Below are 138,947 nucleotides of genomic sequence, written 5' to 3'. Positions count from 1 at the left end.
CTTTTCATCCAAAAAACATTACAGCCTACTTATCTTTTTGCCTCTGCAAGCAAACAAGTGACAACCATAAAATATCCCATTGTGAATATCTGATTTTTGATTAACCTTTATTTAACCAGGCAGATCGATTAAAGGAAACTTGACTGTGAGGAGATTATAGAGCTTGTGAGCAGTACGGGTGGGGGTTTAATAGAAAGGGAAAAAAGAAACAAGATATAATCAAAAACAAAAGGGGTAAAGACAAGGACACCACAGCGCCAATAATAAGCCTTAGGGCAAAAAGAAAATCATCTGTGACATGAGAAAACCAGCCAGCCATGCAGTGAGTAAAGATTAATGAAAGCATAGATTTTTTTCCTTTAAGAACAGACGTTCAGCTGGAGCATGTGGTGGCTTCCTTGAAGTTCTTGTGTCTGCAAGCCGTGCTCTAACTCAACCGCCGGGTGACAGGCCAGGAATTGAACCTTGAGGAGGGCACTATATAACCGCGGCAAAGGCACCCGCCGCTGATAGTCCCACTCAGTACCACTCTCAGTGTATGTGTTGGAGATCCGGGATGTCACTGAGCGAGATAAACGCCAGCGAGGACAACAGAATGAAAAAGCAGCCGTGATAAAGCCTTCGGAGAGCAGAGTAATGCTTGTCACATGTTTGTGCAGGATCAAAGGCTTTCGCTCAATGCACATCCCACCATGAGGCGGAACAAAATTCACGCATCTAAACACTTGATGCTGGGATCAGTAGCCAGAGGGGGAATTGAAATGAAACTGTCAGTGAATGATCTCCTGGATTGTTTCAGCAGAATAGCTACACACAGTCATATTTGGAATACATTTTCAGTTGTAATGGGATTTCTCGGTGGGGTGAAGTGTCTGCGCAAAGAGATTGGCCGCATCTAAAAAGTTTATTTACTTAGCCTACCTGTGTTTGAGGACTACTGTTGCTGGGGAAGCGTCAGGAAGCAGGAAATAAATTTACGCTGACCTGAGGTAATGTAGTAGAAACATTTGAACACAGGTAAAACAGTATGCAGGGAAATGCAATATGTCATGCAGTATCCCTAAGTTCTGCAGCGCTGTGTTGAATGTCTCAAGGCAGTGCAAACTGTATTCTAAGACAAGTATGTCTTTCCTGAAGTTACAAACCACAGCAGCAAGTCTGGGACATGTGACACATGTCTTGAAGATGCTTAGCTGACACATTACATTTTATTTGCACGTGCAGTGTGTTGGTGCACAAGGCTGAAGAAAAGTAGCTCACTCTCTAAAGTAAAAACTCCTCCATATGTTTTTTCTGTTTCATGTATTAGCACGGAAGGGGCAGGGTGATAGCAGCGGTGTGACAAAGTGATGAAGTGGTGTAAGATGCGTTAAATGACCTTTTCGGTCTGCTGCATTATTGACTGCCTTCCCACCCTTTCCAGCTCCATCCTGTGAGTTTGTGGTGTTATTTATTTATAATTTTCTTGATCCCGGGGAAAGGAGGATTGCCAGACAAAATGGAAATGTTGTTGAGCGGGAGAAAAAATCAGCAATGGAAATGTTGTTGTGTTCTGGCAAAAGGGAAAGGGCAGTCATGAGATCCCAAAAACAAATGCAAAAGCAGCATGACATGTTCTCACATTGAAACAGTAGAGGAATTATCATGCCTGTGCATTTCTCCGCATATGAAACCGAGGTATGGTCATTTGTATTTGACAATACTTGCTAAGTGAGTCAACTGACCTACCCAAGTGGAGTAAGAATAAATAGAAATGTCACAAATCGAAAAGATGCAATGACCCATGTCCTATAGGAGAGCATCAAAATGTCAAGGTGTTCATTCAAGGCGATCGTTTGACCTTTTTAGAGCGTTCATAATTGACTCATTGTTTAAGATATATATTAAGTAAAAATACCAAATATTTGTATATGATTGTAAATTGAAAAAAAAAACAAGCAAGTTGGAGACATTACCTTGACCTCTGAGAACTTGTTTGGCTTATAATACGTTTACTTAATTCAGATGAAAAGAAAATAACGTATGGATTATTAAAATAGTGATAGTCATCACTGCACGCATCCCTAAAGTCATTTTCTTTCAGCTGACCATCATACATCTCCCATTCTCTGTAGATAATATTTGATTAAAAGCTATCGGCGAACATCATTACACTCCAATTTACATCTGGAAGGTCCACAGCTCATCTTGTGGCATTAGTGGACCTCATGGAAAGATAGTGCTTTGCCCTTGAAGAAACCTCAGTCTGAGTGGTCATTACAGAATTAAAACAAGTCAGCCAATTAAATCTATGATTAGGATTTTGTTTTAGGAGAGATAATATTAGCGGGCATATTAAATGGCTTAATGTAGCCTGACCAAGGGCATATTTAATCACAACTGCAGTTCACTTGCATAGAACCACATTATAATGACATGGGTAATATGCACAACGTTAACATAAGGCTTCCTTACACCCTTTCATCCCTGCAGCAGATCAGGATGCCCTGTTCTTTTTAAAGCATGTGTGTTCTGTAACATAAGGAAACTTATCTGCCTTACATTACACAAATAATAATAATAATAATATTTACTGTCCACTAATGTTCACAGGTTGGCTATAACAATAACCATAGTAAATCAAAGCACATCCAAGAATAACTAACACAACATGCACAGTACAGACAACAATAACGGAGATGGTTTCAGTGCGAATGGCGTTTACGACAGACTTCAGCGGATTGTCTTCTCAAGTGCAGTTTTATGAATTATTTTAAAAAAGGGGGGATGAACAGGATCAGACACAGTTTGTTGGGATTTTTTTTTTTACCTGCATTTTATATGTACATCCCAGTGTTTTTGCTCTAATTGTAATTCTGGACAGTCCCCAGGTGACCATACTGTGTACACATATTCCAAGTTAAAACACGGTTGTTTCCAACAAGGCTTCTGTTAACAGAAGTGCTGTTCCTAATTAAATTGCTATAGTAAATCTAATGGTAGCCTATATGCAGCTTCCTGATTAGATACAAACTACATTGCTTTTAAAAAAATATATTCTGTGTTGGCTGCAAAACTTATGTGCAATCAAAAAAGGTTTAAAAGTATTTAAATGACTTCACACCACTTAGTAAGCTTACTAATATGGTGATAATATGTAGACTGATTGTTGGGAATCTGGTAGGCTTTAGTGGCAAATATCCAGGATATTTAAATGAAGGGTAAATGGTCTGTACTTGTATAGCCTCTTTCTTGTCTTCTGACCATTCAACGCGCTTTTACGCTACATCACATTCACTCCATTTGCACACATGCATACATACACAGAGCCTAACTGCTCACAACAGAAACTAAGGGGTGGGGGGAGGATCGAAACGCCGATTAAATGGCAACCATCTACCTCCTGAGCCAAAGTTGACTCTATTTATTAATATTAATAAATTCATTAATATTACTAAAATGATTAAAATAGATGAATAATTATGGGGTACCTCACTGGGATTAAGATCCAATATCCAAAACATGAAAACAGTCTCAAAAAGGGGGTTGCCCTCCCAGAAATGGTAATATTTAATATTTTACATTAATAAGGTGGAGTAAAGGGTGACTGAGCACTGACTGTCACAACCAGCTGTTATTACAACACATACACAACCATAGGCAACTCCTCTTTAAGGTACAATAGACTTTATTTAACTTTTAACAATTAATAATAACTTCAGTGGCTCCGATAAACCACTATTATCTACTCTAAGCACAAATAAAAGCATACAACAATCAGCAATAGGTGTGGGAATCTCTGGGCACCTCATGATTCAATTCGATTACAATTCAGAGAGCTGCAATGCAATTATAAAACCATTATCGATGTATCTTGATGCATGATTTTTTTCTATACAGGATATCTGGATAATTACTAAGAATTTAATTTGATACATTTATTCCTCATTTCTTTAACAACCAGTTGTCAGACTTTTCTGAAAACTGAAATATAATTATCAGGATGTACAGTATACAGGACAGAGCTGTACACCAATTAAGCTAAGCTTGTACCTGATGTTCTCAACCCTTGACAAGTAGGTAAGTTAGTACTAATGACATACAGCTGAGCTGTTACTAATTTAGCTAACGTTACATAACAGCTATAAAACGTGCTGTACAGGGGAGATGTTAGCTTGTGCTAACAGCCTTCACTTTTCCAGCAGTTGGGGAAACCACACTTTTAAACTAGACTTTTGGTCACAATGTGACCTACACTGCCAGGCTGAAACTTACATTTTTCCTTGCTAACTTTCACTGTCACTGTTCTGCCGCTTGCTCTCTCTCATATTCGCTCAGCCTCACTCTTAGGGGCTGCCAAGTGTTGAGAGTCACCAAGCTAGCACAGTGTGCAAGTTAAAATCATCACTTGCACATTGATATTAATGATTGTGTGACATTTTAGTAGGGTGGTTATTCATTCCGCAACAGTGGTGTCCTGAACACAGGGGGGAACAGTGGTCTCACTGCTATGTGCACGCCACAGACGGTCTGGGCGCTGCACTTCAAGCAAGTTCCGCCTTTTGCGTTCTGTCAGCATTACGTTATCATTTAACATAAATAATCGATTTTTTGACATTTGTTAATCGAGTCAGAATCTTACACATCCACATCGCAATGCATCAAAGAATTGAGTTTTTCTCCCAGCCCTAATCAGCAAGCATTTGATGCAGTTTTGTGTGAGTGTATGGGAGTGTGGGACAATAGAGGGGGGAGAGTGAAACAGATGGCAGAGGTGACCCTGTGGGTGGCGCAGAACACAACTTGAGCAAGGCTATGCTATCTGTGGGTTCCAGGTGTATATGTGTGTGGATGTCCAAAGGAGTGTAGGTGTTTGGGTGGATTAGCAATAAAGAAAAGAGGAAAAGGCACACAAAGCAAGGTACAAAATTATACTAAGTATAACTGTTCGTTTATCACACAGGAACCCAGCAAACTATTTTGTAGCCATGTCCTCTCAGGCTAGGATACTGACGGTGGCCGGATTTGGATTCAAATCACGTGCACGCTAGGAAACGAGATTGGTGTAGTTGGATTGTTGTCCGGGTGGAAATAATAGAGAGTGAGAGAGAGTTGTAGGGTTATATGCGATGTACAGTGCCAGAAACATGTTGTGGTAATGAAAAGGACAAAAAGTAAGGAATATTTGTCATAAATCAGGAGAAATACAGGAGAATTGTGACTCCAGGAGGACACCGGAGGAGAGCAGAGAAAATCGTAAGCGTGCAAGGATTAACTGTGTCCCCCGTCTGCATAAGACCAACTAACACCATATTATCAACATATTTTTACAATTGGCAGGTTGAATTCATAATTTGCCTTCCCTTTATAGGGAAAACAGGTAAGAGCACAGAGCCTTGAGGTACTCCTGTATTCAAGATAACCGTATAAGAGGTTATACCACGGGTGCATAACGTCAATGTTACAAAGCTTTTAATACAATACTATACTATACTATAAATACATGTCTGGAAAAACTCTGCTGTAGATGTTTAGTAAAACTATTCATCAGTTATAATGTTGCGTCTCCAGTGTCTCTGCCCTTCTTGTATGCAAACTGAGGTGGGTCAAACCATTTACTGAGAGCTGTTGAAAGATGACTGACTATGCCCCTCTCCATACATTTACATGGGATGCTGGTCCGCACTCTGGGCTTTTTTTGGACAGGAATGATATTGGAGAGTTTTCATATTTTGGGAACAGAATGTTCATTCAATAAAAGCTAGAACAAACTGAGTAAAAACTGCTGTGAGCTGAAACCTAAACAATTTTATCACCCTGACCCCTTAAGCCATCATGTCCAGGTGTTTTACTAGGTTTGATTCTAGCTAGGCTGGGTGCTACGTATGCCTCTCTCAGTACAACTATGGAGTGATCACTGGCGTTAGTGAATATGTCAAAATTATCAAAACAGGTGAGGCTTATCACACCTAGAATAAAACTGATCATAACATTGAGTCCATTCCAGGCTTCCCTGGCACTGTCAGAACAAAGCTGACTCTATCTTTTCTTTATAATTCTTCTTATTCTTCTTTAAAGTTGATTTCAGTTCCTTTCTCTTTCGCTTCGGGCTCAAATCTCTATCGATAAAAGCAGTTCTCCTCACCTTAATACACTGTCACATTTCTGCAGAAGCCTCTGTTTTGTTATTAGGGTACACTCTAATGGTTTTCTTGGTAGAGACAATAGCCCCAGAAATCTTGTGTCCTCAGTTATGGTCTCTGTTAATTCATTAGTATCACAACAGCAATTGAGGAACATTTGCCAGCCTGTGTCTTTGAAGCAATCATGCAGCATCTACTCTCTCGTTGCATCCTATGTCCTTAATAATAGGTTGCACTTGTTTTACTTCAACTCTGTATTTCGGGAGCAGGTGGATGACATTGTGATCAGACTTCCCGAGTGGCGCACGACATAGCACTCTAAAAGCATCTCGTATGTTGCCAAAACACTGATCAAGAATTCTTGTGTGTCTCGTCCAACAGTCAATGCACTGATGGAGAGAGGGAATATGTTGGGCTGGATCTCAGTTGTTAAAACCCAGAGAATGAACATGGTGAGCGTGAGAGTGCAGTGTTACAGCTATCCTACCGACGGCCTCATCTGTTGTTCTATAAATTTACATAGTCCTTTGACAGGTGGTCATCTCTGTCTGCTCTTATCATTGTATATCCGTTGCTTCTGGCTTTAGCCATATCTCTATTAGACAGATGAGATTACACACTCAGATTGGTTTTCTTATTTTTATCCGTTGTGTTTTTTCATTTGTGTCCCTAGATCTCTGTACAGTCAATGGTAATGTGGTGTTTGAAAGTCCCGACTTGAGCTTGAAGCTTCAAAATCTGATCTCTGGTGTAGGTAAGTGAGGCGTTATGTCCACTGGTTGAGACACCACTCGACAAAAACAACTGTGAATTTCCATTTTCAGAAACTGGTTGCTCTGTTATTCTCAAGAGGTAAAACACATCAACATGCTAGACAAGTTTAAAAAAGATATACAAACAAACAAAGCACCAACGTGAAGCACTGGGTCAGTGGCACCCATTGGAAGCAACAACCTCATGCATTAATTATATTTTGACAGTCATCATGAAGGTTTTAAAAGATTTTAACACTTTGTCTGATCTGCTTACCCGAAAAACATGTGATTTATCTCCCTTGTGCACACGAGCTCGGGGTGTGGATCTAACAATTATTTATCTATCAATTACTTGTAAAATGTACTAATTTGTGTCAAAGTGTCAAACGCCTCTCATGTTTTTGTGATGTTTTCTATGTGTAGCCCAAGACAAATTTCCTCTCAGGGACAATACATTTTCTGTTTAATTAATGGGCTGATATACAATGCCAGAAAATACTTAAAAATGCCAATCACAAGTTCCTAGAGCCCATGTAGCCTACAGCAGACATTCAAATTGCTTGTTTTGTACGACCAACAGTATAATCCTCCAATATAATTTAAAATTATAAAAAAGAGAAAAAAAACAAAAATCCTCACAATTAGAGAAGCTGGTACCAGAAAAAGAGATGACATCCTGGATTTTCATTGTTGACTATAATAGATTTCCTCACATTACATTAAACAAATGAAATCTAACAGCCTTTTCACACACATGAATCTCTTCATCATGGTAATCTATTCTGCTGCCAGTGTAGGCCACTGAAGAGTTCACAAATCATTTCTTTCTACAAACACTGTAATATAACACTTTCTGTCAGGTCTCTGGAGCAGTGGACTATCATGATGAATTACTGTGCATTTGAAGTCCATTTCTAAAAGCTGTACTCTCCGCGGGGGGGGGGGGAGGAGTCATTACTTGAACTTCATAATTCAAAACCTCCATGGCATTAATCATTATGTTTTATCAACCTTGAACACTAGCTGCAGTACACACTGCCCTACAGAAAGGACAGTTAAGTGTTTTGTCTTGTGCTTTCATACCTTCATTGAGGGTCTAAGATCGTACAGATCGTAAAGCCCCTTGAGGCCAATTTGTGATTTTTCATATAAATAAAATTGACATGACTTCAATCCATCTGAAAAGGTTGTTGTTAGTTTGTCTTACGATTGTTTGTGCTGCAAACAAGCCTTTGCAGCCTCCTTAAACTATAATCCTTTCTTCATATTCATAAAATATTTATATTTACGTCTCATTCCCAATCTGTGTTTTTAAATAAATGTGGCCTACCTGTTGAGGGGAAATGCTCTGAAAATAAAAAAAATAAAAAATGAGACTGTAAAGGTAAACAGCCTATTGTTTTTGCTCATTAGAGATATTAAACATTGCTCTTTACTCTTATCATGTTTGAATGCTTTTGAAATATGCAAGGAATAAACAAACACTGAACATATAGCCTGCATACAAACAACTGGTGGTTTTCACAATGTGCTCACTGAGAAAAAAAACATTCACCACACACTCCACTTGATTAAAAATAATTCAAAATAATCATCCATTCGTCCATTATGGAGATCAAGAAGTCAGTCAGCCTGTGAAGTAAGCCCTGAGATGATGAGAAAAGAAAAGAGCAGAAGTGTCTTACCTTCTTCAGACATCTGCACTGCACCGAGTTTTTAAAAAATGGAAACAGTTCATTTCTCTGAAAGCAGTCATGCGCATACTGTCTGCCTCAGACAGCACAGAGAGCTTCCCTCCCTCCTGCCATTCTCCTGCCTCCTCTAATGCGAAGTCTCACTGGATCACCCGACATGATCCTCCTAGGCCCCACCCCCTGCCCGATCGGTTCACACCTTTTAATTAGCGGGCCCTGCTCATTTATTGTTTACTGTGTGTGACCGGTAAGAACCAACTGTCAGAGTTATTGTCACACTCTTGCTGTAGGGGAGAGCGGGGTATGTTGTCACACTTTTCAGTCTGTCTGGCATTTACTGGGCACCAATGGTACAAATGTCACACCAAATGAAAGAATGAAGTCTTGGCCACATATTTTGTCACGTTTATATCTTATCTCATTATGGAGTTGTGGACTGTTGAATTGAGAGTGTACACTTGTGACAATTTGCCCCATTGGAAGGCAAGTTTCTATTTTATTAAGGTTGCCATGCTGGGGCCAGTTGTTTTGTAAGTATAATCTGGGACAAAAAAGACTAAGGCAATGTTTAAGCTCTCAAAATGTCTTGTTTAGTGTATAATGTAATGTTTTAATATGTTTTAGTAGCTTACAGTTAGTATCCGCAACACTTCTTTGTAAGGCTTAATGAACAGTTTAAGCTCTAGTGTTCTAGACATTCTCTGGATCCCAGTTTGTTTTTTGTATCCCACTTTAAGTTTTGCTAGGAAAATAGAAACGTCTCCATATTCACCCCTGTTATTAGCCCTGATGTGAAGTATACACAAAATAAAATACTTGACGGTAGGCCATCATCTTTGTATTATGGAGTGGAATACATATTTTGGCAGACTGCATGTCCAGGTAGGACCAGTAGGCTACTGCTATCGCTTTCTGTGTATGAAAAGTTCTGTTTAAATGTAATGCATTATTAAATTGTCATGATAATAATTTACCCTTTAAGGAGGGGAACTATTTCCAGCAATATCCAAAGGCTGTCCATGCAGTGGAAACATGGATTACAAGGAAAAAATCTTGTCTACAATGCTGCTTACAGTTTAATGTACATTTCATCGCAAGGAAGATATGATTACTGTAGACCAGGGCTATTCAATTACAAATTCAGTTGGGCCGGATTTTAAAACCAGGACACAGAGATGGGCCGGAAATTTTATTTACACACTTGTATTGGTAATCCTTCCGTTCTTTATCGATGCTCTTATCAGTCCTATTTATTACTAAATAACTGAATATATTTAAAAAATAATGTAACATTTTTTATTCTAGAGCAGCAACAGGATTTGGTTAATGCGCGTAAAACCAACGCCAAATCCCACACAAATCACCGGCCTGTGCCTCCGCACCCTCCTAAGGAAACGCTTCACCAGGGGGTGGGAGAACACAGTCCTGTCACCGAAGCCCCTGTGACAGGAAGAAATGGTGGCAGAGTGGGTTTTAACTTTACTGAACGCCAGCCCCGTCCATGAGCAACTGGAGGAACGAAAGCATCGCCGGCAGCGGACAGGCTACTGGGTCTGTCCCCTGGTCCAGACACTAGCGTTGGAAAGCCGACCACTTAGAGGAGTAAGAGGACTGAGTGGAGGAGGCCCTCGACCCCTGGATGGTGCAAATCACCTCCCGATAGAGACCTAAGCCCTCCAGGCGTCGCCTCTCAGAGAGGCTGGCTGAGGACCAGCTAACTTCTGATCGCACCCCACCCGGGGGAGTTTCCACGGGCCGCCCTGCCAGCAACCGCTGGAGACAGGGAAACCAAGACGTGCTGGTGCGCTCCGGGGCCAACAGAATCAATGCCAAGGTTGAAAACTGCAGGCAATCTTGAAGGCGTGGGATCAGCCGCACCGGCGGAAAAGCATACAGCAGCCAGGGAGGCCGAAGGGGGTGCGTGAAGGTTTCCACTCCCGGATCAACCACTGCTGCAGCCTCGCAAGGGGACCACCACTTGAGCCGCCGACATGAGGCCCAGAAGCCTCATGACCAACAGAGCTGCCACCGCCACTTGAGGGACAACATGGTGGAGCAGCTCCATCAGAGCATCCACCCTCTCCTGAGAGAGCCACAATCCCCGGAGAGAGGACTCCAGTACCACGCCAAGGTAGATGTGTCTCTAGGAGGGAAGAGGGGCACTCTGCTTCCAGTTCACTGTGAAGCCCAGGTAAGACAGGTGTGAGACTAGCTGGGCCATCTCCATAAACCGCTTCGTCTCGGGACGGCGCCAGCAGCAGCAGGTCGTCCAGATAAAACAGGACCCTGATGCTCGACTGCTGCAGCAGTTGCGAGCTGCATGAAGGCCGTCTGGCCAGCTGGTGGAGGTTTCGCCCGGGAGTGGCAACAGGACAACACCCCACAAAGGGGTTGAGTGTGTGTGTACCGCGTCCACACCAAGCGTAATATCCGCATTATATAGCCAGTCGTCTGCTCTGAGCGACGAGTGTCGGCCAGCAGCAAGCAATCCGGTTGCTAGATGTCATTAGCCAATTCGGAGCAACGTGGGCACACGGGGTCTCCCTGGTCGGCTGATGCAGGCAGACCGCATGTGAGCATCAAGTTAGCTATCCATTAGCTCAATGTTAGCTCCCTGTTAGCTTGCCTCGCCGCGGCAACCTAGTAGCGTCGAGGCCGGCGTCATCGGAGGTCAGAACGGGGGAAGCGAGGAGCCACTCCAACTCCCGCTCTTCCGTCAACAGCAGATCGAGGGCTTCGTCCAGAGAGCGGGTGGACCGCCACACAAATCTGTCCTTTCAGTCAAAACAAAATTGCTGGCAGAGTACACAGTAAGTGGCACGGCCACTTTACTTTGAATTTTAAAATCATATGTTCTCTGGAGTACAAATAGAACTATGGTAATTGAATGGAATACTGCAGATAACTTAAATGTAAAGTGTTAAAGCTTAAATGTTTATAGGGGACCTATTATGCTTGTCTGTATTTTCTGTCACATCTATCATCTTATAATCTATTATGTTACAATGTCAGATCTTCATGTTAAATGTGGCTTTCAAATGATGAGGTAAACATATTAAAATAAATCCCTGTGAGCCAAAACCTCAGATTTCCCATTGCCCTGAATGCTCCGGTTTTTCAGTTTTTTCTACTCTCAGTTACTTATGATGTCATACGGATCCGGTTTTTCATATTTGGTCATTGGTGCACAGCCCCATCTTGTCCCATGTAAGTAACGTTGGCTAAAGCAGAAAGGCGTCTTACCGGCCGGCGATCGGTGTGTCTGGTCTGTGTCTGCGTAATTCATAATTTAAATTTTGGAGGACAAAGATGCGGAGATCACCAAGGAGGAGAACGTAACGTGGACCTGTTTCTGGTCCAAAGCTGCCCTGACTGACAGGCGAATTGACCGACTGACTGATGCTTTGTTCATGTGTGTTTGCCGCACCGCAGGTACTACTTTTTTTGTCAGAATTTAGTCGCAGTTTAGTGGAACAGCGTTTGGTTGAACTGCATTATTTGATTAACCTTTGGTGCTGGAGTGAGCTCTTGCTGGATGTTTTGTTTTCTCCCTCCTTGATTGTGCAAAGAGCTGAACTTATTAAGCACAACTATTCCCAATGGACTGAGTGTTTTTGTTTGTTTCTGATTGTTTTGTGGACTGTTGGATTTATTTTTTGTTGAAACCACGCCCTGCTTTTGTTGAAATATTGTTGACAAGTTGTCACATGTGACGTCTTGCCCCAAAGTCATTGAGACAACTTTCCCCAAACTGACATGTGTGCTCTCAACCTCAAATCTCAAGGTTAGCTTAACATAGCACTTCAGCTGAAGTATCAAAAGACACGTTATTGTCAATTTACCCCGCTCTCCCCTACATTAATAACCATCAACAACTTAAGCACACTTATTAAATGTTTGACATGCATATTAGAAGTGGGAGGGGGTATTTTCTTAGCAGGAAATATAAAAATCATTGGAATTATAAAATGCTTAATGTAAATCTTAAGAAAGGTTATGTGCAAATTATATCTGTATTTTCTATTGTCAACAAATTTGACCCAGAACCAGCAAAAAAAAAAATAGCAGATAGGCTATTATTCCTCTGTCCCACAGAGCTTCACTGTTCAAAAAACAAACAAAAACACATGAGTTAGCCACACTGGCTGACATGTACATGTATTATGATGAACGCGTACGCTAGTTTTATTTTGAGTTGATCCCATGTACATACACATGTCCTGCTGCTATAAATATTTACCAGAGCGCCAAAAAAAAGTGTATTAATCTGCAGCTGATAATAGTCCCCAACAAACATACCATTTTCTCCTCCTCATTTTTAAAGTAAAAACAAATGGGCTTGGGACTGGGTGCCAAAGACGGGACAGGGAAGTCAGACTAACTATTGTTAGACCCTTTCTATTGGTAAAGTTATAAGAATTGTGATATTATCAGTGGACAAACTCACACCGATTTACAATGGTTGAACATGTAATTCCAAAACCATGTGCGTTAATCTGCTGCTATAACAGGCTTCGCTCCTCATTTTAGGCTTTCACCAGATTTTGGGACCTGGCTGAGGGATTCCGCCACAAGAGCATTAGTGAGGTCCACACTGATGCTGGGTGATAAGGTCTGGCTCTCAGTGTGTGTTCCAGTTTATCCCAAAGGAGATGGATGGGGTTGAGGTCAGGGTGCTGTGCAGAACAGTTAAGATCCTGGCTTTGTGCACAGGAGCATTGTCTTACCCAAACTGGTGCCACAAAGTTGGAAGCATGCTGTTACGAGGACTTTTAGTCAGTTAAAAGATAAAGGACGTGCAGCTCCATGGGCTAAAAGGAATGGTTCAGTTTGGTGGTGCTTATCTTTACTTTGCAGAGTGACACCAAATGGACTGAGGCAGAAGGTTGGGAGGGGTCCAGTGCATCACTAAAACACCAAGGATGACAAATAGGCTATTTCTTCTCTCAGGTTATTGTTTCAGGTTGAGTTATTTATTGCTTCTGCGACGGCTCTGTGACCTGACCACAGGTGTCTCAGATGTTGCCGAGGGCCCTGACTGCAGTGTTCACTTTGAGATTTTTTTCTTAAATCTGTCCCGAATGCCAGGGTGATGCATTCATCTTCAAACTGCAGAGTTGTCTCATAAATCGGCTGCCTCTGGGTGTATTGATCTAGTGTATGGATATTTTAAGTCTATGGGTTTATATTGCAACTTTCGCTGTTCATTTGGGGCTGTCCTCAAATTGCCCTTAAACTGGCCTCCTTCTTGTTGTCTTGAGTATTAAAAGTGTTAGAATATACATTTATTATAAAAAACCTTAAAATTGGTGAAATTTCTTTGATCTAATTAAGAGGCAGAGGGAAGCACACAATGTTGAGCCCATGAAAATTTGGATCGCTGTGTTGGAAACTCACAAAAATGGAAACAAATGCCTTGAACAAAGAGACAGCACCAAAATACGCCTGTGTGATAAGGTGAATCCTAATCCTGGATTTCTACGCATCCAACACGCTATCAATAGTGATCTAAAGTAAGAGACTTGTGTTATTGTAACCTGAGCTTCATTGTTGGGATTTTTGCTTGGGGATAATAAGGGGCAGTTTGTTTCCACGCCGCTGGGCCATTACTTATGTTGTCATTGACACTCTGTGTCACTCCCTCACACGGTGCAGCCGATAACTGCGGCAGAAACACGACGCCTGTGTGATAAAGAACAATGTATTGTCTAAGGTTAGTAGCCTTGCCTTTTGTGGCTTTTTCTTCTTCTTTTTCTCTGTCTCTTAAATGTACATCACCTTTCTAGTCTTTTCAACCACTCAAAGTGCTTTTACACTCATCTACATTCCCCATTCACACAGCTTAAGTGCTCAAAGAGAAACTAACATCCACACACTGGCGGAACAGCCATCAGAGGCAATTCAGGATACTTTGACATGCAGCCTGGAGAGGACGGGGATTGAACCTCCAACCTTCTAGTTAATGGGCAACCCGCTATGTCTCCTGAGCCACAGCCACCCTCTTACATTGCTAACCTATACAGACACACACTTACAGAACTTACGTGCCTACATACACATCTGGAACCCACAGATAGTGTGGGAGCCAAACTCATGATGTGCTCTACACCATCTTGGTGAGGACAGGGACAGTGCGTCCTCCATTTTGGTTCCTCTGCCTTTGTTTAAGCACACATACCTACACACATGTCCCACACATACCTACACACATGTCCCACACATACCTACACACACGCACGCACGCACACACACACACACACACACACACACACGCACGCAGACTTGTATCACATGGTTGCTGATAGTTGTATGCTTTAAAGAGGTGGTGTTATGCTTTTTTGCTTTTTCCCTCTCCTTTATTGAGTTATATATCTTTTTTGTGCATAGGTTTGCAAAGTGAAAAAGCCCAAAGGGAGTTCCCATCTCCCACAGAAAACTCTGCTTTGAACTGCCTGAAAACAGCTTGTTTGTAAATGAAACACCACAAATATTTTAATAATGGCAACCATACGATCCTGCTTGGATCTTCGTCAGGTTCGAATGTTTGAAAAATGGAAAGCACACCAATATTTATACAAAATGCACACCAATAGGCTGACAAGCTCAATGATGACAGGAGTGGTTAACCGTCCTTAAATTCATGTGCAGAAATTGGGTCTTTCATGAAACATTTGCTAGATCAAGTCATATCAAAAGGCAAACACAAGCCTGTTGTACTTTGTAAATTAAACATTTTTAAAGTAATAAATTAAAAAAAAAAAATTCTTTTTCTTTTTAACAAATATGTGTGTTGGGGTCTATATGTATATATATACAAATATGGTGCGAGCTGTCATGATATTACCACCATTTGTACTTTTATTTTAAAAACAACAAATCAACAGGCCCTGCTAAGGGTTCCCGTCCCAGACACTTTATTAAAGCCTTTTAAACATATAAATTGAATATCCGCATTGTCTGTTTAAGAAATAGTGATTGATGACAAAACATAAAAACAAGACTCTCAAGACACACAATTCAAAGTATATGTCAAGCTGCTCTGTGTGAAGATCTAAGAGGTGTTAACGCTGAGAGGCCTGAGGCAGTGTTTATGGGATGAAGCGTTTGTCTTCCTCTTTCTGAACCCCTCCGGTCTTTTGCATAGGTCGTGCTAAGTTCTGTCAGGTATAGGTTATAAGGAGCTGTGTTGGAAAACCCTGTGTTCCTCCCCTGAAATGACAGGTTGTCAGTTGTTTTTTTTTCTTTTAACAAAACACGCAAGAACTCAAACTGCACTTTGGTCCTCAATAAGTGTTTCTTCCTCTTCTTGCTATTTCCAACTTTAGCGTACCTTCATCTGTGCGATTATTGAAGGTAAGCCAGCTTGCTAATGCATGATTTGCTGCTTGCTAAAAGGAAACTGACATTGGTGCTCATGTAATAACAATAATGTAATAAGAATATGACTTTATTGCCTTGAAATTGATCAAAAAAGAAACCTTCTGGTCAGTAATTTATTCCTTGGGCAGGAATGTTTCTGTTTGTGGTGTTCCACTCCCATGTTTTTTTCTTGTTTAACCTGTGTTACCTTTCTCAAAAAAAGAAAAGAAAGAATAAACTCTTTCACTTTAAAGGTCAGGCTCCTCACCTTGGGCATTGAAGCGCTCTGGGCATCCTCTCATAACTGATGTTCTCGCACATTGGCCGACTTCAGACATCAAACCGATTACATTTTGGGAGAATCCTACTCTCTCCTTTCGTTGCCGGGGGAGTGCAAACACGTGCAGCTCTAGCCTCCGCTTGGCAGAGGGAAATACATTTCGTTGTTATCAGCTTCAGTTGGTTAAATGCTAAATTATTCATAGGGAGGTAAAGGCTTGCCCTCATGAGATTAGCACGTCTAATTGTTCATCCAGTTTGCTGCTCAAATGCAGGAGCGAGGCTGGCTGAACACCAGCATCCTGGATGATTTCTTTAATGAGAAAAAGAGACATGACATTCAGAAACTATTTACACACACCTCTAAACTTTTAATAGATTCAGCTAAGCAATAATAGCAACTTTGCAGGTTTGGAAATTTAAAGAGAAATTAGACATCAAGTTGGGGCATCACTTTTAACACAAAACACAGAATCTAGAGTGGGTTCACCCTCATAACATTTTAGTGATATTTAAGAAAATTATCTTAAATTATCTTATTATCTTATTATAAATTATCTTATTTTCTGTGTAAATAAACTTCATAGCCCCCAAAAGCTTTTAAAACGACTTTATAGCCATTGAATCTCTAATTCTAATGAAGATCTCCTGCATATTCAATCAGTATTGATGCACCTTTCCTTAATGTCTCAGTCATGCGGTTCAAATCTTATTCCTTTGTTCTGTCTGACTGTCCTACGTATTGGACTGTTTTCAAGCTCCAGCAGACACATGATGATCCTATTAAACTCCTCCACAATATGCAGATTTGTTGCTTGCTTTTCATTAGCAAAGATACCATGGCCCACTCTCTAATATGGTGTTCCAATCTTTCTGCTGATATGTCACATAACAAAGTCCTGTGGCATGCTACTGTCCACAGCATTATACAATTTCTAAACATCTGTCACATCTGAAATATTACAAAAATGTCACAGCTGTGTTAATTACTTCTTTCTTTCAGTGTGAAGATGAATCTTTTTGGATAAACATAAAACTGGTATCCTGGCTGCACGTGATGACAAGCACATATGGACTTGGTTAGGTGCTCTGAGGCTTTTTTTCGTTTTTGTCAGTCTACAAAAGCTCTGTGCCCAAGGTTGTGGAAAGGGGGAGCGATAGTGCAGTTGTACTACTGTCTGCAGTGGATGGATTTTTGTTTCAACTCCACAGAAATCCAAAATGTTTGCTGAATTATATGCTAATTATGTTCCTACTTATTGCCATATTCCTGCAAGACAACGTGCTACTCGAAGAAGAAGACCTAACACCATCCAAGTGTTCTTGTTTAGATATTGTGGCAAACATGTAGCAACTAGCTAGTGAAGAAAGTGGCACATTTAGCAGCTAAAGAGCCAGGTATTTTTCTCAGGAGTTGGTGGCTGGCAAACCAGAGCTAGAAATTTCTAGGAGAGTGACCATTAGACTTCCACCAGGGAGCGGGGGCCACACCCCTCGGGGGCCCGGCAAACAACAGGCCCAATGGTGTGCCAGTGGTGGTATATCATAACTTAAAACGATGTTTTCAGGAAAGTATTGAGACCGATACCAGTGGACGTCATAATAAGCTATCTGCTATTGAAATCAGTTTGAACAGATGCACTCAGTCTCTCTCTCTATCACAACTCAACAGACTAGTGGTCATAGCTGAATACACAACTATGACAATAATAAACATAGGCGAACAATGTGTGACAGTGAGACCACAAGAAAAGTGGATGTGAACTGTATTTTATTAACTTATTAAATCAACATGTCCATAACTTATGATCTAAAAATAGACTAAAACAAATGCTTTGATCTGATTTGATTGAAAAGACTTTTGAAAAGGATTTTTTTATGAACATCAGTGGACCAAAAGTAGCCTTGTGTGCAGTATTGGAGCATGCTAGGCCTACTTCCTTTTATAAATGATTTCTTGTCAGAAGTACAGTACTCGCGTAGCACTGAGTAGCTCTGCTACAGTAAAACTATGAACAGAAAAAGCTCACTGCTAATGAGATCCACAGAGCACCTGTTCTTGCTGAGAAATTGCTAATGAACTTGAGTAATTGTAAAGGGTGGTGTGAACACTCATTGTTTGCAGTAATACTATCCAAACAATGAAACCACACATAAATAATCTATCTACAGTCATTAACACCATTTTTATGATTGGTCAGCAAATATATTTATGTATTTATTTTATCAGTTTTTATTCAGCCTATTGTTAATTCTATAGTATTGAATCATGCAATTCTATAGATTGGTTAAGTGTAACACACAGTTGTTTATATTCTTCACATAGGCACTATATTTTGATAATTAAATGTGTATTTAATAGCCTATATCTCTCTTATTTCTTCTTAAATTAATGCTTATGTGTGATATCTCAACCTTAAAAAACAAATCATTCCATAATGTAGACATGTGCTTCGTTTACATTGTAACAATATTTCTTAACAAACAGGCAGCATATGAAATCCATCGTGATCTATCAGAAAATTACTATGTTTTTATTAAATCATTACACTCTGTCTGTTTTTCACACGTCTCACCGTGCACCACACAGAACACTGGCTGACAAATTGTGCAGTTTGCTAGGCCTCAGCTAGGCCCTATTTGATTTCTCCCACTCTTGCCATCGTCAGTACTTTTGCATCCGCTTTCGTTTCAGAGGGGACGTGGGGGATTTCTCAAGCTTCCACCGCCGTTGTTTCAACTTGACTCCCTGCCAGGAGACCTGCCCTTATCTGACTCCTATTGGCCCTGAACCTGATGGTATTAATTAAACCAACAATGGCAGCGAATATTGCCGATCAGAGGTAGAAAAGGATAAGTCTTCACAGAATGCAGGTGGGATGATTTGCATGGAATGCTGCATTAAAGACAACTCAGAAATATGGGACAAACTGCGTCTGTACTGATTCAAAATGGGACGCGCTATTTAGTTCTCTAATTTTGTATCTTAAGGGACGGGTGGCAACCAGGTGGACACAAACACAACTCCAAATAAATGCTAATGTTCTGTGTCTTCTGGGTGTGTATATAGACTATATGTTTGCCATGTTTGCTATGACAACTTTACACGGTGATCATGAGTCAGGGCTGTCTGTCAGCTTATTTTAAAGTTTTCTGGCCCCCTAGAGGCCAAATCTCAAATAATGCAGTCCACCAAAGAACCAAGAGCAAAAACAACACAGACTAATGGACTGGCAACGATCTCCATAGAACATCAACTTGCACAGAGAATCGAATTAGAGGATGCAGTTAAGATGAAGTTCTGCTGTGTAATCTTCATAAAGGTAGGCTCTATGTGCTCTCTAGTCATTGTTTGTGCACATTTCTGCAGGCAGCAGAAGCTTGAGCTGTGATATTTGAGCAAGGAAACTCATCCCTGTGTAGCATTCTTAGACCACAGTTCATTTTAAAAGACAGACTGATGCTGCACTTGCATCCATGAAATGTATGACACACCGTTTTCCCTCCCTGCGTAGACACAGTAAGGTAGGCGTTTCAAAGAAATGATATCAATCCTAATTTGATTTCCTGTGCTGGGCAGGGCTCTGCAGAGATGTTAGTGGATGCCTGTGATACCAGGGTACTTGTTTGGGAAAAAGATATGGTGGATGCAATTAATCATGGAATGCACTTAGAGATGGGCAAATGGAATTTGAAATGAGCACTTGTGTTTGATTAACTTATAAACCCTCTGGGGTTGACAAAAGAAGGATAGATGCATCAACAGTTGGGGCAAGAAGGGGAGAAAACTCAAAAGGAAATGAAATGGAAAGACAGCCCATGGCAAGCAATCAATAGCAGGGACTTGGCTAGGCCAACATGAGGAATGTCCTCTTGATTGCTTCAAACATTTTGTGGTTGCTACATTTATTTGAACAAGAGGTAACTAGTTCTTTTAATCTGTACATGTCTACTATGATCATTGTATTGATCTGAATTTTTTTTCACTTTCACATTAATTAGAGGTTTAGCTTTGAGGTGTGATGATGATTAGGATTACTTATTCTAGCAACATTTCTTTAAGAATCCTAAATTCCTTAAAGAGGTGGTATTTGACTTTTTTCCTCTCCTTTATTGAGTTATACAGTATATCTTTTTGTGCATGTAATAGGTTTGCAATCGGGCTGACCTAAAATAGTCGAAGATTCGATGCTTCAATGGGCGGAGCCGGATTCGACTGTCAATCTCACAGTTGGAGCTTTGCAGCGAAACAAGGATCATGCCATTTTGACGATACGGGGGTGCTCAACATCTGATTTTACATGGAACTACCAGTTTTCTCCCAATAAGTTAATATACAGCCCATTACAATATACATTTCAACGTTTAATGCTGTAAATAAACATGTAAAAAGAATAAAATTTTCAATAAATGTTTTTAAAGTGCCAAAATTGTAACCCTAACCCTGGGTCGTCAGTGTGCATGTGTAGGCGTAGCATGTATGTGTGTAGTGGCGGCAGAGGAACACTTGTTGAAGAGATGGAGATAATTTATCACCGCTGATGAACCACACAAAGAATATTTTATCATTTTTAAATAGCCGGCTACTTGAAATTGACCCGCGAGGAACTGCGATGTGCATGCAGTTGTCAGCAGCACAGAATGCACTCAAAACTCTGCACGAGACCGGTGAATACCAGGCGAGAGAAAAAAGGGTGTTCAAAAAGCCTCGGTTTAGCTGGAAATCTACAGTGTAAGTTGAATGAATATAGACTGCAGCTCTGCAGCTTCTCAAGATTAAAGCGGAGCTACCGTGTGTAACCCCCCACCCCAACCCCCGCTTGCAATCGCTGCGTACCCATACATACGATTCGACTATCAGTCGACTACAGGCAGGACTTCACGATTCTGATTCGACTACGTAAATCCTTAGTCAGGGACAGCCCTAGTTTGCACAGAAAACTCTGCTCTGAACTGCCTGAAAACAGTTCATTTGTAGTCCAGCCGCTTCCCTTTCATCATTGTGACGTCACAGGAAAGAAAGCTAAATAAGCCTCATGCTCGCCAAGCGGCTAGTCCGACACGCCCTCAAAAACACTGGTGGAAAAACACTGAGCTGCAACCCACACCTCTCCTCCCCTTCCAAACACTAGCTACCCTCTAGGCAATCAATGGACATAAAGTTGTTACTGTGATGTAGAGACAGAGCTCAGTTAAAACTTTATGGATGAAAGAGACTTTTGTTACAGATTAATAACTCACCACTCTGAAACTCTTGCTCCAGTCTATATTGCTAAGTTGGTAAGTGGAACATGTATAGCTGAACTGAAGCCGTGTTTCTGTTCTGATTGGCTAATAGTCCTTCACTAGGAACTGTGCATGTGCAACTCCCAACAAAGATCATTTAGAGACGTATCACTCCACAGCTAAAACGAAGCGTACAACACATTGGGTGAAAAGAGGAGCTGCAGCAATGTGCAGTATGAAAAAAATATGGTGTTTTTTGAAAATTAAACCATGTAAACCTGTTCTGGTACAACCCCTAAATGTGATTTTGAACCCGAAAATGAGCATAATACCACCTCTTTAAAGGGGGCATGTCTCAGATTGCAACCACTACCTTTCCAAGATTGTGCTTGTGCATGTGCTCAAACTAATGAGTGAGCACTCGGCATAGGCCAAAACAGAGATAAAACAAACAAAAAAACAACATAATACAGTATAAATGAGATTGTTGCCACCCTTTACATAAGAGTTAGACTGTGGTAAGTAACATTACTGTACTGAATGGGTTGGGAAACGTGTTGAGACATGATAATCCAGATTTAACGTGCATTATAAACAATATAATAGTAGTGGGATGACTAATGTTAGACAGGAGATAAAGCACGTAAAATAAAAATAACGTTCTAAAGAACCTATTTTTTGGAATTATCCTGGAAGATAGTCTTTTAATCATCATTTCACATACCATTGTAGTTTACTTTGTTATATCATTACAGTTTGCAATTGTTTAATTCAGCATAACTAAAAATATACATTACATCATTTTTTGCAGGCTAAAATCAAAACTTTGACATAATAACGTTACCTGGGAGAGTAATATGGATTGCATTAGCTGGTGAAGTAATGTGGAAAGCCATAACATTGCAACTATAGTATTTTGTAACAGATAACATTAGCGAGCAAGCAAGCTAAGGTTGGCCAGTGATATGGGTCTGCAATTTACCATATTTTTTTTTACTATATTATACTTTACCAGTGGGTTTATATGAATTAGCTGACATTATCCACTGGACAGTTATGTAATGCTAGGTATCTGGTCTGTGTTAGCAGGCAAGCTAACGGTATTTAACTTAAGAGAAAACCCAAATTGCCTGTCCAGTAGGATGAAACAGTCCACAACAATAGACGAACACAGTCATGTTTTTATTAAACACCGTAAACCACACGACTCTAGCAGGTGTATTTTCTTCTGCTGAAGCCATTCTGTTGTTGATTTACTTCTCTCTTTTGGGTTGTTGTCCTGTTGCATCACCCGTCTTCTGTTGAGCTTCAATTGGCGGACAGATGATCTTAAGTCCTCCTGCAAAATTTCTTTAAAAACTGTGGAATTCATTTCTCCGTCAATGATAGCAACCCCTCCAGGCCCTGAGGCAGCAAAGCAACCCCAAACCACGAATTCCCATCCACCATACTTCACAGTTGGGATGAGGTTTTGATGTTGGTGTGCTATGCCTTTTTCCCATTGGTTTTATGTGTCCACAGAATATTTTGCCAGTAGCAGTGGAACATCCAGGTACTGGTGTTTTTATTGGACAGATAAAGCCTCCTCCGTGATGTCCTCCCATGGCCACTCTTAGGGAGAGTAACAGTGCTGAACTTTCTCAATTTATAGACAATTTGTCTTACCGTGGACTGATGAACATCAAGGCTTTTAGAGATACTTTTGTAACCTTTTCCAACTTCATGCAAGTCAAAAATTCTTAATCTTAGGCAGGGTCTGAAATTAACTTTTTTCAACGCCTGCCGTTGTGTTTTGCCACTGCAAGTATTTTTTTTGTCTGCCACTCAGAAATTTTCACTTTTAAAATGTATGCACTAAATGAAGGAATGACATTCAGCTCATTTATAATTAAATGTTAATAATGTCATTCACTGTTCAACATATTTATGTTTGCATGCATAAAGGCCTCATCTCTTTTATCTCTCCACCTTACTTAATAACCAGGTATTTCAATTGAAGATGCACAATCAAAATATATTATTACTCTATATGTCAGCCATGATCAGAAGGAAGCACAATAGAAAGTGACAGAATAAAATAGGTTGCTTGATGAGCAGTGGAGAAGTATCACATTATACAGAAAGATAATTTGAGAGTCAAGTCATGGCATTAAGTACTATCATATAATATCAAAGTTCACCACAGTGTGTTAGTCAGTCAGTACTCAATTCAATATATATAGACAAGCTTAGTAATTCTCTGACAACACCGGAGTTACCTCACGTAGTTCGGCCGGTCTGGCTGTCACTGAGGACAGACAGGCTGTCTTCCAGACTGGTGAGACCGATACTCCCTGAGCTGACTGGGCTGTGTGCGTGTGTGACGCAGGCGCTTGTGCTAATCGCCACAATACGCTAACCTTACATGTGTCTTTCCATTGTGCATTTTCCTTGTCTGCCTAAGTGGCAGATAGCCTGACGATTTCACTTGCCACTGCCAAAATTTACCCGCATTTAGCGGGTGGTGGGTGCCAATTTAATTCCCTGATCTTAGGTCTTCTGAGAGGTCTTTTGTTCGAGGCATGGTTCACAGAAGGCAATGCTTCACGAGAATTGCAAAATTTTAATTGGTATGTGTTTTTTCCAATCTTGTCTCATTGATTGGACTCCAGGTTGGCTGACTCCTGACTCCAACTACCTTTTGGAGAAGTCATTAGCCTAGATTCACATACTTTTTCCACCCTGGTATTAGTTTAAGCAGACTGTGTTTACCTATTATTGCAAGCAATGCTTTGTGCTTTGCATTTGGTGCCTCTACTGTTGACCTCTGAGAGGTTGGGTGTGGGAAACCTAATTATTTTTGATGCAGTGTGAGTGACACTGATGAGCGTTTTTTTATTGATGACAGCATATTGTAGCAATAGTAGAGGAGGATGGGTTGGATAATGCTCTTGTACAATAATAGAAAGTGACAGGGGGCGATGGAGAGTACGTTTTTCAGATGGCAGCAATGCACCAACCGGAATCAATTACAAATACACACATGCACATATTTTCATAAATTTACATTGTCTGCATAAATGCAACCAAAAATAAACCCTTACAATCCTTGCACATCCTGTACACACCAGACTATGTAGATACATAAATCCATTATCAGCACATACACTTACCAGTTAAGCTATTACTCCCAGCTCTAAGGTATGTGATATCTAACACAACAGCAAGAAATCAAGAAACGAAGATTATAATATTGAATGTTTTTGTTGAAACTGTTTAAGAGAATTATTGACTTCATGGTCATTTTGGTGGCTTTGAATATTATTGTGTTATACTCAAATGGGTTTCTAATATTTAGTTTACCTTCGTTTATGTGAAATGTGGTGAACTGCTAGTGTGTACGGGTATATACAAGAACAACTGAAAGCCTTGGAAGAAGAGAAAAAAAAAAGTAGATTTTGTGACTCAAACATCATTTTGAAAGTCTCAAATGCAAAACAGTGATGACATGAAAGGCATAAAAATGAGGGAAATGTTAACTTTAGAGTTAAAGGAAAAAACTATACAATACACAGCAGGTACATTATGGGCCTGTCGATGCGAACAGTATGTCCTGCCAGCTCTGCCACAGCAGGCGAGGCCCTGTGTGCATCTCAGGGAGTTCTTTTTTATGACTGCTGGAGCAACAGCAGAAGTGAACATATTGTGAACATAAAGAATAGGATAGCGCAGGGGATATATTTATAGTTAATATTTTCCATGGTCACAGGTGAACCTTGGCGTCAATTCTGGTATTAATTTTCAGCAGCAACTTTCAGCATTTTCTGATGATCGAGACTGAAACAGGTTTTTGCATTATTAAAGTGCCATTGTGCCTTTTGATAGATGGTTCACTGCATGTGTACCTCAAGCCTTTTTGTTCATTTGATTGTATCTATTTTATTAAATGTGTCTGGTTGGCTATTAAATAATAAAGAAAGTTTGTGACTGTCAGATATGTTTGTTTAATAGTTGACCAGAGGTGTGTGTAAAAGGCTGTAAAAGGTTCTGAGAAAAGTGTTTACCTGAAGTTCTTTGGTGAGTGGTGATGAGTTTCTTGAATTTTAGTTTGCTCCCTGAATTTAATATTCTTCATACATTTCTTGGTTGCGGAGGGGTCTTGGAATGTGCTTTTTGATTTATTCTAGAAAGAAAGAAAAATGGAAGAAATTTAATTTGGAGTGCACATGGGATTTATTTCTGTTAGTAATGGCTTGGATGAAGGTTATATAACCTGCTGTTAACTTTTTCAGGATGACAATGATCAAAGTAGCGTAGTCTTAACTGTGTTGTCTTATTTATGATAGTAGAGTTCATTTTTGAACACAGCAAGTTCTCAGCAAAGGTCCCTGGTTTCCTGCCATTAATAGAAAATGACAGTCAGTTCCAGACTCAAAGTGTTTGTTCCCTCCAGTCATATACTTTTCACTGTTATTACTTCGGTTTCCCAGAATGGTGTGGATGTAAAGAAGTTATAAATGAAGTTCACACTGATTCAGATTGTACTGAATTCAAGAATGGTGCTAGTGCTGTATTCATTTGGAGCGTGGCTTTTTGGATCGCAATTGATTTTTCCACCACTTTGGTCCAGAGTGAAATATCTCAACAAATGTTGGAAGGATTTCCATGAAACTCTGTACAGGCATTTATGGTCCATGCTGCCTAATCAATTTTGTTTTTTGAGTGGAATATCTCAACACCTATTCGATGGTTTGCCATTAACTCCACAGATATTCATGGTGCCCAGAGGATGAAGCATACTGACTGTGGTGATCCCTTGACTTTTCCTCTAGTGGCCCCATGAGGTCTCAACAACTCCTGAATGGATTCACAAACATTTGGTCAGCAATTTCTCAACAAAACCTGAACAATATCAGCCTTTGAAAGTGCATATCAGTTTAACACTAATAATGTGACTGACATGTCATGACAGGCAATCCACTTTGTAGAAAGCTTTTCCTGAAAGTACAGTACCATTTACTTTCCATGTAACCAAACAGCTGCAGAGTCAATCAGCAAATAGACTGGAATGTGATTACAGACGGGAGAACGAGAGATAAAACAGTTCACGGTAAAAGCATAGAAATGAACCTATAAATAAAGTAATGGAAATTTAACAAAAAGAAAGTTAGCATTGAGAAACCCAAAGAGGATGAATATTTTTGAAGACTGTATGCCTGGAATTTTGAGTGAAGGGTGACGATGCCAAACCTTCAGTTGTTTGGCTTAAAATAGTCGGCACATATTTGGGCTCACATCTATCTTAAACACTGAAACACACAGCAAGCTAGGACACCATGTAACACTTAATAGTGCTTCTTCTTTGCTGATAATTCTGTCACTTTTTTGTAATTCACTGAAGGACATGTGAAGCTGGCATTGTTTTTCAAAAGGCATTCAGGAAAAAAAAAAAAGGAGAGGAATGTGGCCAAGGTAAGGACAGAGAAAATGATTGTTGGAGAGTGGGCAACATTTCAGAGTATTTCAACAGGTAGACTGTTTTTTCTGTATTATTCTTGTAGTTTTGGACTAAAGTAAAATAAAGTGACTTTAGCAAAGTGTTTCCATACCTAATCTGATTAATACTTCACTACTACTCCATTAGTTCAGTGGGAAAGATGGATTTTACTCCATTATAGCCTATTAATTTAACAGCTATTTTTAACATATACTTTTCAGATGAATACTTTAAATGCTAAATATGATCATATTATATTAAGATTTGTTATAGATTAAACTACCCAACAGTCTATATATTTATTAAAATCAGCCTGCTATATATTAAATTAATTCTTACACAGTAATGCATCATTAACAATAATAATCAGTATAATAATGTATACATTAACAAAATAATAGTAAAAGAGGTTAGCCTTATGTAAAACTTTTAATGTGTGTGATTTTTAATGTGTACTGTGGTACATTTAGCTGATGAAAACTTTGAATGAAAAACTTCATTTGAGTTGTAAGTGAACATTTCTACACTGTAGGAGAGCTATTAACATCTGGATTCCTTTCCCAACACACGGCTGTTAGGTAGCTGTAATCAGAGATCTCTGTAAAGGGCTCTGGCTGTAAGCAGACAGGACATGAAGGGACAACCTGGACAGCTCAAGAAACAGGGACGCTTAGCGCGCAGGCGCACTACTTGAAAATAGGAAGTTGATGCAGATTTTCTTTCCAGTGAAAACAAAGTAGATGTGACACCGCAGTCTGCTAAACAACAACATCTACGGTGTTTATTGTAGCTCAAGTGAAGGTAAGAGAGCAACGAGGAGAACAATTAAATTCATATATTCGTGCATGTCAGGTTACGTTAATTAGCTTTTGATAGCTTAACTTCTAAATAGCTAACGTTATATCAGCTAACGTGACAGCTAACTTAATTAGCTACGAGTGATTATTACACGTCAAAGCAAGATAGCTTAGCAGTTCACTCAGCGAACATCTTCATTTTTTACTTGTTTGCTGGGCAAAAGCCTCAGCGACATCATGTTATTAATGCACAGGAGCTAATTTATTCTCGTAAGTAATTAGCCATAATAACGTAACAGTAATTAAAAGTTAGACAATGGGTAAGTGGAGGGTAGTGAATTTAAACTAACACTTCTGGGGATGATACACTACTACTACTACTACTACTGTATTAAGTAACGGTGTGAGTACCACATATAAACAACTGTCATATAGAAAACCTGTGAATCATAACGTTACATGAAACCTGTTATAAGGGAACCAGGATTTAGTTTAGATTATATACCGCGTCCAAATTCCCCCAGCACGACCCCACATTTCAATATAACATTTAAAGACTAAAGTCTATCAGCATCAGTCTTGAAAACACAACATATAATGAGTGTGTAAACTCTACCGCAGGTTGTCAAAACCCTTCAATTCCTAGATACTATACCGAGGACATGACCCCAGTGTCTGCAGTCCTGAAGGGAACCTTTAAGAAAGTATAGAAAAATATATGACACGTGTTTATGCAAATTCAAGACAGGTGACAAATCACAGTAAAAACCTGAATGTAAGAGTGGAGCTTCCCTACAGAGCATGAGAGCTCACTGAAAGCTTTAATGAGGATGACAATTATGTTACCAGATCTCAACCTGATCTCAATTGAACACCTGTGGGAGATTTTGGAGCAGCATGTTAGTCAGCGCCACCATCATCAGCAACAGATTAGGGAATATCTTTTGGAAGAATGCTGTTCATCCCTACAGTCTAAGGAGCACTGAAAATGTTGTGGTGGCTCTTGGTGGACCAATACCTTACTATGATGCTTAATGAGGATATTTCCTGTAATTTATCACCCATCTGCTCACAGTAGCTTTTTTTTTTTTATATGTTAAAATCAGAAGACAAAGGAAAAGATGCTGCAAGATCAGTTATGGTTCTGCCTCTCCCTCTGAAACCACTCCAGATGAATACTAATAAATACTCCCACATATTTGTAGGTATAGCTCGCATGTAAATCTGCATATGTTTATTTCACGTGATGTAGAACGTAAAACACTTTACTCCATTTTTTGCTAAATCCACAGTATTGCCTTGCTAAGTGCTGTAACTTCACAGGAGATATAACCTGGGGCTTTCCTCATCACAGAGGCTCTGTGGCGAGCTGGTGTGACAGCTGCCAGCAAAATAAGGGAATGTTTCTGAAAGCTCCTCCATACTTTTTCAAGAAGGAACAGCATTTGTTATTCGTGGATTTAGTACTCCTTGGGGGGTGGGGGAGCACGGAAGCAAAGAGCCACAATCTCCAACACAAACAAAACTTATGCTTTGAGGAAGATCGGGTCACATGTACAGTATAGTCACGCTTGTCTCGGGTCCCTCTGGGGCAGGTAAGCTTTGTGGTATTTTTTCTTGTTTCTTTCTCTGTGTGGATGCCACATCAGATGAAGCAGTGATAACGATGCATGAGTAAATTGTCTTTATTAACGCTGACTGGCCTGTGCGTAACAAATACAAGAAAATGTTGGGAAATAAGATTACTGAGGAGATCTTATGGATGATTACCTCTTTGCATCTCTCTTTCCCAACAGCTCCTATGCCATAATGAAGGCAGCCAGAAGCAATATGTTGGGTGCTGCAACATCCAACAACGCGGTCAAGTATTCACGACTGGCGGTTGACGAGGACGGTTACATAGACTTACAAGTGAGAGATTTTTCTTCTTTTGTAACTCTACAAACCTGACATTATCTCTAATTAATACTTTACCACACAGGGTTGTACAATGAAATGAAAATGTGTAGTCCATTCAGTGCTACACACACATACTGTACATACTCAGGAAATCATTGTGAAAGTGCATTTTTTTTAAATGTGCATGTGGGAGAATTTAAACAGCACCAACAAGATAGTGATGGTAGTATTCATCTCGTGCTGCTCTGTGCATTGTTCAGGAGCCTGCTAATTAGTAAACCTTTTGCTACCACAGGCAATTCACTTGAGGTAAATCTCAAATAATGACTTTTTGGAAGTGTGTCTAAGCCTTCTGTGTTTATGTCAGAGATCTGATAAACTTTTTGGTTAAAAGTTGTTTTATATCTGTTTATAGTCTTGTATTTTGTCCAATAATTGAACTCTTTACAGTTTAAGAAAAGCCCGCCAAAGGTCCCATACAAGGCGATTGCACTGGCAATATTCCTGTTTTTGATTGGCTCCTTACTGATTATCTTCGGGGCTCTTCTTCTGTCAGGAACCTTAAAGGTCGAGGTGAGTTTGGCCAGTTAATGTAATAAAATCTGTTCAAACGGCAAATTACATTGATGGATATCAGGTCAAGACTTTGGAGTCAATATAGTTGGAACTGTTGTTGACATGTTTCCCTACTATATAAACTGAAATACAATTTCTTGTTCTGTTGCCAAAATGCATATTGTTTAGCGTGTCACATTCTCCCATAATGTAAGTACCCTGTAAACACTCTGTTAGCCTTGTTCCCAGAACACTTGGAAATCCATTTTTGACAAAAAGGTCTTTCTGATCTGTCTTTCTTTTTTAAATTAAGTTTTAAATGATCAAATGTTAAATGTCGTCTAAGCACAAGCAGCCATCCAAGAAAATAGCCTCAATTAAATATCCTAAATCTGCAACATTTTGATTTATATCAGGAACTATGTATGTAAACAACACCGTTAATCAGACCAGATATTTAGTGCCAGCTTTCGGTACTTGACAGTTTTTGACACTTGGTGCTGCAGTACGAAAACATTTCAGTCAGTATCAAAAAAGTATTGCGGTCTTATACCCAGCCCATTTTTGACACATCTAGAGAGCCGACACAGCCTCCAACATTTCAACTCAAGCAGTAAAATTAACACACTCACGCTGCAATTAATCGTGTCTTTAAATAGCTGTAATTGAACACTTGTCCTGACATTTTATTGCCTTACTGCCAGTTTTCTGCTGCGCTCTCACTCTTCCTGGCCTTGATAGTTTTGTTTGTGTTTGAAATATAACTAATTTTGATATTTTATACCTTGGAATGCCAAATTTGGTGGAGCTCCTGCTGTGGTTTCTGCTTTCCTAATTCATGACTCCATGTGGGAGATAACAGGGCCTTGCACATATTATATTTGTAATTATCAGTAGGAGGTTAATGTTAATGTTTTTTCCAATCTGCAGAGTGTGTTTGCAGAAAATGTAATCTGACAGGAAAGCAGTGTTTGAGCAGTCTACTTGCCAGTTAGCCCACGCGAGTTAAAATAGCATCTCTAATACCACAAATTACACAGGGTTCAAGCAATGGATAATGGAAAAATGCTATGCAGGCAGGTTCTATTGCAAGAAGTTGTAGGATATTTGGGTTGAAATAATGTGCTTTAATAGTTTTTTCTTTTGTTTCAACTGTAGAGAGTGAGTGCATGGTTATTGCACAACAGTGTTTCTGGTGAACAAGAGCAATGTCAAAAAAGTAAAAAATAAAATGTGAAAAGGTCAACCATCACGGTGGCAAAAGGAAAATTGGGCCCATATTGAAACTAGTTAACCCTTTACTATACTTTACTATAACTACTTTTTAATAGTGCTATAAGACTGCAGGTATTAATGAACAGTCATATTTTAATCTAAAGAGTGAAGGGTCGGTAATTTTCCATTTGGGGGGGGGATCTTAACACAAGGTCCACTTACTTGCCTTTTCTGGAGCTTTCATCTGCATCACCTGGTTTTCATTAGTGGAAGGAGTGTGCTCAGTCCTCCTGTTGATAGCTCCGTTTGCATCTCATGGCCTCAGGATGGAACATCAGTCAAGTGAAGACAACTGAGCCAACTCTCACGTTTGAGTGTATTTTTTTTTGTAATTTGGGTGAATTGACCCTTTAAGAAAACACTACACATACATCTCAATAGATACTGCACATGACGCAGACAAACTTTGTGTTTAAAATGCGTACAGCTGCAATACAATGATACCCATTGCCATGGCTCATGCAACAATGCATCTTAAAAAAAGAAGAAGTTGAGAGGGCTACAGTAACTCAGTGCACAATACTGCCATCTGGTGGTGAAATGAAACACTTCTCTTGGCGTTAATAGAGACTGCCTGTGCCTCCTGGTGGTTAGCTGTTCTGTAAAATGAAATGATTTACATGAAACCAGATCTGAGACAGATGAAGTCATCATGTCTGTGTGCTTCCCTCACACCCTTTTCAGTCAGAGGGCGTTTAACTCCTGCTGGCAGGCGACGTGATGAGTACATTATTCTCCACTCTGTGGTGCTTTTTGCAACACCTCATTACAAGTATAGTTTTCCGGTATGTGATGTCTGTGAGTAAATAGTGGGTCTGACACACACACACACTAAAGTAGATCAATGGTTCCAAAGAAATGTCTGCGTGTAACCCCTCATCAAAGTTTCTGACTACAGAGTCCATTTTCTGCTTTTCTTTGTTATGTTTTCAGCATCCAGACCGCACCATTCCTGTCATCATTATAGGGCTACTCGTTTTCCTTCCTGGATTTTACCATTTGAGAATAGCCTACTACGCCGCTAAGGGTTACCGGGGTTACTCCTATGATGACATCCCAGATTTTGGCGACTGAGCCAGCTGCTGGTTGGTGGAGAATCCCTTCCTTTTGCCACACTGTATCCTGAGACTGCTGCCTGCTGTTTACTTTTAATGTATATAGAAAATAAGGCAAAACTTTATCACTGTTCTGCCATGGAGACAGTTGTTAGTTCACAGGATTTTAACTGTTTTGCTTATTGGAATTTTTTTAAATTCTGTGTTGTTTATTCGCCAGTAACAGCTGCATGATGCTGGTGGACAATACTCAGCACTCATTCAAGAAATTATAACAAACCCTGGATGAGTGGTGAAGCACTCCGCAGATGCCTTTAACTTACGACCGCTTGAAAGTCCATGACTTGGATGACTGAGAATGTTTGCACAGTTGCACAGCTGTTTCATATCTCCAACAAATATTTAATTGTGACTGTAGTCTGTATGTCATGAAAAGCTCAGATTATATTTGCAGTACAATCCAAAGAGTGATTACTTTGTTGAAGTACAGTATATTTTTGAATTATTATATATTCCTTTCTGTATGAAGTATTGTTGTTTGTGTATATTCATTTGGTTGTGAATATCAAAGAAAGATGTATTTTTACATACATTTGCTTGATTTAAAAAAAGGAAATAAAAGTATGAATCTCATCAAGAATCTGAAGTTTTGTTACTGTGAGTGTTGTTTGCAGTCAGGCCCATTCTCTGCAAAATACTTTGAGACATTGTGATGGCAGACTGTGGAGAACACCAAAAGTTATTAAAAAAATAGAAACATGTCAATGTACAAATAAATATATCCAGAACTTCCTTCCTGTGTTGTAATATTATTTTAAAAACAAAGTTATCTGTTGCGCAGTCTGTTTTAAAAGCTTTTTTGATCAGAGAAGATTTTCTGACATCACAAAAAAAAAAAGACAGATTAGTTTAGTACACACAAAAAGGCTATCACTGTTATCACAAAACAGAATGATAGTCACAATAAGCAGTGTTCATTGCCATTCTTGAATCATTTTAAGAGGGTGACCTCTGTGAATACCATTAGAACACACCTCAAACAAGTCTTTGTCTGCGTGTAATGAATTTTTTTCCTGTTTTGGCCACCAACAGCAGGTAAAGGACACCCTCTTGTGGTTACCTTTAACCTGGGTGCCACCAGGGGATTAAGACTTGAATCGAAACGCCTCTTCATCCTCTCCCTGCGCAAACAAACTATTTTATTAAAGCTGCACTGGCTTCAACACTAAAGGACTGTGATAGGAACTTTAGTTTAATGTGGTTTGAGTCGCTTCAACACAACAAAAGAACAGCAGGAGCCAGAGGAGGAGGGGTTGAGGGGGGAGGTTGGACTCCCGGGAGCTCAGCAAGGAGGGCGCAGCAAAGTCCGTCGATGCTTCACTGTCACCTGTACATGAAATGAACACCTGTTGCCGGCGGCTTTAAAAAAAGAAAAGAAAACGCTCATATTTCAGGTATTTTGCAACGCCACAAAGGGACAGGTCCCACTTTTAGTTTGCCAGAGAGTGACTTGGTGTCCACACGGAACAAACTGACGCAGAAGTTGGACTAAGAGACACGAAGGATGTGTATTTAAAAGGAAGTTTCACAGCAGCTGCCAGTAACCGAGCTACAGGTAGGATAAGTGGGAAAAAAAAAAAATTAAAAACCCAGGAGTTAATGATTCTGAAAGTGTTTCTGACTTCCAGCAGCTTTGAAAGGATGAGAAATTAATGCTCTGCGCTCGTGCTGGGGAGTGCTAAATTTTCTCTCAAGCCTCTGAACTGTGTCATGCATTTAAACGTCAGTAATGAAGTTTCTATGGGGGCCTTTCATTATGATGTGAAATGTGAAACTGGCAGAAAGTTTGTGGAGCTCAGCAAAAGTAACTTCCCACAACCAACTGAAGTCCTCGGATGGCAGCTAGGTCTGTGTCAATCATTTATACTATAATTTATATTTCCCCCCTCTGGCATTTATAGTTTTAATTGGGTTAATAGTGGCCCAGTAGTCTTTTAGAACAGATTTTAGAACCCATTTGAACTGTGGTTAAACAGGGATAAGGTTGTGGATGCCTGGAAAACTGAAAAGTGCTTCAAAAAGCATTTTCAATAAACATTACTGCTGCATCTCTCCCATCCATTCAAATCATGTTCAGGGCTTAAAAATGCAAGATTACAAACTACAGTTTTGTGTGAAGTTATTAAAACCATAAAGGTGTTTTGAAATACTTTTTATTTCAGATGAATGTACTTCAAATGCTTCCTGGTTCAAAGAGTAGCAGAGTCTGAGACGTTCACTCTTCATCTTTTATCATTTAGTGCATTTAACAAGAAGATTGTAAGACAGAATGTGAAATGTCATCTTTTTGTGCTGACTTTGTAATGAAACAAGAGTCTATCTTTATTTCACAGATTATGAGGGAAATATTGGCATAACTGAAACCAGACTTTAATCAGTTCACATTATTCACAGTACTTCTGGTTTGATTGAGTTGTCTGTTAAGGTGCGAGATGGGTGCAGTTTTTCCACAGTATGCTATGATCTTTGAAGTTTACATCGTCAGGGTGATGTGAGTGGAAATTAACACACACTTTCCTGCCGCCACCTGAATTGTATGGATGCAGTAAATACGTCAAATCTAAAACTGAAGAAGATGCAAATTATTATGTGCAAAACACTACTGAGCCCAGGCCAGAGTTTTTGCATGCTTTTGCTAAGCATGGCACAAAAGCCATTACCTTGGACATTCTTCCCTGAGCTCAACAATAATGTAACTTTGACAAAAATCAAAGGAGACATTATGATCACTGTGATGAATTATCCATGTCCAGAAAGTCTCTGCCACTCTGTACTGATATGAATAGAAACCAACAACTATCAGAATGTTGAAAAAATCCAGGGGGAACCTCTTGAATATTGAAGCCAATGCCAAAGTGCCTTCCACCTGCATTCTTTCTAATGGGCAGCAGGGAGCGACTCCACTGGTTGCGAAAATACGTCAATGATGACCGAACTTCTCACTTGATTTATTACCTCAGTGACTACTTTCCTAACGGGTTTATGGTGCTAATCGCTAGTTTCAAGTCTTCTTCAATACAGCATGATGTTCATTTAGTAAATTATTGTCCCATTTAGAGTAAAATGTCCTTACCCAGCTCTACCCTCTCACCCAAATATGGACACTTCTGTTTCGAAATAACAAAGATGGCGATGGCCAATGTGCCAGACTCAAAGCTTTAAAACTGTAGTGCACAAACCAATGGGTGACATCACAGTGGTTAGATCCACTTCTTTTATACAGTCTGAGATAAACACAATTGAAAGTGGCAGGAACGTAAAACCAACTGGGGTTGTCCTTTTAAAGTTGAAGAATTTCTTAATAACACTGATAGTAGAACAAAAAAAAACACTGACAAATTACCAAAACAACAAAATCTGAGCAAGTCAGTAAAATCAGGCAGGCAAAACGCTTTGCTTTTGAAATGTGGGGTAGGAAGCTGTGTAGAGGACGGAACAAAACCAGCCAGAACGCGACACAGCCGTGCCTGTTGGAATCCAGCTGTTAGTTAGTAAATTTAAAAAAACTTTATTTTATATTAAGCGTTGTCAGCAGACCGACCGTCATCAGATTCTGATTCAAATGTTGCTAAATGCCGATTGGCTCGCATGTGTGTGACATCACCCTTTGTTTTAGCGGAGGCCCCACCCGTTTCAAATTAGCAAGAATATCTTAAAAAAAAGGCAGACAGAATTCTCTCATGTGAAATAACCCAACACTTTTAAACCTTTGGCAGAAAAGAGTGTGCTCACGTAGCACCCCCTCACTCACAGTAAGAAGCTGCTTGAGAGAAGAGGTGTTCATGGCCTCTAAGGTGAAGAATTACTTCTGTTTGACCAAAAGTCTATAGTAGTTTAATGGAAGTAAATACTCACTAATAGTCTGTTTAAAAAGTGGCATTCAATTTGTTGAAGGGTTTGTAATAACTTGTTTAGGACTTGAAACTTGAAACTTGTAAATGAATGAAGAATATCTAATGGATTAAATGAACAAAAAGATTGTGGTGTTCATCTGGATTTTCCAGCCTGCTTTCTGATTCATAGAAAAGATACCTAATGTTTGTACTCTGAGCATAGAGATGCAATACACACACAGCGGAAACCTCTTTATTTTTTATTTTTTCTCTCCCCTTTTCAATCTGTCCTATTTTCTCTTAAGTGCACATCAAACCAAACCACGCAGCAGGTTCCTATTGTGGTGGAAAGCTTGTGTTAGAATTGGAAAATAGGCTTTTTTAAGCCATGTGCAAGCTATGAAAAAATAAAATGGACACTTACAGGGGGCACAAAAAATAATGTAATCACCTCGTGGAGAAGGTTGCACTGAAGTAACTAAATCACAATAACAATTACTGCTGCAGAGGTGGGTTACAGCAGGTTGAATGCCAATGAGCAGCATTTTTCAGCTGTGATAGGCGATCAGCACTCTAATGTGAGAAAGCACATCAGCTCCAAAGAGCTGGTGTAAAAATGAAAAATGGCTATTATGTCAACAAGAACCGTCTCAAAAATGTATATGAAATGAGATTGGTAAGGACGAACTGTGTGTGTAAGTTGAAATGATCACAAAATGGTGGACATATAGGTGAGGTTTATCGGAACGCAGCACTGTCAGTCTCTTAAAGTCTTCGGAAGTAAATTTCAAGTAAATTTCTAATTTTAGCCTAGTTGAGAACATTTTTTCATTTTTCATCAGTCTTACTTATTCAAAGCCTGTATGTTATTGCAATCCTTACTTTTTATTGTTCTGAGTTCTTTAACACTGACTTGAAGTCTTCAGGGAGCTAATCCAAAGCAAATCTAGTCTCATGGCAGTCAGGTCCAAGACTCAAATCCTCATTTTTGTGACTGAACATGAGATAACAGTCTAATAAACTGTTGGTTGCAATCTGTGCCAGGCTAGTTAAGCTTAAATGCTTAGTCAACTGATTTATTAATCTGCAATAATATTTGATAGTTTTATCAAGAAAAAATGCAAAACACACTATGGTTTCAGCGTCTCTAATGGGAAGATTTGATTCTTTTCTTTGTCGTATGTGATTATAAACTGAAAATCTGAGTATAAGAGTGTTGGTCGGACAAACCGAGCAATTTCAATCAAAATCATGATAAACATTTTTCACAATTTTATGATATTTATTTGTCCAAATAATCAATCAGTTAGTCTAAAAACAAAGTATCTGGAGATTAATCGGCGATTAAAACATTAGTTTGTTGTAGCCGTACTGTGCTATTGCTATTTTGAGGCGTTTGATGTTATGCGATGATGGAAATAGTAAAAATAAAATGCAAGGATTTTTTAAAAACAAAGAAAAGAAATTCCGAAATGGTGTGTCATATAGATGTATACATGTTATATACGGAATATGCGTCTGTGTATATGGGTACTTTGATGGCAGTATTGGCAGGTGTACTCTGTGTCATTCTATGCTGCATTCTGAATGGTTGTGCACATGAGTCATAGTAAATTTGGTCCTAACCTTTTGACAGAAGAATGATGCAGGCTGTCTTTGCGATAAAAGGTCTAAAAGGGCCATTGTTAGGCTTGTCTCACAGTGAGATCTAGGACCGTCTCTTTAGAGTAACGTCTGACAATTTCACTACATTACTCTCACACTTCAGTCAGCCTTTTTATTTGACAGCCCCATCAGACAGTAGAGGGGCCTTTGAGCCCGACTGAAGTCCATGGCTGAAGTCTCAACTCTGTAGCAGAACACCCACGTTTTCAACCAAAGTTTTGACTGTCAGGTTGCATTGTGGGTTATGTAGGCACCAGGTTTTGATGAGGAAGAATGTGTGGAATAAAAAAGATGATATCTCTGGTTCTGCTGCATCAATTTTGATTCTTTTTTTTTTAACTGTCCAGTTTTAGTGTTTTGGTAGCATCTTTGGAGAAATGTGATTTTGTTAGTTGAAAGTGAAAAACACCATTGTCTGTGGTGTTTACATTGTTTTATCTATTCTCTTTACGTTTCAGCACATGTCTCACCCCCCTCCCCTTTACTCTCACTCTGGTCAGAGGTTAATGTCCAATTTAACTTGCTGGCAGATAAAACAGCCTTCAATCCATCCTAACCTAAAGAGCCAATATCCTGTGTTTCACATTCCATAAGGTCAACAGTACCTCTAACTGTCTAAATCAAAACCTGGGAGATTATAAAAATGGTAAGTTTTGAACATAGACACAAACAAACATAGACCACAGCAACACTCAGGCAAAGGAAATTTAATTGGAAAACAAATGTGCAGGAGCCCATGTATCTTTTGGTTTCAAGTGTGGTGGGGCAAGAGGAGGCAGAACTGCTGATAAATCTGTTACTGTGCCTCGGTCGCGATTAATCAGCTGGTCCCCATTTCTCTCCTTGGTGGGATTAAAACGGCAACAACACAGAATTTCAACAGCATGCCTTTCGCAGACATTTCTATTTCTGTCAGCTGATAAATCTGCGTGAGACAGGGCGCTTTCTTGTGTGAGCTACTGGCTCATTTATTATAGCCTTACACATTTTCCAGAGTGCTGTGCTGTCGCCGTGCTTATGCTTATGCATGTCCTCAATGTCAGAGGAAGGAAGAATACGTCGGTGGGAAATGTCTAGAGACCATCTGTGTTACCATGGCTGAGTGTTTCACCTGTGCAGGCCGCTTTGTTTGGCAGCTCTGTGAGTTTTTTGTTGAGACTTAACGACAGAAAATGTCCTGCAGCTTAACGAGATTTTTCTTTTGCCTCTCATCTTTCTTCTTGCTGTGTTTGCCACACTTTCCCTGCTCTCTTTCTTTCCTCTACAGATTTGTTTTTTATCACTGTTGTTTCAATTTATTGCCTTGCTATTGTGACACACACACACACATGCGCGCACACACACACACACACACACACACACACACACACACACACACACACACACACAAATAAGTCTAAGTTTTTTAGAGCAATAAAACTAGAAACAACATTTTTATCATCTGTAGCTGTCTGTATTTAGAAGCCAAATGCAGAGTCGAAGTGTCTGCTTATCTTTCTTAAATCAGTGAGATGATGGACGTCATTACAGGGTATTCAGTCCTTATCATCTCCAGTCTTCTCCTTTTTAACAAGAGGCAGTCAATGAAAAACGAGGAGAAGATACTGAGCATCTGTTCATTATGTGCCAAACAGGGAAGCGTCGCCGTTGCTTAGTCATGGCAACAGGCAGTCTTATTTTGTGCATGGATGTGTGTGTTTGTGCGTGCTGTTCTTTCATCCTCGCACACTGTGCGCGGGTGAGAAGCAACAGAATCATAATGATGAAGTTTTAGCTAGGCTTACCTGGCTCAGTCTCAGCAAACACTCAATGCCTAATTCAAATGTAATAAGTTCAGGAGAAACTCTCTGCTGCGCTGCTTTGCATGAAGCCACGCGGGTGAAGGGCAGAGGGGTAGAAGCCTGTTGGTGTTCCAATAGACGGCGAACAGCAGACGCGCCGCAGATTGAGGATTTTTCTTGACTTTCACTTTGATTTTGTGGAAAATCTGTGTGTGCTGTGCTGTTTGCTGAAGCATGGGAGTGTGTTGGAACAAGCACTGCAGTTGTTGACAGGCTGGGTAATTGTTTTTCACCGGTTCAGACTTTGCCCCAGCCATGAAATGAAAGCCCATAAAAGCCTTATGGTTAGGGAGAGCAGATAATATGGGCTGTGCTGCTGCTGGGACGAGGGTGTGTTCACTGCTCATACTCAGGAAGTATAGAGACATCCTTCATTTGACCATACAAAGCTATTAAAGTCAACCTTATCATTTATAGTGGACCTTTTATCCTGTATATAGAAGGTTTTAAACAATGTAACCATAGATAGATAGAAACTATGCACAAGAAACTTATAATTTATGAAGAATATGTGACAAATATGTGACCCTCAATTTCACTTTTAGGAACAATACCATTTTCCCCCCAAATCCAAACCAACACTATACAGTATACTATAAAGTAAGTAAGTATAAAGTATAAACAGTGTTGGGATGGTTACTTTAGAAAAGTAATAGGTTACCGATAATAAGTTACCCTGTTTAAATGTAATAGTAATATAGTAATAATCTAACTATTTTAATTACTTTATCAAAGAAATGTAACTTATTACATTTAATTACTTTTTGATTACTTTTATAAATTTCTATTGAATGTTTTCAACTGTTAACCATTTCCAAAAGACAGCTTGAGAGGCATTTTAACTGGCAGACGGGTGGCGCTGCAAACAGGAGAACCAATCAGAAGCATCAGAATAGCATCAAACTTTACTAAACGGCTGTGGAAGGAAATGGCAAAGGAACATTGTGCACATGAAAAACATGCAAAGCAACAAAATGAATAGTATTCAATATAGCTTAGCTTTTTACAGAAAATATTCAGATGTAACCCCAATGTAATCTTGAATATTTTCACAAGCAACTGTAATTTAATTACAATATATTACAGTTACATTTATTTTGTAATTAAATTACATAACTAAATTACATGTAGGTAGTTACTTCCCAACGCTCAGTGTAAAGCACTGTTTAGTACTACTTGTGTGGCTTTACATGTAGATATGTCATTCATAGCTTAGGTGACATAATTGCTTTACATGCTGATGTTGACAATGTGTCATGACTTAATGTTGCAAGGTTTTATTCTGCAAAAGTGTAGCCAAGGAGAGATTTCCACGATGGTGGACAATAAAGTGGCATTGTATTGTACTCTATGTGCTAGTGTTGACATTGCACTTTGTGGCAGGTACCTTTCAAGAAATTAAAGCATTAATGTATAATGTAACAGCCAGAAATAATAAAAGCCACGTGATATAAATCACTCAAACTGTAACTGCCAATTTCAGTGAGAGAAGTCGTCACTAATAGTTTTTTTTCCCCTTTGGTTCTTTTTTTATAAGATTTCATTGGAGCTTGTGCACCTCTGCCAACAATGTTTTTACTTATTTTGCGCTTCTTTTCTGTCGTGCCTAGCATTGAGGGACAAACATGTCCATCAACAACACAATCAAGAACTGAACAATTGGAAATGTGAAGTACACGATTTAGTCAGCATGCCGAGACACTTTCCAGCAATACACGGACAGCAGCACTTTTATTGAAAACATTTTTAAAGGTTTTTACAGTGCTTTTCCAGTCAACTACATTTCAGAGGAAAATGTTATACTTCATTACATTTATTTATTCTCTTAATATTATTCACTTTTACACAAAGAACCTGATTAATTGCCAGTGTGAATGAACCACATACTCAAAACTCATCACTTACCAGGCACACATATTGATGTTTGCCTATGAGAGAGTATTGTTAACACATGCCTTCAGTATTTGTGTGTGGCATTGGAACCAAATGCTATAGAGCTGATACCAGCTCATTTCCTGTCATGCCTGACTTTAACCAGCTGAAGCTGTGGCGTACTGTAAATATATAGATGAGAAGACCTCGCATGTTAACCATGTGTGGCGTTTGCTAGTTTAGAGAGTGATTTCATACAGTAGCTGGTAACTTCTACCATGGGAGGTGACTGACGGTAGCAATGATGGATTCCTTTGGGTGTGTCTGTTTAAATCTGACCTGTCATGTTGATTTCCTCACTCTGGTTTACACCTTTCATAAAAAGAAAGCAGGGGTTGTTTTGACCTAATTGAATCAGTTCCTGCATCTTGACTTACGTTACACTCCTTGATGCCTTGATTCAGCCTTCGCTCCCATCATCTCACCTTATCTCTGTCCTTGAGTGCTGAGTCTCCTGGCTGCTCCAGCCAAACATCTTCATTGATGTGCTCTAAATAAAACACTTAGATGTCGCTCCACACGTGACTCTCAAAAGATTTATGTGACATTTATGACATTTACTTTCAGAAAAGGATATAGGGCCAGAGAGTTTTCTGGCAGCAGAGGTAGCTCTGCCCATTTGTGTAATGATATGGGATGAATTCCAGTTATTGGAAAGCTGTATAAAAATCTAAACGGTCCTCTCCCCCTGTCTGTAAAATTATGACAGAAGTGGCAGCTCTGCTATAGCCCTTTTAGTTTGGAAATCTGTCACAGATGGCTGTCTTCTTGCATGCAGCCAAGGAAGTAATGTGATTGTGTGACAATTGTGTCTCTTTTGCCAACAGACTGAACATGATGCAGGTTGTGTGAGTGACAGATATGGGGTCAGCAAGATCATCTTTGCAGACTTTCACTGTGGTGGCCGTTTTTTGCCTATTTTGTAAGTATCATCATCACTTGATTAGAAAGATATTTTGCATCCCACTGTCCTTTCAGCCAATCTTTGCTATTATATGTGAACACTATTGTCCATATTATTCATTTTATTTAATTACATGTAATGGTAAACTAACTTAAAGTGATTTGTCATTTTGCTTCTGACAAACCCAACAGTGAGCACTGAAGGTGCGAGGCCAGAGGTGCGTGGAAAGGCTGGAGGTGTGGTGGATTTGGAGTGTAGTTTTCCTCCATCAGACCCAGCTGCCGTGTCCGCAGCGTCCCTGCATGTGGTGGAATGGGTTCGACAGGGACTCGACATCCCCGTCCTGATCAAATTTGGATCCTATGCGCCTCGCGTCCATCCACAATATGAGGGTGAGCATCTATGGAAATAATCACAATATGGAATCCAGCTTTAAAATTGTAATGTTACAGGCATCCCTACTGTTCGCTGTGATTGTTATGATTGTCTGAAGCAGCACATTATGGTATTATACATTCCTGCTCTACATGTACAGTATAATTGTAGTTTCTAACCTGGGCTTTGTTTAATATGGCTTGATAACATTTGATTATCATCAAACGTCTGTACATGTGGTACTGTTATGCACTGGTGATGCGCTAATTTATTTTAAGTAGATATATCAGAAATCTCTAAGGGTAATGGGCAGTGACGTGCAAGTTCACACTTCATAAGAGGTAGCTCAAAGTGCAGTTCACACACATATTAAAAGATACTAGTTTACGTACTAGTTCACGTTAATTTCTTCCGTTTTTTTTTTTTTTTTTATAGAATGCGGGCTCGTGGTCTTACCCTTTTTGTTAATGATTTCTTGTGATCATCAGTCACTCGCATATATTTCCCAAAACTGGTCGGATGCTTCAACTCTATATGTTGTTTCAAATTCGTTGCCGATTGTCCGGTATGCCAGGTCCCTTAAAACATAGCGCATTAATTCTCACCTGAAGTTAACCACACTCACGTTCATCATTAGCAAACAAATACGATCAGTACATCAGAAACATGAGCATGAGGTCAATGAGCCCGTTCTTTTAGCACGTTTATATACTTACTTACTTTTTAGCTATTCTAGCTTCAGGGCTTTATGGATGGCAATGTTGGTCGGTGAGTTCACCACTTTGGTCCTGAAATATCTCAAAAACAATTGGATGGCTGTCCAAAAAGATCTTTATATATTTCTTGTTGACATGTTGACGAAAGTAAAACCTCACTAAATATCCCACAATAAATAAAATATCAGGTGAAATATCAGGTGAAAAGATGTGCTTTAATACATTTTTGGCTGGTTTAGATTAGAATAAAGAGTCTAATGACATAATCTTTTTCTTTTTTTTTTACCAAAAAAAAACAGAATTCACTAAAACAGAATTTAGGAATTTAAGGCCCAGGTTGAAAGTAATCAAAATGAAGATGTTTATGACATGCTTAAATCCCAGTTTCCTCCACTGAAAGAATGTAACCAGTATCTCAGTCTCAAGTGTGTATTCGGTGCCACACCTTCATGGCCTTTCAATCTAGCCTTACTGGGAACTACTTTTTAAAGGAGCTGTAACTCTCACATGGCATCATCATCTATTGTGCACACAGCTCCGAGAACAAAAAGAGTCTGTGGGGAAAATGATCCTCAATGGACCAAGAATACCTACGTGTAGCTCCTGTTATCCTTTAAAGTCACAAACAATGGGACTAGTGTGGACAAAAGGAACGCATGTCTCATTGGCTCAGATCTTCCTTTTGTCAGAGACGTTTTCTTTTCCATAGAGCTGCCTGAAGAGAAATTCAACTTATCGACCTTTCCAAAGGCTATTTGAATTTCTGCTGGAGCGTCATGTGGGGTTTTGACTAAAGTGCAGTTTCAGAAAGAAACTGCCCGAGCATGATATCACTTCAAAGAGTGAAATTAATTCTTACTGTTTAACATTCAGGTGGGAGCAGATGGCAGACAGTTAACTACCACTTGTCATTTATTTTCAGCAAGTTGAGTACCGGCACATAGTAGATATAAACATACGACACAATTAGAAATGTAACCTCTTAAACCCGACTTACCTGCTGTTGCATCAGTCATTACAAACCCATGCTGCGCAGCAAACACTGTTCAAACCCACAGAACTTAATCTTAAATCCCCGCGGAGATCCCAAAGTTTCCAAAGTTACCAAATATGCATTTGAATTTTGGGTAAATGTCTAGAACATGATGTAATCATGCTAGAATATTTCCATTTGATGAAGGAAATGAATAAACCCATTAGTCATTCAGCAGAGAATTAATCCACAATTTAAATAACAAAATAATAATTTTAAGGTAATTTATGAAATAACAATGTTGCACATTTATAGATTAAGGCCTTTCTAATGTGAATATTTGGGACTTAATACATTTAGTCGTTTTCAAAATAATTCCCTGTCAGACTGTAAATGTAGTCCTTGTACAATGTATTTTGATTGGATAAATCAAAAATTATAATAATCATTTGTTGCAGCCCTAATAATAATATTGGTACAAGATCATTTTGTTATTGTCAACAAATTTTATGAAAAGACCAAAACCAACAATGCATTACTCCGTCTCTTAATCCTTTCCTTCTTCCCTTTCCTGGATAGACTGTCACTCTCAGCCTCAGCCAGCTACTGAAGATGTAAATCTTTTTTTTTTTTTTTAAAGTCTCACAAAAACAGCTGGGCACTGCAATTTTTTTTGCAAACGTTACTTAAACTTATCAGGCTTTAGCTAAACCGAAAATACTCTGGGCTTTGGAATTAGTTGACATTTAAAAAAGTATATAACATTACCAGCCTTATATATTTATACAATCTAGAAAAACCTTTGGCAGCCTATCACAGATATTGTACTGACTTAAAGCACTAATTATTGTATTTAGGTATGTGTTTGTCAAAGGAGCAGAACATACTTTCAGCTGAGCCAAAGCCTTTCTCATTTGAGTTGGATGCCACTCCCTCACGCCACCCCAAGCAGGAAATATGATACAGACATTTACATAGCAATAAAGTCAGGGTGGACCTTGACTGATGAATTATCGTAAGTGGGAGCGGGGCAGACTTTAATTCCAGCCCGGGCTCATAAAAGACAGTAGCCTTTTGTCGCTGACTCTGAAGACGATCTTTCAACGTACACTGATGTCACACTTCATTACACTGGATGTCAATTTCAGAGGCAGGACAGTACACTGGTAGTAAAAAACCCTAACGTTTGCCTACCCTTTGGCCCATTAATTACACTTCTTGTACATTTCACTCAACCATAAAGCATCCTTCACAGAAAAGCACCTTCTTTAAAAAGACAGGTATTCTAATCGCATGCCTTTCCGGTAACAAACAGAGAGCTGCTGTTCTTTGTGGGTACAAAAGGTTTGAAAAAGAAGCTTTGTCCATTCTGGTGCTGATCCTCAGGCTTTCTCACAGGTTACTGGCTGGTGTTGGAGTGACAGGTGCAGCATGGGAAACCTAACGCTTTAGACATGGAGCAACTGGTGTGGATTGCACCTCCTCAGGCCATGAGAGCCAACAGTTGGGCTTCAGGAGTCCAACAGTTGGTTAGCTGTTGTGATTCTTATGGCTACCCAAGTGATTCACTCTGCTGAGGCTTAATTTATTTCCACCATTCCTTCCTTTTCGCCACCTCAAAAGGATACAAATTTTCTGTTTGCAGGTCACCTCCATCATCAGTATTCTGTGTGTTTGACCGTGTGTGTAGCTTCAGAGTGTGAGATACATTAGACTTCCTTCAGATTGCTCCCCTGACAGTGTTAAGACCTGTAAGGGTTTAAATGTATTTGTTGTAATAGAGCAGAAAAGATCAAAGGATTAGTGTCAGCTCAATACAGCTGCTGACTCTATAAAAATACAGCTGTATAAATACACTGTTGGCAAGCTCTTCCCATGTAAACCCCATCACAATCAGCAGGAGCAGACTGTGTGCAGGCGTAACATATTACACACAGCTAACATGGCTAATATGCTTCCTTCCCCACATGGAGTTTTGCACTGGGATTACTCCTGTTTGTTTTCGCAGCGAGTAGTTCTGCCTCAGACAGCGAGAAAGCTCTAAATTCAAATTTCAAACGATCACACAGTAGAGGTTAATAGAGCAACAAGCAGCGAGGAGCGAAACCTTATCTGCCTCTTTCTCCAACCGAAACCTGAACGCCTCATGGCGGCTCGCCAAGAGCTGACGCCATCTCTCTCCCCGATGGTTCCCCGAAAGACTTTTTTATCATTTAAAAACTTCATTTCCAAAATGTTACATATCCATTTTGGAAGAAAGAAAATCAATATCTCTGGTGCATCTTTCACTCTGAATGAAAATGAGAAAAAACACACCCACTTCGTGGCCTTTTAAAGTTTTACTTGTTTCATTTCACGAGAATAGCTGATTTTGTTTGAAGTGTGTGGTTTTTTTTTTTTTTTTTTTGTTGAAAGCATGATCCACTGCACAGCTCTCAGTGCTTTACATAGAAAAACAAACTAAATATGGGGAATAAAATCAACTACACACAACGCTGCTAAAGCAGTTATATCATAACAATCGAATCAGTATAAAACAAAATGTAAACACATTTTTATTGAAATTATTAATTAAGGCCAATTGCCTAAAAATTAGTTTGAAGATGTGTCTTCAATGATTTTGTGAAGGATCACTTCAAAACACTTCTTGATCCATCTCAAATGACTTCACGCAGTGTTTTTAATTAGTATTTCAGTTGAATGCAGATCATTTTTAATTTCTCCTTGGAGAGCAGTTGTCTTAGGAAAGATGATGGCCGCATTTAATCATCTATTCTACTGTGAAACCAGCAGAGTCCGCAGACATTTCAATTCAGACTGAGCCCTTTCATTTGTAAAGAGTTGTGTTTTGTCACGACACTGAATGGTTTTATGTTTCTCTGTCACCTGAGACTGTATTGAGGGACGAAGCCTTCGGGGGATGTCAGTTGGAAGCAGTTTGTTGGAAAATAAATGCTAATGGGCATTCATTGTATGTGTGCGTGAGTGAGTGTGGTGTATCGATGAGGGTGCATCAGTGTGTTTCTGCATGAACTGGACTGATAATGCTTAGCTTGGACTAGTCAAAAAGCTGCTCGTTGGCTAATTTAATGGATTCAGTGGGGGGGGGGGCGGTGGGGTAATGAGCATTGAAGAGGAGGAGGAGGAGGAGGAGGAGAAGGAGAAGAAGGAGGAGGAGGGAGTGTTGTCAATGCCGTGGGGCTTCTCTTGTCAGTATCATTTTTCAGTCCCTGTTGCAGCTCTCTTATCTGGTTACATGCATCATAGTCTATGGGATTATTTTAGTCTCAGTTTCAGCAGAGCTTTTAGTTATTTCTTTTTATCATTTATATTATTTTGAAGCAAATTTGTAAAGATGCCTACTGACTGAATGTTGGAGAAGCACTGGGGAGTTTGTTTTTCTGTATTTATCTGGATCTGTACTTGTCAGTGCATGCAAGGGACCCCTGTAGTTGTGCAGTTGCGTCTTCCTCTTACTCTCAACAGCAATAATAATCGTTCTTGCTGGGCAGTTTTAATACAAAGTACAAATTCACTACACGGCTTAATGTTGGTGGCACTGAACTTTTACACCCGTATGTGATTGTTGAACACCTCATTCCAAAACCATGGGCATTGATCTGTTGCTGTGACAGCCTCCACGTGTTTGCTGGTTGTCTGTCCTTCCTATTCTTGTGAACGCGATATCTCAGGAGCGCCTTGGCACAAACATCCACTTGGACTCAAGGATGAACTGAATGGAATTTGGTTGTCAAAGGTCGGGGTCACTATGACCTCACAAAAGACATTTCAGGTGTAACTCAGGAATTGATGATCATATTTCGTAGTTGGTTGGAGAATGAACACTTTTGACTCAAAGGTCAATGTGACCTCAAAATGACCTTGACAAACACGTTTTTGGCCATAACTTAAGAACTGATGCGAAATTAGGACAACATTTTACACAGATGTTTAATAGGATACAATGAAAACAATGAAAGCATGACATATTTTTCTCAAAAGGTCAAAGGTCCACTTCCCTGTGACATCATCATGTCTTGGAATAAGGGACAGAAGGCGAGATTGTGACAATATTTCACAGTAGGTTGGACACTGAATAGGTGTCCGACCACTAGGTCAAAGGCCATTGTGAACTCAAAATAGGTGTTTAGCCATAATTTAAGAATGAATCGGAGATTTCACTCACATGTTGACTGGGACGACCTTTCACCTCCTGCATCAGTCAGAATTTCTAGCGATTCAAATACAGGCTATACAATAGTTAAAACATAAAAACAAACAGGTAAAACAAAAACAAAACACATTTGAGGATAGAAGTAATTTCCAAAATTATACTTCAAATAAAATCATGTAAAATCAGGGAAGGCTCTTTGATAGCAGTATGTTTTAACAAAGGATTTAAGAGTTCACTGATTCAGCCAACACAATTTCCTCAGGTAGATTGCTCCAGAGCCTCGTGCCCTGGCTGCCAACGTTCTGTCCCCTCTCAATTTCAGCCAGGTCTCTACATGTACACGTGTCCCTGATTAGCCAGCACATCCGATAATCCTTCAATAATCAGTTCAACAATGTATATTCACTGAAATCATACATATGTATTATCAATATAGTGATAACTTCCATTTAGCTAAAAAATACAATTTGTACATTTTTATTCAGTTCCTTCCAATTATTTACTACATATGTGAGTCTGAACAGACATGCATGTAAACTGTAACTTGACTCATTGGCGGTGGTAAATCTAGTCTTTTTGTTTTCTTTGGTTGCTAGGAGTGAGTTTAGATTGAAAGAAGAAAAGAGAAATGTTGTTTTATATACATCAACAAGTCAACACTAAATTTACCCAATTTAGCAGTCTTGATTTGTTTTCACACCAACTAAAGCTTATGTTGAATCCATGCTTATGCTTGTGTTTTACATACTCAGACATTCACAGCACCAACACAGAGACGTAGATTACAAGTGGTGAGAGTCTAAATATCCCTTGTCTGGTTCTTTATTTCTTTCCTCTGCTCTCCCTCTCATCTGGCCTCACACTCGATTTACCTCGCATTCAAATCTCTCGCGACCATGCATTTTTCAAATGGCAGCAGCTGTGGCGTCGAGTCACGCTCTTGCTTCACCTCCACCCTTTCCTTCCCTTTTATCGGACGACTCCCAGGCGCAGTACCACAACATCCCCGCCTCAGCACAACCTTTCCTCCAAGGTGTTATAGTGACCTATATCACACTCCGCTAGTAAACATGAGAGAGGGGGAAAAAACTGCCAGGGGTCAAAGGGTAGGATTTTGAAATGCACTAATCCTTTGAGTGTATGCTGATGTGTATTTTGCTCCGCTTTAACCCTCCCTCCCCCTTTCCCCTGTGGATTTAGTCCCCTTTGGCAGCATGGAAAAGTAAATAAGGCGTGTTATCGCTGCCAACATACCTAACTCCAACTTCCTGATTCTTTTTGACTGCCATGACTCTCCCTCCCTGCCACAGTCATCAGAAATCAGAGCCTCTGTTAATAATTACCACCACAGCACATCATCCCAGTGGTGCTGAGGCTTCCACGCTGCAGTGTGATTCCAGTTTACATGTTTTTATTTCTGAGATGCTGCAGTGTATCTTACATAATGCTTTCATTGACAGTTTCTCTTCAGCCGTGCTGTTAGGTCACTGGACAATGGTCTGCTTGATAAATTGTGAAAACTAGATGGACACAGAAAGATGTGGGCTGCAGACTGGAAAAGAGAAAGGGTTGATGTGGCAAGTCACACTCCGGCTCGAGGGAGCCGTCACCTGGCAACCAGAAGATCACATTTCTCAGTTGTGTGTGCATGTGTTAGCTGTTGTTGGTATGTATGTGTGCATGTGTTGTTGTGGCATTTGGGGCAACGTTTGAGGACAATGTTCCTGACAATGTTCCTAACCCTAATGTTTTTTTTTTCAGCACAACAAAGCTTCACTCTCACACAGTTACACACAGCCCAGACCTGGAAGATGACCATTGAAATCAGCGTCATGTGCAGTTGGTCTTTCTCATTCCCCTCACGCCTGCCCTCTCACCTTTTTTAAATGCACACTGTTTCCGCAGGGCGGGTGTCTCTGGTACGAATCACTGCCCTGAGGCTGGAGGGCCTGAAGCTGGATGACCAGGGCACGTACGAGTGTCGAATCCTCTTACTGGATGAACCCACAGATGAGCTGCAAAATGGCACCTGGACTCTGCTTTCTGTAACCGGTGAGTTTTATGTTTTTGTGTTTTTGTTTTTTTCTTTGGCTTCATGCCTATATGGCTGAAAGGTGATTATTATTTAGCTCCATGAGGCAAAATCAGTAATCCACATGTTAAACAAAGAACAGGATTGGTCTGCTTATAAGAGGACCCTCGCCTGGTATGCCAATAGAAACACAGGAAGTTAGAATGGATTCTCTTCAGTCTAAATTCCACAACATCAGAAAAAAGCCAGCCTCATGTAGGAATGTTTATGTGCTATAGGACTGGGTATTGAACCTCAATACGCACCCATCCACACATTCAGTCTGTTTTGACCACTCTGCTCATAGGACTTTCTCTAGCGGTACATTGGAGTGTAGAGATAGTTCCGGCTAGGGCTGGGTATCGTTCAAAGATTTTCGAAATGAATATGATACCTCGACTTCGATACCGGTTCCTGAACGATACTTTTTTTCGATACCAATTTTATTCTCAAAAAACTTAGAACCATTGTTGTTTGTATAAAGTAACTATTATTCGTTACTTTTGTTCGTTACTTTAATAATTGTTCCTTTGAAAAATTCTACTGCTTGTCAAAAAGACATATTTTCAATGTAACATAGACCTATATTGTGTTTTTGTTGTTTCTATTCCTCTTTCTTTAGTTTTTATAATTTAATTTCATTGTTTATTAATTATGTATTTTTTATTGTTTATATGTGAATTTGTGCTCTGGCAACATTGCAACCTAAACAACCTAAACATTCATGGCAATAGGCCTGAGAGAAAGAGAGAGAGAGAAATCTCTCATCTCATTTCTGCCGCTACATATCAAATTCTCACTAGAGGAAGAGGTGGCCAGGCAACTATCACAATAGAAAGTAAACTCAATCGCGCGTGTCTTTATTCCACTGCAGCTAAGTCGCAGACATCAGCCCAAGGATCGGCACGTGATGTCACCGTCACACGGAAGCGCTTCCACCGGCTGCACATACAGGTCTGTGTATGGCAGTGGTGTCACTTAGTGATCCTTCAGAAATGCTTGGGAAAATGTAGTGTGTGGGGGCGCTACTCGGTCAATAAAAGAGCTTTGATTTGATTCAGAAAAACAGCGACGCTACCACGAAGCTACTGAGAAATGTAGTTAAAGTAGTAACAGAACTACTTGTAGTGACGCTGCTGCCCAACACTGCTCGTATGGTGGGCATGTTGAAGCAGCTCGGTGGCAGTAGAGCGCTGAGACGATGGCTCTGTCATGTTGCAGTCAAAGACGGAGCAACTTTCTGTTCTGAAGTTTAATTCCACGCACAGTCAAGGGCTTCACCAGGTTTGTCGTGTCGCCGCTCTTGGCAGCAATTATCTTACGTTGCAAATAATCTATTCTATTCTATAATATTCTTCGCTGTTGCATCACGTCTGGTGCAATTTAGCCACACTTTTGATTTTCTCCACGTCTTTTACATCCACAAGCCATGTCTCTGTGCGTAACCACCGTGAACTAGTGTTTTCATCACCACAGCCAATTACAATCACTTTTAGATCTGGGACGTCAGAGCCCGGGCTGAAAACCTCCTCCTTCTGGCGGTCTGCTAGCAGTGTAAACATGCTCAAGCTCCCAGCGGTTAGTTTAAAGCTATGGGTCCATCTAGAAACTTTGTAAATATCCAGTTTCACCAAAATCAGAATTTTTAAAAGTTGTGTTTTTTTGTACAGTGACGCCACGAGCAGATCAGCCAGGCTGAGCATGGGAAAAAAAAAAAGTTTTTCAACCTTTATAAAGAGTAAATTCATCTTCATCATATTGCTTTATTCTAACGTTAACTAACTTTAAAGTTCAACTGAAATTTTAAGTCTCCTCTCTTTTTGTTTCAGGAAATATAAACTGTAGGCCTAATGATACTGCAGCTTTTGTGCATAATTTTCACCCTCTGGGTGGGTGTTTTCCACGGCAGTGTTTGACTGACATTTGAGGGCCCGCTGTTGCTAGGAGACTCTCCCATGGTGCACTTCTGACTGAAGCACGACATATTGTCTATTAATTTTCAACGTTCAACATTTAAAGGACCCATTGTGCTATTAAGTTTATGTTTCACTCTAAAAGCGAAAGCTGGCTAGGCTGGTGGCAGCACGAGATGGCCTTAGACATCTTTATTATCCAGAAATCACGCAACAGACATTATGTCCATAGTCCTTCATTTTGGAATCCAGCTTTCCCTGGAGGAGCCACTCTGCCCTCCAGCAAGCATTTTGTAGATCTTACATTTCTTTGTTACTTTCTACTATGTCCAGTTTATTTGAATGTGTTCTTTTAACTTAAAATCTTCCATATCATCTAATGCAAATGTTGACTTTATTTCATTCATTCTGTAAAGCACGTCTGAAACACCATGTTTTGACAGGCGCTGTGTGTGTGTGTGTGTGTGTGTGTGTGTGTGTCTCTATATCTATATATATAACACTTCAAAAGTAAACTTTTGAAAAAGTTGACAAAACAACTTTTAAAAAAGCTTCTCTTTTTTAAAACTTTCCAGACAGATCAGGTAATTTGGTTAACGTTTGACTTTCTTCACAAAGGTTTTGGAAAGAATCATCTCTGACTTCAGTTATCATCATACTTATTGATAGGTTTAAATAATGAATCTAAATATGAAATATGCATCATTATTTTTTGTGCTTTGAAGTTTATCTGTATTTGGGAAAACCTTTGCTATGATTCTCCTCACAAACATACAGAACAAAGCATCAGCGCACGGCATGCTGTAGATCAAAGCGAGGTGAGACAGTTTCACCGAGTTGGTCTGTGTGAGCGTCAGGTTAGAGATGAGAATTGTAATAGATCATGACTGTGATACAGGCCTTGGATGTAACTTCACTGATGTGCCCTGCAGGCATGCTCCTCACAACCTATTGTTTGCACACTGCCTCAACATTTGAACATGATAGCAGCCTTCACAGGATGGGTGTGCAGACCTAAAATAACTCTGTGGTTTCTATATAACTGTTTAAAATACAAAGGTACGATAAGGGTATGAGTCCCAAGAAGTTGAAACTGTTGAAGTTGCAAGTGGTTTGTTGATGTTTGGAGTGCTTGCAGACGTTAAAAGAAAAGGTTCTCTGATGAGATCTGAAACTTAAAGTGGAAGCAAAACGTTCACATTAGCAGATCTAAAAGGCAGCATAACTGACATTTTCACTTCTTTATGTGAAATATTAATGGTCTTTTATTCCAGTAAACTGCACACAGGCTGCTGCTGTTTAACAAACAAGGCAGAGCGGCTGTCACACTGTATATACATTGATGGACGAGGGAGACAAAAGAGTAACAATCTGCTAGTCCAGCTCTTTGCAGTTTTTCTCTTATTGCTGCTGCTTGGCAGACAGAGTGGATCTTGCTTTAGATTTCTCTTTTAGTGTAAATAGTGAGTGTCGACATCTTACATTACAGTTTTATTCACCTTAATGGGGTGAATCTATTTGAATATGAAAAGGTTTGATTTAGGTGTATTTTATAGAAAATCTTGTGTTGTGTATCTTTAACATTAGGTGGTTTATTCATATTAAAAGTTCAGTATGTAATATTTAGGATGATCTATTAACAGAAATGCAATCTAATATACATATGCACTGCTGTCTCAGAAGGTGTCTAACAGTGCTGTTCCAAAGTGCTCGAACAATCTCTTCCTGTCTCGTAAGATGCCTTCAAACTGCCCCCGTAACAGATTGAGGCACCTCATGAAACAAGCCGAATTTGTATACGAATATACATTTTTAAAAGGTAGTTTTCTCGCTTTGATTTGTTTTTGAAAAGTTAGCGAGAACTAAACACTGAACTGTCATATTAGCCCGTGACTGTAACCAACCAAGTTTGTTCAGTATGATTTCTGAGGCGTCTGTTAGCCATTTGCTTTTTCAATAGCTAACTAGCTTTCATCAGCTAGTTAGCTGATGCCAAGGCTAGCGTCTCTTTGGACAGCCAGTGCTGACGTCACACATTGCCGTAAGTGCTGCCCTAGAAGGCTGTTCGAAACCAATGTTAACAGAAATGCCTTCACTTGAAAGTGATGCCTACTGAGGCAGCTTACGGTATCGAGGCACTGAGGCAACTGCCTTCCATTTCAAACACAGCCATAATGAAACGTTATGTTTTTATTACCTTAGAATGAGCCATTTCTATCTACATACACTGCGGGTCCCTTTACATGGAAGTTGCCATGTTGTGTTGTTTCTACAGTAGTCCAAAGCGGACGAAAGTCTCCACAAAGTGTGTTTCGTCACTATGTTGAATATGTACAAAGTAGAAGAAGTAGTAGTTGTGGTCTGGTTTGTTAGAAGTAAGAAGAGAAGTGAAATTTGGGCAAATAGAGTACCACATGTAGTATTATTATTATTATTATTATTATTATTATTATTGGAGCGTGTCAGCTACCATAGCTTTTCCTGCATGCTTGAAAAGGAAGGGGTGAGCGGTGAGGCGTTGGTTGCAATTCACAACCCCTTAACAATAAATGCCACTAAAACCTACACACTGAACCATTAAGATGAAAAGATTTGTTTAGTTAAACGTTCACCTTAATGTTTTGTTCCATAGCTCCACCCACATTCGCTGAAGCCCCACCTCCTGTGGTGGAGGCACTGGTTGGAAATCACCTCACTCTTGCCTGTGTTGCTAATGGCAACCCTACTCCAACCATCACCTGGCTAAAAGATGGCAGTGTGATTCAAACAATAAATGATCAGGTATGTTTATACAATTGTGTATGCATTATTGTGTGGAATATGTTTTTTTTTTTTTTATGTGTCTCTAGCTTTCTATATCATCGATCAATCTATCTAAACAGGAAGATGCCTTATCTCTCAGAGCAGTGAGCATGCAGTCAGCAGGACAGTACACCTGCCACGCCTCCAACTCTGAGGGATACGTGACTCGCTTGACGAAAGTAAAGATCAAAGGTCAGTTGTTGTCTGTCTGCCTGCCAATTCCTTCAGTCTCTGTGATGTCTGTCTGCCTGACTGGCTGGGAGCCACCGTAATTTACATTTCTGTTTCTCCCTCTTGCATCATATGACAGATTGGTAACAGAAACACATACTAAATTCAGCTCTTATTTTGTGCCTGTGTAGTTAATATTAATATCATGATAGGAGACAGGTTTATCATCTGGGGTTTTGAGACGTTGCTTTATCGCGATACAGCTTTATGTTTTACTCAATATAAAGGCTGAGACGTGACGTGTTTTCTTTGTCTGCTGTAGCTGAAATGAGTAGAGTGAAATGAGCAAATATCTCTGTTTGGGCATCAAATTCACATCCAATATATTTTTTCTATATAAGAAAAATCTAAATGTCTGTTGAGGTACGTGATCAAAAATATATCACAAAGTTTTGACAGATTCACAGGATTTCAGGCTACAGATGAACCAAATTTACAGTCCAGTTTAAGGACAAATACATGTAGAATATGCAAATATGCCGCTGTGTATCATTGGATTACACCGACACAGCATTGCATAATACATTTTGGATTTTATTTCTGACTTTTTCCTCTACTCCTACTCCTACTCCTACTGCTGATTTTCTCCGGAGAACCAGGACGTGTCTGGAGTGCGGTGCATGGGGAAATATTTTGTTATCGCATAATGTCTCCATGAGGTTTCACTTCAATTTGGAATCTCACAGTCGCAGTGGTCACATTTTCAATAATAATCTACATGATCCTAATACTGTTCATTTTAAGTCACATTATGTGAGCTTTGGATGCGTTTTCCCATTGCGTTGCCACATGGATGGATTATAGCAGACTAATGGCTGACCTGGATGACTAAAACCCTAAGTATCCTCTAAACTGTCACTCATGCATATACCCATCGAGCATTTATAGACCTAGGTAATAGACCTGATCAACAAGGACTGCTGTAGAGTTCATGTGCTTATTTATACATGAGACATGTATAAATAATGTGTATTAGCTCTTTGCAAATAGCACACGTGTTGGAGGTTGGTGCGGTAGATGAAATAGATAAATTAGACATTGTAGCACCAAGCTGTAGTAGCTGTATGTGATTAGTTTCCAGGGAAATTACATATTTACAAAAATGTGAGGAGTGCACGCACTTTTGTGAGATACTGTATATTTAAAGATATACTGTCATGTGTACGAGACAGCTGCATCTTACCAAAAGATTTTTGGTGTATTTTACTTTTAGGGCAGGTATCACATAAACAATGGTGTGACCAGGCAGGTAGACAGAGTTGGGATCGCCAGTGAGGTGTTTAGGAGGATTTACATATTTATATGTATGAATTAGTTGTATTTGATATTTGACATAACAACTGTTGAGTGTGAGTGGTTGTTTGTATTTGTGATGTGATGGACTGGCAAACTGTCCAGGGGTGTACCCCCCCTTTTGCCCAATATAAGCTGGGATTGGCTCCAGCCCCCCGCGACCCTGTGTGCAGGATAAGCGGTTGACGATGGATGGATTTGTTGTTAATGTACTTTAGTTTTGTGTATGTTTTTTTCTTTTCTTTTTATTATTCATTTTTCTTCCCTATAACCTGTGTATTTCACCCCCATTACGTTACCCAACTCCATCTTGCACAGCTTTTACATTTAAGCTTAAGTTTTAAATTTAATTTTACTTTTTACCTACTTTATCTCATATATTTACTTTAACCCCTAACTTACATCAGTTGCGGTAATGTTTCGTATAACAGAACCCCACATTTTCCTGAGCATTTCCATCTTCCCGTTCATGATGTTCTCTAAGATACAGCATGATAAGAGTTCATTCCACCACCACTGTTCTGTGGTTGGTAAGTCAGACTTGCATCTTGGACATTTTCAAGATACTAAAAGGTAGTGTTGATGAAACTGAAAAGGAGCGTAATACGTACAATGTAAGACATTAAACTGGACTAATCTATGTCTTGTATGTATGAGTGGATTGTGAGACTTTCAGTATTTTCCCATTTTCCCAGCTGTGCAGCTCTTACCAAGATATTCTGCCTCTTAAATGTCATGAGCCATGTTAGCAAGAAAGGTGAACACTGACAGTGATAAACACATGAATAGATGTTGAAACAGGTGTATAACATGAGTTTATTCAGTTATTTCGTGACTGTATTTGCATCATTATTGGGTCTTTGTGTTAAATTCTGACTAAGAAATTACAAAGAAACACAGTTTTAGTGATTCAGACATTTGCCTGTCATGACTTAAGCTATGATAAAAAGAAATATAACGCACCCAAAGATGACATTACGTTTTGAGTGAGCACCTTTTGCAGGAAAAATAACATTTTGTGCTCTCTGGTGGTTGCTTCTAATGTTTGAGACCTGCAACAGTGTTTCCGAAAATGTGCTTATGGATGATGGAATTGCGATGGACATTTTTGAGCTATTTTCTATAGTTCTATAGATAATAGTTAATTCTAACCCTTTTGTGAATATACCCATGTAAAGTCTTTCATAACCCCCCTTCCACTAGGTCCGCCTGTCATTGTCGTCCCTCCCGAAAGCACCTCTCTCAACATGTCCCAGAATGCGCTTCTCCGGTGTCAGGCGGTGGCCGATCCCCCCAACATGACCTACGTGTGGCAGAGAGGTGGAGAAAACGTCTATCACATAGAGTGAGTGCAATCTTTATTCTTTGTTCCTGAGCAGTCCATTTTCACCCTTATTGATGTTTGATGTAGCGTGTTTGAGCAGGCAGAGTAAAAGGTACCTCTGTGGGTTATTTCTTATTTTTTGTTTTATTCTTAACGTTCTAGGAGCACAAGAATGGTTGTAACATCTAATTAAAAGCCAATGTTGTGCTTTTGATGGAACTTGGATGTTTCACCGAGAAGTCAAAAAGACAAAAGAACAGAAATAAAAACATAATGAAATGCACCACAATTGACCCTTTGCTAAGCCACGCCTCTTAGTTACTGTTGCTAAGTCCAACCAAACTGTCAGACTGCCACTGTCTATTACTGCACTCCCCGCAGAAATATTGTCAAATTTTTGGAAAAAGCGATCTCAGAAAGAAGCAGACAGTTTTGCATTGTGTATTTAAAGGTTTTATTGAGGCTGTCAAACTGACATGAAAAAAACTGAAAGACAGAAGCTAAAGCCTATCGATCACATAGTAAAAGTGAACCACCGTATTATCTGACAATTGAGAAAGAAGACAAAGATATTAAGGATCAACACTGTTCCTGTACAGCTGGGTAGGTCTCTGTTCACTATTACCATCATTACAAAGCAGATCGGTAGGGCTTTATAATGTTACATTCAGTAGTAAGTTAGCTAGAATTAGCTTACTACCATTACATTAGGAACAATCCACAGCCTACATTTTTCTGAATTTATTTTAGGTTTTGGAAAGGGAATAAATCTTACTTCTACTTTTGATCTCTCTGGGTAGCAAATGTAATTATTATAAGTGCCCCAGGAACAGCTTTGACCATAACTCAGAACAATACAGCGAAAAAAAACCTAGAAAACAACTCCTTTTGCATGACAGTCAATGGAGCGCAGCCATGAAAGTGTCGGACCTCAGTTAGAGCGAGTCCTATACTGCTCTGTGATTGGCCAGCTGTGTATTTGGGGCATGGCTTAGCGAAGGGTCAATTAAAATAAAACAAAGATCAATGAGTATGATCAATGAGTAAGATCAATGAGTAAGATCAGATAAAAAAAGATCCTAACATTTTGCTTGAAAATGAAAATCACCTTACTCTTTAGTCCTCTGTACGAGGTAAGATCTATAGGGCCTAAAATGTCCTCCTTTATGTCCACAGATTCAAAAATCTGCTTTTCTGTGAATAGAACCTAAAATCTGCCTCTCCACAGGTCTTAGTTGTGGCCCATGGAGCAACAGTACATAAAAGCCAGTAAGAGGAACTCAGACAAATCTACAAGCGACATTTCTTAAAAGCCTTTTTGACATGTGCTCATGTAGCGGTTCGCTGAATGATTTCATGACAAACGTTGGATTTTCTTCTAAAACTGCCAGGGAGTAAGTGGAGTGATTTTAAAAACAAGTGCAATACCTGCTTTGCTTTAGGTCTTTCACATGTTGCTATATTCTAAAAAGCATTCTCAGTTCTTTGATGACTGAGGGACAATTTAGAGATCCTGCCTCTCACATTAGATGGAGGTAGACATGAGAATGCATAATGCACTCATGAAATTTACAGTCATTTGAATAAAAGATCATCAATTTTATATGTTGTATGTTAATCAATAATTTATTACGCACTCAGAACCCCTGCCCGTCAGGTATTAAAGTCAGCTTATGAGACTCTCAACTCGGATGCTGACTTATAAAGTGAAACCGCAGGCACTCAAAAATATAAGAAAAAATAAGAATGGGGAAGGCAATATTGAAAAGCCTTTATTTGAGTGGCTAAATTATTAAAAATATGTCATGTCAACATGCTTCGACCACTGTATGTTAGGGCTTTAAACAAAACCTATGCATTTTGGAAGTCCCTCAATGGATGATTTTTTTTTTTCTCAGCTATGAGTTTGCTAACTATAGCTTGCACTAAAATAGCAACACTTAGGTAGCAACTGTAAAATCAAAAAGACGGCTCCTTGGAATAATACACACCACTACATATGTTTTTGTTATTTACAAAGACAGAGTCCCCCCCCCACCGGGAGTGTCTATGGTGATTCCTGCTTTGGTTGCCACGGTATGTAGGTACAAGTAACTTTTTCTTTTCACTTGGAGATAACTTTGGCTGCACAATATGTTTTTCACTGGCCAACACACATCTAAGGGTCACATTGGAGCACTTAAAACTGAGAGCTTTGCAGTAATCAAACCTGCTAGGGATGAAAGAATGCTGTGTTCCTCCAGTATCTGCCCAGGAGAGAGAGAGAGAGAGCTGTACGTCGGCAATATTCCTGAGATGATAAATGGTGGATTTTTCTCCAATTCAGATGTGAAATTCAAATCAGCATCAAGAAAAGCACACCAAGGTTACTAGCTTGGGGCTTGACATTTTGTGCCAGGGATTTTAAGGTAGAGAACAGCTTTTTTTTGGCGGGGGGGGGGGGGGTTCAGTTGCAAGATATACGGTAACATCCATAAGTTGTAAGTTCAACATCATATCATATAGAGGTATCACCTGTTACGAAATCACACCAATGCAAGAGCAGAGCTTGGTGTACTGTACAAGTAGGTGTGGGTGATATGAACACAATTCACTATCATAAATATCGTAAAGTTGCTGGAAAATCTATGGATCAAAATTACCAGACAGGAATGTCTGTTTTTTGGCTAATTTGGCAAATTAAATACCTGAAAAGTCAAGTCAAGGTACATCACTACATTAATGAAAGAAATCCAATATTGCCATATAGCAGTCCTGCTCATTAATCTGCAACATTGCCCAGAAATACCAGTACAGTCAGAGAGTCAAAGATGTCAAGGTGTAACTTATCATCAGCTTAACGCCTTGTTTTTGCAGATCTCCAGGGGTAGTAGTTGCCACCTTACTGCAGTGAATTGTACTTAGTGGTAAATGTGGATATAGGTGCAATCAGGAGAAACGTATTCAGCTTGGTATTAAAGATGCACTGTGGAGTTTTCTTGCAAAGAAACAAAGTAATGTTTATAGTCATTAGCCATGTTTCCATCCAATTGTCATGCAAATTTTAACCGTACTTTTGAGATGTCGCAAAGAAGAAAAAAAATAAGTAATTGCGAAATGGGTGCATTTCCATCAGCTGGATTTGAGTGAATAAACCAGGCTACGGCAAGCGTAGTTACGTCAGTAGTTGATGTTACACATGGCTGTAATAAACAAGACATATGGGTTCCAAACCAGAAACAAAACCAGTCGCATGAACCTGATGGCCAGTGATCTCCAGAAAAATGGAGAGAGGGCCTCAGAAATGTGTTTCAAGCGGGCAAGTTGCCAGCTATGTCTCTGTACGTTATGGGAACCTCGAGTGTTGTGCAGAGTTTTGTATGCCTGCCGAGATTTGCATCCACCTGTTTTCTCAGCACAAATGAGCGTTACCAGCCGCGAGGTGCATGAAATTCTCGGCAGGCATGCAGAACTCTGCACAACCGGGAAAAAAGACGACAGCAGAAACATCTGATCAGACGTGAGTTACAAGTTCGCTTCATCAGAACTTATTCAGACACTTCAAAAGTGTTTCAATCCCCCATGTAGCGCATTTACTCTTTTTCGACAAAGGCAAAAACCACCTCAAGCGAGCATAAATTTTTATTTGCGAAATTGAGGATTTTTTGCGAATTTTGCTGTTTCCATCAACCTTTTCTAATGAGATACTTGAAAAACGCTGATGGAAATACGGCTAGTGTTTCTTACCTAACGTCATTGTGTGTGCATTGTTTATGATTTATGACTGCTATCTAGTGGTCTTCTTCTCTGCGCTTGTAGGCGCATTACTACATTTCTTTGCACTTCACTGTAGGGAAGCTACCTGCTCAACACCAAATGGCACAGAAAGTTAGGGAATAGCTCGTGAAGAAAGCTGAACAGCGGAAGAGCCAGATGTTTTTAGTGGAGACAAAAAAAAAAAGAATATTAGACATTCATCTGGTCTACCTGACTGCTAATGTTGTTGCTCTGTGTCTGCTGCATAGTAAAACACATTAGGCAGAATAACTTTATAAGGCAATATAGACTTCAGGCGTGTGTGTCATCTTGTTTTTGGCTTCTTATTCTCCCAAAAGGCCAAAAAAATAAATCAATGCAGACTTAATGAAAACAGTATGTAAACAGTACGTAATAGTGTCTGCACGAAAAGACACATTAAATACAAAATACATATATAAATAAAATACAAGAAGGGGGAAAAACTGCTTCAGTCGTGTTACTTTAAAAGAAAAAATTAAAATGGCCTGAAGCTGCAGCACTGAATGAGCTTTTCTGTAGGAGAGGTTTCACAATAGCCGCGCTCAGTGGCATGGAGAAGATCCGAGTGAGCAGAGAGGCGGTTCATGATTGCCAGCGCATCATCCACCAGACAATTGAACACTCTTTTAAAATACGTTGGCTGGGATAGGGTCAGTTGAGCAGGTGGAGGGCTTCATTTGCATTACTTCTCCTCCTGAGCATTTCTCTATCACACATATCATTATTCATTACAGTTACACTCAGGTTAATACTCAACCTGATTTTGATGAGGAAAAAAGTTTCAGAGAGGCTTTTTAGAGCTGATATATAATGCTGTTCACAGCGGAGTAGCGCACACGAGGATTATTCTGATTATCTCTTACTAATTTTGGGAAATAAGCTCCTTTGTAATTGCTTTGTTAAAAATAGTGAGGTGCTCTTTGAGAATGTCAGAATGGACTTTCAGTTTAGTTTTTCTCCATATACGCTGTGTGCAAAATTATAAGGCAAGTGAGTATTTTGACCATATCATAATTTTTATGCATATTTTCCATCTCCAAGCTGTATAAAGTTGAAGCTTATCAGGTAATGTATATTTGTGTAATGAGTGAGGGTGTGGCCTAAGGAGATCAACACCCTGTGTCAAGATGTGCATAATTATTAGGCTTCATGACCTCAGGTAAAATGGGCCAAAAAAGAATTTTAACTGACACTGAACAGTCAAAAATTATAAAATGCCTTTCAGACAGATGTAGCAAAATTTTTGAGACATGACTACTGGACAATCAAATGTTTTCTTGCTTATAATCAATTGGGGCGCAAAAAGCGCATGGAGAAGAAAAGGTGCATGCAGGCATGGATAGTTGTTGAGATATTTCAGTGTGGACCACAGTGGCAGACTGGCATCCATAGAGCCATATGGCTAGCTCTGCTAAAAATGTCAAATATTCTGTTTCCAGCAGCTCAAAAATGAGTAAACACCAATAATCTCTGTTTTGTATCATTGGAATTTGAATGTGTTTGGGTTTTAGACAGTTTGAGAGACATTTTTAAGGTGTCTTTTTGTGCTCTGGGAACTGATCTTTTACTTTTTGTTCTACACTTTATTGACTAAATGATGAATCAGTTAATAAAAAAAGGAAAAGGATGAATCCATAATGAAAACATCAGTTGCAGCCTAAATGTGTCAGCAAATAGTTACCTTTTTTCACACATCCAGCAGACAAGGAGCAACATTTGTTTAGAGTTGTGTTTGTGTCCACCTGGTAAACATACATCATATCTTCACTCTCCTTTGAGCTCTGGTTTGGTCTCCACGAAGTACTGAGAAGAATATCGGGCACTTTAGCTGCTAGATGCTCCACTTTTTTTCACCAGCCTTTGCGTGTCGACCGTTTGCTCCTGGGTAGGTAGTGTACAGTGAGTTTATTGGAGCTCTGTAGAGCTTCAGAGTTCTTGTTAATTCTTTGTGGGGTTTGTTACTGCATGTGACCTCTTTCACATTAGTCATTCAATTAATTGTTAATATAGAAATATTGGTAAGTGGAGCTTTAATAAATGCAGTGTTAAGTTGATGTTGATATAAATGCAAAGAGAGAGAGTAGCGATGACAAATATGCAGACCAGTTACAGTACATGAGTCATTTGACCTGTATGATAATTAGCCCAAATGTGTGACAATGGGGTCCTCTCACGATCACATAATGTCAGTGTGCATAGACAGTGTGTAAGTGTCGCAGCCTGGTAGAGGCCTGGATTCTCTGTAAATGTAAGAATGTACAACATGAGTGGACATGCTTCTTCCTACTCTAACTGAAATTAAATGACATTTTCTTAACCTCCATCTGTATACAGTGATAAATAACTCACAGGAAAAAACAAAAGCCTCCTATAGCCTACTGTTGATGCTCCGAGAGCCAGTTTTAATGGAAGAGCTGAATTACCACTCGCTGTTATTATGAAGTGGCTGTTTTGTTATTCATATGTTGAAGTATTCCCATGTGTTTTCTCTCAAGGTCTCTGAAGTCGCGAGTGAAGATCATGGTAGATGGAACTCTACTCATCTCCAGCGTCATCCCAGAGGATTCTGGGAACTACACCTGCATGCCGACTAATGGCCTGTTGACCCCGCCCACTGCCTCCGCCAACCTCACAGTGATGCGTGCGTTTTATATTCTGTAGTCATGAGACTTTTTTTTTTTATTTATTCAGAGTTTCAACACCTTATAACAACAGGAAACATTTGTAAAGGACCGTATGATATAATTCAGTGTTTCCCCTATATACATCTAGCCACTGCTGAAATCTGATTTTTACCTTCTTTTTTTTTTTTTGAGAGAGGAGAGGAGGAGAGGAGAGGGCTCTGTCTTATCTCTTTTGAAACTAGCAAATTAAATCTAAAATATAGCACCGTCAAGAATAAATAGTTGGAAGAAGGACTGACAGGTAGTTAGCCAAAAACTGACTCCACTGTTAACAGTTCCAGCTTTTTTATCCCCACTTCTGTGTCAGTTATAAAACATTTTTTTGGTATGTGGTACAATTTTATAAACCCACGTTTGTTTGCAACATGTGAGACATGTTGTATTGGTATTTTATATGCAGATATACACACTTGCGCGCTAAAATGATATAGTACATGATATAGACACTGCTGTGTTTTAGGATAGGTTAGATTCTACTAGATCTAAAATACTAAACAATAAAGAAATAAGGTATATGATGCTAAAAAGCAATGTTTCAATGCCCTTTTTGTATGTATGTATATAGCCCATTATCAAATAACTTATTCGCCTGAAAGGGTTATAATCTGTACATATATGACACCCTCTATCCCTAGACCCTAGATTCAGATAAGGGAAAACTCCCCCTAGAAAACCCTTTTAACAGGGCAAAATGGAAGAAATCTCAGGAAGAACAGCAGATACGGGGTAAAATCCCAATATGGACAATCACGATGACAAAATTATAGATAGATTGAGAACACATCTGGGGAAAATGGAAAACACGACCTTCTCTCCACCAGGGAGACCTACAAGAGGACAGACGACGCAAACACACAAGAGGCAAAGCTCAAGCAAACCATTCACACAGACGGGAGAGAAAGAAAGAGAGATAGAGAGAACAGGAAAGGCTAAATCTCTTGGAGGATGAATGTCCAAAACATCTGGAATGAGAGAGAGAGAGAGAGAGAGAGAGCATAACCACAACCATAAATTATGTCACAATGTGCTCACAATGATGATTTTCTAAAGCAGAGATTCTAGTGATAAACCTCTATGTACATTGTTGTATGTTGACCACCAATTATTGTGACCATATGAATTACAGGTATATTCACATATTTACAGTAATTGACAGTGACATACATGTGAGCATTTTTGTTTTTGGTTTGTGTCAACTAATCATAATTAAAAACATAAGCCTGTGTATCGTTTTAACCTTTTAACAGCATCGCAAAAAAAGCAAAAAAAATAACTGAGATTTAGTTACTGTTTATTGGTAATTTGTGTATTAAACGACCTGTTAATCCATTTGGGAGTGACAGCAGCAGGTTGCAATCATGTGTTCTGAATCTTGGTGTTGGCCTATTTTTATGTTCCTTTTTAAAGTAATGCACATTTTGTAATGTATTTGCTTATAAATGTTCCTGGAATAAATCATTAACAGTTAGAAATGACTTTTCCTCGGAACATTTTACTGTTTGTAGACCTGTAAAACCCTTCACATTCAGCCAGCTGTAAATACAAAGAGCAGCACTTGTGGTAAAAACATAGGCTGAAAGAAAATTTATTACAAAAAGGCCACCAGTACATATGGTTTCCAGAGTAAGGGGTATCTAAATAGTAGTTATTAAAAAGTAACAACTTTAATTTCTTTCCTCTGCTCAGACCCAGCCCAGGCTCTTCAAATGCCCCAGCAAACGTACCTTCCCACGGGTATGGATGGTGTAGTCACCTGTGCAGCGGCAGCTCAGCCTCCGCTGCTACGTGTGGATTGGACAAAAGATGGAGAACCACTTGACCTGTCCTTGGTAATAAAAATAATAATTTCCAGATGGAGGCGCAGTCAACACACTGCCCGACCTTTATTGTGTGCCAAAACTCAAATTTCTGTTCCTCGCTTTGTCAGGTCAACACTACTCTATTTATTAATTCCTGATGACTGCAAATATCACAGGGAACCGGCGGCTGAATCCATTCATTTTCTTTTAGCAGAGAAATGTGCTGACTACAGGCATGTATGAAGCGACAGCTGTCAGCAGCCGATCATGCAAAAGCACAGTCATCCCACTCAACTTGCCTACTGAAAAGCAGAGCAGCAATTTTTTCCTCAGTGTGAACACTGAGGTAGATGTTATGATATTTTTTTCAGACATTTCCTGTGTCCACTGATGGAATTATCCTTTTAGCTTTTCAATTGGGAAGTCATTCAATAACATACTGTATATCTTGATGGACATGGGTGATATGTTCAATCTTAAAAGCTTTTGAAGCAATCCCCAAGGAACTCCTTACTGCCCCTTGCTCTCTCATTTCCTTTTTTTGCTTCCACTTCAATCTATGGCTTTATCTAAGGGATGGGTCTAGGAACCTTTATAGATGACAGGCAGGGGGTGTGACTTTCCATTAGTTTTTTTTTTTACCTTTGTCTTTCAGATCGGAAAACCATATTTGCATGGGTTTTTTTTCTTTCAAAATAAGAGCTTTTAAAACCATTTTCTTTCTTTCGCAAAAGATCCACGCGCCGTCTTCTCCTCTCTCCGGCCTTCATTTGCCAAGTGACCCCACCCCCCTCAACACTTTGGTCTAAGTGATGGACATGCCTGTAGATGAGTCACACTGCAGGAAATGTGATAGATTCCTGTAGTGCAGGAAGCAGGCATTGGAGTCAGGCTGTTATTCGGCCAATTATTCCAATTCCACCCTGGATGTCACAAGCTTTTTGACTTCATTAAACTGAGTGGGAACGCGGTCAAAGCACAACACGAGCCTTAAAAGACAAAAAAAAAAAATACTTGAAAATTTTAAAGCCTTTAATGCAAATGCTTCAAAAAGCTCTCCAGAGCCATTCTTTTATGTGTGTTTGGATTCACCTCGTGGGAATATCCAAAAATTTGAATAAGATGTATAAGACAACCACTTTCTTTTAGATGTTTTTTAGAGATCATCTTTCTGGAGCGGTGACAACATTATACGCAATTTTTGAGAACTTTGGAAATAATCTGCCCAGTGTGGATTTGTGGACTTAACCACTGCAGGACCGTAACAGGCAGATATCAAACATATATTTCTTTAAATCCTTACAACACAGCTGAGGAGCTCACACAGGGCTTTGGAGTGGTTACAACTTTCCAGCCTTTTTGGATTTAAGTGCTCACTTCTTTTTTGCCATGAATGTTATGTATCATTCAAGACTGCATGTGCTAGTTCCTTCTCTGTCTAGCTGTCAGAGTGGTGTGAGCAGTGTGAATTTCTCCCAGTATCCAGGATGGACCTTGACACCAGAGGGCTCGTTGTTCATGGCCACAGTTAATGATGATACAGCAGGCGTGTACACATGTACCCCATACAACAACTACGGCACCATGGGTTCGTCTGGGCCGACGAACGTAATTCTACAGGTTAGTGTGCACTGTAGGCCACCTGAGTCACTCAGTGGATAGTCATTTAAAATAGTTAATGTAAGGTAGACTACATCCCTTGCAATTTAAACACCAAATTATTGGTCAGTCATGCTCAGGAAGCCCAGAAACTGCCACTGAATCTGTCCTTCTAGTTCTGCTAAACTGTCTATCTACACCCCCTTGCGTGTATTTTAATTAGCCACAATGGCATCTGCCACAGCAAATTAACAAACTTAACAGAAACGACATTTTACTGACCTTTTCACTCTGACATGTGAGCCCTCTGGCATTAATAGAAGTCAACTCAGACTCACTACAATGGCTCCACTATTGGGGAGTTAATTGTGTGGCTAATCCTTTTGTTATTAAGATAATCTTGTCCAAAGCGGCAGTAATCCAGTCTTAAAATCCATTGTTGGCATTGCCGCAATCTCCTTGATTCAGCTATATTGCTTTGGCAATTCACAGGACCCCCCATCATTTAGCATCACTCCAGAGAAGCAGTACAAACAGGAAGCTGGTAGAACCCTGCTCATCCCATGTCAAGGAAATGAGGACCCAACTATTAAAGTGACCTGGAGCAAGGTAAATAACCCAGTACAGGTCATTCAATAAGTAAGCAGTTCTGTTTTATTCATTGTACTGCGGTTGTTGTTTTTGTTCTTGTTTTATGTTTCATTGAAATGTACATAGTGGCTTGTAAAACACAAACATGCACTTTTACATATGTCCAAGAAAATAATGCGTACAGAAATGTGCACATGCTGAAACATAACGGTGCAGTCCTAACGTATTTGGACAGTGATACATTTTTTTTGTCTTTGGTTGTTCTGTAGCACTGTTCAAATCCAGGAGAGGAAATATGAACAAAATGGGTCTTAATTTCTACTGTATTCATCCATTATGGATGTTCACACAATCTAACACCGTTAAACGCAGTGAATTAAGAAATAATTTTCAAGCTTTGTCTTTTTGTTAATTGTTCAGTTATCTCTTGGTGTATATACCAAAAATATTTTCAAAAAGAAAACGTGTTTTTAATATCAAAATCCCTTTCTTTTCTCTTCCTGTAAAATGTGGAAATATTTTTGAGTCATCCTGCACTTGGGGGCGTATACATAAATGTATCCATTTAAATGTGATTTGGGGCGACGAGCTGTAAAAGTGCACTTGACTGTTAGCTTGTGGGTTATATTAGCGAGCAGAGAGATATGAGATGTCTGTCAGTTGGCAAAAACTTTGTTTAAATTTCTAAAGGCGATTTCTAATTTATTTATATAAAACTGATCCTCTGCCTCATGATGTCATGGCATGGGTTAGGGAGGTATGGATGGATGCAAACAGTCTGACAGTATGTTGCACTGTACAAGCCTTGTCAGGATCCAGTGAAATCAGAAGGATTTCCCCTTATTATACCTCGCCCACATATTTTATTCAACTTGGAAACTTGTCATTTCACTGTAACTTTAAGGACTAAAGGTGACTTTTTAACCTAATTTATTATTTTATTTCAAATGTAATCTGCTGGACTACAGAGCCAGAAAAACAAACAGAGAAAAACAAATGACTGAAAAACAAAACACTTTCTGACTGCACAGCATATTAGAGCTGGACAATATGAGCTAAATATAACATGATATAATATAATATTACATATCACGATACATTGTCAGATTTACCTCGATAAAAATAATTGAATTGAAATTTTTTAAATACATGAATTCTTTTTCCTTACTTGGAGCAGTTTTCAGTTACATTATGAGACTGAGTTAAAAAACAGTATATTAAGCTCAAGAAGAGATCCATTATGTTGGTTATTAGATTTTCTTTCCGGCCAGCTGTATATACTTTATATTTAGACAGATGCAGAGAGTTTTGTTCTTTGTCTTTGTGTGTTTCTGGTAGGTCGACTTGGCTCGTCGCACATCTTATTCCATAGAACCCAACGGTTCTCTGCTCCTACAGCCCCTCACTAAGGACCACCAGGGGGTGTGGGAGTGCAGCGTTGCTAACCGTGTAGCCTCGGTGAAAGCCAGCACACAAGTCTTTGTCCTGGGTGAGTACGAACAGAAGAATTCCTATCTGAACACAAGTTGGTTTTGCTGTTATGTTAGCTGGCCAAGTGAAAAAAAATTTCTTTTTCAAATTGTTTTCTTTTTACCTGTGTAAACCTCTATTATACCCAGCACAGGCCGGATGCCTGTGCCTCCACGCCGCCTTCAAATGATAAATGCAGTGCATCTAGAGATGGCCTCTAAACTTTAGTGGTATCAGATAGTTGAAGTTCTGGCCGATTTCCATCAACTCCTCTCTGTTCCCTACTTTACAGGAACCAGTCCCCATGCGGCTATCTCTCTGTCCGTCTCTCCAGGGGTGAAACAGGCCAACATATCCTGGGAGGCAGGCTTTGATGGAGGATCAGCACAGACATTTTCAGTTTGGTGGGTGTAAAGCCTCCCACTTTCTTCTTGGGCTGTAACCATGGCAGCCATCGACAGCTCTGGTATTACTCTATTGATCTCTGGGATGAGGAATTCATTTATCTGTTATCACTTCTTGGCAGCTACAATGCAAAACGCTGCTCCAGAGCATTGCTTTATAATGCAGCAGCTGTGCTAGCTACAATAGAAGGTTACTGACAAAGGTAGCGTAATACATTTATTTCTTGTGAATCAGCGCTTTTATATTGGCTCAGAAATCACAGATGAATGTCTTGTGTTTGCTTGTACGTGATGCACTAGAAGATACTGGTGGACGGAATAAATGGAGTGTAAAACTGCGGCGAGTTGGACAAAAATTCACCAGAACCATTAGGTTTGGAATGTGCAAAAAAAAAGTCCTTGTATTAAAGTTAGAATGTATGAGCATTATATCTTAGAAAGCAGGTTATTTTAGTTTGATTAAGTAAAAGTTTAAAAAACAGAGAATGCAAGTGATGGTATACATAAAACTTCTCCTAATGCTCATGTTTAATCACATAACTTGGGAGCGCTACATCAGATGAAGATAAGAGCTATCTTAATCCCTGAGAGGGAACTGGGTCATCACTGCATCAAGGAGCAGCATACAAAGAAATACAAATTACATCAAAAATATATAAAAATAGATCTCATCTACACATGCTACACCTCACCTGGCATGTAACAACCATAGATTGTGAAGGATGGTCAAAGTGAACACACGCTCTAAACTCTGTACTGTACAGAACATGCAGAATATAATGTTTTCCCTTTGACATTTCAACTGCAATCTTCATTTTTTCTTATAAAGGCGGAAATGATAGCCGATTTGGTTAGCACTTTTGTGACTTCCAACAGATAATATTAATTAATAATTACCAATTACCAATTGCATACCAATCGTGCAGTTGTGAAAGCTCTGTGGGCCAATATTCACACCATATACTTGTAAAATGAATTACTACAGGAGAGAAACCCACAAATCTCATGTTTTGCTCTTAGAAAGTAAACTAATCTCTGCTGTTGTATTTTGCTTTGTAAGTATGACCTGCTTCATGCTCCACAATAACATACATAATCTAGTCTACACTCGGGTGTCACAATCATGCGCGTCAATTAATATGTGAGTGATCTGCTGCCCTTTCTATTTTCTCATAAAAGAACATGCCACTTCTGTTGAGTCAAAGCCATCATCTTCAAAAACAAAAAAAGGGCCTCATTTTTAGACTGACATTAATAATTTTCAAAAGTTTCTCCAGTTTTGAATAGGTGATTATTTTTTTTTTGCCTCGGGTCAAGTAATCTGCTCTATAAAAAATAGACATGTACAGTACAATCTCAGCGCTGGTAGGAACATGAAAATCACCATAATTGGAGTTGCAAGCTCTCTGTGCAATTGCAGAGATACATCCAAGCTGTCTCTGCCACAAAATCTGGAACTGATGATGAGTATGAATGATTAATGAAACCTACTTTTCTGTCATGTTTCATAAAATCAGACGCCCAGAATTCCCCGCCGCTCTTTTGTTCTCACTTCTTTTCTCTCTGTCTCTCTCCCTCTGCAGGGTGAAGAAGATTTCAGTGAATGATAATGAAGGGAAGCAGGAATGGTTCTCTGTGCCCGTGCCCCCTTCCTCTGGCACCAGGTGGCAGGTGACAGGCCTGTCTCCTGTCACCGACTACCAGTTCAGCATCCTGTCTCACAATAAAATGGGCACTGGACCCTTCAGCGAGATCGCCACCGTCCGTACCTTGGGTCAGTACCATTCCGTAGTTCTCTATAAATTTGATGCAACTAATCAGTGTAAATAAAAGTCTCAGCTGCACCTCACTCTGATAGCCTGACATGTTATGACCATAGATTGTGAAGGATACTCAAAGTGCCCACATGCACTAAACTCTTTGTCTGTATTGTACAGAACGAATATATTATGTAAATGTTTTCTTATTGAAATTTCAACTGCAATCTTCATGTTTTCAGAATCAGAAACACTTTATTGTTCCCTGAGAGCAAATTCTGTCACAGTTACACAAAAGGCAAAAGGAATATAAATAAAGATAGAAAGTTGGTATATACCAACGTATAGTTGGTATTTCTCATAAAGGCTGAAATAATGACAGATTTTATTAGTACTTTTGTGACTTCCAACAGAAAAGTGCAGGAACTGCAGAAGCTGGTTACATGCTGGATCTCTTATCAAGTGTTATACTTCTCCTCGCTCTTTTTTGTTAGTAATGAACAATGCATAAAACATTTGACCATCAGCTGACCGTCACTTTCACAGGTTGAAATGGCGACCACTGCAGCAGCAGATTATATCTGCACAACTGTTGCTAATTAAAGTGAATTCCCCGAGTAACTCGCCCAAAGGCCGAAATGAAATTTGACTATTGTTGGTTGATTTTGCTAGCTAGAAGATGGTGTCTGCAAAAATAAAAAAACAATGTTTGTTGGTAAAGGAAACACCACTCTACTTTTTTTGCTGTTCAGGCAACCTCATCAGTTTCTTTAGTACTCTATTTATTGCTCCACCTTTTGGTCACATAGCATTCCCAATACAAACCTAAACTTACTTTTTAGGAATGGCAATGTTGGTCTGTCTGTCGGTCAGTCGGTCCACCACTTTGATCCAAACCTGAATCTTTCAATAACTTTGAATGCACCGCCATGACATTTTGTAGACATTCGTGTTCTTGTCAGGATGAACTGACATAACTCTCCGAATTGTACATCTGGCGATATCATGAGGTCTTAATTGTAATTTGTCCAGTACTTGCGAAACAAATGACATTCCCATCCCATTTTTTATTTATTGCTAATTAGCAAAGGCTGGCATGCTAACATGCTAAATTAAGATGAGGATATGGTAAACATTATACCTTTATAAAGATCAGCATGTTTGCAATGTGAGACCATGTTGGCATTTACCTAACAGAGCTGCTAGTTTGGCTGTATTACCTGTTATCCAGCAGCGGGATGCATCTTCAAAGGTGTTTAGTGATCTTACAGATACCTACAGTTCTCATGGGATGATCAAAAGTTCACCCGGGGGCGATTTCAACATTCAAATCCAATGTTTCCACACAATGTGCTGCTGCTCTTCTCTTCTTCTTAGCTGGATGTACGGTACATTTAGGTATGTTTATTCATCTGCCCTAGCCTATGGCAGGACAGGACAGTGGACGGCACACTCTGTGGAAATGTTGTGAGTTAAATGTTGATTTTGCCCCTGGAAACATTTTATCCGTCCCAGCAGAGAGTAGACACCCTTGAGACATCTGAGAAAACCTTTGAAGATGCAACCAGCTGCTGGATAAGAGGTAAAAAATTAACATTTGGATTAATTTCCCCAAAGGTTGTTTTTGGGAACAGAGCGAGGGGTCTTCTCTGATGAAACAATCTAGTTTATCATTTCAATTTCAGTTTCTCCCAATTCAATTTTTATACATAATCAATCGTTATCTGGATACCAAGCTTATCAACTTAATATTTGTGAACTGGGAACTTCAGTATTTGGTAACTTGTGAATAATGTATGCAAAGGAAGTCAGTTACACCTGTTATTTCAGTGTGGCAGTAGGGATGTGGCAGTATCAAATGTTCATGCTATGAATATCATGGTAGATAGTATAATTACAATATAAATCAAACTTTCTGAAATAATAATATTAGACCTGAAATATAGTAAATAAGCCTCACACTTTGTTTAATGTGGTTTGATCAAACTTAAGATACTGGTCAGTAATTTGTATATCGCAACATAAACCCAAACCCTTCTCTCCTCACAACCTCAAGGTTGAACATCTGTGGCAATAGCAATTTCCTCCCCTGTGATTAAATGTTTCCGCCAGGACGTATCTGGCTGATCAGCTGAATGTCTTTTTTATTCCTCTGCATCAGATCCTCCACAGAGGAGAAGTAAACTAAAGCCCCCTGCGTCGCTGTCTGCTAATCAGAGTTCAGAGGGTGTTGTTCTGCAGTGGTCCCCTCCTGAAGCTCAGCACCCTCCCATCACGGGCTTTGTTCTCCAATCCCGCACCGAGCAAGGGGAGTGGTTTAATTTGGACGAGGACATCAGTGCCAACACTAGTGAGATAGTCGTTCCGGGTCTGCACAAGGTAACAAGCCACTCACACACTGCTCCCTCGGAGACTAATCAGACTACTCTGCTTGTTGAATGCCTTGGAGATTTTTATCTAGGCTACACCTCCGTGGTTTTACTTGTGTACACTCTCAGTTATACACACATGGCAGCCATCATTTCTGTCGTCTTTCTGCGTGCGCTGCCTTTTCTTCTTTCTGCCTGTTTCATCCTTCTTTTTTCTCCTGTATAGGCCTACAGAAATTCAAATGAACTTCATTAGCATTGCAGGCACAGTCCCGTGTTGACAAAGTGTGGTTTTATCCTCTGTCCTCCCCGCTGTGTGTGTGTGCGTGCGTGCGTGGGTGCGTGCGTGCGGATGCTCGTCTTAGGACAGTGTGTACGAGCTGCGGCTGCTATCTCGTCGCGGGGAGTTGCTGAGCGAGCCCAGTCCATCAGTCAATGTCTCCACTATGGGTAGGTGTTCGAGAGCAACCTTGCCCCCTTTGCCTTCTCTCCCCACCCCCTGTTTCAACCCATCCTCCTCTCAGTCTCCTTTTCAAACTCTTTTCCTTATTTCTTCCCACGTCCCTCTGTTCCCAGAGTTGGACCAAAATTAGAGCAGTGCCTCGGGGAATGCTGTCCATTAGAAGCCTGAATGATAGAAATAGCTTCACTAATAACTTCTGAAAAGAGTTAGTGACAGAATTTGTACTGGCCTTTTTATTCTTAGTGAATGTAACATGAATGTTTCATTAGATATGGCACAGAGATACCAAACAGAGGGATTTAAAACCCCCGCTGGTATCACTGAAGGACTGTCGCAACAATCAGAGCCATAGATTATATATTGTTAACATAGCTCTGCTGATAATCTCAAATTTTGACATCTGACTGAGCAAATTTTGCAGAAACATCAAGTTTAAGATTTTCTGATAATGATTAGATCCACTTAAAACTGGGACTACCAAAGTTCATGGTATTATTAACAGACTGATGCAAGTGGCGTGAAATATGCATGTATTGGAGGTCAGCCACTATGATCAGATGACTGTACAGCTTCATGAACAAAACTTTCTAACAAACAAAGTTATAAATACATTTTTATCAATTTAAATTTTAGATGTTATAATATAAATTCTATATATATAAATATTTTTAATTAATGTAAAGACCGCACACCCAAACACAAGAAAAGCAATCTAGTGTATGCGGTCCAATGCAGTGAGGAATGCACAGACCTGTATATTGGGGAGACTAAACAACCACTACACAAACGCATGGCTCAACACAGAAGGGCCAACTCCTCAGGTCAAGACTCTGCTGTCTACTTACATCTGAAGGACAGAGGACACTCGTTTGAGGACCACCAGGTGCACATTTTAGACAGAGAAGATGGATGGTTTGAAAGAGGTGTCAAGGAAGCATCTACACCAGGGTTGAGAAGCCGTCATTGAACAGGGGAGGGGGTCTACGCCACCACTTATCCCCCACTTACAATGCTGTCCTTTCATCACTGCCCAGGAAACTCAACAAACGTAACCTATTGGCCTCAGGTGAAGATACCAACGATGGTCGTTCAGTCTTGGCCACAGGTAGTCTCAACGACTGTAACAACTGTCGTCACAGCAACAAGGAACACTAACGAACCAGCGGTATCGATGACCCGAGATAACGACCCCACTGAGGTTAAATAGCTGAGTTTCCCTGCCAGTCAGTCAGAACTGAAGAAGTCCTTTGGATAAGGGACGAAACGTCTTCCAGTAGCTTCAACCAAGTCCAGTTGCCCTTCATTTTAACCTTCGTTGGATAATTAATGTAAAATGTATACAAAAATTGGAAAATTACCTATGACCATTTATTTTGAAATAGGTATTTTGAAACTATAATATATATAATATTTTTTATTTCTGAAAAATCTTGTAATTGTTTTCAAGTGTGTGCTGCTACCACGGCAAGCAACTGTTATTTATTATGTATTTTTTTAATGGTTGCCTGCTGACTCTACAGTCACACTTAGCTTCCTTTTATTTTTCTACTAATATATATCACTCATGAAACAGGGATGGAGATATATCCCGCAACATCCCGACTCCTGGAGTTCGTCCCGGAACCATTACTGGCCGGCGTGCTGGGCGGGGTCGGCTTCATGTGCTTGGCACTGGTCTTGCTGCTGGGGTCTGCCTGTGTCATCAGCCACAAGAGGGACCAGCGCCGCAGAAAGGAGGATGGTAAAATGCCCCTCACCCCAGAGACTCAGCAGACACTCACTTTGATGAACTGCATCATGAATATCATCATTTATTCAATAAAATATTGAAGGCACTTTCAATCCATTATATAAATCATACCCCACTGCATAGATTTGGCGCTCCTCTTGTCCCCCGCTCATCCATTCAGTTGTAAAAGTTATTGATGTCATTTACATTACTTGCTAATTAGGGTAATTTCTCATTAGAGGCTGATAAATGTAAGTGTAATTAACTTTTTGGACAAGCCTGGGTGCCTCGGGCCCTTTAATGGGCTCTTATTAGGGTTGATTATGTTTTTACTTCTTGGTCAGTGTGGTTGTATCCTAATGAGTCAGATACCATCTTGCCCCTCTCCCTCACTTTCAGAGCCCCATCCTGCCATCTATAAATGCTCCCCATCAATGTAAGTACCCCCTTATCATTTCATTATAATACCTCCCATTGACCTTCCCCTCTGCTTCCATTACAAATATTTTGAAAATGCCAGCACTTCAGTTATTTTCTATTTCATATCTTATTTTTCTTGCTCATCTTCATTTTATTGTTGCCGCTGCTGTTTTGGTCTCTCTCTGTCTACATCTCTACCCGCCCCCTCTTTCACTCTCACTCACTCTCATATTCTTGGTCTCTTTTTTTCTCCCTCTTACACCTCCGGTTTTTCTTACAATTTTCTTCTTTCACCCCTCCCTCCCCCACTTTCTTCTTTCTCTCACAGAAAGACTTCAGGCACCAGCAGTCCAGACAGTGTGTTGAAGAAAAGCCTACTTCCAGCCAGCATCCTATATCCCACCACTTCCTCTAATACCACCTCCTCCTCCTCGCAGACAGACTGTTCCTCCTTTAGCACTGACAATCATCATCGGCAGAAGCTCCCATTGTCCAACTACAGCAGAGGCCGCCTTACTAGGACAACTTCTCTGTTTTCTCCTCAAATTGAGTTGATCGCTAGAGGTCCAGATGGGCGCTTTGTTCTTTCGCCGTATGACCATGACACGCTGAGTGTTAACAGCAAGAAAAGCGCAAGGTATGACCAACCTGGTAGAGTCCGAAGGTCTGTTTCACTGCACTCGGAGAGGGATGACAGGAAAGAGCCACCGTTTGTGCTCTCTGTTGATCTCCCACCTTGCAAAACCGCAAACCAGATTAGTGGCATGGCCCAGCGCCTGCCCTATCATGTCCCTTATATCTTTGATCAGAAGGCAAGCTACGATGTCTTTCCTGACCTCAGCAGCATGTGCTCAAACAGTAGTTTGGCTACCGTTCTTCATCCCAACAGAGAACGTACTCCCACATTTCCAGTGCTCCCACATATCCGATCCGGCCTAGGTCAGCCATCTACGACCGCCAGCACTCTGGTTCTGCAAATGGAGCACGAGCGGGAGAGAGGAAACCTGAGTCACTGCCTGAAACTGGCTCAGGAGAGGGAGGAGCTAGAGAGGGAGCTCCAGAAGTACACGCTGGAAAGGAGCTCCATGAGAGAAATGAGGAGGGAGCATTCAGACTCAGAGAGAAGAGAGGCTGGTGGTTATGAGCTTTTGTGGGAATATAAGAGCAGTACCTTGCCACACAGATACCCCCAGGGCAGCAAGGAGAGCTTCGGCCTGTCACCAAGCCATTTCTCTTCATCTTCTGTGGATTGGGAACCCCGTCCTCTAATCTCAGCCCGGACCTCATTTCAACCATTTCAATTGGGCAACCATCGTCCCACTCCATCCTTCACCGAACAGACACCACTCCAATCTGAGGAGGCAGGCAGTTTTTCCAAAGACAGATTAGCTCTCCCACATCTACCCTCAAAGCACCAGAGACATGAAAGGGTAGAGGCAGCACCAGAGGGCTATGATAATTTACCACAATACACACTCTTAGAAATGCATACGAATGATTCATGCTCTGAGGCACAGGGACAGAACAATCTTAGTCATGGCAGCCTTTCAACGTTGTCTTTCCATAGCAATAAATATAAAGAAAGATCTAATTTGGCTCTCGATTCAGTGCCAGACTCTTCAAAAGCGGAGGTAGCGTTCCCAAAGCCCACTGATGAAGTTGTGTGTGTTGAGATGAGTGTGGATGAGCCAGAGTTGGAGGTATGTGTAATGCGGCCTACAAAGCCCATGCTGCACCACAGAATCGCCTCTCATGTGCAACAAGGGCACTCGCTGACTCGCAGAGGCCGGTATGAAGACATGAGTATGAGCTTTGATTGCCGCAGCCCTGAATCTCTGGATAATATTATCCGGGTCTCAGCTTCTCCGCAACCACCAAAACTCAGGAGAGCTGTGACCAAAGGCTCCAAATTCTGGGACTCTAAGCAGCGAAGTCAGAGTCTTGACTCGAGGAGACGGAAAGAGAGCAATTTCCTGACTCCTGATGCATGGATAGACTCTCTCAGCCAAGAGAACTGCTCTGATACATCTTCCTGTCGTCCAGACTCTCTGTCCTGGGAATCCCAGAGCTCTCCTAGCAGGAAACTCTCCAAATCTTCTGCAAATTCTCCTTCTGCTATCCAAGCTGCCTCCCGTTCAGCTCCTGCTGTGCACTCTATATCTCCAAGGAGTAGTCCAGAGAGACCCATACCAAATCCTGCTGTGCCTTGCCACTATGGCTTCTTTCCCAATGCTGCCAAATGGTCATTTGCCTACCAGGAGGCCACAAAAGTTGCAGGAGATTCCTTGGAGGTCATGAGGGAAGCTTCTATATACTTACCGCCCAATAACAATGATGAAGAGGGACTAGAAGTGGAAGCAGGAAGCTACGATGGAGTGCCAGAGTCCGGGAACAGCTACAGCAGCTATGCCAGCAGTGGCCGAGGCAGCATGGAGCCCGCTAATAGACGTCTTTCCCTGTGTCACCTTTCCCCAACCCTCACCAGCTCACCTGAGACTGTAGAGGAGAGCCAGGGGAGCACAGAGGACAGGCACAGTCACCAAAAGGAACCAGGCCAAAGGTATTAAGGACATAATGAATGAGGGAAATTATGTTTACACTTTACACTTTTACTAAGTACTACATGTATTTGTATTACTGTTTTGAGCCACGTGGGTGTCATATTCTTTTGGTACATAATGCTATGATTGAAATTCAGTGTGAGCAATCTAATATAAATGAGAAAATATAAATATATATAAATATGTATGCTGTATGGTAACATGTCATATGTGCATTAAACATCCAAACTGAATTTATATACTAAATGGTGTTTTGTGACCTCTTCAGCAGGAAGGCCTCAGTTGACGAGAATTATGAGTGGGATGCTGTTGATTTCTGCTCGCAGCCTAGAGACCGTGACGGTGAGTATTTTTCTTTTCTTATTAATAATATGCAGTTCACATATTTTGGTACAAACACAGGTGAAAAACGAGACACATTTGTCTGCTTAGAATCATTAATCAATACAGTACAATGCTGAAGCAAAACGAGATGACACGCCGGGTGATTGTTGCAAAGTGAATCTCTATTGATCCTAACAGTATCTTCAGTTCAGTCGACAAATCCTCACCATTCAACCTGTAGAAATGCCACAACATCATAACGCTAACTTTTTTCTAAAGATGGAGAAAATGTCACTGGACAGGGGCTGGGGCTCACATTTGGTATAGTGGGGTCAGGGGTTTTAGCCTATTAGTTACTTGCACTGCCTTCAGTCATGCTTGATTTGGACCCACCATGCCTTCCTCTCAAAAAGAAGTTGAGAAATATGGGAGGAAAAACTTCTAATAGGCTGGTGGAACTAGTAGATCTGCCCATTAGTGTAAAAAATGTCATTCTGTGTGACTCTGATGTTTGAATGGATGCAAAGTGGAGAAGGAGAATATCCAGAGAATCTCCAAATTAGTGATGATCTGATGAGCGTTTTATGGTTCCTGATGATCCCTGCTTGCTTTGTTTTTATATTTTAAATATTGAAATAAATAGCCATTCCTTGTTCAAATGATTTTAGTGGCACCCACCGCTTGCTCACTTTGTGAATGAAGCTTTACACTCTTTGTAGCAGCTGCAAGGTTTTTGTTGGCCTGTTACACAAGAAAGTACAACCCGGGGGAGCAGAGACTTTTCTTACACCAGCAGTTATGGTTGAGGAACAAAATATAGAACCTGGTTCCTGAGAAAAGGTGCTGTGGTGGAAACAATTGATATATTTGGAATTTAATGTATATTTGATGATTTGCCTGCTGATATATAGTATACATATTGTGTATTTACTATGAAAAATTATATGATTTAGTTGTACTATAGTGTTCATTACTGAAATGTGTGCTCAAATGAATGTTCAAACAACTGGGCTTGCATACCTTGTCATGATTTATTTATTTTTATACAAGACCTTTAGATTTAATTTCAGTGGCAGTGTGGAGTGCATGTTAGAGAGCAACATATAACAGGCCATTACTGGAACACTTAGCAATTTCTAATCTGATCTAGGTGACATTTGTTACTGTATTTACGGAAAAATTAAGAGAAAGGTCAGACATGTTTTCACTCTTGGGCTCGTCTGAATTAACTCGCATTTGAACTCAGGAGCCAATACTTAATATCCAACATTTAACCTGTGAGTGTTTCATATCTGTGGAAGTTCAGGGTGAAGGGAATAAAACCAACAGGGTGCAGACATTTAATGAAATAACATCTGCGGCAAAATATCAGGAAACCTTAAAGATAATTTCACAAGTTTCTTTTTACCCACAGACCTGCTTCCTTCATTGAATCTACTGAAGTCTGCTCGGTGCTGTAGCCTTCCCAGCATGCAGTGCTCCACTAAGGCACTGAAAAATTGCACTCAGCTCTCTTTGCTCCCGGGCCATCAAAGCAGCTGCTCTGCTGAGCCAGAACCAGACACCGTGCTGTTCTGACAGCGCCAGCCTTCGGCTCATCTCACCTAGTGTGTCCTTTCACTTATTGACTCACAAGGCGACAAAAAGTGCATGTGGCAGAGAGTGAGCTTTTGACTGAACAATTCAATTCTCTCTTTTTAAAACCAAAAAAAAGGAATGAATTGCTTGTCTCTATGTTGAACTTCACTTGAAAAATAATGCTTTTCAAAAATACAGGTTTCCGCAAACGTAATGGAGACACAAAATCACATTTATCCATATGCAGAGCTTTAAAGGTTTGTTTCGCTTGGTGACCCATCACCATTATGCTCTTGACATTTTCTTTTGAGACAGTCTGCCAATCTGCCGATATCAAAGCGTTCCACTGTGCTGATGGATTCACTGCATTCTCTGTGTGCAGTTAGATATGCATTCATCATCCAGGGATGACTCAGTGGCCACACAAGGGACAAAACGATCTCCGTCATCATCAAGTGACTGGTTTAGGCTATGCTGGGGATGATTAAGTCTTTTGATATCATCAATCATCTTTGAGTTTAACAAAAGAGGTGTTTATGAAATGCCATTAAATAAGGAAGATAAATAGAAAATAAATGGTTATTCTGCTATAGTTTCTGTTTCTAAAAGTGTAATTTTCCAACAGAGATCATTATCTGCTTTCTTGCCCCTAAAATACTGTGGGTCTCTGGAAGCCAAGAATCTGCTCAGTCTGGAGGAAAGCCTTAGCTCACTCTCCAGGCCGTCTTGTTGTTCAGCGAAGCAAGACCTCTAATTATGTTCGGTAATTGAAGAGGGTCAAGTCAACTTGTAGGGTTTGTCTTTGTTTAATTTTTATGGACATGAAGGGAAATTAGCTTTTATTTTTTATTTTGGCTTTAATTGGCCATGGGTCAATTCACTGAAAGATGACTGCATTTTTCTCTCAGCAAAACCTGCATTATACTCACACAGCTGTTAACACTGACACCTTGGGAGCCAACAGTGGTGCTGAAAAGCAGCACCAGTTGAGTGGTTAAACGCCTTGTTTGAGGGCATGTCAACTGCAGGTACTAATCACATTCTCTTAGGGCTGGGCGATAATTCACCGTTACTGTTTATAGACATTCGAATTGCATAGCAATCTATTGTTTTACAAAATACTGTAGTCCATGAAGAGTTACAAGAAAGTTTTATTTGAGTGCTCAGTCACATCAGTATTCATAGTATTTATAACAGCAAAGTCTCAGCCCCAAATTAATTCATTTCAATGGAAACCATATGTTCAGCGGTTTCACTCGAAGTGGGGAAGTAAAATTGTGTGGTGCTTAATGCCATATTCTTTTTACAGTATACAAGAGTTACTGTAATTACAAGTTTCCGATGTGTAGAAAGTGTTGCTGTCAACATCAAGTTGTAATTATGTCTAGAAAGGATTTTTCTGAAAGCTCCAATATATCCAACTTGAAGTTGTGTGTGTGTGTGTGTTGCCAGCTGTTAAAAAGAAGTCAAGCTGAACTGACTCTAACTTGCTTTATCAGTAGCTATAATTATTTTTCAAGTTGCTCTCATCTCATAATATGAACCTAAATCTGTCGCTAATTTCAAAAATCTTTTTATGTAGGCTTTGGAGCTAAAAGTGTCATGAATAGAGAGCATCCACACACTGGAATAAATTCACTCTTATACACTCACCCTTGTATTTTGAGAGAAAACCTAACCTAAATAGTCAAGGTCAGACTTTTAGAGCAAAAACGAAGGAGGAGGTCGTCGGACAAACAGTGGGGATCAGTGATTGGTCGTTAGGTATGCACATTCACACTTCTGTCTGGCTGATGATTAGTTGACTGAAGGTTCTGTTGCTCTCCTCCGCTCACTGATCAGTCAGTCCACAGAGCCACTGCCACATGAGAGCACATCATCAGTAACAAATATTGGTGACTCTCTTTAAGGAACAACACTAAGGGAGGCCTACCCTTGCTTTATGTAAAAGTAGGCCACATGCACCAATACAATGAAAAAATAAGCACAATTTACAGCATGCATTTACAGAATTGCTCTTGTCAGAATATTATACAATTGGATTATACTTATTGCTGCATGTGTAAGCATCATTTCAGTGATGTAGCTGAATCTACAAATAACACATCATAATTTGTTAATTGATTATATTGTGTATCAATAAATGAATCTGCAACACAACTAGTAACTAAAGCTGTCAGATAAATGTAGTACCTTAAAATTGTCACAACTGTTTACTACTATGTAAGTACGTACATTTACTAAGTACTGTACTTAACAATAAATGTAAATGTGTAAATGTACTACCTCCTGCCAATGCCTTCAGCACCACCTGTTTGGCACCTGTCTGGTGTGACTGGGCACTCTCATGTGTAAAGATCTGTTGTAAGGAGTAACAGTGGAACACAGGTCATTACATCCAACATTAATTTGATGTTTTCATATGTGACATATCTGCAATGGACTGGTGACCTGTACAGGGTGTACCCCGCCTTTCGCCCGATGCCAGCTGGGATTGGCTCCAGCCCCCCGCAACCCTGTACACAGGATAAGCGGTTGATGATGGATGGATGGATATGTGACATATATCCTCTATTGCTGTGCATATTGATATTGGAAAACTGGACACACTAAAACCATTTATTTCACCAATCCCTACTTCCCAACATAGATTAAAATTGTTCCTGTTAGTTCCGGGGGATCAAAACCAGCGATTTGCCAGGCACTATCCCGCAACCGCTGCCTCTAAACCTGCTGAGAGAAACATACTTATGCCTCATGCTCTCTTTTCTTCGTGAACAATGGAGGAAAAAAGGAAAATTGGGTTTTGCTTGCTGCTCTAGCTCAAGGCCTTCACATTAGTCAACCAAATAATTAACTCTGAACTCCACAGTGTACCAGAGCATTGTGGGGTATCCATCCTATAATTGAAATTCACTCATAGAGGCAGCATTTACAGCAAATCAATGTTTCACTTCTGAAGAACATTTTCATTTTCTGGTGTACACATATTGTACCTCAATTCCATAAATGATCAAACCCCATGTGCTGCTCTGGGGATTTGTAGTCAGCACTACTTTTTTGCCTACGTTTTTGAAATTGAATCTAAATATTGTGCTTCCAATACATCAAACAAGAATATGTATGTGAAAATATTTTTTCGTATACTAGATATAATTAAAATAAAGAAAGTCTGTTAGTTGGGGGTTTTTTTTACATTCGGGGCTAACAAAAAGATAAAAAATGTTTGTGTTGTGCTCTGGAGGATTCAATCAACTATATTACACAATAGAACAGCACAAAAGAAACCTGTTCACAAAGAGACTCACAAACAACAATGAGGGCTCATAAACCTGATTGTTAGACTGCTACCTTTTCAGTTATTGTGTGTACTTACGGGGATTAGCTTTAAAGTGAGCAGTCTTTTATTATGCCCATTAAGTAGTGAATGAATTATTTGCAAATGCTAGGAAGTGACTGTTGAAGCTAGAAACCAATCAAGGTCCTATGAAATGAAATGTCATATATAAATTTCACTGTGTAACCAGATGCGCTCCCAGTACTTCTAAACTGGCTATAATTAGTGAGTAACTGAAGCATTTTTCGAAATACAAAGATTGTTAGAGCTCCAGTGACTATTGCTGTCTGTCACAGTGTGTTTTTTAAACTGAAGTAAAGTAGGTTCGTTTGCAACACTGACAGCTCAAATAATTGCTTCATATTATACGGTCCAGATAGAAATGGAGAAAAAAATGCTAATAAGCTGCTGATTATGAGTAAGAATTTATATAAATGATTAAATCAAAACAACTGTTAAAGATCAAAACATTTAAGCCGCAAATGATATTTTAAGAAACCAAATCTCATGCATGTTTAAGAAAAATCTTTTAAAGGTTCAGTGTGTAATTTTTCTGAGGATCTATTGACAGAAATGCAATATAAGATCCATAACTATGTTTTCAGAGGTGTATAAAGAGACCTTACATAATGAAACGTAATGTTTTTATTTCTTTAGAATGAGCCATTTCTATCTACATAACCGCGCTTACCCCCTTCCATGGACGTCGCCACTTTGCGCCGTCATATTTCTACAGTAGCTGAAAATGGCGCTACAGAGCCCCTTTTGTCACTACATTCTTCTTCTTGTTCTTCTTGTTGAATTCTGGCTGTGTAGAGCTCATCACAACGTTGAATGCGTACGTTCGCAGAAGTAGTAATAATATGCAGCAGGGGTTGGCAAATGTTTCAACCATTAGATGGTGGGTAAGACTATAAACAGGGCTGGACTGGTAATCTAGCATGCTGGGCAAATGCCCGGTGGGCCGACGCACATTTGGGGCCAGTGTAACGTAAATTATGTATTTATATAACTGTTTTTAAAAAATGAGCCAACAACGATCCCATAAAGCATGGACAGTGGACCATTGGTTCATTTTCTATACTGACACTGGGCCGGCCCAATCACATCTCATGCTTGCCCCCACCCCCTCTGCTCTCTCCGACGTAGAGCAGGCACAGGAACCTGAAGGAGTAATGGAGAGCTGTGGCTCCTGCCAGGCGTGTGTTTAGCGAGTGACAAAGTGACAGGGCCGAGTGAGAGAGAGCAGGAGGAGAGTGGAGGTGAAGAGGTAGGCATGAGTAGCTCAACCTGTAGGGAGGGGCAGGGAGGATGGGTCATTTACACTGAGGATGCTGGGGACACGTAGGCTACCCACCACTTTTTGAAAGCATTTGTTGGAAATGTTCTGAAAAATAGCTTGCACCAAGAAATGTTAATTAACAAATAAAAATGCTTTGAAAATGGTTTATTTGCAATACCATGTAAATATAGAAAAAAACTCTGTGTTGTCCAAAGAAAGTAACTTAAGTTAAAAGCAATAATAAGCTACATATTCTATTATATTTTTATATTCTGAATTATCAACTGCCACCTGAATTTTGTGCTTCCCTGGTGCAGAAAATGTCCCCAGATTGCAGGAAATTAAGTGTTTAATGCTCAAAATATTCAGGGGGATGACCCCCAGACCCCCCTATCATCTAATTCATTAATACTTTTTTTCCTCTAAATAATAGGCCTATTGATATATATTCTTGTCTTGTCATGGCCCCAATCTTGTGCAATGTTACATCTCATGGGCTAAGTATTTCGTCACACCCCTAATCTGAGCCCTTAAATGGAAGGATGGTGTGTTGGTGAGGGGCGTTGTGATTTTGGTTGGGCCGCCTGGGCCAAAAATGCCAAGGGCCGATTTTTTTGTCCCAGTCCAGCCCTGAATATAAGGCAAGGTAATAGTGCTAATTCTGAACATTATAATGTAAACGTTATAGGAAGTAATAATTACTGAATTTAAGTTAATTCTATGTTGTTGTACATTTTTTAGTTGAGAGCAAACATTTGGTGCTTGTCAGAGCTTCACTCTCCTCACTCTGCTCCGTTTCGGCAATGTAAACGAGAGAGGTAATCTGTGATGGTGTGCAGATATACAGCTTGATTGTGCTCTTTTGACACTGAGTGGGCAGCCGACTTCATTGACTGATAAAATACATGTCTTACATCTGAACCAGCTTCCAATTAAACTAATGGTATTAGTGCTGCAACACCAGATGACCCCCATTCAGAGAAAATTATCAGAGGTAATGTCACAGTCATCTTTTTTAATCCTCTGCAATTCCCTGTACTTAAACTTTTACAACACATTGACACCCAAGATTATGGGGTGGGACAAACACGTATTTCTTGTGTGTGGCTGTGGCATAGAGTTTTCACAATGCTGAGAGCAAACAAATAAAGCAGTAAAGAGTGTCTGCAAGTGCAGCCTGGGCACGGGTACTTCAACAGCTTATTTCAAAAGGCGAAACACTCAAAGCATTCAAACGACAAAACAGCAGTTCACACTGACAGGCAACATATTTTGTTTTTCAGTGCGTGTACATGGTGTGAATTTATTACCCATGTATTCACTGGCATCCGGGCCTTTTTTCGTAGCTCAATCTGTAGCTGTCAACCCACCAGTGACTTGTTGTTTATGAAGTGATATTTTTCATTGAAGACATTTATTTCATCCTGTGATTCCTTTTCTAAGCTTTCTATCTAATGTGTAAGACATTGACAGCTTAATATCAGCTTTATATAGAGGAGTTGCAAAAGGTATGATGCTATATATGGTTGGTGATCTCCATTGTGTTTATTGACCCTTAACACAAACTAGTGTATCTGTTTACAGTGCAACCAAACAAATTCATGTTGTTTTAGCGAATGGACCATAATAATTGGTCATTTTCCATTGTGTCATGAGCAATCTGAGTTCAAGTGGTACTTGTAGTTAAGTTTCTTGTTCCGTTACTCACTGCAATATTTAAAACTGATTACATGCATTTTTAATGAGAAATCAGTCAACGCTGACCTCACTGAGAAATACCTTGCATTTTATGTGACTGCTTCACAATAGAAGTCACCCAAAGTCACTTTGTGCAATATTTAAAAGTGATCAGATGCATTTTTAATGAGCAATCATAGTCAGTGCTAACCTCCCTGAGAAATACATTGTGTTTCATGTGTCTGCTTCACAATAAAAGTCACCTACTTTCGACATTTGAATGCTTTTATTGTGAAGCGCAGCAGTAGGAAATGTTTGGTTTACATTAACAACCACTTAAAGCTCTTATAGTACTGTAGTAGGAAAAAAGTAACACTGGCTTAAACACATGCATTTTTTCCAATGAACCCTTGGTTGTGGAGGCAATTTGAATGGTGGACACTAGCAATGAAAACCAATTAATTAAAGAGGTAATGATAGGAATGTTGATTGGGGTTAATTTCATGAAAATCTGAAGGATTATAACTAAAGTTCAGAAAGTACGTCCTCTTTTAAGTCATCTATAAGACAAACTCTGAATGTAAATTTGTTCCATTATCTCAAGTAATTCGCTCAAAGCAGGATTACTGACAGAAACTGGAAATGTTCTTCTGTTGTTTTACCTGGAGGCAAAACACGCGCTCAATTAAAAGTTGACAATCTGTACTTTTCTCTTCAGAGGAAACTTTGGTGTGTAAGTTAGATGAGTTTACAACTCATTCATTTTAAAGTCATTCACTCAATCCATGCTCATTTAATCATGACCCATGTCAACTAGAACTGTGACGATGAAAGTTAAGTTCATCTGCAGAAAATTAAGTGAGAGAAATTATAACAATGAATTGGTTAAGTTACTGAACAAGCAGAAAAGCAAAACATCCAAACTGAACCATGGTTTGGTTTGTTTCTAGGGTGTAGCGAGTAAGTTCGAGTGTGTTAAGTAATGCACTGAAATAAGGACACAATTATAAATCTCCTGTGACGCCTCATCTTTTTAAAACAGATGGCCACGATAGAAGCAAACTGGTACTCACCTCTTTGGTCTCTCCTCAAACGGAGGTGAAGAAGGATTGTTTGCACTCTTCTCCTCCTTTCCTGCCAGTGACGATATAATGTTCTCACGATAAGGACATTTATTTGGCGAATTTGAACGAGCCTCGAGTACAGTTGGTCTGCAGGTAGTAATGCCATAATAATAACAATATAGTGGCAACGATATGCATCTGTTCATTTTTCATTTATTCATTCTTGTCAAAGCTCCCCGTGGAACTGTTTAATAAACCAATCAATGTCAAGTATAGGTAGACGCAGCCCACATAGATGATGACAACATGACGCAGGTCTGTCATGTAAAGTCCTTTAGTGCGGTCGCAGAATTGCAGTGTGAAACCAAACCAAAACTAACCGAATGTTTCAAAATGTATCAAAACAGGAACTTTGGTTTGGACCTTGGTGCGGACTTTCAGGTGTGAAACCCCCCCATGTTCCTATATATAATTAAACATTTTATTGCAAAAAATGTTGATTTATAGATAATTAAGAAAAAGAGCCCTAATAGTCAACCCACGAGACATTTAGGATCTCTAACAAAGATCGACAAAACATTGCTCTGCAGTAAAAAAGCAAAGTAACATCTTTAATGTACACATGATCAGTTTCTAGTTGCAGTACAGTGACATTGTCCTATTGTGTTCCACTCTGATGAAGGCATTTATGTTCCATTTAACCTTGCAGACATAATTATTTTTGTGTTTTTCCATCTTCAAGTGGACTACATCAGGTATTTTATTTTGCGTGACAGAAAGAATGAGCATGGCAATTAGTGCTTGTTGCTCAGAATAAGCTGCGACTATTATCTCCTGCCAAGTGTAAAATTAGTGCGATTATCAGCAATAGTACTGTAGAAATATGGTCGGACGTGGATAATTTAAAGATTGAAACCTAAATGGGAGTTTTTCAATCAGTCTATCTGCACATCCAGCATTCCGTCTGAGAGGCGAGAATTCACAACATGTCAGTGAAGTTAATTACCTCACCGAATGCCTCCCAGCAGAGTGTGGAATAATAGCATCACGAGAGAGAATTACTTTTCTACTGTTGTATTGGTTTTATAGCACGGCAGAATCTTTTTTAACCTCAATTTCACATTAATTAGGCATTTGCCCAAGATACTTACTTTTTGAAAAGCATCTGTGTTCTTGTTATCCCCAAGGGCAATAACCTTGCAGTAAGTTCTTATTCTTTCATTGATTACAAAACATGTTCATCCAAACATTGATGATAGTACAGTATAATGTGTGGTTTTAGTGTGTCCGAGAGGATCCACCCGTACAACAACGATAAGTGAAACCATTCCTCACAGTGCCTGTTGACATTGTGAAGCACGTTGTTTCTGAATTTGACTGATATCATTTGGCTCTCCTTTAATTAACTAAAATAATTGTAAGTAAAACCTTTTAGCTTTTAACTTCATAATACTTGAAAAAGGACACATATAATATATACACTTAGATTATAAAAACAGGAAAACAGATTTATATTATTAGAATGAAGCATATTACGTTTATGTAGACATGCTTGCTTTTGTAAAGCAATTACAAAGTTGCTCTGTTCTCACTTCTATATTTATGGTTAATGAGTTTCTGTAAACTTTCTCAAACTTGCAGCCAAGGTTGCAACAATGTTTACAAGGAAAATATGAATTAATATTATAATATACAAAATAACTAATCAAGATGGAAATATATATATAAAGGAATTGTAGCTTTTAAGTATTGACTTACTTTTCAAGTTCTATTTTTTTCTGTCTCATTTAGATATGCATATGTACCTTTTGATTGGAAGATTTTTTTGTTTTGTGTATATGTGTGTCATGTAAAACGATACATTTGAGACAGTTGATGAATAAATACTACTTATATGCAACCCCTGAATCAGGGTTTCCATTGTTTCAAATAAAAATACAACATTTTGAGAATTCATGTACAGTGAAAGAAGCCTCTTTGTATCGTATATTTGTAACTCTCTTTGGTCCTCTGTATTTCATTGCTTCTTCAAACTTATCTATTTTTCCTACGTAAATCATAGTTTAAAGCCTAACAGGGCAGCACTGTATGTATTTAATTTTTGTATTAATAAATAAACCTGAATACTTTATCTTGCCCAGCCTCAGATTTTTCCCCCTGAGTAACGTCCAGGTTCTTTACATCACAGTGTTTATCAAGCACTGGAATAAAAGGTATTCACAAACATCGATTGGACACTTGTACCCCAGAGAAATAACGTGAATTCTTAAACTGATTGGTATTCCCCTTTGCTCATTTTGAGTGGTTTGCATACAGAAATACATTCAAAATCAATGGAAGTTTGTTGATCCAAACCCTTTGAAAAACTGTGGCTATTTTGGGAGAATGTATGTGCCCACTGGCATAGAAATTAACTACCAGAGTTTATTTTCAGACGATATAACAAGTGGATGTACGCTGTGAGAAAGTGCAACCTTCAGTTCGCAGTGCCCCTTCTGTTTGCAAAATATTTCCAAAGAAGTCTTGCCATCAAAGGAAAGAGATGGTTTTAAAGATGATGGTTTTCCTTTTTGACAGCTTCAGATGGCAGCTCCTTTTTCATCTGCCCTGTCTCCATCTCATTTGGATTGTGACCATGACTGGGTGTGATTATCATGGATCACTTTTGGAGATGGACTGAATTCACAGTAGTTTAACTATGTCAGCAGGTAAGCCTTTTAACTGGCATATTGAAAAAATATACTTTTAGTTCTTATCTAGTGAGACGTACAGAGCCTATCAAAGCTAATAAACACAAACACACAGACTTGTAACAATCCTTAGCAATAATGTTGTGACAAACGGTGACAAAGACAATTTATGTTAACATTAACACACTGAATGTTATATGGCAACTCTGTGGCTCCACAAACTAAAAATGCTTTGTGGATTAGTGAGATATAACCATCATTTCTACTCTGAACATGATTACTGACTTTTTTTTGCGATGCATAATAAGCCTCTGCAGGCATTGCTCAGCAGTTACTGTGCTTTATGTGTTGCCTGACAAAAACTCTTTGTTGTTTGAGAAATCTCTGTGAAGCTCTCTTAGTTTATAAAGTAATTCAAGAATTGAAAAGGCACAATATGAAAAGGATTATTTAGCCTGTAATTTTCACTTCATGAATTTGAAATGATACATTTCTAATGTGGACCACCATCCGACAACCATTTGCAGTAAATACAATTAAAAAGCAAACAATAAACAAACTTAATTGGTCATAAATACCTACACTACCAGTAGGGTTGAGTGGGTCAAACTGCCTTAGTAATAACGGCAATAAACATGGCAGATTTGTCTGTGTAATTATAGCTCTGTCAGAGAACAGCGAGGGGGACTGGCTGCTGTGTCTCCTTTGCAAAGAGAATATTTAAGTCAGGGTAACTAATTCTAAAAAGTACTATAAAATATGTTATATTTTTCCAAATACTTTTCAAAAATACTTTTTGGTGGTGACAGAACCACATTTGTAAGACTTTGTTGCATCTCCAGTGTACACTAGTTACAGAAAAAAGCCTGTAGTCGTTGGGCTGATTATAGGTTAGTGGGGCATCATAATCAATTGAACCAATTTTGACCAGGTCCATTTCAGCCAATATTTCTGTTGTTTAATGATCTGGTAGTTGCCTTCTGATCTACTCACTGACTGTCATTCTGATTATTTCAACTCTTAAAGATTTGTATTAGCAAATGCAATTTGTAACAATTGCCACTTAGATTATATATATATTTTTTTATCAGTATAATAAGGAACATTTATGATAAAGGTATCAGAAAAAGTCACTATACTTAATTTGTTTTCCTAAAATACCCACTACTGGAAACTAAAGCATGATTAATCTTTTTAGCCATGTTAGACAGACAGAAGAATCTCAAAAACTACAGATAGATTATCATGTCTTTTCTGGAATGAATTTTAATAACTTTGGTGATCGCCTGACTTTCTCTCTGGTGCCACCATGAGGTTTATATTATTTTATTATTTAACAACTATTGGATGGATTGTCATGAAATTTGGTACAAATATTCATCTCCTACTCAGGAAGAACTGCCAATACTTAGCACCATCACCGGGTCAAAATACTCATATGTCCAGTACAGATGATATACTTGCTAAACCTTATGACACATCAGCCTAAGTTGTACTTTGTAGTTAGTGCCAATATGCTGAACTAAGATGAACAAGGTGAACAAGTTTCAGAGAAACATTATCATTCATTTGGAGTCATGTTTCTTGAAAGATGGTGAACTTAAGTCCAATATTCACTCTGCTTTTAGCTCTATTTTTGGTGTCCACGAACTCCTGAGAGAAACATCTGGCTTTTTAGCTGCTAAAAGCTTTACTATGGTCATCTGTGGTCATGAGGTGATTACATTAGATTATGTGTATTTACGTTAATATATGCCAAAAAGGTTGGAAGTCACTAGCTGAATCTCAAACAATATATTTTAGAGGCCTATATGGTTTCATGCAACATCTGCCCTTGCAAAGTGACTAGTAACTATAAATTCTGAAGCTTTGAAATGAACTTAGTAATGTAAAAATTACAATATTTCTTGCTCTAATGTAGTTGTCTAGAAGTATAATGCAGCAGAAAATGAAAATACTCACACAATACACAAAAAAATGTACAGTACTTGAGACAATGTACTTAGTTACTTTTCACCACTGCTGCAGCATCTGAAAATGACAGTAAAGCTGACAGCTAAACAAAGAGCTGAAACTCACCTTAAAGCTCTGTAAAGCAGTGGAGAGCTGCAGATTCGTGTAATAATTCTCTGCGGGTTTTTCACATTGTCATTTGATACTTTGTTAATAATGAAAACAGTGGTTACAGCTGCTTTAACGTTGAGGAAGACCATCATTATTAATATTGAAGTGCAAGATGGGGCACAATGACTTTTTAAATATTAAACAAAATGTTGTCTCCCTAACCTTAAAGCTGGGTTCTCTCACCTTTGGGTCACAATGCCCCAAGCGTCCCAAGATTATTGTGAGGGGTCACAAATGGTTTAATGGTAAAGAAAGATAAACATATATGTTACCCAGAATTATGAGACATTTTGCCTTTGTCTTGGAAAAACTGTATACTTGGGGTTGCAATAAAATATCTGAAAAAGCAAAAAGTACACCTTGGTTGAACATGACCACACTAAGGCATAACCTGTGGATACTACTTGATCTGATGTCAAAATGGTTGGGAATCATCACCGGGTCTCAAGTGTAGCAACACAAAGAACACAGGACACACATACTGCTCTCCACTGCATGCCCAACAAGTACCGACCTCCTCCCTTTTATCTCTTTGCACTATTTTTTTTACTTTTCCCCAGTTTGTTTGTTGTTTCAGTATAAATTAACATGGCAGGCTTTGATGAATGTCCATTTCTGCACAGATGGACTTGAATACTGGTCAATACGCACTCCTCTCTGACTGTGAATACTAAAAAAAATCTGTATACTGGAAATAAATAGTCATATGGGATGGTGCCTGATATTCATAGGTTTCAATAAATCCTCTGGGATGTTTCCAGCTTAAGGTGTAACTGTGATCCCGTCTGACTTGTCACTCCCATGACAGTTTGCCCTCAATCAGATGAGATGGATGCCGCCTGCAGCTGTTCATATCATTCAGAGCAGCTGCACAACATCACATGTCCACACAATCTCCATATTGCACCTGTTGATTTGCTTCCAAATCTTTCAAAACACCTCCAACAGCAGAAGATGCCCACTAGTGAAGAGACTGTCCTTGAAATGTAGTTGAACTTTGCCTGTGATATCCATACTGTGTAATAAAATGGAGTTTGTCGGTTGCTAGCGGCGTCGCACAACAGCACACCTATACTTTCAAACAGACAAAACACTTCAAAGATAAGAATGCCAGATGTAAACTAAATGATGCCAAATGTGACGAAAAAAATAGGAGTGCAGCACTGTCAGTGTGAGCTGACATATAGACACTAACAAAAGCAAAATGTCCTGCAGGAATGCACAAAGGCACAGCTTGTTTGCTGCCTCATACTTTATAATTGCTAGTCTAGGGATGGGAATACATCAGAACCTAACATTTTCTCTGATTGAAGTATAGACTACGATGATGAGTTTTCACCTCCAAATATCGCTGTCAATAGGCTATTTTAAACAATGAATGTTCACTGTTTCAGGCAGATAGACTATTCCATTAGTCAAATTGATTACAAATGGGTTAGTGGGGTCGACTGTGTTGGCCAAACAACAAATTAGATAAAAAGTGAATGCAATCAGTCTGGTGTGCTGAGGTCTATTGAGTTTAATTCTTGCCAGCATAGTGTTGTTGTTGTTTTATGCCGTCTTTCTTTATGCAATATATTAGTGCTCATTTTCATCAGCATTTACACATTACTTTCCTTTGGTGTATTGTCTTGTTGTTTTGACATTTCTCACTGGCTGTTATTGACTGTGCTGTGTTACCTTTCAGTGGGGCTCACGTCTGTTTGAAGTGCTTTTTATTGAGGACTGACGTCCGTTGTCGTTTGCCTTCACTGAGTGTTCTGTCTTTCCAGCTGCCTGATTTTGTTTATTCTGTCCTTTGAGTTCATCCATCACTTCTGCCATTTGGGTTCATACATCATCCCTCACGTCTGTCTGTCACTTCTAACTTTCAGATCGCACATCACTTTGCACTTGTCTATAACTTCTGTCAAACATAAAAGACAACAGATGCCAGTCATTATTACACTACAGCTGAGGACATCTGGCAGATACAAAGACCACTTTCTAATATATGCTGTGAAATCTTAAATCAGATTACATTACCACTCTTTTGGAACAAATGTAATATCAAAGAGGAATTCTGAATGGAGACTGCTGTGACTAGCGCTAGTTTCCATGGTTGTCCTCATCTGCACTAGCTGGCACTGCTCCGCTGGCTGAAACAGGGACAAAAGCCATTTGGCACCACTGGTAGATAATTCATATGGTATAGTGCTGCAGGATTACACCAGGAACCACTAATGAAATTGAGTACAGGACTTCTTCAAGGCTGCGTTCAAGAATGTCCTTGAACAATCACAGTTACAATGATGACGTGATGGAGAGGAAGCTGAGTCGGTGGGAGCTTAAATGCTGTTATTTTGTCATCCCTCGAGCTTGGTGAAATGTCTCACATCCGCAGATCATTCTGCACAGGAGGTAATAACAGTAAATCAGACTGGAATTTGTCTTCTGAATTCAGTCAATCATTTTGCATCTTCTTTCACTGGTGTAGTTGAAAATAATCCCATAAAAATGCAATAGGGAAAGGGGTCTATGTAAATAACACCAATCACAGCAGACTGGAATCCAACAGGCCATCTCTCGCAAGAACAACTTTTGGATCAACAGGAAAAAAAAATTTAAGGATTAAAAAAACAATAAGGAAAAGGGAGGAGTTTGACTCACATCATCAATCAATAACAAAAGTCATATATAAAGCATCATTCACGTATAGTGGGTTTGGGAGCTGTGGCAAGTTCCTCGAATGCCTGGGAGACGCATTTGCGAGTTTTATTTAAGCTTGCGGGAAAAAAATAACAATTTCATAGATTCACAAATCCCCATTCCATTCTGGGATCTTCCCGGCCGATAAGCCACTACTGTCAACGATTTTAACATTTCAGCCTGCGAGTCAAAACATAAAGAATTTATTTTCATAGTCTTGAACACACTCATGAAAAACAGCCACAATTATGATTACTTAAGATATTTTAAGCAATAAAGTTTAATTAAGTAACAAGCTAAAAAGACACTTTGTTGCGGAACACCCATGAGTACAAAGAGAGAGTGAGTAAGACAGTCCTAGATAAAGAGGCTCCTAAATTTACAGTAATTGACACATTGTGTCATGATGACATCAATTGTACTCACTGCATTAGCATCTTCAGGTATGATAACATTGTGTTTTGATTAGGTGCCTATTCAAATTTTGAAAGCTCTCCGGTGGCCATGATGTTTTGGTACTGCAATTTGATTGGTGCAAAATCTGTGGAGGACCTTAAATAGCTTGCCAAGTAACTTGGGATTTGACCCTTATTAGGAAAAATTCGTATAGTTTTGAATGCACACCTCCAGGGTTGAAGTAACTTGGGTCCAAAGTTTCTTCTAAACACTTCTGCTACCCCACATGGAAAGAACCTATATAAACATATATGTTTTAATATAGGTTTTGATATAGGTTTTTAATATATGTGACATATATAAAATTGGCCGTTTTCCTATATTATATGTACATATATGCATATATGTGTACCTATATCCGTGCATACATGTACCTATATGTGTACCTATATCCGTACATACATGTACCTATATGTGTACCTATATCCGTGCATACATGTAGCTATATCCGTACCTATATCCGTACATACATGTACCTACATGTGTACCTATATCCGTGCATACATGTACCTATATCCGTACATACATGTACCTATATCCGTACCTATATCCGTACATACATGTACCTACATGTGTACCTATATCCGTGCATACATGTACCTATATCCATACATACATGTACCTATATCCGTACCTATATCCGTACATACATGTACCTACATGTGTACCTATATCCGTGCATACATGTACCTATATCCGTGCATACATGTACCTATATCCGTGCATACATGTACCTATATCCGTACATACATGTACCTATATCCGTACCTATATCCGTGCATACATGTACCTATATGTGTACCTATATCCGTACATACATGTACCTACATGTGTACCTGTGTATATCAGTGCACATATATGCACCTATGTTTACCTATATATTAGCAAAATTATAAAAATCCATAGCTACTAGACATAAATAAATAATAGCCCAAAATGTAGAAATTTACATTATTTATTAACTTAAGAACAATCAAATAGTACAAGAACAAAAATAAGACAAAAAACTGAACAGAAATGTTGACATTGTCTTCAAATTCATTAACCACAGTGAAATGCTCAGATAGATGTGGGATGATGATGATTACTTGAATATATGTTCTATGTACTTTTGTTTTTTTTTTGTTTTTTTTTGCTACATTTAGACTAATGACCTTTCAGCCAAATTCATCTACAAACTGCATTAAGCCAATACAGAAAACATTGCATTTTGCATTGCATTTGGTGGATGTAACGGTGAATGTGTGGATGTGTATGAGCTGTAATGTGAATCTGGAAGTGACTTGAAATTGGGGGGAAAAAAGGCTTGAGTGACAAAATAAAAAAACAACAAACCATTTTGTTATACATTTCCTTCTTTTCCACTATCTTTATACAAGAAAGAATTGTAAATGTACCTTGTAAATGTTTCAGGAAAACATGTAGACATCATAGCTTTCCATCTCCTCTCACTTAATTGTTAAATTCCATAACATGCCAATTACATGTGATACCAATTTCACATGTTTGCACATACATAAGTCCTTGCATAATTTTCTTTTAGTTCTTAGTTATTGCCTTGATAATAGAAAATATGAGCTAGGCATCATGTATGACCAAAGTGAGATATGAGCTACAAAATGACCAGATCCTGTCATGAGCTATATAGGATACATATCTTGCATCCACATATAGGGCTTATATGTGGATATAAAGAAGCAATACCGCAGACCTATATGGCCTGTATATGCACCTCAATTTTGCCTATATGCTGCATATATACGCATATATGCAGCGTATATATTATCATATATGTGCATATATGCTGTATATATGCAGCATATATGTGCATATAAACTGCATATAGGTTTCATATATGCGCATATATCCTCATATAGGTTCTTTCCATGTGGGACAACAGCAGAAGACCCCACCGGGTACCACTCATCTCCACTACAAATAGGAAAAAGAGGCTACAATTTGCAAGAGCTCACCAAAATTGGACAGTTGAAGACTGGAAAAATGTTGCCTGGTCTGATGAGTCTCGATTTCTGTTGAGACATTCAGATGGTAGAGTCAGAATTTGGCGTAAACAGAATGAGAACATGGATCCATCATGCCTTGTTACCACTGTGCAGGCTGCTGGTGGTGGTGTAATGGTGTGGGGGATGTTTTCTTGGCACACTTTAGGCCCCTTAGTGCCAATTGGGCATCGTTTAAATGCCACGGCCTACCTGAGCATTGTTTCTGACCATGTCCATCCCTTTATGGCCACCATGTACCCATCCTCTGATGGCTACTTCCAGCAGGATGATGCACCATGTCACAAAGCTCGAAACATTTCAAATTGGTTTCTTGAACATGACAATGAGTTCACTGTACTAAAATGGCCCCCACATTCACCAGATCTCAACCCAATAGAGCATCTTTGGGATGTGGTGGAACGGGAGCTTCGTGCCCTGGATGTGCATCCCACAAATCTCCATCAACTGCAAGATGCTATCCTATCAATATGGGCCAACATTTCTAAAGAATGCTTTCAGCAGCTTGTTGAATCAATGCCACGTAGAATTAAGGCAGTTCTGAAGGCGAAAGGGGGTCAAACACAGTATTAGTATGGTGTTCCTAATAATCCTTTAGGTGAGTGTATTGCAAGTCTTGACTTGAAAAAAAATCCAAAAGGTTTTTGTTATGTAACATTCTCCAGTAAGTATCACACTGCAGGTTGACAGTGCACCTTTTAGCACTCAGTTGTAATTGATGTCACAGGAAGAGCTGAGATTATTAGATGCTATTTTGCAGGATTTGGTCAAAAGGAGCTGAGTTTAATGTAGCACAAAGCCATAGTGCCATTGTTTTTGGTTAGCTGTTTAATATACCTTGTGCACTGATTTAGTGCAATGTTTTTATACTGTCATCTATGTTTAAGGTCAACTGTTATATGATTTTCTGATTGGCTAGCCAAACTTGTCTTTTCTTTAGCCATATAATAAAGATTAAATACCAGAGGCACAGGTATTGAACCAAGAGGGCCCCAATCTCTATAGTACTGTAACAGATAGCCCTTTGTATTTTTGTAATCTATACGTTAATTTAACAGTATCAATGGCTGTATGTAGAGGCAGAAGCAACATGACAAAATCTGTTTTTGAATCAGACAAATGACATTTAGTACATTCATAACGTCGTGGTGCTTTGATGTGGTCAGAAACCAAAATTGGAAAACATAGCAAGGTTTGAAATCATGTACAATGCCGTGCAGGTTGCTTGTTTATGTAGGAGGGACTTAATAAAAATAAATAAATAAAAATGTTAGGGAAAATGCCTAACAGGAGTATGCTATGCACTATTTGCAGCACATCTCCTGCTTGGTAACCAAAGACAAATGGGTTCTGTTACAAGGTAGAGAATCTGATCAAAAATGGATACCCCACAGACCTTCTTTTAGCCTTTCGGAGAATGATGCAGGAAGAGTGGAGGCAGAGCATGAGCACCTGTTGTTCTACTGTGTGCTAAAGTGGTTATTGAGCAGGAAGGTCATGAACACACGGTCGGGACTGCGTTAGGACAGGAGCGCCCTCCCAGAGAGTGAGGATCGGGATTTATATGACCTTTTCCGTGACAAACTGTGGCTACCCAGACTAATTTACTTCATACAGATCTTAGAAGCCTCAGTGAACTAAACGCAGGCATTCACAGGGCAAGAAATCATGCTTTTGGAAGCTAGAGGATGACTGCACACCTGAGGTTACAACAGGCTTGAATTGACTCCATGAGATTTTCTTCCTTCACGATCTACCACAAAAATCGCCCACGCCGTAGTGAGACAGAGGACAGACATAACCGAGAATCTTGTTAGAGTGCAAGAGAAGTTTGAACACTACTTTCTACACTTCAGTGAATGAGGTATGCACAGCCTGTCCTGTTGTCCTTATCCTTACACAGATGGGGGTTTTAGTGACAGTTCAAGTCAGCAATAGCAACTAGATCATTTGTGAGACAAGAGCCCTCACACAGATCTGGGCTTCTCTGCTGCAGAATCCTTTTTTCTCATGCTCGTCTGAAAAGAGTGCAGCTTATGTTCTGATTCAGTTTGGTACTTCACAACTGTACATTCAGTTACTAGGTAAAAAAATAAGCCTGTACAATGTGATTGTATTCAGTATAATGGCCTTGAAACTACAGCACCTTTGTAAAGCTTATGACATGCTTTTTACTATTGCCATGGCAGGAGTGTGTGTGTGTGTGTGTGTGTGTGTGTGTGTGTGTGTGTGTGTGTGTGTGTGTCTGTGTATTTTGATTATGTCAATAACAGTTCTACCACCTGAGCTCACACATGGAAGGTGTGTTGCTGTGGACCCAAGGGAGTGCAGTGTTGCATTTGGTGCTATTTGGACACGCGACAATCAGAATTCATAAACTTTGAATGAACAGTGTACGCTGTGCGGGGGGGGGGCTTATATGCTCCGATGTGGCAGTGAATTGTTGAAACAGTTATCATCATCATGCATCAAGCAGTTGTATTATGTCTTCTGTGGCTTCAGAGGGAGTTTAACAGAAATCCTGTGTTACAAACTTGCAGCATGGAGTTTAAGAGATGTCGGCATTTTACCAGATATATATATACCCTATATATCTGGTAATTGCCTATTGTTACGACCCCCTGTTGGTCTAGGGGAGTGGGGGCCATAAACATATAGGCAAAACTGGTATAGATCTTAAAAAGGTAACTTTTATTGGTAACCCGGAGATGCAGACAGGTAACAATAAAACAAAAGGAGGGTGGATGAGGGTGCTGCGAAAATAACAAACCAAGTTAAGGTCCTCAAAAGGAGGCCTGTACCTATCTATATATTTAAACAGGGTTAATTCTTGCTACAAAAAGAACACAGCACCCACTACACCTGATGAAAACTAACTCAATATTAAACAAAAATACTAAGTGAATTTCTCCACTACACACAATGTAGAGCTAACAAGGTATGCGAATTGTTCCACTAAACTCAATGTACAGCTAACAAGCAAAGTACACAGTCAATACCAGCGGCACACAAGTCAATAGGCGGTGACAAGCTGTCACAAGCAACAGGTGGACTCTCCTTATGAGCAGGAGGTAATCAATGTGGTGACCAGCCATTGGTTGAGCGGGAACAGAGGGAACCAATGGGTGGGACTGAAGTCAGCACCCCAGAAACCAGGAAGTAGGCGGGTCTTCATTCCACAGGGACACAGCCTACTTGGTAGAGGTGAGACAGAAAAGGGGAAACACAAAGGTGACAGCGGCAGCCGTGACACCTATGCATTATGTGATTCTGTGTTTTTGAAGCTTGACTAAAAGTCAGTTGTCTTGGCCTCGGCTGTTTCCATTTGACCACTAATTTTTTAAATCTCTTTCTTGAGTCCTCAAACTTAATGGAAGTGCAATGCTAAACTGCTTAGTGCCCCTTTACTATGTTGTTCTGCCATATATGTAAAAAAACAAAAAAAATGTGTCATTTTGGTGTAAAGCTTGAAAAAGTTTTAGATCCTCCACTGCAAGGGAGCCTGAGCCTTGAGGTGCCTCCTGGTAAAGCGTTTGGTTTACATAGTTGAAAAAAAAAGAAAAGTTGATTTTGCCATTTGTGTAACAGTATAAGAAGTTTCAACATCTGAAATTGTACTTAGGAGTTACATGAGGTGAAGTGAATCCACTAGTTGGCTTCATTCAGATGCGTCATTGCATGAAAAGTGGGGTTTTCTTCCCTGTAAACTGCCGCGCACAATGAGTGTGATTTTATACGCTATAGACAACTATCATCAGGATAAATGAATGAGTCAATTTGCTAAATTCATTCAGTGTTTAATTTTAATTAGAAAGAGACTTTAATTCTCACACAGGCCCAACTAATGACCGCAGTCCAGTTATTTATATACATTTAAATGAAATCTGAGCTTTACTCATGATTAGTTTTGCAAACACTGTTGATTAGGAGGGTGATGATTAATGTAATGGTAAGTATATTCAGACAAGCAGAGTGTGTGCAGGTAGGCAGGTCGGTAGACAGGTAGGTAGGCCAGCCCAGCCTGTGCTTAAAACAGTCCTGCGACAGCCACAGATATCAGCTTTTCTTAATTTTTGTGTCAGAGCATTTATTGATTGCTGTTGGGATGTAAAAATAATTTGAAGCTTCTTTTTTACATGAGCTACAAAGGCAATGTGATTAAAATGAGTAATCAGTACAGAATTTTAAGCTACATTCTTTTAAGTGAATACTTTACATGCAAACATGACACTTCGATCCCTAATAATGCTTAACTACATTGACTACCTTATTTTTTTGTTCAGAAAGTAAATGCCAGTCACTCCATTTGTCCATTTCTGAGCCTATTCAGTTTACTCTTCACTCTTTAGTCTTTTGGAGCCGAATATCAAAAGACCCACGAAGAGCGCCGTTTGGCCGTCATTTTGTTGAAAGGTCCACACAAAATGCACATTTAATGTCAGCGTTTATCTTCTACTCACCTTAGCGAAAATTCAAACAGAAATGCTGGATGAACTGGACATAAAGCAACATGATCATTTTATTTGGCTTATTATTTGTAGTAATATCACAAAAAGCCTCACAAACTGCGCCATGTAGCTTTTAGATTTTTACAAACCCGTTCAAAAAGTTTTTAAGGCATCACCAAGAGTATTTTTTAACCTAAAATTATACATCCGACATTACATATATCTAAAATGTGTCAGGGTCTGTCATTCTTTGGTCGAGACTGAAACATCTCAGCAGCTTTTGTGTGGATTGTCATGACATTTTGAACAGACATTCATGGTCCCCAGAAGATCCCTTTTCATCTAGCACCATCATCAGGTGAAAATATTTTTTTAATTTAATTTCATAACTTTGCCTTTATGACCAAATACCTGCACAACTAGCTAACATTCCCTGCCTCTTTTGTACTTTGTGATAGTGCTAATTAGCAAATGTTAGCATGCTAACACTGGTAAACATGGTGAACATTATACCTGCTAAACATCTGCATATGTGTCATTGTTAGCATGGCTTAACATGGTGACATTAGCTTGTGTCTAAAAGTACCACTGACTGTGCCTAAGTTCAGCTAGTTTCATTTACTGTGGAAGAATTACAGACTCTGCATGTTTCTGGTTGACAAAATAGTTCAATGGCATTTTGAACACAAGTATACTTTACAGTTTCAATTTGATATTTTTAATGTCTTTTCAAATACTTTTTTGTGAGTGATTATGAGTGATTATGTATAATTATAATAATTCACAACTCAAAGTAGTCAAACAAAATAGAAATTATTTATATCACGTAATCAAAGAAGTATTACATGTAATTAGAGAATAAATCATTTTTTTCATTGTCTGTCTCAACCTCAGTTTTTCTTTTTCTCTGGAGTACACACACACATGTCTGACACATACACATTCTCCCTCTGGTTCTGTCTCGATCATTCTCCTGCCACCCTGGAGAGTTCACTGCTCTTGCTGTTTTAACCTCCAACCCGGGTTGTCCATGCTGTGTACGCTGCGTGTCACTCAGTGAACTGTTTGTTTGCCACTCATCGCTCACTGCCCTGTTCCTGTCCCCACACAGCTCCCTGCAGGCCACAAACCACTGGAGTGATTTCACATCACAAGCCCCCGTCTACACAGGCTACATCCCCCCCATAGCAACTTGTAATTTACTCCAGACAAGGCATCTCTGCTCCCATCGGTGAGATAACGCTTTATTCTTCCTTCCCGACTCCCCCTCCCTTCTTCTGTCTCTCTTTTTCCATTCTCTACAGCAGCTTCACTTGCTCTGCATGCAGTGTGACTCACCATGCAAGGTGTTATCAGTGATAATGCTGCATCAAATAAAGCCACTTATTACTTCTCCAGTACGTGATGTATTTACACTTCACAAGCAGCTTGTAATTAAAAGTCAAGATCAGGCATGGTGTTGACTTGTCAGTTTCCCAGTATGCTCCCCTATGCCTCTAAAATCGATACAATTTCATGGACTCTATAGGAATAACGACACAAATGCTGTACAGTCATGAGGACTGAAGTCCCTGTTTGGTTTCATGCCAAAGCAACAGTTGCAAGGAGCAGAATTAAGGATGCTGAAAGTTGGCAGCAACAGGCAAAATACTGAATATGAACACGTGTTGTCACACTGACACTTCAACAAACAACCTCCATTTTCACTCACAACTGTTTCCTCCTATTCTTTCTGTGTCCACTTCAGCCCTGGTCCTCCATGGTTTCCTTGCGTCAAATTGCTTTTGAACCTTCCCTGACAAAACCATTTTTTTCCTCTAAAATCTTTTCTTTAAAGATGTGAAAAAATACACCAGTTCAGTAAGAATAATGTTACTTGCTTCCAGTAGAAATCAACATGTTCTAGACAGAATAAGGCAGGTTGCGGCATTAGAATAAAGTAAGACTTAATTTTAGAAAATACTTTAAAGGAGACCTAAAATGTTTTTCCACATTTTATGACTTAACTACAATGTTACAATGTTGGATGTTTATTTTAAACATGGTCAAAGCTTCAAATAATGAGGTTAAACTATTTTTTAAAAATCCCTGTGAGCCACAACCTGAGATTTCCTCCTGTTCTGAACACTCTGTTTGAACTGCTTTTTCAAAACTAGCTAGACTTTTCTCCTCAGTCTGTCTGTACTGCTCAGCGACAACAACAGCCTGGTAACAAGCTTCAGGTCTTGGTCCAATCCGAAGACAGTGGGCTTTGAGAGGGGGGCCTTGACAGGAGCATCTGCAGCTTGTTTCAGACAAAGGCTGAAATGAAGGCCTTCATGAAGAGCCAGTATAAGACAGAAAATTATTTTTTTGAACTTTGAATCATGCAAAGCTGCCATACTGGAGTCACATAACTACAATATAGGACTGGAAATACACTATAATAGGTCTCCTTTAAACAAGTTGATTAGCACTGATAACAAGTTAAACTATGCTATAACAATGCTATCATGCTGATGTTTAGCAGGTATAGGCGAGTCTCCAAGCAACATCATCAGTGAGATGTGTTTATTCATGGGGAGTGGAAAACAAACCAGAATGAACAAACTAGCTGGTTAACTGAGAGTTCAGGGTTAGCGATTAGCTCCAGAAATCTGGTGAGAGCCCTGCATTTAATATGGTGCAAAGTTGTGAAAGGCTGATAATTTTTACATGTGGTGAGGAATACTAATTTTAAGGTATGACAGCTTACACAGTTACTGTGTATTTATGGCTCTTTAATGGATTGTGTGAACATTTGTCAGACTGTCATACATTTGGTGATCAGTTTGATGTGTATTTTTTTACTTTTTATTTTAATAATCATATATACTGTATTAATACAATTTGTTACGAGTGCCTATTTACATTGCAGTAATCCAGTGTTGTGTTGTTTGTGAACATTTTTTTCAAAAGAACAAATCTCTTCGGTGAACAAACTGAATCACTTCCTGAAATGATACATGCGGTGAGCTCTCAGTCAGTTGCGAGCAGGGGTACACCCACTCACTGAGTGAGTGATTTAAGTGATTCGTTCGCACTTAGCAGTATGAATGGGGTGTGCTGAAGACAGCAAATACACACAGCTGATTCGGATTGCTAACATTTCGCTGCAATGAATGATTCAACGAAATTGGTCTTGGTATGCTATCCAGATATGACATTATCTAGATTGATATTATACGCATAGGCCTTTAACGTTACTATGCTGTTACTGTGCAGTGCTGCACACACACATACACCCACACCCACACACACATACACAATGTTACTGTTTTGAAAGCTATAAGGATAGACACTCAATGAATGGAGCATCTGTGTGCCTCACTGCTAATCTGTAGACTATATAATAAACAAAAAACTTAAACAATATGGGAGAGGGGACAGAGATATATTAGGCAGCTCAGATTTATTTCTTTACTGTACCTAAACATTTTTAGCAAATAGTATGCTTGGCTAACAATTAAAGGTCCTGTGTGTAACTGTTAGGAGGCTCTACTAGCAGGAATGGAATATATTTGTTTTCATTAGTATATAAATAATCATCTGAAAAAGACAGCTTCACCATGTACCGTCACAGATCCTGTAACTGCGAGGGAACAGTGCATGTTCAGTGATTCGTTCACTTTCGTTCACCTTGTTTTAGGAAAATACTTTCCCCTCCTCCCAAGATTTGTATGACTACATACTGTAACATTTAAATGCCATTAAAATGTTCTTGAAAGTGATGGCAATCTGTGCAAGACTCATTACAGTCATGTGCAGAAGAAACCATTCTACTGTACACTCTTGAAGGCATACAAGTGTACAAAAGCCACTTTAACTTTGAGAGATGCATGACCGTCTTCTTTCTTCAAAAAATAAAATAATTCACAGATTCATTTCACGTCTTCTGTGCCCCCAAATGGGTTGTAAACTGTATTTTGTCAGCCCTGTATATTCTTCTTTGTTATCAGTCCCTGCATGCATTGAGAAAAATTGCTACAAGAAAGGCAATTAAATGGACTCCTTGGGCTGTCACTGCAAAGCATTGAGGTCTTTGTTATTCAAGGAGGAGGAACCCAATCTATACTAATGGCTGTGCATGCTAATTATATGTAGGATACTTTTAGTTCCACAGCATATTGGATTACTAAACTCTCATTTAGTGTTGTTTTATGTGGATTATCAATGCAAATACACACCCTAATCCACTCCCTACTTCAATGACCATGCATCACTACAAACTGATGTTAGATATTAGCACTATATAGTATGTGTATATGTATATGTATATATATGTTGCACATATGTTTTGGAACACGATCATGTTGTTTAGCACTTTGATTTATGTGACATGTGGTTATGTCTGTTATAAAAGTATTATATAATATAGAATATTCTTTTTCATTTAATAAGTTATATTTAGTGTTAATATTGTTAAAATTAAAGTGGTTACAACTAGCTATATTAACAACAGATTTAAATTGAACACAGTCTACCCATTTAACCATCCATCATTTGTCGACACTTATATCTAAAGTGTACAACTACAGTTTGCCAGTCTACCTTTCCAGTATGCAATAATAATTTAAGGGAAAAATACAGTGAACACAAACTCCTCATCCCACCCACGGCAAGCAGACCAAAAATACACTGCAGCTGGGTCCCTGTTCAGATACAAACCTACAGATGAGCAGAGCGAGGTGAAGACATGCAGTCATGCTTTCATATTTACCCTTTCCTTCCTACAAATGGCTGTATGAGTAATAATTAAGAGTTACCTCGTGCATCTTAAAATGAACTATTTCATCATTTGAAGAAGTCTTGAGGATTGGCCCAGGCTTACTTAATAGGCCTAAGTCAAATTCTGTTTTTTAGAACATCATACTCAGTGTGTCAGTCTTAGTGCTAAATGTCAGCAAGCAGCTACAATACAAACATGATGATGTCTACCATGTTCACCATCTTAGTTTAGTGTGTTAGGATGTTAACATTTGCTAATTACTGCAAAATAGTGCAGCCGAGGCAAATGGAAATGTCAGTAGTTTTTCAGGTATTTTTTTCATGAATCAAAGAATTATAACATTAACTTAATGACGGGACTAGATGAAAAGGGCTCACCAAACTCATTAGGACACATCTTCTAGGAATCATGATTGTCTGTGCAAATGTTTCGCTAATCCATCGAGTACATTTTGATATTTTTTAGTGGGGACCAAAGTGGTGGACTGAACGATTTTAAGCCTACATGGGGTGAGTGGTTGATACTAAAAATATAGATTTTCAGTAGCGTATTCCACATAAGATTCACTGTCACGTGGGAAGTCAAAGTCTCCATTTCATAGGGTCTTAAGGGCCACCCAAAAGCCTTCCATCACACAAACTGTGACACTGATAGCAAAATGTGTCCTTGTTAGATGATTGTATAAGGAAGTGTGTGTGTGTGTGTGTGTGTGACAGTTGAGAGGTCATTTGCTGACCTTGAAATCCGTCTCTTCAGACAAGATAAGAAGGTGGATGGGAGCAGCAGACAGGAGCAGCACTTGGTCTGGCTTATCCTGCTGTGTGATGTCTGCGGTTAAATGACCAGTTCGCCTACATCAGACTTCAGCCTGACAGGGTGACAGCTTTGCATCAAAGGGTTTAATCATCACAGTTATCGCGGGTAGGTAGCTGAATTTTTCCCCTTTGTGACTGTAGCAGCATCGTTAAGCAATAAACCTGTCAGCAGCCATCATCTTTTGATAGCTGAAGTTAGGTTGAATGCATGTGCGTTGCACGTCTATGCGAACCACATTGAAATCTTTTTCTGTCTTATGTGGTTGGATTATGACAGGGGCAATGGTTTTGCAAGCTGATAATTATTCTTACTTCTTTTCTTTTCTGGTTCTTGTCAACCGGAGAAACTTTGATACAAGCATAAATAGAAGATGTGCCTTTCAGTTCTGAAGAAAAAAAGATTTATTAAATAGCATTGAAAATAAGGGAAATTTCACCCTTTGGGTAGATTTAATAAATGCGGACAGAAACGTCTGAGTGTTTTTTTCTCCTCCCAAGGGGGGCTTGAATTTACAGAGTAATTAGTTGAGTAGAATACACCCTCTAATTTACCCCCAGCCCATCCTGCTCTCCTCTGCAGCAAAGTTTACATTTGGTAATGAATTAAGAGCCTTGCGCTATTAAAAGGGGGTTTTGCTGACATCTCTATAAGCTTAAGATAAGCTGGGCCTAAATCAAGAAAAATGCAGACCAAGCACATTGCAGTCCAAGAAAATCTTAGCGAGAAGAGCTTTCAGCGGAAGATAACAGTAGGTATATTTGCCTTTGCATTACCCATAAAACATCCTGGTTTGTCTTAATTTGAAAATGCTTTTAGAGGGAGTACTACAAAATTAGAAGACTGGAGTCATTTTTGTCGCTGCTTCTTGTATACTTAAGAGATTTTAAATACTGTTGAGTTGTAAAATTATGTAGTTTAGATTATTTTATACCAGTAGGTTATTTGCACGATATTTAATCGATGCTATAAGAAAAGTTGAACTCAAAATCCTCCACAGTGAGTTTCCAATAAAATTCAGCTGATGGTGCAATGTGTTATATAGCCACAGTCTGTTTCTGACACTTTCTTCTTCCTTGGTATTGCTAATACTGTATATACCCTGGAGATGGAAGCTCACAACAACAAAAGAGTAAATGATATTTTGTCTGCTTTTGTGGAAAGTGATTTTTTGCTCTCCAGACAGGGTCCCTACTTTCTTTCACACTAGATATACTGTATATATTCACTTGACAGATATACTGTATATACTGTGTGTCCATCTATTGCAGAGAGGCAAACTTTGACATACAGTACAAGCTGACTTCTGACAGCTGACATCCAATGTGTTCTGGTACCTATTTCTCTTTGCATCACATCTCTAAATCATGAAGAATGCAGCATATACGTCCATACAGCAAGCTGCTTTAGTAAAGTGTTATCACAAAAATCAGTGTAAGATGACTGCAAATTAGCTCCACTGTAGGGGTCAATAAAGTTAATTATTATTTGAAACAAGCAGCAATAAGAGAGATATCTCAAGACTCAATCTACCTTGGAGCAATGACAGTTGGTGGCAAGGAGTTGTTTCCTGGTAAGTCACAGGTTTGATTCACACAACAATCAATCTGTCTATATATCCTTGTTAAAGTACTCTGGATCAAGACACTCAACCCCCATTTGTTAATAAGGGCTCTGCTACCTCTGGCTACAAGTTGTGTGTGTGTGTGTGTTTGCGCCTCAGAGAGAAATGGAATTTGTTGCTAATGGTTGTAATATATGTAGTTTGATAACAGTATGTGCAGCCTGTTTTCCCCACACACAGCTTTATATAGCTATGTCCCAATTCAATACCAGTAATTTTTCTGAGTTAATTGCTTTTGTGGTTTGTATACAAGAAATTAATGTTCTTTTCTATTATGTTCTTTTCTGTGACCTTGGAATGTCACTGCCAATTCAAGTTAAGAAAGAGAAAGCAAAAGATTACCACTTTCCCCCCCAACATGTTTTTGTTTCTCTCAGATCTTCCTGAGGCTGTATCTGCAATTAGTTTTAAGTTTTTGCAGGTGTGAGCGTCTCCTAAATTACTCTGCATTTATGGGATGGATGTCATGTCATATAATCCTTCAAAAGTTTGTTTCAATCTTGCAAAACCTTTTATATTAGATTTCAAGCTTTCAAACGCTGAGATTCAAGTTTTGAAATATGACATAATATTCATCTCATATGCATTGAGGGACAAGAACGTCCACCAGCAGCAGTGTTCATACTACTTGTGGAATTAGGAGCTTCAGGCTTTTCAGCATAGCGCAAGGTCAATTTAATCGGCATATTATAACAGGGCTGTAAAATGAAATGCAGTTTGTAGTTCCCTTCTGCTAGAAAAGTAAATCCTCCAAAACAAGTCACATGACTTAAGTTAAAAAGCATGCTAACTGAGCATCACCGAACAACAGACAGACACCGCTATGCTGCTGAACAGTGTGGAGCGAGATGTTTCCTGCAGGAGTTGGTGAAGACTAAAACAGAGCTAAAAGGAGAGTAAATATTTGATGGCCAGAAACATGACTTGGAATGAATGCTAATATTGCTCCATAACTGCTTGGTGCGTAAATAGGTAACTGTTTGACAAGTTTGACCAATCAACTGAAAAGGTAATATCAAATTTGTGTTCACAACTTGTAACTGCTGCCCCAAATTGACGAACAAGGCTGTTTAAGGATTTCACTGTATGATGTTTCCATGCCTTTAAACTGTACAGTGTATGTGTTTCATTACTATTTGTAATGCAAATGAATTTGGAATTGCTCAAGGATGTGCGTACTGAATGTGAGACTTTGCAGGCCGTTGGGAAGCGTTACTGTCCTTCAAAGTCACTGAATTCTTCTTAGTTCCAGCAGCACTGACCCATCTGTGGAGGGGCAAGCGATAAAAGGATTTCCAAAGCTCAACAGAGGATCACATCATCCTAAGACAGTTCTGATAAGGTTTCATGCTCAAGTTCAGCGCTTTCATTGCACTGATGCAACACAGTGAGTATCATAGTTTACCCACCAGGTGAAAACTTAAAAGAGAGTGTTATTTTTTTCTGGTAATTTCAGAGGTTCTGGGAAAGAGAGACAGTTTTAATACAAATGTACCAGGGCTATGAGTCCTCACGGCAGCGGTTGTAGTTGGTTGATGTGGGGCAAATTTTTAACTATGTTGTATGGACTGCAACTAATTATTTTCCTTATGGATTAATCTTGTCATTATTGTCTCGATTAATCCCATTCGAGAAGCTGGAGACATGAAATGGTTTGGTATTTTTACATGAAATATTATTTAAATGGTTATCAAAATAGTTGCCGCTAATTTTTGCCAATTGATTATTTGACTTACTGTTTCAGCTCTACTTGCACATATTTATAGTTTAATCACTAACAAAATATCATAGTTTATACGCTATGTTTTGTGTGCAAAAATCTTAATTTGTAAAGTCAAGGCATGAAAAGAAAATACTCAAGTAAAGTACAAGGACCTCAAATTTGAAAAACCTCAGTCAGTGCCATGCCATCATGAAATAGATTGAAGTGTTTATTAACAGTGCAGCGTGTATTCCATGTACTGTACATTTCTTAGTGGAATCAGCTCATGAAAAAGCTCAGAGAGAGCTTCATCCCCCTCAAGATCTATAACCTCAGTGTTTCCGTCCTGTTGCTTTTGCAGGAGCAGCTCATTCATGTTTCAGCCACGCTGCTGATTGATCGACCAAATCTGGCAACTCTTCTCAACTCACATAACCAACATGTTATGTGAGCCAGCAGTGTTATGTGAGCTGGAGATTTGTGAGCAATGGTTAAAAAGTAGCTGATGCCAACTAAAAATGTCACTAAATTTATTGCTTGGCGCTTTTCTGATGTTTAGTCACTAAAAGGAGTCTGAAAAGTCGCCAGATGTGGTGAAGAAGTTGCTAAGTTGGCAACAATGTTGCTTGGTGAGCAAGAAGATGAATGAATGTGAGCAATGATGGGTAGATACAGCCATGTTTGTTTATGGCCCCGGTATATGATACTCCTTTTCCTTTCTTTGCACAGCAACAGTTACTGTTGGGGAGGAAAGTGTGCTGTACACCAGTCACATTAGGTCTTTTGATAGAAGTCAAAACGTCATTTAAAGATTGAGTTTCTTTTTTCTCTGTCAATCAAATCTTCACGAGCTGTGGTCCACATCACCATGTGCTTCTACATTTTCATTGCAAATGCATTTAAAAAGAACAATGTTCATATGCAACTATTTCGCATTTGCTGAATGTATTTTAGATGAACTGTTGCCACCTCGATCAAGTTTTTGACAAATGCATCACCATACGTTCATATTAACATTTTTAACAGCAACATTTTTCATTTGTTTTCCTTAGATATCCAGTCGTGGCAATTAAAGCCTAATTAAGGTGTTCATGGTTATGTTAAGGGAGCTAAAAGTACTTGCGTGAGTTTGGGAAAATATTGTAAACTTGGTTAAATGCCTCAATACTAGATATGTGTTTTTGCTAACAGGCCATGTCCATCATGGAACAAGCTGAATATCAGGCTGTGGGTACACAGAGAGTTAATTGTGTTCTTTTCAGGGGATTTGTTTAAAATAATAATAAGGTAAAATAGTGTCCTGTGCTTTATGTTTGCCTGCATTCCTGACATGTTGCACATTTATTTGAATAAAACATGATGATTAACTGGCATTTCTCTTTTGGCAGCTTAAAATTGTTGAAACCTTTCTTTCTTTTTCACATTCTCAACAGAAAGAAGCCACCTTTATTTTGGAGACCCTAAATTTTTATAAGGCTTTAATTGGCTGGTCTAACATAATTAATTATCAGCCATTCAACCAAATTTTTTGCTCGTGAAAGTTGCAGGCTAACTGGAGTGATTTAAGGCCTTTCATGCACACTGCTAAGTGCTTTTTTTGTTTGCATCTTTTAATCCCTACGGGGATGACAGGTTTATCATTAAAATGATTTTGTCTGTTGCACACAGTCACCATTTTTGTATTTGTAACAGTCAATACAGTGTAGGACTTGGCAAACTACAGTACATACTGCAAACTGGATCAAATAGAATAGAAAAGCAAGGATTCATAATTACTGCCTTTAGAATAGAGAAAACATTTTGTTTTTGTTTTGTTGCTTTCCCCCCCCCATACCTCAGGTTATGAATTTTGATATAAATTCCCTTTATTGTATTCCTGTTTTCCTCTTACTTAAACAATTTCTTACATTTCCAGAAACACATTTCCATAAACATGTAATCATTAAGTCTGTGATTGCCCACACCTTATTTGTTTGTCCTTTGTTTGCATCATTATTTTCCATTAATGCACAGATGGATGCATTCAAATGAAATTAGCATGCCCTCGCATAGGCACGAGCTAAAACAACAGCTCCCGTATTCTCCTTCAGCTTATTATTGCAAGCTGTCAGGGGCTGTGTTGTGGGGCGACACTGTAAAATTGTTTTTCTAAGGAAAATGCTTTCAAATGTAGAAACATTTATGTAATCCTTGTTTCATTTGCATATGACGAGTAGTTTGTGAGAGTGGGAGTGAAATCACTCTACAAAATGATTGTGCGCTTCCCTCAGGGGGATTCAGAGCTTGACTCCTACCACCCTTTGACTGTGGAAATAGATTGATGTCTTTGAAATGCCCTCACAAATCCCTTTTTTTCCCCCGGAAAGATTTGATGACAGTGTTACTGCATGTGACTTGAGATGCAGGCTTTCACTGATAGTCACGCCACTTATTTTGACATCAAACTATTTATTTAGGTGAAAATGTGGAATGTATTTCATTATTTTCGGCTCAGCATGGTCTAGTGAAAGCACAAGCAGAGATGGATCTTGCAGCATATCATTAATCCATGAATGAGTGTACATATTTTTGCTAATGACAGTGAAAGCAAAGCCCCAGGCTTATCCTGCTGTCACCCACTTCAGGATCTGCTGACTAGGCTTTTTGTGTTTTATTTTATATTTTCTTCATCAGGTGTCGAGGGCTGGAGAGATGTTTGCTGTTCTTGATCTTGGCTGAAAATGTACAATAAGCGATTCTTGGAAAAGTGTGATTGTTTGTACTTTGTACTGTCAGCACGTACGGTATTTAACTTTAAGAGGGGAGACATTTGTCTTCCCAATTGTATATGTCTTTTATTGCCAGTGGTTTTACAGATGTTATGACAGGCCTTGTAAACTGAACAGTCACATTCAAAGCTCTTAAAGTCCTCAAAATAACCTGTGTTACTTCAAGAGCGTACTGCCAAACATCCAATAAAAATGGAATCTCAGATACTGTAAAAGGCCAGAAATAGCAGAGAAGTGAATTAAAACTGCAATAAATTTTCTTCATTCCTGCAAGCATTTGCAGTGTCTCTCACCAGGTCAACAAAAATATTTAGAATACTTTGCAGAATCATTAAGACAGGCTTTGAGACTTTAGGAAGTTAGTGACAGTTTTAAAGAGAACATGGTTTTTCTGCATAGTAGTGATATGAGATATTATGCATTTACTTATACTTCAGTACTTTTTTTTTGCCCGGTTGTGTTACTGCTCTTTCATAGCAGACTATAGCACGCTGTTTTATCAATAATGATCTGTAATGATACAAATGTTGTTGTTTGTCCCGGAAGAAGAAATCTTTCTGTGTTGCTCTATTCTATCTTATCATCTTTTCTCACTTTCTTTTTCCTGAATGTCATGTTCACAGGTTGTCATTTGTCACTTTAAATTGGTTGACAGTGTTAAAAGGGCAGGCCTTACGTAATATGAGCTGGTGCAGGTAGTACTGGTTAAAATAACATGATAGATTACAGTTTTTGGTTTCTTTTTTTCTAAGTGGTTCTACCATTTATCTGTGTGTGGAGTTCAGGAGTGAATATAGGATGAGGAAGTTAATGTCAAAATCTAAAAAATCTTACAGGCAAAAAAGGGACTAAAGACACGTTACTGATGCTAAACCAATAGTTGGTACAATTTATCAGTATGTCACAGTTGTCTGTATCAATTAGACTTCTGCAGCACACCCACAGCACACCCATCCAAGAGGACAAAGACAGAACAGTTAACAGCAGCATCAGTCATCGGGAAGAAACTCAATGTATCACAAAGGGATCTAAAACAAAATTGTAATCTAGTATTCACCATGTTTCTAGCCCGACACTTTCTAGTTGTGACAAACATAAAATCAGTTGATCGTTGAATGCTTTCTGGTACTCTGTGAAGGTTTTACAAATATCGGATTGTTTCGTCCATTTGTTTAACCTCTTCTATTGGCCATTATCAGACACATTTGCAGCATCAAGGACTGCCAATTGTGTTTATGTATTTTGCCTCATTCTTAGTGCATACTTAAAATACTTGAAATAGCAGTTTGTCAGGACATATGGACGGACCATTTTGTCTTGTGGATCTTGAAAAAGGTACAATATTTGAGAAAGTGTGGTAAGTTTTGCACATGACTAACATTGAGTCTGTTGACATCTCCAAGAAAATAGAAAAATGAAAACACCATTCAGTTTTGGCAGTATGTGCACACTTGTTTGGATGTTGTTTGGATGTTTGAAAAAAGGTGAAGAGGCAAAAATCCATAGCCATTTCATAAACTATCACTAAGCCACTGAAAGGTAAAGGTGACTAAGTCAAGTTAAGATGAGAGCAGTGCTTTCAATTCTGTTTTAATGCAGTATTTTCCATCATTTTTCATGTTGGCCATGTTAAAACGTGTCAACATTTTAGCATCTGCCTTCCTTCCAAAGCTGTGCCGGTGAGCTAAACCAACCACATGGCATCTTTCCCTCTACAGCTATTTTTATGTTATACTTTCACAAACACAACATGACAGGTATTTCCAGCCTGCAACAATGACCACTGGTTAACACCTATTAGCTGCCCACTCTTTTGGCAGTGAAGATGTAACAGGATACATGCTACTGTTGTTTCATTTACCACATGGCGACTGAGGAAGGCAGGTGCCAAAATGTTTAGTTGTGTGATTTTTTCCCCCCACATCTGAATATGAAAAAGATAAATGAATTTCCATGAACTGAATTTAAGCACAATCTGTTGATTTTGGAAATGATATTTTTGAAGTAATTAGGCCCGAACTCAGGCATTGTATTCATGATTTTCTTCCAGTTGAGAGAGTTTACTGTTTTATAAACTTTGTTGCCATAGATGCAGGCAGCTTTAGGGTGTTTTGTGTTTTTTTTTGTTTCATGAGTTTGAGCTGGCTTGAGGCTGTCCACAACAAACTACACAAAAATTGATTTTCATTTAAATATTTGTCTTTTAAGTCACTATACCCAAATGAGGTAACACAATGCTGACTGACGAAAGTATTGCAATATTTATATATTTGAGGTATTACAAACTGGGTGTCTGTGGAGACATACCTGGGAAAAATGCTGTATTAAGTCAATTATGGAAAATTACTGCCTGACTTTATTAAAACCACAATAGTTTGTTTTGCTGCAACCAGAATTCTGTGACCTGTACTTTTAAACTGCATGTGCTGTTACTACCAGCCAGGTGACAGAAATCTTCAGCATTGCAATTTTAAGGACATGCAGAATACAAAGTCTAAGCAAGGAACCTTCACCTCTCCCCTCATCTCCTGTAATGCTGTCACTGTCAAATACAACAGAGTGGTATCATGAGGACACGGCACTACATATGCAGGGGGATTTTTACAGTTAAGTAGTACAATTATGATAAGTAACATAAATATTGAAAATTGTTTGGCGAAGTAATTTATGCCTAAATGATAGCATCAAATCTGCCACATAATTGTATTGTTTCTAACATCGTAAATTGTCATGTATTTGTAATTGAACTGTATTTAATAGAAGACTGTGTAGAAGATTTTTTGAGTCTTGGTGTCTCACATATTAATAATAATAATAATAAAACATAGACAGGTCAAATGAAAATCTGTGTCACACACAGTGGTGTGCACCATCAGTTACGGTATAACAGAGGTCCGTGTGTGGTGAATTTGTAGCAACCTGTTATCATTTGCACATGATTTAATGAAGGTCAACAATGTGGATTGCCCTAAGTGGCTGTTCTGCCAGTGTATGAATGTGTGTGAAAGTTAGTTTCTGTTTGAGCACTTATATCAGTGTATAAATGTGAGTGAATGGTGAATGCAGATGTAGTGTTAAAGCGCTTTGAGTGGTAAAAAATACTAGAAAGGCGCTATACAAATACGGAGCATTTACATTTACATCACTGCTGCGCTCTGGCGGGACACATCTCAAATAAGAGGTTGCAAATATATCAACATACATGTCCTGTTGCCTTCAGACAGCTGCAGGGATTTAATGAACTGAAGGAGAAGCTTTTCATACAGTATAAAGCAGAGTGGACAACAGATGTTGTAAGAATCACTCAATTCAAGTTCAATTGTTGATAAATATAGGCTACTTTACCAATGTTCCTGCTTTAAATATATTTTTTATTTGCAATTTATATGCATCAACTGTTTAACTATAATAATTTGTTTACACTTGAAACATTGTTCTGTTATTGCTGCTCATTTGCTCCAAATATTTAGTTTGTTCTTAATGATAAAATCACCAAATTGCCGCCAAAAACAGACATGGTTCTGAGACGTCTATTCTCAGTGCTGTGACTAAGACCAAAATTTTACCAAAATACCAACAACCCTCTTTGTGCTGCTTCATTTGAATGAACCCTGCACCTGTTTGCACCTCTCCTCCCACCTATGGGCAGAGGGACAAAGTGAATTTCAAGTTTAGGAAAATACCAAATTGTAGAACCCCCACGAATATAGGGTTCATTGTTGCAGGATCATTTATTTTTTATCATCATTGTTAAATTCCATTATTATTATTATTATTTATTTTTTTTATTTTTTTGCACATCAGTTGGCTGCACACGTATTTCCTTCTGCTGTAGCTTACTTGTAAATGTAAATGTAAAAAAAAAAGCCTGTGGCAAGAACCACAGGCTAAAACCACTCTGGACAGGTCAACACTTCACGGCAGTACTCTATTCATTAAAGAAATAAATTAAAATATGATGAAAATGTGCTTTTTCTCTGTCTCGCTGTGGGGTATTTCATAAAAGCCGCTTTGCAGGGATTTTCAATGCCTTTGAACTTTTCTAAAATCAAAGCAACCACAGTCTCTCTCTTTGCTTATTACTTTAATCTAACCTGGCAGGTAAGTCTACCCAATTACCATTTTTAATAAATAATTCCCAAACAAAACTGTAAATACATTAAGCTTGCCAACAGTAGCTTCATCCTTTCCCCCAATTCCTTTACACAGCTGACAATCAAAAGTGGGAAAATCAATAGTGGGAAATCAAAAACAAACAAAAAATTCCGAAACCAGGAGAAGGGTTCAAACTCTAGTCTCAATCCCCCACAAACATTTATCTGCATTGCTGACAATGTTTATGGTACTGACATAATTCTCCTATAGAGTATATTAATGTGCAAGAATATATCGATCCATAATAAACATTTATATAAATATGGTGTTTAATTACACATTACTACATTAGTAACTTCAGAAATTGTTTGGAAACAAAAAGTAGCAGTTATATCATAAAAAGACTTGTGTATGAGGTGGTGATGCAATCTGAGTCAGTTAACAGATAAAATTATGCTGGAGTTCACATGCCAACACTGACAGATTCATCATGACGTGAGTCACAGAGTTAGCTTCATCTTTTTTTGCACACAAGTGGATTACAAACAAAGAGAGATCAAAACATGAAATGCTTCTTGTGGTGTCCCTTAGCTTGAAATATGTCGTTATTTTGGCAGGAGGCAGTCGCTGTGTTAAGCTGTGCCCACCATCCCCTCCAGGCTACCGGGAATTCCTCTGTCCTCCTGTTTCTCTCGAAAAGAAAATCAAGCACACATAAGTAACTGTATGCATGTACATGTGCTTTGTTTATTTGCAAGCTTGCGTGTCAACTCAAATGTGTGTGTGTTTGTGTCTGTCTTTTGCTTTGTGTGTCCTTCCATTCTGTCGTTTTCGTATAGATATGATTCCTGCATGCCGAGAAGCCCTTGACCTTTGTATTGCCGATGCGCCAGCGATAGCCATAGACAGTATATGGACAGTCTCATGAAGGCGATATCACAGGAACAGAATTTCTTTGAACTGGCACAAACACCTACTTGGACTCAAGGATGAATTTATTAGAAGTTAGTTATCCAAAGGTCAAGATCACTGTGACCTCAGAATGACCTTTCTAAACATGTCTCTGGCCATAACTCAAGTTGATGTGATGTTAATAATGACAAAATTTCACACCGATGTTTAATGGGATACAGCGAGGGAGTCATGACATTTTTTACCCTTATTTATCATAATGTGTGGGGAAAAAAACTTTATTTAGCCATTTTTCAACACCATGACTCAGGAACGGAAGGGTGGATTGAAGACCATGTTCAATCATTGGTCGGACACTGATTAGGTGACACTTTTGACTCAATGGTCAATTGTTATTGTGACCTCAAAAGTCGTAATTTAAGAATGAATTTTGCGATTCCTGAATTCACACGTATGGTGACCGAAACATGACAATGAGAGAACAATAACTATCACTGTACAACTGTAGGAGCTGCTAGCCCACAAAAGAAAAGAGCTCAACTCCTCGTTTCTGTGCTCTGTAACATTCTCAAACACAGTCATGGAAATGCTGTGGATCGAAAGATGACTAGCTAGACTAACTAGAAATAGCAACATTGCAAACAACTGCTGGTGTTAAAAGGATGAGCAGCATCCACAAGCAAAACCCAGTGTTAAAAGATGGCGTGCTCAGAGTGGGAGGTCGCTTGAGGGGAGCAGCCATGCCACAAGAAATCAAATTCCCTCTCATACTCCCCAAAGATTCACCTGTATCCAAACTTATTCTAAGAGACATTCACGAAAAGACAGGGCATGGCCGAAGGAACCACAATCTCTCAAAACTCAAAAAGAAAATTACTAAAAAAATACTGAATGGTCAAAGCAAATTCAACAGCAATAAAACAATCAGTGAATGTGTGATTTGCAAAAGGCACAGAGCAAAAGTTGAAGAGCTAAAGATGGCAAACTTGCCACTGGAAAGGCTTGAGCCAGATTTACCTGCATTCACCAATGTGGATGTTGACTATTTTGGCCCCGTCGAAATTAAAAGAGGACGTTCTACATTGCCCAATAACTACCTTTTCCAATGACCCCAGGATTTGAAGCCTCTCCCCCCCAAATTTCACCTGGTCAACACCAAGCCCATCCTGCCACCTGGAGTCTTTGACAAGGCCATCGGAAGCAGGTGCAGTACATGGCAGACATATTTTCAAAGCGATGGAGTCAGGAATATTTACCCCTCATGCAAGAGAGGCAAAAATGGTGTAAACCTGGTCGTCAATCCCTCTGCTCCATGTGGCGCCTGGATTTTGAGAAGATTTTTGGAGGTCAAGGCAGAATCTAAAGGATTAGTGCGAGCCAATAACCAACATCTGCCTCCTGCTAGAAAATAAACATTAATGTTAGCAGCAAATTCCTGGCTTCCCCTGGACTGTTAAGAATGGTAACATTATGATGAAAACAAAGCGGTCACTATGTAACGGAAGCCAGCGAGGCTGTGTAGTGAGTAAAACCTCACTCCCCGAACACCCTAAGAAACGCACTGGTGACTGATGCTACAGTCAATGTGGTTTAGCCTCCTTGTCAGTGTGTCCGCCTCCTGTACCCAAGGTCAGGCTCTACCTCATCCATTCTGCCTTTTGCTTCCTGCACGATTCTTTTTTGAGCTTCATCGGAATCATGTGACTGCAAACAATATAATCAGTTAATCGTGAACCTGTGGGTGAGTGAGTGAGTTTAACCTACAGCTCAGAGAGGCTTCACATCTAAAAATGCCAGGAAAAAACAAAAGCACCACATTTTGTGTAGCTGTACTCTATATAATACACATTATACATATTATTCAATTCCTTCCAAGTATTCACTACATAAATTATGAGTCTGGAATGACATATGTAAACTTCAACTTGACTGGGAGGCGGTGGCATACAAACGTGGGGCGGTAATTCTAATTTTTCTCTAAAAAGCTGGTGGCAACCTCTGAAGTGCAGGTTAGCAAGCCTAATGTTTATACAGGATTAACATCCGAGAGAACAAAGGATCTCTGGGGGCTGCTGCCTGCTTTCTGGCCAAGACAGCAGGCAGATGAGGTGACAGCCAGCAGCCGATTCATATTGAACATTATTGCCCACAAACATAAGCACTATTTTTTGCTGGGAGAATTATGCTTTTTATTGTGTGTGTGCTGGTTTGTATGTTTATATGCGCATACAGATGGGCTAAAATGGAATGAAAATAGTGACATTAAACATTTATGGAAAATATGAGATAAAGCATTAGGTTTTAGGCCCAGGATACAGGGGCATGTTTCACCCTTGTGTCATCTTCAGGTCAAATTTGACCCGTTTTCAAATGTTTTTGTCTTAAAAATATGGTTTTCTTTCATGTAATTACACAAAAATAACATGAATAGTTTCACACTACGCTCTTGAAAAAAACACAAAACAAAAACACTACTTCCATTGAATTGTGGGTATTTTATTCAAATTTGTAACACCTGTGGTCTACCAACAAGTGCATGGTCAACGGGAAGACAACACAAGGGTTAGTACCTGTAGGACAGTGCAGGTAGTCTCCTAATCCTCAGGTGACCATGACCAACAGAGGAAAAGTAAAATGAAATGATTAATGCAATTGATTAGAAACTTGCAAAAATGAAAAAGAATAAATAAATACTGATTCATTTTTAAATACGGCAGTTCTAACAGTAATTCTAACAGTTATTTGACTATGATTTCTGCACAAAATTCAGATTTCTTTGTATTTCAAAGAAATCTACTTACTTGCTGATAATATTGCAAAACAGAAATAACATTTGTATTGTTTAATATATAAACTGTGTTATTTTTATTTGATCACGTAGCGCAATTAGTTTATTTTCTGTTGAAGAAAGTGTTTCATGTGCACACTCAAAAGCTTGAGTTTTTTTCAAGATCTATTTAGAAAACCACATTTCCTCCCCTAATTAGAGACACCCATCTCACGGGATGTACGTCATGCGGAGTATTTCAGTTCATGTTCAAGTTGTGCTCTGCACGTTGAATCACTGAATTATGAAGGCCAATCCACTGCTTAGGAAATTATAATCAAGATGGAGAAGCATGTTAATGAAGAGGCAATCACTGGGTGAGTGCGTTTTGTTGTCACGGTTTTCTCCATAGTATTGACATCACTGAAATGTACCGTACAAGACACCCAACTTCTAACAACACAATAATTTCTTTAACTGTTATTTACTATTCACTACTTGATTATGGTAATGGCTTTGATTTGAAAGGCAGTAAGTGTGTCTTCTGGAACGGGGGAGAAGGAGGAGTATGAATGATAATTCTGTGTAGGGAAAATAGATGCATAAATAAAAGTAAAGTAGTGGGCTTCGAGATGTATATTCTGTCAACATGTGAATGTTGTTGTTGATGCTCCTTGAGAGAAACAAACAAGGGACCAGATTTATTCCAAATGAACGATTAAGAGCATTGATTTTACCAGAGCCACAACAAGACAATGCACTCAAGCTTCATTATTTTTTGAGCTGCTGTGAGATCATGCGCACATTCAGGGCAAAAGTGCCGTAGATGTAAACATTTCTTTTCCAAAGTTTGTTTTCTCTTGAAGTATTATTTTTTTTAAAAACCACATTTGTTGGTGTATTCAATCAGCCGGTTCCTCCCTGGTCTTTTCCACTAGTTACTTTTTAAAGTGGTACTAAACGGCATTGTTTCCCCTTAAGTGCATCCATTCTTAAAAGATCCAAAAAATGCCTCCAGAGTGTAGGACAGGGCCAAATGTGGTTTATTGCCCAGGCACAGTAAAAGTCATTCACGTGTCCTTGCAGAGAGGTGGTGCTGGAAGAGGTGACATAGCGGCTGCTTGTGGATCTTGGGTCCTACAACACAACCAGTTCAACCAGTTCCCTCAGATGTCATCACAGTCAAGACGGTTTGCAATTGGTCACAGATCACAGATTCGCATGTCAAAAGTTCACTAAAGCTGAACTCTGTGTGAAAGTACTGTGCATTTTACTCTGCAAGCCAATCCACTTATTGTGGCTGTTCCATTAAAATGTATTATTTCGAACAGAAATGTTGCCATTAAAAGTGTTGATGTGATCGAACCATCCCCACTCTAAGGCTGAAATGATTACCCAAGCAACTTTAGTAATTTGAGACAGAAAACAGCATCTTCTACTGTGCGGAGTCACTGCCCAAGCACTGAGCTGGAACAATTTTACAAAATATTTTTAAAACCTACTGACTCATGAGGCGGGTGAAGTGGAAAAGTGACTGGCAATGGATCATTTTAAAGCAGGGAAAGAAGTTCACTTCAGTCTTTGTTGTCTCACATGGATAATTTGGCTGGCAGCATGGCAACAACAAACTAAAGCAGACTCCTGCACCAATAAATCAGTTTACAAAACAAATTTCACTGATTAAAAAAGCAATGTCATTTAGAAAGAGTAAACACATCGTACAAATAAGGCAATAAGAAACAGTAAGTAAAAACAAATTAGTAACAGAAATTACAACAAGTGAACCCAGCAAAAAAGACCAAGTTTAAGAACACTACATGTAACTTCAAAGGGGGCAAATGAAGTGATTTTATTGCATGTACAAAAAAGGAATGTCTGAATTTATTGCACCTGTGGCCCTGGGGAGTCTTTACCTCCACCCTGGAGGAAGCAGAAAAAATGTCTGAGTGAGGACTGCTGCTCACTGATTATTTTACTTTCTATCTTTATCAACTTGTTTAATCCATACCATGCTATGAGACCAAATTTTATAACAGACTGAATGAAATACTTGTAATATAAGGTCCTCAATTTCCTATCAATATTAAAAACATGAAAACCCCCTTAGGAATTACAGTTGTGGGGTTATTTATTTATTTTTCTACAGATAGCGTCTGTCTTTGTGTTGAAATTCAAGTAAGAGTCAAGCGTCTACAATGCTTAGATTGTTAGCAATGTTGCACTTACAGTAATACAATGGAGTGGCCTAAATGTCATCTCTTTCTTATAGTTGCCAGACCACTAGTGGTTAAAATATCTTACATGTAGCAAATAATGACTCTGTAATGTGGTGGATGGAGACAACTGCCTGCTACTGTAAGCAGGGTTCATAAGAGTAATTAGATTGAACCTTACAGTAAATCTATTTTACAAATAAAACAATTCACTAAAAGAGGCGAAGAAGCTCCGTAGATTGCAGAATAGAGTGATAATTCAATCTAATTTCAGTAGTACTGACATAAAGGAGTCATTTTATTAAGTCTTCACAAAAAATATATTACATAATATATTTCAGGAGCAATTGCATTCACTCTTAACTTTACAGTAGTGCAGTTTGACATTTTACAAGGTCAGTTTTAGATTGTGAGAGCAACCCAACCCCATTAGTGTGACAATCATGCTTTGACATACTGTTCACATTACAAACAAAATCCAATTCTCTAACCTTAATGCTGTAGATTAGATGGTATCCATAACAACAGCCAAAAGCTTTCAGCTTCTAGACAGTGCTATATCTAGCATCAAATGGAAGAGACTACGCTCATCCACACGTCTCACTGTGCCAGTTTTTTCCTGTCTTGACAGCATCTACCGCTGACATCTGAGATTAGAGCTGTTTTCTCATGTACTGAGCCATCCTTGGAAACATACAGTGTTTATGTTTCCATTCTTTCATCCACTACTTCTACCCTGCACTGGGAATTTTACGATGCACAAAAGCATTTTGTGAGGGCTACATTTGAAGTCTCATCATCTTCCAACCCTCACAGGACGCTATTCAATATTAAATGGTATTAAATATTTCATTGTCACTTGCTCTGTCATTGACACTAAGTTATGGCTTTGTGTCAGCAATTGTATGATGGTACAGTAAAACCAAAATCCAGTGGTCGCTAAGTAAGTCCCATTTTTATCACCATGTTAAGTTAAAAATGGCTATGTGGAGCTGGAATACTGGAAGCTCTGTGTACTTCTGTACTTAATAAAGGGACCACGTGTAGTTTTCAGTGGCCTCTAGCACTGGAGTTTCAACCACTACATTTTCCACGCAGGCTCGAACTAAAGAGCGAGCCAAAACAGAGACATAACAATAGACTACACCAAACAAACTGCTGGAAGCTCATGTAAATTCCTACTGCAATGTAAAGGCAATATTTCAGCTTGACCTTGAACTTATCCATGCTGCGTTTAGACGACATGATACATAGCTAAAATTTATTGGATGATTACGAAAACGGTATGTGAGCTAGACTGAATGTTATAAATAAGATTGTTGCCAAGCTTTAGTATAACAGTTAGACTGTAAGTAAGTAAGTAACGTTACTGTAACTTACTGAATGGGTCTACCTCTGCATTGTTGTCCTGCACTGTTATGTTGCATCATTGTGTGGGTCACATAAGTTACGGCGACAGACCAGCGAAGAAGCTGTGTACCTTAGTATCTGTAAAACAACAATAAATCTAAATTGAATGTTACAAAGCAAACCAGGCAGATCCACGCTAATGTAGCTGGCTGTCCCTGCCTTGCGTCATTGTAGGCTAATATAAACAAACCGTTAAATATTTTTTGCAGGCTAAAATCAACTCTTGAAATAATATCAGTACATAAGATAGTAATATGGATCGCGTTAGCTAGTGAAGTAATGTGGCAAACGATAACGTTACAACTATAGTATTTTGCATTAACATTACATTTTAAAGTTACATGTATGTTTGGGGCAGCAGCAGCTCAGTCCTGGGAACAGGAGGGTCGCCAGTTCAAGTTGCGGGGTCTGGACTGGTAGCTGGAGACGTGCCAGTTCACCTCCTGGGCACTGCTGAAGGTGGCCTCGCACCTCACCATCACTAACAATAATAACAGAGTGAAAAAACATTGAATTTCCCCTTGCAGGATTAATAAAGTATATTATAGATTATTTACTTTATGGGTTGTGATGGCACAGTGGATAAAAAACATGCCTTTGGTGTGGGAGATACAGGTTCAAGATTCAAGATTTCCTCATTGTCATTCTACAGTGCACTCTAGGACGAAATTATGTGCAAAGTTCACAGATTAAAATACATCACAGGAATAATTTAAAAAACACCATAGCAATATATCTGTACAGTGTGTAAGCATGGAAGAAGGGCTTAGTTGTTTGGTTCTCCTCGTTGGTGTAGTGTTCTGTGCTTCAAACCTACCAAAGTAATCGTTTAGGTTGTTGAGAAATCCATGTTGTCGTCGCAAGACTGGGGAGCAGTCCTGTAATCAGTGACAGTCTGAATTCCCTGACACAGTTTCCTGGTGTCTCTGTGGTTGTGAAAGTGACCCTGGATTTCATGTCCACTTGCCAATCTAATTGCTTTGTTCAGATTGGCTCTTACCTGAGAGCAGTTGCATCACCAGATTTGAAGAGAGTTCCGGGTTTTAAGCAGGGCCCGGACCTCTATCGTCATCTACAGTTTCTGGTTTGCCCGGACTGTGATGTTTTTTGTGAGACAGACATCATCCATGCGCATATACTGATAAGACATCAGCAGTGGTGGAGGAAGTGCTCAAACTCAGTACTTAAGTAAAAGTACAAATAACTAGAAAAAAATGTACTCTAGTAAAAGTAGAAGTACAACATTAACTACCCTACTTAAATAAAAGTAAGAAAGTACTTGCTTTTAAAAATACTTAAAGTATTAAAAGAAAGTACTTGCCTGATATGTTGCTCATTACAACGATCTATATTTTAATTAAAACATAGTAGGGACCATTTTAATAAAGAATGCTAAAGATGATGCTGGTAATAATTGCAAGAAATCTGGAGAGGTTGTTGTTTACCCGCTGTGGCACAGTTCATACTCAGACTTACAATTTAGTAGATAAGAGGTTATCCTCCAGGTTTGACCTGCAGAGTTAAATGCCATTAAGCAAAAACAACAAAAAAGACTGGTTATACCTTTAAAAGATTTATTTAACTGTAAAGCAGCCATCTAATGTAAATCATTGTGAATCAAGCCATCTGTTGAAAATCAAACACACTACTCTAATTAAGACAAAGGTAGGTCTTTTAATTAGAAAATGAGAATGAATGAATGTGAAATGAGAATTTAACTACAGCCAAACCTTAATGACAAAAAACAGCTAGTAGAAAGTAACATGCAGTTATGTTTAAGGACTAAGCCTACCTGTAAACATTTTTATTTATTTCACTGCATAACTGTGTGTAGCTTAAAATTATTTTAAGGTATCATGTCAGTAAAATGATTTATTTGTGCTTAATTATTCTTAATAATTCTCCAGGACATTTGATTGCATATATTTCAACTCTACCATATTATCAACCACCACTGCGTCAACTCCTACAAGTCTAAAATAAAAAAATCAATCTGGTATCCATGGACATTTGGAGCCTTTCAAAATCTCCACACAGTTTCTTAAACCACACATGTCATTATCACCAGAATTTCTCTTTCAGCTTCAGTAAAAGTTTTTTGAGTCCAGTCTGGCTCGTTTGGGACAGAAGATCTGTCCTGCTGAACTGAACAGTCTTTCTCAGGCTGCAGAGACAGGTAAGGGTGTGTTTACCTTTAGAGACAAACTGCACACTGCAGGCACTGACTTGAGTACATCCATAGTAGCTGTGCTGGCCAAGTACACTTGTAGCTGTCTGGCGGTCTCTGGTAGTTCTCCCCCTCTCATGACCCTGAGAGGTTACCTGGGGATTGCACTGGCTCCTGTTCCAAGTGGGTCTTGATGTAGTCCATGCCTACACACAACAATTTTCATTAACAACAAATAAATGAAACATTTTGTTTTTTAAGAGTACTGTGTTTGTCTCCATAACCAGATGTGACCATTATGACAACCGGGCTAGGGTCATTTTACTCCCGAGTGAATAGAGTAAAACAGTTTTGATCAAGTTTTTGGATCAGTTGTTAGATTTGTTTATGATCAGAAGCTGTTCTTTGCAAGGTTTAATTAGAGAACCTCCACTACTGTTCCTGTACAACAGTATTCACAACTGTACGAGTCTGGCAGTTTAAAGAACAATTTGACAAAATGACTTACGCAGTTTTAGCAAGTCCTCATTGCTTGTCCAGGATGTATGAAACTTTGGAAGCAAAACTGCTGCTGCAACCAGTTCAGGGTCAGCAAGCATGTGTGGTCAAGCTTCACAGTTAGGAGGGTTATGGTGGGAACCAGCCATCCCATATGGACATCCTCCTCTGTCTGCATTATATTCAGTGCTTTGGAGATTGGGCTCAAGAAAGCAAGTTCTGCAGGGCTGAACCTACCTACCTATCTAATATCATACAGAATATCACACAGTGATAAAATATTTCACATACCTAGATGTGCCTAGACCTAGTATTAGTAAGAACTATTTCATAAGTTAATACTGAAGGTATATTGAACACTGCAACATGTATACGCAAAATGTTTATGCAAGATAATGTGTTTGGGAGCATAAAATATTTCAAATATGAAATGCTAGTTTATAATCCTTGAGAAATAGACTAGAATATAATGCTCCGTTGTGGTAACTGAATGTAGGTTTACATGATTAACCAACTGCAATAAATATTACTATATCCATATATTAATTATATACTGATTGTATAGTGTGTATATTGTTGTAAGTAAGAAGGCTTACTGATTCTACTTTTATTGTATTTTGGTATTTTGGATAAGTTGCCTGCACTGAGAGCCTGCACTCCCTTTCAATCACCTCTGCAGCTTTGGTGGAGCAAGCACTCATGTTCCACAGTGCTGCACGCAAAGTATTTTTGTAGATCTCCTTTGAGTTTGCTTTTGTGGCATCCACTTTTGAGATCAGGTTAAGAAGATGACAAGCACAACGGTGATGCTTTGGAAGCTGATATTCGGAACAAACATCTTCTTCATCAATGAGAGCTTCTACCTAAACAGCCTCTATCTCCCCTCCCAGAGCTTCAATGCTTTTGTCAAGGCCATAAACCCTGAAGGTCTTGATGAAATTGGATGCGTTGTCAGTGTTGGTCCTTAACAATTTTTTCACAAATGTTATACATAGTATTGATATCGTTAAGGACACCAGCTAATACTTCAAACGTGTGGGATAGATATTTGCTGCTATGTGTAATGGAGTAAAAAGTAAAAGTATCTACTATTAATTTCACTTAAGTAAAGTACAGATACCTGAAAAATGTACTTAAGTACAGTTACGAAGTATAAAATGTAATGGAATGCATTATATTCCACCACTGGACATCAGCATAACTGAAAACACACCAGTCAGTGCATTCAAAGCAGACCTGCAGAGCTGACATGGCTCCCTCCGGCCAGACTCTCACCGGCTTTAAGGAGGGCTTTGTTCTGACGAGCTGGGGTCTGTATGCTGGAATTAGCATGACAGAGTTGTGGTCAGATGAGCCAAGGTGGGGGCGGGGTGATGCTTTGAATGCTCCCTTAATGTTTGTGTAAACATGATCCAGTGTGTTGGTTCCCCTTGTAGCATAGTTCACATATTGGCAAAAGTGTTCATGTTTGCATGAATAAAGTCCCCATCAACAATGAACAACCCCTCTGGATGTATAGTTTGCAGCTCATTTATGGAATGAGACAGAGTTGTTAGGGATGATTTTGTGTTTGCATCGGGAAAGCAGTGATGATTATGGCAGAGAACTCCCTTGGAAAATAGAAGGGGCGACATTTAACTGTTAAAAGCTCAATGTCCGGGAGCAATGAGGGTGGATTCCATCTGTGCTCATACGCCATCTGTTGTTAATATAGCTGCACACCCCACCACCTTTCGATTTACCACTAAGGGCCCCAATTCTATCCACAATGAAGGTAGTTATCCCCTCCATGCTAATGGTGTTCTCTGTGACTGTGTCATTTAACCAGGTCTCAGTGAAAATTAGAGCACAACAGCCACTCACCTCCCATTTTGATGTTAGGTCCAGTCTGATATGGTCCAATTTGTTCTCCAATGGGCGGAAGTTAGCCAGTAGGATTGATGGTAATGGAATTCTGCATGGGTTCCTCCACACTTGCCCCTCTTCTCCGCTTACACTACCTCCGCTTCCTCTGATGGTGGGTAGCTCTGGCGTGAAGAGTCGGTGTTGGCCTCTCTGAGCGTCTTGAATGAGTCTCCATTGTTATGATTGATAGTTCCAACTTTACCAACTATGTGCACTAACAGTAGATCATGCCGATTGTACGCCCGTCCCCTCTCGCTTCGCCGTTCAGATGTCAGATCTCATTCGATGTTGACAGTGTTTCTGCCTGACATCAACCTGATTCTTGTTAGGCCTGATGGGCTTCAGTATAACTTTATTGTTGTTTTTCATCCTTACGAGGAGTTTGTCTTGTAGTCTGTGATGTGTTGGGGGCTGTTGTTGTTTTTTTTTGATTTTAGCTGCAGACTCCATTTCGTTTGCTGCAGTATTGATGCTGTGTGTAGTTCAGAGTTCATAAACGTCGTGACCGCCTACATAAACCAATGAATTCCACGGAAAATCCGACCCGATATCTTCATTAAGAAAATCAGGCCCTACCTAACTCTTATGCTACCCAGCTTCTGGTACAGGCCGTGGTTATCTCTTGCCTCAACTACTTTAATGCCCTCCTAAATGGCCTTCCAGCTTGTGCAATGAAACCCCTACAAATGATCCAAAGCACAGTGCCACATCTGGTTTTCGATCAGCCCAAAAGGTCTCATGTCACACCACTACTCAGTGACCTCCACTGGTTACCCATGGCCTCACGAATAAAATTCAAGTACTAATGCTCGAGTGACTACTGGGTCTGCACCCATCTACCTAAACTCTATAATACAAGCTTAGGTTGCTTCTCAGCCACTGCACTCTTCCAACAAACGCAATTTGGCTCTGCCATTCCTACCACGAGGGTGGATCGAGCTACCACATGCCATCAGAGCAAGGGCATCCCTCTCTAACTTCATGAAGCTTTTGAAAACTCATCTCCTCTTAAAACACTTCCTCTTATTACACCTCTAACCCCCAACATGCACTATCTGTGCTCTTCTTATTTGTTAACTCTATTTGCCTCCCCTAGGTATTTATCTCATTGAAGCTGTATATTATGTTAATAGCTCTTACAAGTATTATTGCTGCTCTTACTAGTATCTATTGTTACTTGTAGATCTCTTACCTTACTGATGCTTGTATGTTGTTCCTCAAATGTAAGTTGCTTTGGATAAAAATATGTACATATATGGAGCAGCATACAGACTGTCAGAGGCTCATTTTTAAGTGAGGTTACAACCTGTTCACAAATAGGCAATAAAAAAGTGATTAATTAAATTAAGAAAACTAATAATTGTGGTGCTGGCATGCTAACATGTTCACAATGACAATGCTAACATGTTGGCATAAAACAGGTATCATGTTTAACATCTTAGTTTAGCATGTTAGCATGCTAACATTTGTTAATTAATAAAAGTATGGCTGAGGGTGATGGAAATTAAATTATTAGACAAACTTTTGACCGGAAGGTGGTGCTGCATGAAAAGTCAAGGGATCATCAAAGTTCTTACAATTCATCCTGTTGAAGATATGAATGTGTTCACCAAATTCCATCACAATCCATCCAATAGTTATTGAGACATTTCACTAAAAAATGCAAATGTAAAATTCATGGTGTTGGGTGGTACTACAGAAAATGTCGGACTCATCATCCTGGGACCATGATTGCCTGTACCAAATGTGGTACAGACAATCATGGTCAACTATATGTTGAGATATTTGACAGGATAAATGAACACTTTTACCTTTGGCAGGTGGGGGTGAAGGAAAAGTCAGGGGATCACCAAAGTCATAAGAATATAACCTCTGGGCACTTTAAATATCTGTAATAAAATGTCATGTTAATCATCCAATAGCTGTTGAGATAGTTCAGTCAGGACCAAAGTGGTGAGCCACCCCACAGACTGACATTGCCATCCCTCGAGCCATGGCTAAAAAAAGCTATTATATAGCTGACAGAGTACTTACACAAACAGCTCACAGTGCATCTCTCAAAGCTTTGTTCCTCCAAGAAGCCACAGAGGTTCTTCAAGGGTTTATTCAGTTTTTCAAATGTCTTCATGGATTGGTTGCATCCTGTAGAACAACAGGGTAAACAATCAGCAGAGCAGCTAAAAGTCAACAGTCAGTCAGCTTTGGTTCATCTCTCCCCCAGCAGAGCAGGACTCAGGTTTTGGTTGGACAGCTTAATGTTTCCACTTGTCTCACCCAGACAAGTAAAATAACTGGGTTTGAAAATGTCCATTTATTTACAAAGCAGAAAGGCCTCTGCAGCAGATGTCAGGCAGCTTTTACTGTATTGCTGTGCTTGTCATATCAAAATAGACACTGTCTACACCCAGAAGTCATTCTCTGGTGTTGGGACTATGACTAATGCAAATACAAATATGTCATTTATTGCAGATAACAACTTATAGTAAGTTTGGGCCTCAAGGTTGCTAATCATTTGAAACATCTGCACAGAGAATGGAAAAAACACACGTAAAAGCAGGTCAAGTACACATGCTTTGTAAGACCAAGATCATCACATCAAGTGGGATTCAAGGTCTAGTTGCTTTGACACAACGACTATAGCGATGGACTATATGGTTATGCATGCCAAATGCCAAAGCTTTCAAATGAGAGAAAAAATGTGATGAACTCTTTTTAGATGATGCATGAACTGTGTTTATGCTAACACAGCAGTCATTTTCATAGTTTTCCAAGAGCACAATGCCAGATGTTTTTGGATAATGAAATTATAGCAAGCTGACAAAATGGTAGGGCCTTACCGGTATGGCTGATGTTATGTTTCTGAGAAAATTAATGAAGCAGTATGGTATATATTTTTTAAATTTTTTGGCTGTAAATAATAATTATTTTGAAAAAAGTTATTTATTCCAGCATGGGTTCTATTTTTGATGCACCGACCTTTGGTTGCAATGGTTATGATACTCGCGGAAGCAATTGCTGAGATTTGCAGCAAAATATACTGTCATAAACTGTTTTCCTTTAATCATCTTATTCTTTCAGCACTGGTAGAATTCAGACTCAGTTTACTGATTTTTGTTACTTACTTGCATCCTTACTTTGGACAGAAAAAGGATAAAAAATAGAAAGATTTAACTAGGATTTGAAGCATAATTTACACTGTCCATGTACACACTGTCAGATTTGGGGATTACAGCTGTTGTTAATAAATGAAACTGAAATTTAGTGTGTGGCAGAGATTACTGTAGAATGACTACAATGCATATCAATCTCTCTCCCTGATATCCCTATAGTTATTAATAATGGCAAACTGTAACATTTAAGCTTTAAACCAATACAGCTGCTGCATAACTGGGTTTGATAAAGTGCCCCCCGACAGCAGCATTGGATTCTTCTTCTAAAAATTCTGTCACTTCAAAGCATCTTCCTGTTTGGGTTCTGCAACATTCAACATTACTCTGACTACAACAGCCTTCCACTTATCCGTCTTGTCATATTACTCAGATGAACCGAATCTACTCTCAAATTGAGAGTCAATAGAGATTGTTGAGCTGGCATAGTGAAGAGATTGAAGATTATTCACTTTGCTTAGCTCTGTCAACAACTGCTGTTTGTAAGAGCCGTGATCAAAACAAGTTAGAACCATATGTCGCGATTTCTCTCATAATGTTGCTGTAAAATATGCTTCATGCTGTTCTTGTTGAGCATGTACTTAAGGGCCCCAGCATCAGGATTCAAAGTATGGTCCAGATTACTTTTTAACTGCAAGATAGAAGTAAAAAAAACATTAGCATAAACATTTTCATTGCAACTGCAATTGCAAAAAACAAGTGGCAGATACCTGTAACAAAATAATATAGATACATCACAGAGGCACAGCTTTTAGTTAACAGAGAGTGATAGAAAGTAAAACCTGTTCAAGGGCAGTGGTTTCCAACCTGTTTTGTCTGACATACTCCCACATTGCTATTAAATGAGTTAAAGTACCCCTTTGTAAACTCCAGATGTCATATTTTATTCATTCAGTTCATTCCGATTGATTTTCAATAATATCATCAATTACATTTGTAGAAATCATGAAAAATTGATGCCCTGATTTAATGCAATGTTTTAATATTGCTATTGTATTGTGTTTTGTTTCTTTTGGAAAGCCCTTTGTGTTCTATGCTTGGCAAGTGCTTTTCTTATGAATTATATTTTAACCACTGCTGACTGAATCACCTTAACACAAATAATAGTCTTTTGCCTAATGACAAATACCTGCATTCATTGGATGTTCTTATCCCAAATGTATGTCCGTCGGACCACTGTAATTTCACACTCACCAGACGTGATAATACATGATATTGGTGTCACAAGAATGAGATGTGACGATATTTTAAAAACTACTTTATAGAAATCATCAATGCTGAAACATATGAGTTGGGGTGTCTGGGGGTCCTCCTCCAGAAAATGTTGAGCATTAAACACTTAATTTCCTGCATTCCTGACAACTGTTTTCCAGGTTTTCCAGGACACGTGGGAACCCTGATTATCATTTTGTTCTTAATGAATCATACAATGTACGGTAAAGATTTAGAAATTTTAACTATTTTGTTCATCAAGATCTGATGTGTGATTTAAGTATTCCCTTAATTTTTTTTGAGCAGTGTAGTTTTCATACACTCTCACTGGGAACACATGGCTGAGGGATGGGAGGCATGTATAGTGTAGTAAGCCTATAATAGATGGTTGTATTGTCTTTCATAAATTTACTAAAAATCCGTATCACACCAATTTGTGTTTCTAGTTTGATGTTTATTTCTTTCCTAAACAAAAAGAAATATTTTATTATTGAAATTATAATTTGTACTTTTCAAATAAGTTGAAATCCACAATCTTCCACGTAACCTCTGGGGTATCGTACGCCTGGTCTTCTAGGGGTTTACAAGGTTGGCTGATTGAATTGTTAAGTCCCTGCAGTTTTCACGTGGCCACTTTCCTTAACTGATACGTTGAATTCCGCCCACAACACCGCAAGAAGGCTCAACTGGGAATTCCAGTGTCCCTGCAACTTACAACCACAGGGCACAACCTACCATTTTCCTCAATCTAAGCTGTAACCTTAGACAATATAAGCTTCCTCTACTGAATCCTCCAGTGGCACTATGAGCACTACAACAAACACAGTGTTCTGCGACTCTGACTGCTCCACCAACATTTGAGATCACTATCTTCTAAGGGTTTACAATCTTCTTCCTGAAATCCCTGACTGTTTGCAGACAGCTTTCGACCCTACACCTTTAGACAGATTGAAAGCTTTGAAAAGCTTGTTTAAAAAACAATTAGAGGTGTCTTTCAAAGGCCATTTTTTGTAACTTTCTGCAAGTGACAACCAAACAGCTATACTACAGCAATTAGCATAGGTGTAAAAATAGGTAAAACTTTGAGTACACTGCAAGCACTTTTCTTCATCACATTCCTACTTCAGACACCAGTACTACTGAACTACACCATTTGCCTCAAAGTTGACACAGATGGAGTTGGTGTTGGAAAAAGTGTCCAAAGTCTCCATACTGTACAAAATAATATATTTGCAAGTGCCTTACAAAAGCTACTGCCAATTTCCAAAAAAATGACTCCTAGTAGCATTTTGGGATCTGCTACCTCTGTGGTTAAGGTATAAAAATGTGATTGGATAAAAAGAAAAAAAATTTAGTTTCCAAATGAAAATTAATCAGTAAATCAAAATGTTGGCTTATGTTTTGACCTAAGTCAAAATCTTGACTCTTTATTCACATCATTTTGACTTTTTATTTAATCATTTTAAAATGTTTTACTTACTCTGAACATGTTTTAAAATCTTGTGATTATTTTACTGGCAGAAATTAGCTTTCATAAACCTGTGTGCAACTTGGAAATGCAATATCTTATTTTCTGTAAGCTGTTCATTGAAGCAGCAGTCGGTAGCAATTGAACAATGTACACAATGTACAACCTTATTGTCTCTCTTGTCTACCACTCTGCTAAGCCCCGTCCACCAACCCATAAGAAGGAGTCAGTTGCCCTTCCAAACCTCATCCCTCTCTCTCTCTCCAGGGCAGAGCGTCCCTGGCTTAAGAAGCAGCTGCAACAACGTCTGACAGCAGGATAAGAGGCTAGTACACCACTGTCCCCCGACAATAGTTATTTTCTTCAAGCCCCTTTGCCACTCATCGATACAAGTACCATGGCATTGAACATAATGAGCCCAAAGACCCATGTGGACACACAAGTGTTTTGTGCTACAAGCTGTTGTTGGAAAAGGAGGAATGGACCACTGTGTTTGCAAAACTGCTCAAGTCGTGCGCTGAAGCTATTGAGTTTGCGCAAGGAGGGGAGCTGCGCAGCATGTGCAGTGATTGACACTGCGTTAGAGACTCCTCTGCTCAGATTGGTTGTTTTGACTCAGGAACAGCGGATTCTTGCAAATGGCTTAAGGAGCAGTATGAGGAGACATAGGAACTAGCTTTTTTTGTACAGAGGATCTGTCTTTTGTACTACTGTCAGGATATAATACACAGTTTCACCAAATATGCCAGAAAGTTATTTTTATAAAAATGAACTGCTGAACCTTTAAATCCCTTCTACCAAACAAATGCTTCCATGACCATTCTCCACACTCACAATGGGCACTCTATGTAGTTTGTACAACTTGGTTTCATTGACATGGTGGATGTGGCGTCATCCATGTTCTGTAGGGCTATATCTTCAGTTTTAGCCAACTTGATTACCAAAAATATATTCCAGCTAACACTGAGGTAAGCTTTCAATCAGTTTTACAGAGCAGTAGTCACAACTGATAAACAGACTAATTGGGGACTTACTTGAACAATGGACACTCTAACTGAGTTTTCCAAGCTGTCCATAGCCTTAGACTTGGCAGCACCTGATCACACTGATTTTGGCAGCTGGCCCAAGGCCGAAGAATCTACTGACTGAGCTGCTTGCGTGATGGAGAGAGAAGCGAGCTGGGGTGAAGGTGGAGAGAGAGAAAACGAAAGGAGATTTAAACCCTACCCTCCATCTATCTGGATGGGGAAAGTGAGATCACTGGCAAAAAAAAGATTGATGAGCTCCCTGCCTTGGTCAGGACCCAGCGGGAATATTGTGAATGCAGAGTTATGTGCTTTACAGAGTCTTTGCTACAGGGGAATCCACCAGACTCTATGATCACGCTTAAGGATTTGATGCAAGCAGACAGAGAGAGCGTCAGGGCAGTAAAAATAAAGGAGGGACTCTTGCTGTTTAATAATATATAAAATACATCTTTTTCTCTGTGGAGATTTAATTTTTCCTGGAAAAGAATTACTTGAAAGGTGTGGCACACATATAAAAGCTTTATGAGCTGTGAATTGTTT

General features: G+C 39.2%; 2 protein-coding genes across 4 annotated transcripts; both read left to right on the top strand.

Moving 5' to 3' along the window:
- Positions 1-27,578: 27,578 nt before the first annotated feature.
- On the top strand, positions 27,579-33,138 carry LOC119914771 (transmembrane protein 230-like). Its single transcript, XM_038734268.1, has 4 exons — positions 27,579-27,712; positions 29,505-29,619; positions 30,058-30,180; positions 32,371-33,138. Exons 2-4 carry the CDS (start codon positions 29,518-29,520, stop codon positions 32,509-32,511), a joined length of 366 nt encoding a protein of 121 aa, XP_038590196.1. The 5' UTR covers positions 27,579-27,712; positions 29,505-29,517; the 3' UTR covers positions 32,512-33,138.
- Positions 33,139-33,670: 532 nt separating this feature from the next.
- On the top strand, positions 33,671-85,302 carry igsf9a (immunoglobulin superfamily, member 9a). 3 transcript variants are annotated; one of them, XM_038733900.1, is made up of 21 exons: positions 33,671-34,107; positions 42,651-42,745; positions 42,919-43,119; positions 50,871-51,017; positions 55,582-55,730; positions 55,832-55,943; positions 58,479-58,620; positions 64,872-65,017; positions 66,747-66,889; positions 68,339-68,479; positions 68,951-69,067; positions 70,388-70,538; positions 70,812-70,923; positions 72,507-72,697; positions 74,842-75,059; positions 75,415-75,499; positions 77,086-77,253; positions 77,641-77,677; positions 77,990-80,221; positions 80,494-80,564; positions 81,961-85,302. In XM_038733900.1, exons 2-21 carry the CDS (start codon positions 42,685-42,687, stop codon positions 82,122-82,124), a joined length of 4,788 nt encoding a protein of 1,595 aa, XP_038589828.1. In that variant the 5' UTR covers positions 33,671-34,107; positions 42,651-42,684; the 3' UTR covers positions 82,125-85,302. The 3 variants fall into 3 exon arrangements, with proteins under 3 accessions (XP_038589828.1, XP_038589827.1, XP_038589826.1); XM_038733899.1 differs by having other exon boundaries at positions 33,672-33,946; positions 80,491-80,564; XM_038733898.1 differs by having other exon boundaries at positions 33,672-34,107; positions 80,491-80,564.
- Positions 85,303-138,947: the final 53,645 nt, after the last annotated feature.

Source organism: Micropterus salmoides, unplaced genomic scaffold (assembly GCF_014851395.1).
Source record: "Micropterus salmoides isolate LMB-PRFRI ecotype aquatic unplaced genomic scaffold, ASM1485139v1 Ms_hic_scaffold_20, whole genome shotgun sequence".
NCBI classification, from domain to species: Eukaryota; Metazoa; Chordata; class Actinopteri; order Centrarchiformes; family Centrarchidae; genus Micropterus; species Micropterus salmoides.
This window is presented reverse-complemented; position numbering and strand designations above follow the sequence as displayed.

What these genes read in the sequence shown, in the direction of transcription:
- LOC119914771 (XM_038734268.1), top strand. Translation starts at nt 29,518, where the DNA reads ATGAAGGCAGCCAGAAGCAATATGTTGGGTGCTGCAACATCCAACAAC. An exon ending in ACGGTTACATAGACTTACAA is followed by an intron (nt 29,620 to 30,057) that starts GTGAGAGATTTT and finishes AACTCTTTACAG; the next exon opens with TTTAAGAAAAGCCCGCCAAA. An exon ending in CAGGAACCTTAAAGGTCGAG is followed by an intron (nt 30,181 to 32,370) that starts GTGAGTTTGGCC and finishes TTATGTTTTCAG; the next exon opens with CATCCAGACCGCACCATTCC.
- igsf9a (XM_038733899.1), top strand. Translation starts at nt 42,685, where the DNA reads ATGGGGTCAGCAAGATCATCTTTGCAGACTTTCACTGTGGTGGCCGTT. An exon ending in GGCCGTTTTTTGCCTATTTT is followed by an intron (nt 42,746 to 42,918) that starts GTAAGTATCATC and finishes CAAACCCAACAG; the next exon opens with TGAGCACTGAAGGTGCGAGG. An exon ending in CACACAAGTCTTTGTCCTGG is followed by an intron (nt 70,539 to 70,811) that starts GTGAGTACGAAC and finishes CCTACTTTACAG; the next exon opens with GAACCAGTCCCCATGCGGCT.